The sequence below is a fragment of the Hyaloscypha bicolor genome (genome assembly GCF_002865645.1).
Source record: "Hyaloscypha bicolor E unplaced genomic scaffold K444scaffold_182, whole genome shotgun sequence".
NCBI classification, from domain to species: domain Eukaryota; kingdom Fungi; phylum Ascomycota; class Leotiomycetes; order Helotiales; family Hyaloscyphaceae; genus Hyaloscypha; species Hyaloscypha bicolor.
The window spans coordinates 1,414,392-1,558,570 of NW_020194684.1; the positions used below are offsets into that span (position 1 = coordinate 1,414,392).

General features: G+C 31.2%; 22 protein-coding genes across 22 annotated transcripts; 11 read left to right on the forward strand and 11 right to left on the reverse strand.

Annotated features, from left to right (window-relative positions):
• Window positions 1-38,587: 38,587 nt before the first annotated feature.
• On the forward strand, window positions 38,588-38,788 carry K444DRAFT_544246 (uncharacterized protein; the record flags this gene model as incomplete). The annotated part of the gene is made up of 1 exon (XM_024876037.1): window positions 38,588-38,788. A coding segment is annotated over one exon (201 nt), but the record flags the coding sequence as incomplete, so codon positions are not given.
• Window positions 38,789-50,344: 11,556 nt separating this feature from the next.
• On the reverse strand, window positions 50,345-53,388 carry K444DRAFT_656575 (elongation factor G, mitochondrial). The gene is made up of 4 exons (XM_024886095.1): window positions 53,157-53,388; window positions 52,939-53,050; window positions 50,842-52,880; window positions 50,345-50,788 (listed from the first exon to the last, which is right to left on the reverse strand). The coding sequence occupies exons 1-4, from the start codon at window positions 53,357-53,359 to the stop codon at window positions 50,734-50,736; spliced, it is 2,409 nt and encodes an 802-aa protein (XP_024728038.1). The 5' UTR covers window positions 53,360-53,388; the 3' UTR covers window positions 50,345-50,733.
• A 1,483-nt stretch (window positions 53,389-54,871) lies between these two features.
• On the reverse strand, window positions 54,872-55,141 carry K444DRAFT_620291 (uncharacterized protein). The gene has a single exon (XM_024881679.1). The coding sequence runs from the start codon at window positions 55,113-55,115 to the stop codon at window positions 54,921-54,923; it is 195 nt and encodes a 64-aa protein (XP_024728039.1). The 5' UTR covers window positions 55,116-55,141; the 3' UTR covers window positions 54,872-54,920.
• Window positions 55,142-55,429: 288 nt separating this feature from the next.
• On the forward strand, window positions 55,430-57,508 carry K444DRAFT_224970 (uncharacterized protein). Its single transcript, XM_024871183.1, has 8 exons — window positions 55,430-55,717; window positions 55,768-55,906; window positions 55,971-56,158; window positions 56,211-56,247; window positions 56,299-56,366; window positions 56,419-56,792; window positions 56,845-56,912; window positions 56,969-57,508. The coding sequence occupies exons 1-8, from the start codon at window positions 55,616-55,618 to the stop codon at window positions 57,313-57,315; spliced, it is 1,323 nt and encodes a 440-aa protein (XP_024728040.1). The 5' UTR covers window positions 55,430-55,615; the 3' UTR covers window positions 57,316-57,508.
• On the reverse strand, window positions 57,116-59,503 carry K444DRAFT_573574 (pisatin demethylase). The gene is made up of 8 exons (XM_024877408.1): window positions 59,223-59,503; window positions 59,142-59,173; window positions 58,822-58,986; window positions 58,419-58,777; window positions 58,247-58,372; window positions 57,720-58,200; window positions 57,604-57,669; window positions 57,116-57,545 (listed from the first exon to the last, which is right to left on the reverse strand). Exons 1-8 carry the CDS (start codon window positions 59,443-59,445, stop codon window positions 57,489-57,491), a joined length of 1,509 nt encoding a protein of 502 aa, XP_024728041.1. The 5' UTR covers window positions 59,446-59,503; the 3' UTR covers window positions 57,116-57,488.
• A 2,727-nt stretch (window positions 59,504-62,230) lies between these two features.
• K444DRAFT_225062 (HET-domain-containing protein) lies at window positions 62,231-64,406 on the forward strand. Its single transcript, XM_024871184.1, has 2 exons — window positions 62,231-62,662; window positions 62,718-64,406. Exons 1-2 carry the CDS (start codon window positions 62,248-62,250, stop codon window positions 64,382-64,384), a joined length of 2,082 nt encoding a protein of 693 aa, XP_024728042.1. The 5' UTR covers window positions 62,231-62,247; the 3' UTR covers window positions 64,385-64,406.
• Window positions 64,407-64,515: 109 nt separating this feature from the next.
• Window positions 64,516-64,932, forward strand: K444DRAFT_492728 (uncharacterized protein; the record flags this gene model as incomplete). The annotated part of the gene is made up of 1 exon (XM_024873226.1): window positions 64,516-64,932. A coding segment is annotated over one exon (417 nt), but the record flags the coding sequence as incomplete, so codon positions are not given.
• Window positions 64,933-65,090: 158 nt separating this feature from the next.
• K444DRAFT_225107 (uncharacterized protein) lies at window positions 65,091-68,194 on the forward strand. Its single transcript, XM_024871185.1, has 6 exons — window positions 65,091-65,364; window positions 65,414-65,473; window positions 65,519-65,601; window positions 65,651-65,805; window positions 65,853-66,652; window positions 66,701-68,194. Exons 1-6 carry the CDS (start codon window positions 65,328-65,330, stop codon window positions 68,038-68,040), a joined length of 2,475 nt encoding a protein of 824 aa, XP_024728044.1. The 5' UTR covers window positions 65,091-65,327; the 3' UTR covers window positions 68,041-68,194.
• A 154-nt stretch (window positions 68,195-68,348) lies between these two features.
• On the reverse strand, window positions 68,349-68,843 carry K444DRAFT_545788 (cytochrome b5; the record flags this gene model as incomplete). Its single annotated transcript, XM_024876167.1, has 1 exon — window positions 68,349-68,843. The coding sequence occupies one exon, from the start codon at window positions 68,841-68,843 to the stop codon at window positions 68,349-68,351; it is 495 nt and encodes a 164-aa protein (XP_024728045.1).
• Window positions 68,844-70,081: 1,238 nt separating this feature from the next.
• On the forward strand, window positions 70,082-72,509 carry K444DRAFT_647429 (uncharacterized protein; the record flags this gene model as incomplete). Its single annotated transcript, XM_024885334.1, has 7 exons — window positions 70,082-70,570; window positions 70,607-70,654; window positions 70,688-70,715; window positions 70,755-70,947; window positions 70,981-71,114; window positions 71,151-72,032; window positions 72,250-72,509. 7 exons carry the CDS (start codon window positions 70,082-70,084, stop codon window positions 72,507-72,509), a joined length of 2,034 nt encoding a protein of 677 aa, XP_024728046.1.
• Window positions 72,510-72,654: 145 nt separating this feature from the next.
• On the reverse strand, window positions 72,655-74,851 carry K444DRAFT_620295 (DnaJ-domain-containing protein). The gene is made up of 3 exons (XM_024881680.1): window positions 74,639-74,851; window positions 73,357-74,588; window positions 72,655-73,307 (listed from the first exon to the last, which is right to left on the reverse strand). The coding sequence occupies exons 1-3, from the start codon at window positions 74,742-74,744 to the stop codon at window positions 73,134-73,136; spliced, it is 1,512 nt and encodes a 503-aa protein (XP_024728047.1). The 5' UTR covers window positions 74,745-74,851; the 3' UTR covers window positions 72,655-73,133.
• A 181-nt stretch (window positions 74,852-75,032) lies between these two features.
• Window positions 75,033-76,326, reverse strand: K444DRAFT_573582 (UDP-4-keto-6-deoxy-glucose-3,5-epimerase/ UDP-4-keto-rhamnose-4-keto-reductase). Its single transcript, XM_024877409.1, has 3 exons — window positions 76,147-76,326; window positions 75,745-76,094; window positions 75,033-75,697 (listed from the first exon to the last, which is right to left on the reverse strand). Exons 1-3 carry the CDS (start codon window positions 76,226-76,228, stop codon window positions 75,248-75,250), a joined length of 882 nt encoding a protein of 293 aa, XP_024728048.1. The 5' UTR covers window positions 76,229-76,326; the 3' UTR covers window positions 75,033-75,247.
• Window positions 76,327-77,044: 718 nt separating this feature from the next.
• K444DRAFT_647432 (TPT-domain-containing protein) lies at window positions 77,045-78,203 on the reverse strand (the record flags this gene model as incomplete). The annotated part of the gene is made up of 5 exons (XM_024885335.1): window positions 77,045-77,174; window positions 77,232-77,293; window positions 77,343-77,730; window positions 77,782-78,003; window positions 78,058-78,203. The coding sequence occupies 5 exons, from the start codon at window positions 78,201-78,203 to the stop codon at window positions 77,045-77,047; spliced, it is 948 nt and encodes a 315-aa protein (XP_024728049.1).
• A 648-nt stretch (window positions 78,204-78,851) lies between these two features.
• Window positions 78,852-80,447, forward strand: K444DRAFT_647433 (farnesyl-diphosphate farnesyltransferase; the record flags this gene model as incomplete). Its single annotated transcript, XM_024885336.1, has 4 exons — window positions 78,852-78,919; window positions 78,971-80,030; window positions 80,076-80,258; window positions 80,307-80,447. 4 exons carry the CDS (start codon window positions 78,852-78,854, stop codon window positions 80,445-80,447), a joined length of 1,452 nt encoding a protein of 483 aa, XP_024728050.1.
• Window positions 80,448-85,632: 5,185 nt separating this feature from the next.
• On the reverse strand, window positions 85,633-87,281 carry K444DRAFT_545444 (uncharacterized protein; the record flags this gene model as incomplete). The annotated part of the gene is made up of 6 exons (XM_024876136.1): window positions 85,633-86,024; window positions 86,076-86,143; window positions 86,191-86,513; window positions 86,643-86,693; window positions 86,932-87,036; window positions 87,087-87,281. 6 exons carry the CDS (start codon window positions 87,279-87,281, stop codon window positions 85,633-85,635), a joined length of 1,134 nt encoding a protein of 377 aa, XP_024728051.1.
• A 761-nt stretch (window positions 87,282-88,042) lies between these two features.
• Window positions 88,043-88,798, forward strand: K444DRAFT_225212 (uncharacterized protein). Its single transcript, XM_024871186.1, has one exon. It carries the CDS (start codon window positions 88,152-88,154, stop codon window positions 88,578-88,580), a length of 429 nt encoding a protein of 142 aa, XP_024728052.1. The 5' UTR covers window positions 88,043-88,151; the 3' UTR covers window positions 88,581-88,798.
• Window positions 88,799-89,016: 218 nt separating this feature from the next.
• On the forward strand, window positions 89,017-90,923 carry K444DRAFT_543960 (alpha/beta-hydrolase; the record flags this gene model as incomplete). Its single annotated transcript, XM_024876008.1, has 6 exons — window positions 89,017-89,277; window positions 89,398-89,596; window positions 89,652-89,736; window positions 89,787-90,285; window positions 90,342-90,744; window positions 90,799-90,923. The coding sequence occupies 6 exons, from the start codon at window positions 89,017-89,019 to the stop codon at window positions 90,921-90,923; spliced, it is 1,572 nt and encodes a 523-aa protein (XP_024728053.1).
• A 1,672-nt stretch (window positions 90,924-92,595) lies between these two features.
• On the reverse strand, window positions 92,596-92,924 carry K444DRAFT_225226 (uncharacterized protein). The gene has a single exon (XM_024871187.1). The coding sequence runs from the start codon at window positions 92,865-92,867 to the stop codon at window positions 92,691-92,693; it is 177 nt and encodes a 58-aa protein (XP_024728054.1). The 5' UTR covers window positions 92,868-92,924; the 3' UTR covers window positions 92,596-92,690.
• A 906-nt stretch (window positions 92,925-93,830) lies between these two features.
• On the reverse strand, window positions 93,831-95,772 carry K444DRAFT_656585 (serine carboxypeptidase; the record flags this gene model as incomplete). Its single annotated transcript, XM_024886096.1, has 5 exons — window positions 93,831-94,711; window positions 94,760-95,116; window positions 95,168-95,359; window positions 95,511-95,543; window positions 95,603-95,772. Coding segments are annotated over 5 exons (1,633 nt in total), but the record flags the coding sequence as incomplete, so codon positions are not given.
• Window positions 95,773-97,224: 1,452 nt separating this feature from the next.
• On the forward strand, window positions 97,225-98,454 carry K444DRAFT_601375 (putative oxidoreductase ucpA; the record flags this gene model as incomplete). Its single annotated transcript, XM_024878675.1, has 3 exons — window positions 97,225-97,499; window positions 97,605-97,893; window positions 97,991-98,454. Exons 1-3 carry the CDS (start codon window positions 97,335-97,337, stop codon window positions 98,452-98,454), a joined length of 918 nt encoding a protein of 305 aa, XP_024728056.1. The 5' UTR covers window positions 97,225-97,334.
• A 180-nt stretch (window positions 98,455-98,634) lies between these two features.
• Window positions 98,635-100,500, reverse strand: K444DRAFT_545694 (uncharacterized protein; the record flags this gene model as incomplete). The annotated part of the gene is made up of 2 exons (XM_024876155.1): window positions 98,635-100,065; window positions 100,252-100,500. Coding segments are annotated over 2 exons (1,680 nt in total), but the record flags the coding sequence as incomplete, so codon positions are not given.
• Window positions 100,501-121,642: 21,142 nt separating this feature from the next.
• On the forward strand, window positions 121,643-123,119 carry K444DRAFT_669058 (uncharacterized protein). Its single transcript, XM_024887484.1, has 5 exons — window positions 121,643-122,012; window positions 122,080-122,208; window positions 122,262-122,351; window positions 122,408-122,674; window positions 122,730-123,119. Exons 1-5 carry the CDS (start codon window positions 121,676-121,678, stop codon window positions 122,903-122,905), a joined length of 999 nt encoding a protein of 332 aa, XP_024728058.1. The 5' UTR covers window positions 121,643-121,675; the 3' UTR covers window positions 122,906-123,119.
• Window positions 123,120-144,179: the final 21,060 nt, after the last annotated feature.

Here is a 144,179-nt window from a genome sequence, read left to right on the forward strand (position 1 = left end):
TAAAGAGCAAATACTAAATCTAGCTATTTTTATTTCTATAATATTTAATTATATAATTAAAAAAAAGAGAATATTATTAGTTAAATCTCTATTTATAAAATTAATAAAGAGCTTAAAGCTCGAGAAAGAGGAGCTATTTCTGGCCCAGAGAATTAATAACCAAAAGAAATAGAGCTTTAGTAACTATAAAGAATATTATTTCCGGAATTTAAGAAATATACCTCTATTTTCTTTAAGAAGAAATCTAATATCCTTCTTTTCTATAAACTATATAATTATAAGATTTAGATTAAAAACCTAAAGAGAACTAAAAGTATTAAATACTAATTTTTCCGGTAATAGTTTATTTAAGAGCTTCTGAAAATCAAGCATTTCTTAAAAGATAATCTGGCTAAGGGCTTTATTAAAGCTAATTAAGCTTCTTTTGCTTTACTAGTTCTTTTTATAAAGAAAGCAAATAGAGGTTTATACTTTTATATTAATTTCTATTATCTAAATAATATTATCTAAATGAATTAATATTTCTTTTTGCTTATTAATAAAACTTTAAATCAAGTATCTAAAGCCAAGATCTATATTAAAATTAATATTTGCCAAGCTTTCTATTATATAGCTATAGATTCGGACTTTTAGGAGCTAATAATATTTTATATTTATTATAAAATATATAAATATAATATTCTCTAGAAAGGCCTTATAAATGGCCTGGCTATATATTAATACTATATAAATAATATACTTTTCAAATATTTAAATAACTTTTATATAGTATATTTTAATAATATTCTTATTTACTTAGAAAATCTAATAAAATACAAATAGTATATATAAAAAGTATTAGACTACTTATATTTTACTAGCCTTTAAATAAATATTAAGAAATCGGAATTTAAGATCATATATATAAAATATTTGGGCTTTATTATTTCTATATCCGGTATTAAAGTAAACTTTAATAAAGTTAAAATAATATATAATTATTAATTCCTAAAGATAATTAAGGATATATAGTTCTTTTTCGGCTTTTATAATTTCTATAGATACTTTATTAGAGAATATAAATAGATTACTAAATCTCTTACTTTATTTATAAAAAAGAGTATTTTCTTTAAATAGTTCGAGTAATATTAAAAGACTTTTAATTATTTAAAGAAAGCTATAATTTCTATTTCAGTTTTATAATACTATAATTTAGATTTGCCTATAATAATAGAAATAAATATATTTAAAGAAGTAATTACTAGCTTATTCTCTTAATAAGATTCAGAAATAGGCCTTTAGTATTCTATAGTTTATTTTTTAAAAACTATACTTTTAGTAAAGCTTAATTATAATATATATAATAAGAAAATACTTATTATAATATAAATACTAGAGAAATAAAAAGCTGAGTAAAAGGGCCTTTTAAATATTTCTTTTAAGGTCTATTCTAATTATTATATCTTAAAGTACTTTATAATTACTAAAAAGCTCTCTTTTTAATAAGCTAGATAAATTGAGCTTTTATTTTACTATTATTTCAAGCTTATATATTATTTTAGAAAATCGAATAAGCAAGCAAATACTTTATTATAAAAATAAAATAAAGTAAATATTTAGAGCCAAATTAAGGAAAAGCTATAAACTCAAGTATTTCTTTCCAGAAATAAAATTAATTTAGAGATTATCTATAATTTATAGCTGTGATGCACACATTGACAGCGAGCGTCCAGCTGGATTTAGTAGCCTAATTAGGCTAGTGCTTATGTGGGATCGCACTCCCAAATTGGGACTAGTGCTTCCGTACATCCAGCGGAACACTAGATTCTATATATGGAGGCATGCGAGCTTTGGAAATGGGCATCGATTAGTTTATTACTGAGAACCAGTTCTTGGAATTAATTATACTTCCACGCTTCACTCCATACTTTACCCTATATTCTACCCCTTTACCTTGACTACTTGCGTAGCACCCTGCTATATTGGGAGCCTCACAATAGCTTATAGTAATACTTTATAAAGTTGGCTTATTTAATCCGAAATTCGGTGCAAAAAATTAAATATATACTAAAGACTTTCTAAAGAAATATATTTCTATTAAAGATATAATTTCCCTAAAAAAAGATATTTTTTAGAAGCTTTACTAATAGCCTCTATTATAATTGCCTCTATAAAAGCACTATTAGAAGCTTTTGCCGAGTATAATAGCTTATAACTAATAAATAAGATTCTATAGAATAATTATATATTACCGGATCTAAAAGAGCTATATATAATAGCTTAAGCTAAAAGTAATATCTAAATACTATAAAATAGCCTCTTTTTATATTATAGAAAACTCTATATTATAAAGAATAAAATATTTTCCGAATTACTTTTATATACTACTCTAATTTATAAAGTATATAATAAATTCTTTTCTGAATATTCTAAATATATAAAGCTTTATTAATTACTTAAAGAATAATATTACTAGTTATTTATAGGCAAGAATATTACTTAATACTATAATAATTACTATATTTATAGAAGATTATATATATTAAAAAATAAGAAGCCTAATTTGCTTTATTTTCTTCTAGTTTCTAATTACCTTTAGTAATATATTACTATAGACTTTAAAAGCTATCCGGAAAATAAAACAGGCTATAATATAATTACTATATTTATAGATTACTTATTTAAGCACCCAATTACAATTCCTATATAAGATATAATTATAGCTAAAGAGCTAGTACTTCTGTTTTTACTTTATATAATATATTAAATAAATATTTTAGAAATAATTATATTATATTAGAAACTCTAATTTATATTCGATTTTTAAAGCGAATTCTATATAAGAATTAGTACTAAACTTAAGCTTTTAATAGCTAATTATTCTTAAATAGATAAATAAATAGAGATTATTAATTAGTATTTTAATTAGAGATTATATTTATATATTAATTATTACTAAAATAACTAAAATAAATAAATTACTATAATTAATTATTAATAAGCCTTTCTTTAATATAAAACTATTAGCTAGTTTCTATTTATAACTAAAAAGGGCTATAAACTTTATATTTCTTTTAACTAGAACTCTTCTATTAAAGCTAGCTTATCTAAGGAGAAGCTAAATAAAAATAAAGGTAAGGTATTAGTAAATTAATTATATGAATTATAGTAATTTGCTCAAAATTATATAAAGCAAATATAGAAATAATATATAATATAAGCCAATAAATACCGCTATTTAATCGATTTCAAAGTTAGAGATAAAGTATAAGTTACTATAAAGTACTAGAAATCTAATTATTCGAGCCAGAAACTAGGGAATTAAATAGAGGATTTATTTGAGATTCTAGAAAAGTATAACTACTTGTTTCTTCTAGAGCTGCCAGAAACTATAAGGATATATCTAGTCTTTTATATAGAGAAGTTATAAAAGAACTCTTAGAATTCTCTATTAAATTAAGCAAATCCGAAACCGCTTCTATTAGTACTAGAGAATAGCAAATAAAAATATAGTATTAAATAGATTATTATAGTTAAGCTAGTAAGAAATAAGCTAAAGTATAGAATCTAGTAAATTAATTAAAATAAGAATCTAGTATAATATCTAGCTTTAGTACTAAGTAATAGCCTTCTAATATTATAGTACTTCTATAATAATAATAATAATATTCCAGAATTTCTATAAAACCTATAATATTAGCTAGATTATATAAAAAATAATACTTGTTCGGAACTATATAAAGATAATAATAAATTCTTCTAAGTTATATATTAAAGATATTTGCCTTTTATATATAATATTTATATATAAAATACTATTTTATCTAAGAATTAGAAAGGAAAATAATATAGAATTAAATGAATTAATAGCTTTTATAAAGCTTAAAAACAAGTTTATTTCGAAAGAGGAAAATAATATTATAATTTAGCTCTCGGCCTTATTAGCTAATAGAGTTACCTAATAGTTACCTATATTCTATTACTTATATTCTATTATTTTCTAAATATATATAATATAATTACTTTACTAGAGAAATATATTTGAAATACACTAGAGATATTAAGAAAACTAAGCCCTCTATAGACTAATATACTATAGGATATATATATTTCTTTATAGTCTTCTATATTCTAGTTTTCCCTTTTTTAGCTTTAAATTATCTTTATAAGAGATCTTTTATCTTGCTTTTTAAGCCCTAAATATTATACCTGTAATAATTAATAAGAAATAAAGAGGAAATAAGCTTATTTAATACTAAAGAATATTAATTATATCTTTAAAAGTACTTTATATTTATATTAAGCTAATAAGAATTATTTGACTTATATTTTAAATTACTAAAGGAATTCGCTAGCCTCGAATAATAGCTTTAATATAAGAAGTATATAAAGCTTAATAAATAAGAAGAAAAGAAATAGCCTTTTTCTATTCGGGCAAAGAATAAAAAAATACTTATATATATTTATAGCTTAAAGAAAGTAATTTAATTATATTATATATATTTGAGAAACTTTAAATAATATTAGAATCGGAAATAAAAGAGGAAAATTATAACTTATAAGATTATATTTCTTATTTTTAAAGTAATAGTAATTATATATTAATAATTATTATTTTTAATATAAATAAGATTAGAAATTTTAATAATATTCTTAAAATATTAAAGACAATAAGAGCAAATTAAGGCTATAAAAGTATTAGCCAAATAATTAATAATAGACTAATAAGAATTAAGGAAAGAATTTATTTTAATAAATAAAAAAATAAAAGAGGATATTAGAAGAAGCTTAAAGAAGCTTAAAAAAGGCTTGAAAAAGGCTTGAAAAAGAAAGGCAAAATATAAAAAGAAACTAGATATAATATTATAATTAAGGGAAAGAAGATTAGTTAATAGAAAAAAAGAGGCCTTTTTATAATGCCTTTTTCCCGAATAATAATTACGAATTCAGAACTAGCTATATATTAGAAATATCTAGAAAATTCTAAAGAAGAAATTCATAAATAAATTAGAAGATCGGATTAATTTTTTTAAGTTCTTAGGCTAATAAAGCAATAATTTATTTATAAATAAAGGCTAAAATAGAATTTATAAACTAATTAAAAAATTAGATAAATTTTATATCTAATAATATATATTATATTTATATTATCTTTATAAGGGGAAATTACTAGAAGCAATTTATAAATTAATTAGGCAAGTTTAGTAAACTATATTTTTAAATCCATTATCTAATATAATAAAGAAATAAATATATAAAGTCTCTAGAGGAAACTAAGGGTCGGGAAAGTTTTAGAAGATATATATAAAGCTATTTATAGTTTTCTAAGGCCTTTAAGAATAAGGGCCTAGAGGAAAGATTAATATAATAAATATATATAATAATATATAAATAGATATTAGATATTATAGATCTAGTTTTCTATATTAAATAAAGCTTGTATTAGAATTATATAAATTATATGAGATTATATTTCCCAATTAAATAAAAGGCTTTATATACTTGGCTAAGTACTAGGAAATATATAAGGAAATACTTCTAGCTTTAAAAAAGGGTATTAATTAGTTTTTTATTAGAATTAACTTTTAGAAACTAGTTATACTTGCAAGTATTATTCTAAAGCTTACTTACTTAATTATTTATATATTACCCTATTATTATATATATTATATTATATTAATATAATAAAAGTTAATTTAATCTAGTTATTTAAAGGTAATATATTTATATTTTCTTATATAATTAATAATAATAAATTAGATATTAAGACTTCTTCTTTTATTAATTTTAAGTTTATAAAAATAATTAAATAATTTTTAGATATTAAGCTTATTTAATTAATATTACTTTATAATATAAAAGAATTTAATAATAAATAAGTTATATTTATTACTTATTATATTAAGCTTATATTCTTAATTAATAAACGAAAAGTTCTAGTATTTATATTAATTATAAGGCTAGGCAAATATAATATAATATTGAGGCAATAGTAATTTATAAGTACTAGTATTTTAATTAATTATAAAAATAGAAAATTAATTTAGCTAAATAATTAGCCTAAAAAGAAGAATTAAAATAAGATTCTAATTACTATTTATAAAAACTTGAAATCTGGAAAAAATAACTAGTATTAAAAAAATACAAATTAAAGAAATAAAATTATAGCTATAAATAAATTCTAGAAATTTTAGATTATAAAGAGGAAATTCCTTAATTTTCTTTATAAGTCCGGCTTAGAAAGCCGCATATAATAAAAGAATTTAGCTCGACTTTATAAAGAAATACAAGTGGCCTTAAAAAATATAAAGGCTTTTTTTAAGCCAGAAATAAAAATATTAAAGCTATATTATTTAAAGGAAAGCTATAAATACTAGTCGAGGCCTATAATTAATATTATAGATATCTTGCCGGCTACTTTTTAAATAAACTTATAAAAGAAAAAGAATCTTTTTTTAATAATATTATTTTTCGAGATTAATAAAGAGCTAGAATTATAATAAGAAAACAAGTTTATTTCGGGCAAGTAATAGCCAGAAAAGATAAAGTTATAATAGCTAGTAAAAGTCTTATTAAAGAAGTTTAAAGACTTTATAAATATTTTCTTAAAAAAAGTATTAAATATTTTATTTCTTTATTAGCCTTATAATTATAAGATTTAGATTAATAACCTTAAGGGCTCGAAAAGCCTAAAATATTTCTTGCTTTAATAATAATTAATTTATAAGTTATAAAAAATCAAGTATTTCCTTAAAAAAAAACCTCTAATAAGGCTTTATTAAGTAAAGCTAATTTCTATTTATATCTCTAATTCTTTTTATAAAAAAGGCTAATAAAATTCTATAATTTTATATTAATTATTATAAGCTAAAATAACTTGATTTATAAAAGTTATTATTTTCTTTTTCTTATTTATAAAACTTTTATATAGCTAGCCTAAGCCAAGGTTTATATAAAGCTAAATATCCGGCAAACGTTTTATTAAATTAGAATAAACCCGAAATTAAAAAAACTCACGATATTTTATATAAAATATAAGGCTTATAAATATAAAGGTCTTTAAGAAAATCTAATTAATAGCTCTATTATATATTAGAAATATATAAATAATATTTTCTTTAATTACCTTAATGTTTTTTATATAGCTTATTTAAATAATATTTTAATTTACTCGAATAATTTCCTTAAATATAAAAACTATATATAAAAGATTTTTTAGTAGTTATAAAATATTAGCCTTTAAGCAAATATTAAGAAATTAAAGTTCAAGATTACTTATATGAAATATTTAGGCTTTATTATTTCTATTAAGGGTATTAAAGTAAATTCAGATAAAATAGTAATTATTAAGAACTAGTAATTACTAATAATAATTAAGGAAATATAAAACTTTCTAAGCTTTTATAATTTTTATTAATACTTTATTATAAAATATAGCTATATAATAAAGCCTTTAATAGCTTTAATATATAAGGAAATCTCGTATAAATAAACGAATTATTATTAAGAAGCTTTTAATAAGCTAAAGCAAATTATATTTTTTATATTAATTTTATATTATTATAACTTAAATCTTTTTATTATAATTAAGACAAATATATTAAATAAAGTTATAGCTAGTATCTTTTTTATAATAAGATCTCTAAATAAAACTTTAATATTTAATAATATTCCTTTTTAAAACTATATAATTAATAAAGCTAAATTATAATATTTATAATAAAGAAATACTCGCTATTATTTTTTTCTTAATTAAATAATAAGCAAAGCTAAAAGAGTTATAAAAGGCATTCTTTATAATTTACTTAAATTATTAAGCTCTTAAGTACTTTATAATTATAAAGAAGCTTTTAGTAAAATAAGTTTATTAAATAAAGTATTTTTTTGCTATTATTTTAAGCTTATATATTAAGTAAATAAGTTAACTAAATAAGCAAATATTTTAAATAAAAAGTATAAAAATATAATTATTTAGAATAAAGCAATAATAGCCTATTAAATTCAAATTTTTCTCTTATAATAAAAAATTAATAATAATATTATACGGGATCTCTAGTTAGTTTTAATTAAAGCCTTTATAAATCCGGTTTAGAAAGAAATCTAGTATAATAATATCTAGCTTATAAATAAGCTATTAAGCAAGAACTAAAAATTACTAGAGCTAAAAGAGCTATAAAATAAAGTAAAAAATAAAAATAAAAGTACTTGAATATTATAAAACGGCTTTCTTTTATAATATAACAAACTATTTATATTTAATAATAAAATAATACTTGAAATACTCTTATATATTACTTTTATTTAAAAGATATATATATATAGCCTTTAATGAAATATTTAGAATAAGTCAAGCTTTAATAGCTTCTTTAGGCCCGCTATTACTAGCCAAGCCAGAATATAAATATTAATTAATATAAAAACAATTATTATATTTATTAATAATCTTATATCTTTAAAAATAAGAAATTAAATCTCTTATATTTATTACTAGTTTCTAATTACTTCTAGTAATATATATTAATAGATTCCAAGAAGTGTCTAGAAAATAAAAACAAATATAATATAATAGTAATTTTTATTAATTGCCTAAATAAGCGCCTTATTATAATTTCTATTCGAGATATAATTATAATTAAAAAATTAGTGCCCTTATTTCTTATTTCTATAATTTGCCAAATTAGTATTTTAGAGATTATAATATTTAATTAAAGCCTCTAGTTTATATTAGATTTCTAAAGCGAGTTTTATAAATATATTAATATAAAGCTTAAATTATTAATTAATTACTAATTATCTCTAAACTAATAGCTAAATAAAGATTATTAACTAGTACTTTAATTAATAATTATATTTCTATATAAATTATTATTAGAATAATTAAAACTAATAAATAATAATAATTAATTACTAATAAATAGCTCTAGTTTATAAGATTATAGGCCAGTTTTGGTTTCTTATAAAAAAGGGCTATAAATTACAAATATTATTTAATTAAAAAACTTAAATATAATTAAATATTCTAAAGAAAAAACTAAATAAATAAGAGATAAAAGCCCTAATAATATGGCTTTATAAATTATAATATAAATATAAGATTACTATATTATTTAAGCTAATAAATATTACTAACTAGTAAATTTCAAAGTAAAAAAATAAGATATAAATTATTATTAAATATTAGAAAAATAATTATTCGAGCCGCAAACTAGCTTATTAAATAAAAGGCCCATATAAAGTTCTAAAGTAAGTTAAATACTTTTTTAGGCTTAAGCTACCGGAATTAATAAGAATATATCCGGTATTTTATATAGAGAAACTATATAAAGATTTAGATAATCTTCTTTTTAAATAAGCAAATCCGAAGCCTTTATTATTAGAATAATAAAACGGAAAAACGAAATATAAAGTTTAAGAAATACTAGTAATAAAACTACTTTATAAGAAGCTTAAATATCAAGTTTAGTAAAAAGAATAAAACTCAGATCTAGAGTAATATCCGGTATTCTTATTAAATAATAGCCTTATAGCTTTTTAGAACTTTTATAATAAGAATCTCAAATAACCAGAATTGCTCTAAAATCTTTTTTATTAATTGAATTGCACCAAGAATAATATTACCGGAATTATATAAAATAAACGAAAATTCTTCTAGTTATATATAAAAGGCCCCTGACTTTTAATATATAACTTATAACTTGGAAATTTAATAGAAACTTTTAAAGCTCGGAAATAAGCTTACTTTAAAGAGAAAAGTAATATTATAATTATTATAATATATAATACTAATAGAGATTAAACTAGAACTAGCTAAATATATGAAATTAAAGTCGGGAAATATAAATCGAGATTATATATTACAACTTTAATTATATATTATAACTTTGCTTAGCTAATATATAAGCTTATATATAGCTCGCAATTATTTAGATTCGAGGCTTCTTTAAAATTCTCTTTTCTTTTTTAGCTTTGAATTATTAAAATAAGAAATAATTTAAATTATATCTTTTAGGCCCTAAATCTTATATTTATAATAACTTATAAGATTCTCTAAATTATTATTTATTCGAAAATTATTAATATAAGTTTAGTTATAATTTCGGAATTCGCAATAATTATTTTAAGCTTTATAATTATAATAATTATATTTTAAAGTTGTATTTTATATATAGGAGATTTAAATATTATATTTAAAAATATATATTAGAAAAATAAAAGACTAAAAAGGCTCGATTTAAAAGTAAAAATATTTATTAATTTAGATTTTTAAAACTCTTGTAACTTTAATAAATATTTTAATAATATTTATATATAATATATTACTAAAATTAAAAAAGAAGAAAATAATAAAAGTAATAAAAGTAATAAAAACGAACTAATAAATAATACTTTTAAAGCTTTATTAGTAAAAACAAATAAAAGAAAGAATTATTACTTAAATTTCTATTTTACTTTAATTAAAAGCTTTTTAATTACTTTTATTACTTTTATTATTTCTATAACTAATATTCTTATAAATAACCTTATTTCTTTTCTTTTATATATTAAATAATAGATAGAAATTATACCTTATATCACGAGTTGCTTAGACTAATAGATGCGCATGCAGGGAAAATAGCTTTACCGCGTGAGTAAACAGACCAAAAGGTATAATAATAAGGTTAGAAGCCTTATTAGCTATTCTACTATATGAGAGCACAGTGCACATCACGTGACTAGCCGCGCACGTGATACACACTGTGATACCTTAAAGCTTATTAAACTTTTAATAAAAGATATTTAAATATTTATAATTAATAATATATTCAAATATAATAACTATTACTTTTATAAAGTTATAATTAATACTAGAGCTTTTAAATACTTAATTACTAGTTCTAATTAATTCTAAGCTTTATAATAAATTAATAATAATATTAAACTTAATAAAATTACTAAAAAATTAAGTTAATATCTAGTTTAATATTAAATTTATAATAATAAAAGTATTAATTAAATAAATATAATTTTATATTATATTTATAAAAATATTACTTTTATTTAGCTTAGCTAATATAAATAAGCTAGGGATTTATTTCAATAATTTTATTAATAATTTTATTATTTTTATTAAATATTATATATTTATAATATAATATTTTAAATATTTTTAAATATTTTAAAATTTTATATTATAAAGCTTTATTTTTGAGTTCTTTACTTATAATTTCTATTATTTTTATAAAAGTTAAATTATAATATTTATATTATTATTTTAGTTATTTATTTATTTATTAATAAGCTTCGAAATATATTAAAATAAGCAGGCTATAATATTAATATAAAAGGCCTTTAAATACTTTATAAAATATTATAAGTAATACTAAAAATATAGCTAATTATTCGAATAATTCAAGTTTAATTTAAAAAATAATATTAGCTTTAATTACTTTATTATTATTAATAAAGGAACTCGATATTAAACCGGCTAATAACTTTAAAATATTAATATAATATATATTTGAAATATTTTAAAATAATATTAAATTAATATTTATTTAGGCTCTTTTAATTAAATTATAGTAAATATCGGAAAGCAATTTATTAATAAGAAATTCGCTTAACTTTTAAATATTATAAATATATAAATTAAAATTATTTTTATAAAAGTTTATAACTTTATTAAAATAATTAAATATTATTATAGCCAAAATTAATGAAATTAATAAGAATATTATACTTTAAATAGCTTTTAAGACTATTAATAACTTTATAAAATCTAATAATATTATTTTAATTATTTTAATTTATAGTGCTTTATTTTAAATAATTAAATATAATATATTATTATTTATTATATTATAATAATTAGCGGCCCTTAAAAAAGTAATAATAGAAATTTAAAAGCTTTAAGCTAAATATTAAATTACAAATGCCCTAAATACTTGAAATAATTCTAATATAACTAATATTTTTATATAATATAAAAGAAATATTAATTAATCTAATAATTTAAAGAAATTATATAAGCTTCTAATTATTAATAAAAGAACTATATACTAGCTTTATTATATAATAATATTATCTTTTACTCGACTTTTATTAAATCTTATTATATCTCGGAAATTCAAATTAATTTTAATAATACTAATATTAATAACTAATTTAAAGCCGACTTTAGTAATAATAATATAAATATTTCTTTATTAAAGTATAATAAAGAATAATGTTATAAGAATTCAAATATTATAATATTCTTATAAAATAATATTTAATATAAGAACTTTTATTAAACTAAAGTTATTAGTTTTTTAAAAAAGAAAATATTTGAGATTATTTTTAAATCTCAAGTATTAAAAAAAGTTTATATTTTTAATTTTAGATTTATTAATAAAGTTAAGAATAAAGAAATTAAGAAAAAGCTAAAGAAATTAAAACTTATTATTTAAGCTTATAATAATAAAAAGATATATATTATATTAATATAATTATTTATTATTTAATATATTAGCCAGAGAATTATTTTTAATATTATTATTATAATAATAAATACTATAAAATTATATTTATATAATATATTATAAGCTTATATTTAATTAATAATTTTACTTAATTATAATTTTTATATTAATTTATTTTGCAAGCCTATTAAATAATTTAATATTAAAGATTATAAAACTATTATATAATATATTAAAAGCTAGAAACTACTAATTTAAAACTTATTATTTTTATTATATTAATAAGCTCTTTATAAAATAATTAACTTATAACTCTTGCCTTTTTTATAATAAGTAATTCTTTGAAATTATTAGCCTTTAAACTAATAATATTTTATTTATTAAAAATAATAATTTTATAAAAGCAAAATAATTAAAGTTTTAAAAAGCTAAATTCTTAGCTAAAAAGTATAAATGCCTTACTTTTAATTATAATTTCAAGTTTAATAAAAGTATTATTTATATAAATATTACTAAAATTACTCTTATATAAAAATATTAATATAAAAACCTTTAAATTATTTTAATTAAAAATATTATTATTATAAGTAATAAAGGTATTATATATTAAGATTTCTTTATTAAGAATTAATATATAATCTAATATACTAAAGAAATATATATTATATTAATTTATTAACTAGAAGCTTTATATAATTTATTAATTATTATTCAAGTTATTAAATTATTAAAAACTAATATAAAGGCATTTAATAAGCGTATTTAGTAATAAATTAGAAATATTATTAGAAAACTAAAATTTATAAATAATAAAGATTTCCTTTTCTAAATCAAATATATTTTAATTTTAATAAATAGAACTAAATATATTAATATTATTTATTAGTTCTTTATTAAATACAAGAAGGTTACTAAAAGTATTCTAGTTTTAGAATTATATAATATAGATTATAGCTTTAATATAAGTGCTTTAGTTAAATTTATAATTAATAAAGTATTAGAAATAAAACTATTACTAATTATTTATATAAATTTAAAGTTATTATATAAATGCCTTATTAAATTAGGTATTACTCGAAAGAAATGCTTAATAATTAATATAATATATCTTTACTAAATATATAAATAATAAGAAATTATAAAAGTTAAATAAATTAAAAGAGAATTGAATTCTACTAGTTTTATAATAAAATTAAAGTTATTAAATACCTTTAAGTATTTAATTAATATAAATATAATATAATTAAATATAAAGAAATAAGTCGAGTATAAATAAAAATATATTAAATAAGAAATAAATATATAAAGTATTTAAGAAGTCTAATATTAGATCGGATTAAGGAATTAATATATAATTAAAGAGAAATATTTTTTTGCATTTTTAAAGAAATTCTAGTATTAATATAGCTATTATTTCAAGAGTTATATATATTATAAGACTCGAAAATAATAAGATATAAATAATAAAATATAAATAATAAGATATAAAATATAAAATATAGTTATATAACCTCGCGTTTTATAAATAACTTAATTAGTAAACTAGATCTTATTAGACTTAGTAAATTTAAAAATTATATATTAATATTATAATATTATAATATTTATTTTTAAATATTAACTACTTTATTAACTTATATACTAAGTATTTTATATATAATATATAATAATATTATATATTATTATTAATATAGCTATTTCTTTAGAAATTATATATATAGTTACAGAATTCGGGATACGGAATATAGGTAATAAAATATAAGTAATAGAATATAGGATATAGGATATAGTTATATAACCTTATATTCTATAAGTAACTTGACTAGTAGCTAGTTTCTATTAGGCTTAGCAGATTTAGGAATTATATATTAATACTATAATACTATAATTCTTACTTCTGAATATTAACTACTTTATTAACTTAATATATTAAGTATTTTATATATATTATATAATAGTACTATATATTACTAATAAACTAATACTAATTAATTTATATATATAGATTAGAGAAAGATTTAGCTAGTCGGAAAAGTATTTAATAGCCTAAAACAAGTAGTCTATTTCTAGTTAAAGAAAGGAACTATTATTAACTCCGAAAAAGTATTTAATAATCTAAAGAGAAAAATACTGGCTCTTATTAATTAATAAGCAATTAGCTATTTAATTAATTATTTATTTATTCAATTTCTATTATTCTTTAAAACCAACTTCTTTTAATTCTAAAACTACCTTCTTAAAAACCATCTTTTTTACTTATATAATACCCGAATCTATAGAATACTCTTTCCGGAATATATACTTCTATATATTATGGAAGGGAAACTGTAATAAGACAAAAACCCACATAAAGTACACCAGAGCGCAAAACGTGACTTAATAGTAAAATAATAAATCAAAAGCGTAAATAGTAAAGCATAAATAGTATATAGTGTACAAAAGCTTAATTAATTAAATATTTATAAAGGATTGTCTTCTAGGACTACAGAAAAACCAGCTTTCTTATATGATTTCCGCAAGTCACGTGTAAAAGGCCGCGGCCTTTGCCATATGACCTAAACCTCAAAACCGCCAAAACAACATGATTTTTAACGAGTACGGCCTGCCGTACCACAATATTCTTAGAGCTCTTTAATTACAACTTCGATTTTATTATTAAATCGAATTCTTCGAGCTTTAGATCTTTCCGGAATTATAATATTTTACTTTCTAAATTTCTTATTATAAATAAAATATTTAAAAGCAAAATATTTATTTTGGACTTTAATACTAATATTCTTATTATTAAACCCTTTCTATAAATCTATTATAAACTACTTTATCTTTAAATATCTCTTACTATAAACTATATATATATTAGAAGGAAACTGAATTTGGTTTAATATAGATAATAAAAAAGAAAAAGATCTAATTAAAAAATAAAAGAATGAAATTAATACTATTAATACTATAAAAATAGATTTTCGGGAATATCTAAATATTAAGCTATATTAGTATATCTTATATAGAACTTCTAATAAGAATTTATAGGATCTATTTAAGAATAACTTTAAGGACTTTAATAGTATAATATTCGACTAATATAATTATACTAAACTATAAGGCTTTCGAAAATACTTTTAATATAATAATATTTATATTAAATAGAATTATATATACCTTATTATAGTATAGTTTCTATTTAATATTATCTAGAAAGAAATAATATATATTTGAAACAAAGCTAATATTATTAAAGATAGCCTAATTAGAATAGATTTTCTAAAAGAATTTATTATATTAGTTAATTTTATTCTGGAAAGTACTAGATAAAAGAAAACGAAATATTCTTAATTAACTAGTTAATTGAATTAAGATATCTATTTACTTTCTCCAAATTAAAGCTATTTACTACTTTTATTTTTATTACTACTACTGGATTTATTAAGCCCAAAAAACCCTTAGTTAATATCTATTATTATTACTAGAAAACTTATTAAAAAAATAGTAAAATATATTCTAAAATATAGAAATATAATAGAACTAAAAGTAATTTTAATTATAAACTTACTATTTTTCTTAATATCTACTAATATATAAAGCTTTTATAAAAGATACTAGTAAGAGCTTTTCTTACTATATTAAAGGAACTAGTATAAGACTACTTTTATAATAACTAACTCTTTTAATATATATATAAAGAGGCCTATACAAATATCTATAGCTTTTTTAAAAGCCCCGGTTTCTAATATTAAAATTTAGATAAATAGAATACTATTATTTTAGTAATTATAATAGCTAAATATCTTAAAAAGACAATATTCGAGCTTATTTAAATACTAATTAATAACCTGTATTAACTATAATATAGCTTTATTTTTGCCTTATAAAATACCGAATTCCTATATAATAAAATTATTACTTTCTATTAAGGCTTATTAGTATACTAATATATAGTTTCGAACTCTTCTAACGAATTTGGCTAGCTTATTAATAAGCTCTATTATTATTTATAAAAACAAGTAATAGATTAATACTAAAATCTATTTTACTAATTAATAATACTATTCTCAAAATCCTTTAAGCTATTATTTATTCGGAAATTATTAATATAAATCCAGCCGCAATTTCGGAACCTGTAATAACTATTTCAAGCCCTATAATTATAATAATTATACTCTAAAGTTATATTTTATATATAAGAGACCCGAATACTATTTCTGGAAATATATACCGGAGAAATAAAAGGCTAAAAAGGCTCGATTTAAGAATAGAAATATCTATTAATTTAAATCCCGAAATTCCTGTAATTTTAATAAATACTTTAGTAATATTTATATATAATATATTACTAAAGTTAAAAGAAAAGAGAATAATAAAAATAGTAAAAACAAACTAGTAAATAATACTTTTAAAGCTTTATTAGTAAAAACAAATAAAGAAAAGAAATATTACTTAGATTTCTACTTTATTTTAGTTAAGAGCTTTTTAGCTACTTTTATTATTTCTACTAATTCTATAACTAATACTTTTATAAATAACCTTACTTCTCTTTCTTTTATATATTAGATAATAAATAAAAACCATGCCTTAGAGCCTATTAAATAAATGGAAAATATTCAGATATTTATAATTAATAATATATTAAGATATAATATTTACTGCTTTTATAGAATTATAATTAATACCGGAGCCGCTAAATACTTAACTATTAGTTCTAACTAATTCCAAGCTTTATAGCAAACTAATAATAGTATTAAATTTAATAAAACTATTAAAGGTTAAGTTAATATCCAGTTTAGTATTAGATCTATATTCTCTATTAGATCTATAATAGTAAGAATACTAATTAAGCAAGTATAATCCCATATTATATTTATAAAAACTCCATTTATATTTAGTTTAGCTAATATAGATAAGCTAGAGATCTATTTTAATAATTTTACTAATTATCTTATTACTTTTACCAAATATTATATATTTATAATATAATGTTTTAAATATTCTTTTTTACTTTAAAATACTATACTATAAAGCTTTATTTCCGAATTCTTTATTTATAATTTCTGCTTTCTTATAGAGGTCGAATTATAATATTTATATTACTGTTTTAGTTATTTATTTATTAGTAAGCTTCGAAATATATTAGAATAAACAGGCTATAATATTAATATAAAAGCCCTTAAATATTTTATAAAGTATTATAAATAATACCAGAAATTCAGACAATTACCGGAATAATTCAAATTTAACCTAAAAAATAATATTAGCTTTAACTATTCCATTATTATTAATATTTTCTATATTTCCGGTAAGCTTATATTCTATATTATTAATAAAGGTACTTAATATTAAGCCAGTTAATAGCTTTAAAATATTAGTATATTATATATTTGAAATACCTTAAAGCAGTATTAAATTAATACTTATTTAGGTTCTTCTAATTAGATTATAGTAGATACCAGAAAGCAGTTTACTAGTAAGAAGTTTATTTAACTTATAAATACTATAGAAACCAAAATTAAAATCGTTTTCATAAAAGCTTATAATTCTATTAGAATTATAGAATACTATTATAGCCTGATTTAATATATTTATCTTATTATTATAGCCAAAATTAATGAAATTAATAAGAATACTATATTTCAAATAGCTTTTAAAGCCATTAATAATTCTATAGAACCTAATAATATTATTCTAACTCTTTTAGTTTATAGTACTTTATTTCAAATAACTAAATATAATATTCTATTACTAATTATATTATAGTAATTAGTAGTATTTAAAAAAGTAATAGTAGAAATTCAGAAGCTTTAAGCTATATATTAAATTACAAATACTTTAAATACCCGAAATAGTTCTAGTATTACTAATATTTATAAACTTCCCCTAAATTCGAATATTCTTATATAATATAAAGGAAATACTAGTTAATCTAGTAATTCAAATAGGTAATATAAGCTAGTAGCTATTAATAGAAAGAACTATATACTAGCTCTATTATATGATAATATTACCTTTCGTTTAACCTCTATAAAGCCCTTTTTTATAGGAGATATTAAGGTTAATATATCTGAACCTAAATATAATTCCGAATTCTATAATAAAGCCGAAAGTAATACAGGTATAATTCCTCTTATTATTTCTGCTATTTTACTAAAATATAGCAAAAAATATTCTTATAAGAACCCGAATATTACGGTATTTCTATAGAATAATAACCTATATAAGAATTTCTACTAAGTTGAAATTACTAGTCTTTTAGAAAAGAATATATTTGAAGTTATTTTTAGATTTCAAATACTAAAGAAAATATATATCTTTAATTCCCGGTTTATTAATAAAATTAAGAATAAAAATACAGAAAAAGAGCTTAAGAAATCGAGACTAGTTATTTAAGCTTATAATATTAATATAATTACTTACTATTTAATATATTAGCTAGAGAATTATTTTTAGTAATACTACTATAATAATAAATACTATAGAATTATATTTATATAATATCTTATAAGCTTATATCTAATTAATAATCTTACTTAACTATAATTTTTATATTAATTTATTTTATAAGCTTACTAGAAAACTAAATCTAAAGAATAATTCTATTCTAAAGATTATAAAACTATTATATAATATATTAGAAGCTAGAAACTACTAGTTTAAGACTTATTATTTCTATTATATTAATAAGCTTTCTATAAAATAATTAACTTATAACTCTTGCCTTTTCTATAATAAGTAACTCTTTAGAATTATTAGCCTTTAAATTAATAATACTTTATTTATTAGAACTAATAATTTTATAAAAACAGAGTAGTTAAAGCTTTAAGAGGCTAAGTTCTTAGCTAAGAAATATAAATGCCTTACTTTTAATTATAATCTCAAGTTTAATAGAGGTATTATTTATATAAATACTACTAGAATTACTTTTATATAAAAATACTAGTATAAAAACCTCCGAATTATTTCTATAAAAAATACTATTATTATAAGTAATAGAGATACTATTTATTAAGATTTTTCTATTAAGAATTAATATATTATCTAATATACTAGAGAAGTATATATTATATTAGTCTATTAATTAAAAGCTTTATATAATTTATTAATTACTATTTAAGCTATTAAATCTTCGGAAACTAATATAAAGGCATTTAATAAATATATTTAATAGTAAATTAAGAATATTATTAGAGAACTAAGATTTATAAAGCTAATAAAGAAGTTCTTATATTTAATCGTTTTTACAAATACTTTATTCGCAAATAATAGAAATCTCTTTTTCTAAATCGAATATATTCTAGTTCTAGTAAATAGAACTAAATATACTAATATTATTTACTAGTTCTTTACTAAATATAAGAGAGTTACTAGAAGTATTCTAGCTTTAAAACTCTATAATATAGCTTACGGCTTTAATATAAATATTTCAGTTAAATCTATAATTAATAAAATAATAAAAATGGAATTATTATTAGTTATTTATATAAATTCGAAGTTATTATATAAATACCTTATTAAATTAAATACTACTCGAAAGAAATACCTAATAATTAATATAATATATCTCTATTAAATATATAAATAATAAGAGATTATAGAAATTAAATAGATTAAGGGAAAATCGAATTCTGCCGACTTTATAATAAAATTAAAGTTATTAAATACCCTCAAATACTTTATTAATATAAATATTATATATTAGATATAAAGAAATAGATTAAATGCAAATAGGGCAGGAAATAAATATATGAAATAAGAATATAGGATAGAAGAATATATATAAATATATAAAGTATTTGAGAAATCTAGTACTAGGCCAAATTAGAAAATTAGTATATAATTAAAAGAAAATACTATTTTTTGTATTTTTAGAAAGATTCTAGTATTAATATAGCTATTTCTTTAGAAGTTATATATATAGTTACAGAACTCGAAATATAGGATATTAATAATGAAATATAAGTAATAGAATATAGATAATAGAATATAAGATATAGGATATAGTTATATAATTTTATATTATATAGATAACTTAACTAATAGCTAGTTTGTATTAGGCTTAGCAAATTTAGGAATTATATATTAATACTATAATACTATAATTCTTATTTCTAAATATTAATTATTTTACTAATTTAATATACTAAGCATTTCATATATATTATATAATAGTACTATATATTACTAGTAAATTAATAATTACTAATAAACTAATAATAATTTATTAATTAAAGTTCTAATTATAAAAATCTTCTTATTTATCTTAAAAAAATTAAAAGTAAATAAGTAAAGTAATAAAAATAAATTAAGCTAAAATATAAATATTAATAAATAATAACTTTATTATATAACTTATTTATATTTTATATATATATTTATATTTAAATTCATAAAAATAATATTATATTAAATTTAAATTTATATATTAATTTAAGTCTAATAAGTAATTAATATAACTTTAATATTAGCTAATATATATTAAGTAATATTTTTATAAGAAAAATAAGGGAATTAGAAAATGAAAATAAATATATTATATTATTTTAAATTAAGATATTAAATTAATTTAACTTATTTTATATATATAATTATATTAATTAATAATTTAGTTTCAAACTTACTTTTTTTATTTATATTAGCTAATATTCTAATTTCTAAAATTAAAACCAGTTAATAAATTAAATAAATAATTAAAAAAAACTTTTATAAATATAAAAACTTATTTATTATTAATATTTAATTTACTTTTCTCGATTTAATATAAATAGAAATACAAAGAATTTACTTTAAGTTAAAAGTTATATAAAAATATTAATAAGAAGTAATTAATATAGCCTTTATTTAAAATATTATTAGCTAAAGTATTATTAAGTAAAGATTTTATTATAATTCTAATATTTATTAATAATTAGCTTAAACTTGTAATTTAATTTAATTTTAGTTTATTTAAAGTCTTTAATTATTAAATTAAATAAATTAAATAAATATAATAAATATATATTTTATAAGAATTATAATTATTATTATAAATATAATATTTAGGGCTTAAAAAGCAAAATAAAAAAGGCTATAAAATAAAAGTATATATCCTATAATATATTAGCTTATAAAAGGCTTAATATTATATATATTTTTATATATTTTTTAAGTATATTTCTTTAGTAATATAATTATATAATTTAAAGGCAATTAAAGGCAATTAGAAATAATAAATATAAATAATAGTAATTAAGTAATTAAATCAAAAATTAAATTAAAAATTAAATTATAATAGTTATATATTAATTATTTTAAATAAAGTAGCCAAATAATTATATTAAAGCTATTTACTATTATGAAAATAGTTTTATAATTATTTATTAATATATTATAAAAGTTTTTAAATAAAGCCTTAATAAGGTTTTATAAATAAATCTAAAATAATTTATATTTCATTAAACTAGAATATTATAATAAAAGAATAATATTATTAAAAGAATTAGAAATTAAATAAGATTTATAATTTAATATATTATTTAGCTTTAATTTCTAATAATTAAAATAAAATTACATAAATTTTAATTATATTATTAATATAACTAATAAATATTCGAGAATAATTAATTAATATTATAAGAAATATTATAAGAAATATTATTATAAAGATATAAATATATATTTAGAAAAGAAATAAGTTTATTATTAAATAAATTAAATAAAAAGTATTACTAATATTTAATAAAAGCAAATAATTTTTTTATATAAAAGTATATAAAGAAAAAATAAAAAGAATATAATAAAATATAATAATAATCTTCTTTATATAAAATTAATATATAATAAAAACAATTATTTCTTATAAATTCTCTAGTATATATAAATATTAGTTTACTAGTAATATATAGTACTATTATATAATATATGTAAAATACTAGTATATTTAATTAGTAAAGTAGTTAATATTCAGAAATAAGAATTATAGTATTATAATATTAATATAAGAACTCTAAATCTATTAAGCCTAATAGAAACTAGCTACTAGTTAAGTTATTTATAAAACGCAAGATTATATAATTATATCCCGTATTTTATATCTTATTACTTATATTTTGTTACCTATATTCCGTTACCTTTAAGTCCCGTAACTAAATATATAACTCCCGAAATAATAGCTATACTAATACTAGAACTTCTCTAAAAACGCGAAAAATAGAATTTCTCTTTAATTATATACTAATTTTCTAATCCGGCCTAGTACTAGATTCTTTCAAATATTCTATATATTTATATATATCTTTCTATTCTATATTTCTATTTCTTTCTGTCTAATTTATCTATTTCTTAATTTATTTATACTTAATCTATTTCTCTATATTTAATTATATAGTATTTGTATTAATAAAGTACTTAAGAATATTTAATAGCTTCGATTTTATTATAGAGTTAGTAGAATTCGATTTTCTTTTAATTTATTTGACTTTTATAATTTCTTATTATTTATATATTTGGTAAAGATATATTATATTAATTATTAGATATTTCTCTTAAGTAGTATCTAATTTAATAAGATATTTATATAATAACTTCAAATTTATATAATAACTAGTAATAGTTCTATTTCTAGTATTTTATTAATTATAGATTTAATTAAAGTATTTATATTAAAGCTATAAGCTATATTATATAGTTCTAAAGCTAGAATACTTCTAGTAACTCTCTTGTATTTAGTAGAGAACTAGTAAATAATATTAGTATATTTAGTTCCATTTACTAAAACTAAAATATATTTAATTTAAGAAAAGAAATCTCTATTATTTATAAATAAAGCATTTATAAAAACAATTAAATATAAGAACTTCTTTACTAGCTTTACGAATTTCAGTTCTCTAGTAATATTTTTAATTTACTATTAAATATATTTATTAAGTGCCTTTATATTAGTTTCTAATAGTTTAATAGCTTAAGTAGTAATTAATAGATTATATAAAGCTTCTAGTTAATAGACTAATATAATATTTTTTTTTAGTATATTAGATAATATATTAGTTCTTAATAGAGAGGTTTTAGTATATAATTTCCCTATTACTTATAATAGTAATATTCTTAATTGAAATAGTTCAAAGGTTTTTATACTAGTATTTCTATATAAAAGTAATTTTAGTAGTATTTATATAAATAATACCTTTATTAAACTTGAGATTATAATTAAAAGTAAGGCATTTATACTTTTTAGCTAAGAATTTAGTCTTTTAAAGCTTTAGTTACTTTGCTTTTATAAAATTATTAGTTCCGACAAATAAGATATTATTAGTTTAAAGGCTAATAATTCCGAAGAATTACTTGCTATAAAGAAAGCAAGAGTTATAAATTAATTATTCTATAGAAAGTTTATTAATATAATAAGAATAATAAGTTTTAAACTAATTATTTCCGGCTTCTAATATATTATATAGTAGTTTTATAACCTTTAGAATAAAATTATTCTTTAGATTTAGCTTTCTAGTAAGCTCGTAAAATAAATTAATATAAAAATTATAATTAAATAAGGTTATTAATTAAATATAAGCTTATAAGATATTATATAAATATAATTCTATAATATTTATTATTATTATTATAATAATAATACTAAAAATAATTCTTTAGCTAATATATTAAATAGTAAGTAATTAGATTAATATAATATACTTCTCTTTATTATTATAAGCTTAAATAATAAGTCTTAACTTTTTTAGCTTTTTTTTAATATCCTTATTCTTAACTTTATTAATAAATCTAGAATTAAAGATATATACTTCTTCTAGTATTTAAGATCTAGAAATAATCTCAAATATATCCTTTTTTAGAAGTCTAATAACTTTAATTTAATAGAAATCTTTATACTAAATATTATTCTATAGAAATACTATAATATTAGAGTTCTTATCGAATTATTTACTATTATATTTTAATAAAAGAATATTTGTATCTTCTTTTCTAAAGTCGGCTTTAGATTAGTTAATAGTATATTTAAAATTAATCTAAATTTCTGAGATATAAAAGAATTTAATAGAAGTTAAATAAAAAGTAATAGTATTATATAGTAAAGCTAGTATATAGTTCTCTTTATTAATAGCTATAAGCTTATATAATTCTTTCTAATTACTAGATTAACTAGTATTTTCTTTATATTATACGAGAATATTTGAATTTAAGAGAAGTTTATAAATATTAGTTATACTAAAACCATTTCGGGTATTTAAAGTATTTATAACTTAATATCTAGTTTAAAGCTTCTAAATTTCCGTTATTATCTTTTTAAGAACTACTAATTACTATAAAATAATAGGTAATAAGGTATTATATTCGGTTATTTATAATAAAGCACTATAAATTAAAATAATTAAAATAATATTATTAGATTCTATAAAGTTATTAATAGCCTTAAAAGCTATTTAAAGTACGATATTCTTATTAATTTCATTAATTTCGGCCGTAATAATAGAATAGATATATTAAATTAGTCTATAATAGTATTTTATAATTCCAATAAAGTTATAAGCTTTTATAGAAACGATTTTAATTTTTATATTTATAGTATTTGCAAGTTAAGCGAATTCTTTACTAATAAACTGCTTTCCGGCATTTGCTATAATCTAATTAGAAGGGCCTAAATAATTATTAATTTAATATTATTTAAATATATTTCAAATATATATTATATTAATATTTTAGAGCTATTAGCCGGCTTAATATCAAGTGCCTTTATTAATAATATAAAGTATAGGCTTATTAGAAATATAGAAAATATTAATAATAATAAAATAATTAAAACTAATATTATTTTTTAAATTAAACTTAAATTATTCAAATAATTAGCTATATTTCTGGTATTATTTATAGTATTTTATAAGGTATTTAAAGGCTTCTATATTAATATTATAGCCTGCTTATTCTAGTATATTTCGAAGTTTACTAATAATTAAATAATTAAATTAATAATATAGATATTATAATTCAATTTCTATAAAAAAGAATAGGGGTTATAAATAAAGAATTCGAAAATAAAGCTTTATAATATAGTATTTCAAAGCAAAAAAAAGTATTTAAAACATTATATTATAGATATATAATATTTAGTAAAAGTAATAAAATAATTAGTAAGATTATTAAAATAAATCTCTAGTTTATCTATATTAGCTAAGCTATATAAAAATAAAGTCTTTAAAAATATAATATGGAATTATACTTGCTTAATTAGTATATTTATTATTATAGATTTAATAGAAAATATAGATCTAATATTAAACTAAATATTAATTTGATTTTTAGTAATTTTATTAAGTTTAATACTATTATTAATTTGCTATAGAACTTGAAATTAATTAGAACTAGTAATTAAGTATCTAAAGGCTCTGGTATTAATTACAACTTTATAAAAGTAATAGATATTATATCTTAATATACTATTAATTATAAAAGTCTAGGTATTTTCTATTAAGGGTTTAATAGGCTTTAAAATATAGTTTTTGCCTATTATCTAATATATAAAAGAAAAGGAAATGAGATTATTTATAAGAATATTAGCTATAATTATTAGTAAAATAGAAGTAATAAAAGTAACTAAAAAGCTCTTAACTAAAATAAAGTAGAAATCTAAGTAATATTTCTCTTTTTTGTCTATTTTTGCTAGTAAAGCTTTAAAAGCATTATTTACTAGTTTGTTTTTACTACTTTTATTATTCTCTTCTTCTTTAACTTTAGTAATATACTATATATAAGTACTACTAATGCATTTATTAAAGTTATAGAAATTTCGGGATCTAAATTAATAAGTATTTCTATTTTTAAATTAAGCCTTTTTAGTTTTTTATTTCTCTAATATATACTTTTATATATAATATTCGAATCTCTTATATATAAAATATGACTTTAGAATATAATTATTATAATTATAGAACTTAAAGTAATTATTACAGGTTCCGAAATTATAGCTAAATCCGTATTAATAATTTCCGAACAAATAATAGCTTAAAAAGTTTTAAGAATAATATTATTAATTAATAAAGAAAATATCGGAATTGGCTTATTATTTGCTCTTATATATAGTAATAAATAACTAGAGTATATTAATAAGCTAGCCAAGATTTATAAAAGAATCTGAGATTATATATTTATATATCTAAAAACCTTAATAAGTAATAATAATTTTATTATAAAGAAATTCGGTATTTTATAAATTAGATATAAAACTATATTACAATTAATATAATTCGTTAATTAGTAGCTAAATAGCTTTAAATATTATATTTTTCAGGTATTTAGTTATTATAAAAGCTAATATAGTAACGTTTTATTTATTTAATTTCGGTATTAGAAACTAGAGACTTTAAAAAAGCTATAAATATTAATATAAGCCTTTTTATATATATATTAAAAGAGCTAATTATTATAAAAGTAGTTTTAAGCTAGTATCTTTAGTATAATAAAAAAAGCTCACATTAGTATCTTTTATAAAAGCTTTATAAATTAGTAAATATTAAGGAAAATAGTAAATTTATAATTAAAACTATTATTAAATTTATTATACTTTTATTTTTAATATAGATCTTAGCTACTTTTCTAATAAGTCTAGTAATTGAAAATAAAGAAGGTAATTAGAGGGCATTTAAATATAGTTATAATAGTAATAGTAAAACTAGTAAAAGTATACTATTTATTATAAATATAAAATCTAGAGCCTAAAAGATATAGTTAGACTATTTCTATTTTAATAATTTGAAGCTAAAAAAAAAAGAGAATCTCGAAAGAACTTCGAATCTAAATAATTACAAGCTATATATAGGCCTATATATTAGTTAAGCAAAGTTATAATATATAACTCAAATTATAATATATAATCTCGATTTATATTTTTTGATTTCAACTTTATATATTTAGCTAATTCTAGTTTAATTTCTATTAGTACCATATATTATAATAATTGTAATATTACTTCTTTCCTTAAAATAAGCTTATTTCCGAGCTTTAAAAGTTCTTATTAAATTTCTAAGTTACAAGTTATATATTAGAGGCCAGAAATCTTTTATATATAACTAGAAGAATTTCTATTCGAATTATATAGTTCCGGTAATATATTATTCTTAATATAGTTTAATTAATAAAAGAAGTTTTAGAGTAATTCTAGCTATTTAAAATTCTTAGTATAAAAGTTCTAAAAAGCTAGAAAGCTATTATTTAATAAGAATATTGGATATTATTCTAAATCTAAATTTTATTCTTTTTATTAAACTCGATATTTAAGCTTCCTATAAAATAGCTTTACTATAAGTATTTTCTAAACTTTATATTCCGTTTCCCTATTTTATAATTTTAATAATAGAGGCTCCGAATTCGCTTATTCGAAAAAGGAATTACCTAAGTCTTTATATAGTTTCTTTATATAAAATATCGAATATATTCTTATTAATTCCGGAAGCTTAAATCTAAAAAAATATCTAATTTATTTCAGGATTTTATATAGTTCTTTTATTTAATAAGCTAGTTTATAGCTCGAATAGTTATTCTTCTAGTATTTAGTAGTAATTTATATTTTATTTTCTATTTTAAAGTCTATTAGTTAGTAATATTTATTAGCTTGAGTAATATAATACTCTTATACTTATATTATATTTTTTTTATATCTTTTACTATAATTTATAAAGCTATATTACTAGAGCCTTTATTTCTTATTTATTTAGCTCTTTCTTTAAAATATTTAATTATATTTAGGCTTTCTAATTAAATAATATCTATAATTTATAGCTCTTTTCTATAAGGAAAGAAAACTGGCTTATAGTCTTATAAACTAAAGCTATTTATTAGTAATTAATTACTATTATTTATTTATTTCAATTATTTTAGTAATAATTTATATAGAAATATAGCTATTAGTTAAAGTACTAGTTAATAATTTCTATTTAGCTATTTATTTATAAATAGTTAGTAATTAATAACTTAAGCTTTATATTAATATATTTATAAAACTTACTTTAGAAATCTAATATAAACTATAGACCTTAATTAGATATTATAGTTTCCGAAATACTAATTTAGTAAATAATATAAGTAAAAAATAGAAATACTAGTTCTTTAGCTATAATTATATCTCAAATAGAAATTATAATAGGGTACTTATTTAAGTAATTAATAAAGATTATTATTATATTATATTTATTTCTATTTTCCGGGCATTTCTTAAAATTTACTAATATATATTATTAAGGGCAGTTAGAAACTAGTAATAAATATAAAAAATCTGGCTTTTTATTTCTAGAAATATAGAATTATTAATAAATATAGTTATTTCTATATTAATTAATATCTATATTTTGGCCAAGCTAGTAATAGCAGGCCTAAAGAAGCTATTAAAGCTTAGCTTATTTTAAATATTCTATTAGAGGCTATATATATACTTTCTAAATAAAAGTAATATATAAAGATATTTCGGGTATTATTATATTATAAAAGAAGGCTATTTTATAAAGTTCAAGTACTTTTCTTTTTATTTCTGGCCTTATTTTATAGCTCTTTTAGCTCTAGTAACTCTCGGGTTTTACTTAATAGCTTATTTATAAGCTAAATACTATTATACTAGATTTCTTTTTAAGCCGGGCTTATAAAAGCCTTAATTAGAGCTAATTAGAAATCCTATATAATAATAATATTAATCTTTTATTATAAGAGAAGAATTTGAATTCAATAAGCTATTATTATCTTATTTTAGGTAATTATATTCTTTTATTTCTTATTTAGGATATTTACTTATTTATTCGATTTATTTACCTAATATATAAGCTTAAATAATAGCAGAAAAGATATTTTGCCTAATAAACTTGTTTTACTAAAAGCTTCTTTATAGTTATAAAGTATTTAAAAGCTTAATAATTTAAATAAATTATAAAGAATACCTTCTATAGGCCTTTTAGCTCTACTTGCCATTTATTTATAAAAATATAAAAATAATAATAACAAGTATTTCTTTATTATAAATATTATAGTTTAGCTTTACTAATTATATAATTTTAAAGAAAAATACTACTAGATACTAAAGTTCTATCTAGAGGTCTTACTATAAAAAAATACCGGCCGTAATTTCATTTAATATATTTATTTCAATTATTATAGAAAGATTCGAATTATAGTAATATAAAATTAATATAGAAAGTATAGCTTGCTTTAGCTTATTAAAAGCCTTTTAATATTATTCTATTTATTTATATAAAACTCTTTTATATATTAGAGCTATTAAAGGCTTTATTATATAGCTATATTTTATAATAAAATACTAATTAAAGTTATAAAAGCCCAGAAAGCTTTATATATTCTTAATTATTATTAGTATTTACTAATTCTTAATAATTACTATTTTATTTAAATTTACTTTAATACTTTTAATAAAAATAATAAAGCCTAGATACTTTATATAAATAACCCTAAACTCTAATTTCTTAATATTTACTTAAAAGCCAATATCTTATAGCTATTAAAAAATCTTTTATATATAATCTTTATATTTAAGGAAATTATTCGAATAAATTAGAATATTATTTAAATAAGCTATATATAAAAAATTAAAATAATTAAAGAGAATATTATTTATATATTTCTAATATATAATAGGGCTATTTATTAGGCCTTTTTAAAGAACTTTATACTTATAGGCCCTATATCTTATATAGAATATTATAAGCTTTTCTAATTTCAAATCTATTCTAATTTAATAAAATGCCTATTAAATATCTAGCTTTATATAAATCTTGGCTTAAGCTAGCTATATAAAAGTCTTATAAATAAAAGAAAGAAAATAGTAATTCTTCCGAATTAAGTTATTTAGCTTATAATAATTAATATAAAATTATAGAGCTCTATTAGCCTTCTTTATAAAAAGAATTAAAGATATAAATAGAAACTAGCTTGGCTTAATAAAGCCTTATTAGAGATTCTTTTCAAGAAAACACTTAATCTTTTATAGCTTATAAGTTAACTATTAATAAAGTAGTAAATACTCTAGGCTTTTTAGGCCCTTGAAATTATTAATCTAAATATTATAGTTATAGGGCCGGTAAAGAAAATAAAATATTTAATACTTTCTTTAAAAAGATATTTATAAAGTCTTTAAACTTCTTTAATAAAATTCTTACTAGCTATTATAACTTTATCTCTTCTAGCTATTACTTGCCCGAAATAAACTTATTCTCTTACCTTAATTCTAGCTCTTTATTAATCTCGAAAAGTAATATTATAAAGAAAAGATTCTTCTTTTTTTATAAATTTATTTGAAAAACAGCCGGTAAAATACTTATAATATTAACTAAAGGCCTTAACTAGTATTTATAGCTTTTCTTTAGATAATATAGTTTTAATCTCTCTATTTCCGGCTTAAAAGAAGCTTCTATATTTTTTAAGGCCATTTATATTTCTCTATAAAGTCAAGCTTAATTCTTTTACTATATATAGCTTTCTAAGCCGGGCTTATAAAAAGATTTAAAAGATTTCCTCTTTATAATCTAAGATCTTTATAACTTATCTATAGCTATAGCTTTATTTCTTCTATTTATATCTTTTTAATACTAGTTATTCTTTTCAGATTTTAAGTTCTTATAAATAATAATTAAAATCTTATTTTAATTCTTTTTTCTAAACTAATTATTTTACTAAATTAATTCTCTATTTTTATAATTAATTAAAATACTAGTACGTATAAACTATTATTATTCTAATATTATATTATATTTGCCTAGTTCTATAATTAATATAAATACTAGAACCTTTCGTTTATTAATTAAAAGTATAAGCTTAATATAATAAGTAATAAATATAGCCTACTTGCTATTAAATTCTCTTATATTATAGAATAACTTTAATTAAATAAACTTAATATCTAGAAATTATTTAATTATTTTTATAAACTTAAAATTAATAAATATATATTTATTCATTATAGTATTAATAAAAGAAGAAGTTTTAATACCCAATCTATTATTATTAACTATATAAAGAAATATAAATATATTATTTTTAAATAGCTAGCTTAAATTAACTTCTACTATATTAATATAATATAGCCCTAAAAAGAAAACTTCTTTTAAGAATTATTATTTCTCTATTCTATATTTTCGGATACTTTACTTATAATAAATACTACTAGCTTAGCTATTAATATTGGCTTTATATATTTTATTTTAGGCTTTAAATAGTTTCTAGATATATAATTAAATCTACTATAATTATAATACTTAAGATTAAATAATTCGGGCTTTAGGGTAATAGGCTTATTTATTACTAGAATTTTAAAAGCAAGCTTTATATAAGAAATATCTTTTAAGCTTAACTTATTTATATTATTATTAGTTTTCTTAAGTATCTAATCTTTCTTTTTATAATAAACTCGAATTTACTAGTTATTTATAGTATAGTATTATATAAACTTTATAATATAAATAGCCAAATTATTATAGTATATAACTATAGCCTCTTATAACTTCTAGATAAGCTTATTATTTAAATTATTTTTAAGGTTCTATAAATTAATATTTCTATCTATTATATATTTTAGAAATAAAATATAAAACTTCTAAAATATCTGGCTCTTCTTTATTAATAGCTCTTTAAATACTTATTAAATATTATACTTTTTATTCGAATTATTATATAACTCCTTTAAATAAATATATAGTTCTTTAATAGTCTTATATATATATTAACTATTCTAGTTTAGGTAAAGGAAAATTAATATAAAAATATAGCTACTTATATAGCCGGAAATACAAATAATTTTAAAAGGTTCTTTATCTAGTAAATATTAAAGTTACTATAAAGCTTATTCTTAATCTAGACTAACTAGTTATTAAAGATAATACCGTTTTTAGTTATACTTTTAAAAATAGAAAAATCAGGAAATTTAATTAAGTATTTATTTTCTGAAACAGAAAAACCGGATATTAGTAAGCCTATAAACTATATAATAAACTTCTTAATAATAGCTTTATTCTATTATAGGACTTATCTAGTTTCTTTTAACTAATTGCAATAATTCTTACTATAAATAAAAATATTACAGAAATTTAGAATTAGCTTAATAATCTCTTTATATAAAGCTTCTAAATTCTAAAGTAACTCTTGAAACTTTGCCTTTAATAGAATAAGTTTCTTTTCTTCTTTTATTCTCTAAAAGAAAGTCTCTCTTCTATTATAAGTATTAATAGAATATTTGAATTTTTTAAAAGACTTAATAAAAGGCTCTAGTTTATTTTCTAATAATATACTAGTAGTATCTTATACTATAGCTTCTTCTAACTTGCCTAGTTATTTCGGAACTTGCTTTCTTATAAATCTTCTTTTAGTAATAAGGTTACTAGTCTATTTACTTACTTAGCCGATTTAGGGCTTTTTTATTTAATTATTCTAGAGCTTTCTTTTATTCTAATATTAGTTAACTAATATAAAAGTAGCTATAATATATTATATCTATATTTATTAAAAACCAATTAAGTAAATATTATTTAAATTCTTTATAAAATTAAAAAATAAATAAGCTTTAAATTATATTATAAATATAAGATTTAGGGCCTAGAAAGTATAATTAGACTATCTCTATTTTAATAATTTAAAGCTAAAAAAAAAGAAAAGAATCTCGAAAAAACCTCAAATCTAAATAATTACAAGCTATATATAGGCTTATATACTAGCTAAATAAAGTTATAATATATAACTCAAGTTATAATATATAATTTTAACTTATATTTCCCGACTTTAACTTTATATATTTAGCTAATTCTAGTCTAACTCCTATTAGTACTATATATTATAATAACTATAATACTATTTCCTATATTTCCTGCTTTTAGAGTCTCTATATTAGTACCTAAATTCGGTAAAGATATAGAATATAGTAGTAGAGAAAGAAAAGATAATAGAGATAATAATAATAATATAGAAATTTTAAAAACAAGTAATTCTAAATACTTGTTTTTTATAAGAGTTATAAAGCCTAATAAAATCGGTCTCTTTTAAAGGTCTAGTTTAGTCTTTAATATATTCTTGTTTATTTATATATATTATATATTTTCCTTAATAATAGCAAGTAAAGTTCTTGTAATAATATTAATACTACTATTTTATTATATAAATATATTACTATATTAAAGAATCTTATATAATTATAGTATTTCCGGAAATTCAAGTTTATTAAAGTTTCTTTAATAAATAAAATTCTTAAAGTTATATCTAAATAGTTTTCAAAAAATATTATTAATTATCTTATAAAAAATATATTAAAATAGCTTAATATTTAGAAACTCAGATATCTAAATTAATTTCATATCTTTATTTCTTTATTATTTTCTTGAAATTATTATCCTATATAAAGTAATTAGATTAGATAAATTCAATAAAGAAATTATTTACTATAATAGATTCCGCTATTATATATTTTATAGGCTTATATCTAGTTCGAGATATAGTAATATATAAGAAGAGTAGATTTATAGAAAGAAGAGTGGTTTATAAGATAAGTAGTTTATAGAAAGTATTATATTCGAGGTAAAAATTCCGTCTATAATAAGAAATTTAGGAAGTGAAATATTATAATTCTAGAAGAGTATAATTCAGGGAGGGCTCGAAAGTTCTAAAGCTTAAAAACTTCAGGCATTCAAGTGGCTTATTATTTAAGTAGTTATAAAGAGAGTGATTTTTTATATAGAAAGTGGTTTTATAAAATAGTTAAATAGTTAAATAGGTAACCGTTTAGTAATTAGTAAAAAGCAGTATTTTTTCTCTCTATAGAACCGAATTATAAATAAAAGCAACTATTGTTTTCCTTTTTCAATATAGCTTAGTCGGACTTTAGTAAAATCAAGTATTTTTTCTTTCTATAAAACCGAATTATAAATAAAGAATTAATAATTATTTCCTCTTTAATATAGAATAATAGCTTTACTTCTAAGAAATCGAATCTTAAGTAAATATAGCTTAATTCTTCTTTCTATCTAATCTATATATATAAACTAATTAGTATTGGTTTACTAGTAATATATAGTACTATTATATAATATATATGAAATACTAGTTTTATAGAAGGCTCGAATTTCTAAAGTTAGATTTCGAATATATTACGTGGTACTAGTCACGTGGTGCCACTGCACGTGACTTAGCGTATAGCCAGTGCTTTTAGCCCGGTATATAGCCTTTAGCTCAATTTAAGCTTTTTATTACTATTATAATATTACTTTATTATAATAGAATAGCTATAAATATTATATTATTAGTACTTGAAATACTACTAGTAGTTTGCTTAAAAATCTTAATAGAAATCTTAGTAATAAGGTTAATACCTTAAAGATAAACTTTATAATATTTCTTTAAGGAATTAGTAAGTATCTAAATATATTAGAAAAACTTATTTTAGAAATACTAATTCAAGTACTATTCTTATTAGCTTTATTAAAACAGGAAGAAGAATTCCGAAGCTTATTAGACTTCTTTTAGTTCTTAAAAACCCAATTAGTAGACTTATTCTTAATAGTATAATACTATTTAGAATATACTTTAAGGAATTTCTTAAAGGTTATAATAGTATCTTTCTAGAACCGGTAAGCCTCTAATAGGCAGTAAGAAATCTGAAATTGTATTAGCTTTAATAAATATTAAAGCTAAAGAACTTACTAATATATAAGATTTAGAATTCTTATTATAATAGTTATAGTTCTTTTTATTAGATACTATAGTATATAAAATAAAGGAATTAATAAGCAAATACTTGAAATATTTCAAGTATTTACTAGTAATAGAAAAGAAAACTATAAAGTTATTTTTATATTTAGTATCTTAATAAATAATATAGCCAGATATTATAAAATTAATTAAAAAACAATTAAATAAAATTTAGAGAAGAGTAAAAAAAGAGGCTAAAAAGCAAAGATAAAAGAAGTTATATATATAGTTATTAGAAAGAAGAAAGTATATAGTAATATAAAGAGATTCTTTTATAGAGATAGAGAACTATCTAAATTAATTATCTATTTTTATACTAGTTCTAATTAAAAATTAGTATAATTAATTAATATATATTTCTAGAAGTTTATAAATAATCTCTAGAGCCTCAGAAATATTTATATAGGTTTCTTATATAAATATTTTATTAAATTCTTTTTATAAAGCTATTTAGATTATTTTAATATAAGATCTAATAAATAGTATTAATTTTATAAGGTAATATCTTAATATTTTAAATTAAGCTAATAAGAATATTTAGTTTCTAAACGAAATCGCAATTACCGGCTAGCCTTTATATCTGGAATATAATTACTAATTCTTTCTATTTACTTAGCTCTAATCTAATTAGATATTTTTTATATTTATTATTTAGATTATATTAGTAAAACTACTTCTTAAAATACTAGAAGTTTATTTCAATTAAATAAATAATTAATTAAATATTTTACTAAAATGAATTAATAGATCTTATAAATAAGATTCTTAAAGAGGGATATAGTTATAATATATATAGGGTTATATATAATAAACCTCGGGTATTAATTAGGGAAATTAGTAACCCTTTTATATTACTATCTTATTACTAATTATATTATAGGCTTTAGGCCTATAGTTCTCTAATTATATATATATTATTAGAGCCTTTTATATAGCAGAGGCTTCCCTGAACCTTATAGGAAAGACAGAGATTAGTTTTATACTAAATTTAATATTATAGTTTTATAATTTACTAATTTATTCTATTATTTTATTACTTATTAATAAATACCTTATATAAGCTTATTAAATTACTAGTTATTTTAATTATTATTATATTAGTAATAAATAATAAATAATTTATTTCGAGTTATTATAAAGGTTTAATAATAATAAAATTATTTATTAGTTTTATAATAATTAAGCTTAAATATATTATAATTTTCTAATATATATTTACTTAAAAATTATTATTATAATAAGAGCCTAGAAATTCTTTATTTATATTTATTTTAATAAAATTCTTATAATTTGTTTTTTTATAAAAGAAGTAAATAATTAAATTGTTTTTTTATTTAAAATTTAATTATTAGTTTATTAATAATATATAATATTATTATATAATATATATAAAATATTTAATATATAAATTAGTAAAGTAATTAATATTTAGAAGTAAGAATTATAGTATTATAATATTAATATATAATTTCTAAATTTGCTAAGTCTAATAAAGTCTAGTTTATTAGTTAAGTTACTTATAAAACGCGTAGTTATATAATTATATCTTATATCTTATATTTTATTACTTATATTTTATTACTTATTATTATAAGTATAGTATTTAGGGCTTGAAAAGCAAAGTAAAAGGTTCTTTATAAAGACGATTTAAAGCTAAAGAAGGGAAAGCTAGAATATAGAAGGCTATAAGAATAAAGTATATCCGTAATACTCTAAGCCTTTTATAGGCTTAATATCCTAAATATCTCTATATACATTTCTATACTAGCTATTAGGTAACTATATCAGGTAACCAGAATATTAAAACCTGAACTATAATACTTATATCTTATTATTTTTGAGTCTTATAACTATATATATAACTTTTAAAGTAATAATTATACTAATATTAAAACCTTTTTAAAAACGCGAAAAATAGTATTTTTCTCTAATTATATACTAATTTCCTAATTCGGCCTAGTGCCAGATTTCTCAAATACTTTATATATTTATATATATTTTTTATTTTATATTTTTATTTTATATTTTTATATTATATATTTATTTCTTATCTAATATATTCTTATTTATACTTGATTTATTTCTTTATATTTAATTGTATTATATTTATATTAATTAGATATTTAAGGGCATTTAATAACTTTAATTTTATTATAAAGTTAATAGAATTTAATTTTCTTTTAATTTATTTAATTTTTGTAATTTCTTATTATTTATATATATACTAAAAATATATTATATTAATTATTAGATATTTCTCTCGAGTAATATCTAATTTAATAAGGTATTTATATAATAATTTCGAATTTATATAAATAACTTTATTTTATATTTATTTCCGATTTCCTATTTCTAGTAAATTATATTATTATATTAATTTTATAATATCTTACTAATATAACTAATTAAAAGAGCCTAGTAAAAAGAAATAAAATTTTAGATAAAAGGGCCAAATATATATAAGATATAAGTATTAAGTATTATAAAGATAAAGGCTTAAAAGTTATTAAAAAAGAAGAAGAGAATAAATAAGAAATAAAAAATATAAGATTTTTATATATTTTATAAAAATAATACTAGGCTTATATATATGTCTTACCTAATATAAAAAGTTATAGTTTTTATATATAAGCTTATTATTTAATTATTTATTCTTTTATTCTTTTATTATCTTCTCTATATTATTCTATATTTAGGCTACCCTAAGCAGTTAGCTTTTAGGGCTTCTAGAAAAAAACTGGTTATATAAGAAATACCAGAATTACTTTCTTCTAGGTAATTATATATTGAAATGCAGTTATATTCAAATTCTTAGTACTTAGCTAGAGATTAGAGAAAAGAAGCTCAAGTATCTTTCTTACTATTTTAGTAGTTCTGGAATGCAAGAGGCTTTTATTACGATTTTTTAAAGCTTAGAGGAAAATCTGAGGCTAGTAGTTTTATAGAAGACACTAAGAAAAAAAACTAGCCTTATATTACTTTTCTCTTCTTCTTCTCTTTATTACTATAGACTTTCCCTGCTTTTATACTTCCTATAGGTAAAACCGGCCTGCTTCTGACTTTATTATAGAGCGGGCTAAGCTATATAAGACTTGCTCTTACTATAGAGTTTATATTCTCCCCCTTTTCTGGCTTAATTAACTAGTTAATAGGCCCGAAATACTACTAATTATATCTAGTAGTATTCTGCCTTATAAGAACTTAATCTAAATACCCTCTCTATTTTCTAGTAATAATAATAGTCGGTTATAGACATCTCTATAGACAAGCCAGCTCTATAGCGCTAGTAACAGATCCATTAACTATCTATTACAGCCCCTATTTATATTATAAAGAATTCTTTTACTAATCTATTTTCTATATAGCCTCCTGCTTTTCTTTCCCGCTTCTAGCCAGCTTTTATATATATAACTAGTCTGCTTACAGGTTACTATATAGCTTGCAGAGCCTTCTATTTTAGCTATATAGATAATTACTTTAAGGCCTATTATAAGAAAGGCAATATAATACTTCCTCTAATTTGCAAGCCTCCTCTATATCTCTCTTATCTCTTTATAGGTAATAATCCGCTTTACCGGACCTTCCGAACTAATATCCAAATATATAATTATACTTTTACCTTTATATTAATTAGTTATAAGAAGAATATCCGGATTAATTTCTCCTATAAAATCTAGTACTTTTAGATCTATAGTAAGCTCTTTTATTTCTAAGGCCTGTTATAGCTTATTATATATACCAAACTCTTCTTTATATAGCTTTTCTTCTATAACCTACTCTTTATAACTAATATATAAACTACTAACTTCCCTTACTTAAATTATATAATTTTTTTATAGCTTATAAATATACTTATAAACTATAACTTATTTATTATGGTTTATAAAACGGCCTATAAGCGTCTTATAAGCTAGTAAACCGATTTCCGAATTTTATTTAACTTATAAATATATTTAATTCTTAAGTTAAATATAGATTATTATTATAAGAACCTCTCTATAAGTAATAAAATTACTATTCTAATTCCGAACAAATATATAAATATAAGCTATTATAATCTAGTACTAATAATATATAAGACAGACTATAAATATTTATAGATATATATAGTTAATATTATATATATAGTATATATATTACTCTACTATATTTTATTTTTCCTATATAATAATTCGGGCTAGTATTATAAGTTATAGTTATAGAACTATACCGGAACCTACTAGTAAATATAGCTTAAATAGCAGGCCTTTTACTAATACTACCTTTATATCTATCTAGTTTTTTTCTTACTCTTTTATACTAGCTATCTTTTCTAGTAATATATTATTAATATATATATTATCTATAAAATAATTTTACTTAACTAGCTTTACTTATATTAGTAGAATATCTATACGAATATATATATAAGTCTTATAAATACTTTAATCCGTAAAGATATTTATATAAGTAATATTAGCTATTACTTTATTTTTCTATTAAGCTTTATAGATAGTAATTACTTTATATAATAGCTCTTTTAAGATTTAATAGCTATTATATAGTACTTTAATAAGCCAAGCTTCTTTATTACCTTTATAGCTAACCTATACTAGCCTGAGATTACAGATTACCTCTTAAATAGATAATAAGTAATTAATTATCCGGATCTCCTTTACCGGATCTTTATTTTAAAAATAAAAGAGTTTCTTGCAAATCTTAAAAACTATCTTTTCAGATAGTATATAAGCTATATTTATATAATCAAGTACTAGAAGTATAGCCTTCTATATATATATCTGCTTTTATTTTTTAGGAGAAATACTATTTTCTTAATTTCTAATTTGGTTAATAAGGTTATTTATATTAAGCTTTCAGACCCGTTATAGAATTCTATAAGTAAACTTATAGCTATAATTACTAGCCAGATATCTTATAGGCTATATAGCCTTAATAATAATCCGAAAGCCCTATATATAATCTATAGTATACCTATAGCTCTATTTATATACTAGAAAAGATTCCCTAAAGTATTTACGGCTATAATAACTATCTATAAGAATAGATATTTCGAATACTAGTACTAGAATAATAGCTATATATTTATAGTTTATAAACTAGGCTTTTCAGGCCAGAAAATTATTTGTAATAATTACTAGATTATTTTATATAATTCGTATCTCCTCTAGAAGTTCTACTTATATATTAATATTAAGATTTATATATTTATATAAGTAATTAAATATATTTATAAATATATCTATAAAGAAATAGACTATATAACTATTACTATCTCAGAAACAAATAATAAGATTATCTAGTACTTTCAGACTCGATATATAGGCCCTATAAAGGCTTTCTAGTACCTATTTAAATATCTAATATATTAGAAGTTCTCTCTAGTTTAATATCTTGCAATTTACCTTTCTAAATAATATATAGTCTACTTTATAGCTAACCTCTTATCCGAATAGATTACAGATTAGACTATAAATACCCGCTTAATCTTAATAGCCTTCTTTAAATATAATATAATATATAAGAATAGCTACTAGTATCTATATTACAAGTTCCTATAATACTTTATATAAGTTACTAAAATCCGGATATAGAAGTACTATAAGTAAGAATATAGTATTAGCTATATTTATTACTATAGCCTAGTTTCGGGCAAGTAATTCTACTTATAGCTCTTACTAATAGTTATATATAGTCTATAGTTCTTTAATAAGCTTTACTTAGTTAAAGGCATTTGTTATTTTATATATTATATTATCTGTATTATTTATAGCTTAGTAGAGAATAATTAGAAGTAGTTCTAATACTTTAATAAGGCAATCCGATTAATAACTAACTATAGTTTATAAATACTCTTTCTTATAAATATTTGCTAGTAACTAATTACAGATATATAAGTAATCTAGAACTGGTATAAGAAGTATTTCTATAATGGCTTGGCCTATAAGCTTGCCCGCAATCTGTTAATTAACTTTCTGCTACTTTTAATTAACCCTTACTATAATTATAGCCTCTTTTTACTCGGTCTCAGCCTTATAGATCTCTAGTAAATACTTGCGGATATTACTTTACCTGAGAATATCTTTAATTAGACTATAAGCTACTATATAGCTAATTTACGAGTCAATTATATCTATAAGATATTACTAGTAACTATAATATAAGCCTAGCTAAATATAGACTAGTACTCTTGCTTTTAGATAATTATAATAGTAATTACAGATAATTTATAGATTACTTACTTCTACTTATAAAGTCCGGGTAATACTAGTAAATATTTCTTTATAAGACCCTCTACTACTATTACTATAGCTAAGGTAAAATAGTTCTATATATAGTATTAATAGATATTATAGCTTTTCTTCTTCCGGACAGATATATATCTCTAAGCTTAATAAGTTATTCGTAAATATAATTACTAAAATAAGCCGGCTCGGGGCTCTCTTATAATTTATAGATCTAATTATCTAGAATAAAATACCTATATAGTATAAGTACTATTTTAAGGTAGTATACCGGCTAATAGTCAATTTATAGTCAGAAGCAAATAATATTCTCTTTAGAGAAATACCTGTAATTTTCGGGAGAAACTTTATTCAAATCTTACTAGTAGTTCTATATAGTTTATAGGCTAATATAGTATGGGCCTGCTTATAGTAAATATAGATCTGGCTATGGCTCTATTAGTTATTATTACAGATTAATATATAGGTCTATAATAATTTGTTTAAGCAGGATTTTATAGACTAGATTAGTAATCTGCTATATAATCCGTTTTTAAATAGGCAGATTATACTTCTATTTTTTATTCTATATATCTAGTTATTTATAGACCTAATTAATTATATCTATCTATAAGAATAACTCTTACAGGCCCTATATAACTATTAGGCCTTTAGTAAATAGGCAATTCTATTAACCCTAAATAATATAGTCTATAAGCTTAATTAAATAATTCTGGATATATTTCCTGGCTAGAAATAGATATATTTTATAATAGATTTGGCTAATATAAATAAGGCAGATTCTAAGATTATAGAATTACCTCTAAAGATTTTATAAAGTATCTATTTACCGGATCTGCCTCTCTTTAAGCTATAACTTAAGATTAGTATATCTATAATACTTTTACGAAATCTCTATCTATAGAAAGGGCTTTATAACAGGTTACGAATATTAATTTATAGCTTTAAAAGGTTCTTAATTCGGATATAGCTACTAGATAATAACTTTAATAGCTAATTACAGACAATTCTATAGATTAAGCTTTAGTCTATAGATTAGTAATTATCTTTTATACTTTCCTATAAGTAGTTTCTACTTGCTTTATTCTTTATAATAACTATTAATAAGTTATAAAGCCAGTTATTTGAGGTAGTAAAAGTAAATTTATAATTACCGGTTTTTTCTTATAGCTAGTTCTATATAGCTGCCTTATAAGTTACTTTATAAGTAGGGCTTTATATTCTTTTATTTCTTAATATAGACTATATAAGTAATATAATATATCCAGAAATATTATAAGGTCTTACTTAGCTTTTAACTTACTTATAAGTAACTTTATATACTTATAAGCTATTTTCCTTCTTATATTATCCGTAAAGAGTCTATAAAAAGTTTATATCTAATTTATATATTTAGCTAAAAGCCTTTACTATATTATATAACTTTAGCCAGAGTCTTTATTATATAATATATTTCCTTTAATTCCAAATTCATTCGGAATAAGTTTAGGGCAAAATTATTAATTAGCCCCGGAGCTTATATAGGGCCGCCAATTAATAATTTTAGTAAAGCGGCCCTAAACTCGTTCTCTTTTATATTAATGCTATTTTCCGGAGAAAATAGATACTATTATATAATATGGTCTATATGGGAATACTAAAACTTCCATATAGTTTAATACTATAGCAGGCGAGCTTATAAGCCCGGATATAGCTATAATAGCCCTTTATAAAATTCTACTTACTCGGAACAAGTTTAGGGCAAAATTATTACTAGCCCCGGAGCTTATATAGGGCCGCCAGTAATAATTTTAGCGGAGTAGCCCTAAACTCATTCTCTTCTATATTATCTTATATTCGAATTACCCTAAGCGGTTAGCTCTCGAGACTCTATAGAAAAAGCGGGTTATATAAGAAATACCAGAATCTCTCTTTTCTAGAAAATCGCGCATTAGAATACAATTATATCCAAATTCTTAAGGCTAAGCTTAGGATAATAGAGAAGTAGTTTAAGTACTTTCTTTTGCATTTTAGTAGTTCTGAAATATAAGGGGCTTTTATTACAATTTTTTAAAGCTCGGAAGAAGTAAGATAAGAGGAATTCTCAAGGCTCTAGCTAGCTCTCAGGGCTCCCTAAAAATCCAAGTTATATAAGAAATACCAAAACTCTCGCATATTATATACTACTATTCTAATATCTAGTAAGCTTAAGGGAAGTTCTATAGATATAAGAGAAAGCTTTATAAGTAAGAGTATATAATATATATTAGTATATATATATGCGGCTTATAGTTAACTGCGGTCACGTGACTACAATCTAGCCATTTAACTATAATTAGGCATATTTATTATATAGTAAATACTATAATCTTTTAATCTAGCTAGCTAAAATATAAGCCTAATTCTTATATATTATAGAGTAAGACTATAGAGGTTTATATAAGAAAAGAAGAAGCTTTATAAGCTTATAAAATAGCTTAAAGGAAATTATAAGTAAGAGAAAGAACTATAATAATTTATAAAAAGAACAAAAGAGTATTATAAATATAAGTAAGAGCTAAAAAGAAATTATAAATAAAGTATAATTAATAAGAAACTTATAGAGGCAAGTAAGATTTAAAAGGGCTTATAAAAGAAAAAGAGTTTTATAAGTAAAAATAAAGAAAATAATAGTTTATAAAATAATTCTATAAATATTAAATAAGGCTTAAAATGGCTTATAAGAAGAAGAAAAGATCTTTATATATATAAATAAGATTATAAGAATTTATAAAAAGAAAAAAAGAGTTTATATATATAAATAAAAGCTATTATAATTTATAAAAAAAAGTAAAAAGCTTTATAAATATAAATAAAGCTTAGAAAAGAATATAAAAGAAAAGAAAGATTTTAGAAAGCCTTATAAGAATAATATTATTTCTTTTATAATAAAAAGAATTTTTATATATAATTTATATTAGAAATAAAAATAAAAATAAACTAAATTTAATATATTAAATATAAGTTTATATATATATAAATTATATTAAGTTTAAAGTTTAAGAATTTATAAAATTAATTAATTAAAAATAGATAATATAATCTAAAAAAAGAGTTTTATAAATTAAATTAATAAAAGAGAATTAATTATAAATTAATTAAATAATATATTATATAAGAAATATAAGAAATATAAGAAATATAAGAAATATAAGAAATATAAGAAATATAAGAAATATAAGAAAATATAAGAAATATAAGAAATATAAGAAATATAAGAAATATAAGAAATATAAGAAATATAAGAAATATAAGAAATTTATAAATTTATAAATTTATAAATCAAATTCGTTTATTAAAAGTAAATTATATTTATTTTAATTTTATTAATTTATAAAAATATTATTATTTATATAATAAAATATTATAATATTAAAGATCTTATTAAAATAACTTTTAAGTTAAAAAATATATCTCTAAATATTTTAAAAATAGTTTATATATTTAATATATTTAATAATATAAAGTTTTTAAAGAGCTCTTTTAAAAATATTATATAAAAATTAATATTAATTAAAATCTTTTATATATATAAAAAATTTATTTTATATTTAAAGACTTCTATTAAAATTATAATAGCAGAAATAAAGTAATAGAATAAGATATAAAGATTAATAATTCTAATATCTTAAGGATTTAAAGCTAAGGAAGAAAAGGAGTGAGGTGTGGCAGTGGATAAGTAGATATAGCCAAGACTACTAAAATACCGAGCTTTAAAAGCAAGCTTGGTTTGAATTATAGCTTGAAACCTTAGCTAAAACTAACTCCTTTAGCTAAAACCAACTATATAATACTAGCTATTATAAAAATAAACTTATATAAATATCTTATATTAAAGAAAACTTATATTAAGAAAAATATTATTAACTTTTAATAATAATTTATTTTAAAAACTTATAAATAATTTAAAATATTAAAAGATTTATTAAAATATATTTTTATACTTAAAAAAATTAAAGAAAAATATTATTTAATATTAATAAATTATTTTTATTAAAACCTTTTTTTATATAATACTTATTAATAAAAGAATTTAAATCTTATATAAAGCTTAATAAACTTTTACTTTTTCTTAAAAATAATTTATATATATTTAAATTAATATTCTTTAGTTTTTATTTAAAGTATTTATATTATTAAAAGTTTTAATATTCTTTTATATAATTTAATATTATAAGAGTTTTTAATATATAAGTATTTTTTTAATATTTTATAATAATATAAAGTAAGTATTTAATTTGAAATAAATTTATATATTAAATAATATTTTAAATTTAGATTTATTATAATTTTTATTATATTAAATATTTTAATAATATATAAATTAAATTAAACTTAAAATTAAATTAAATTAAATTAATATTATATATTTAATTAAAATATAAATTAAGAGAATATTTTTAGCTTATTTATAAGTAATTTTATATAATTTATAAAGAAGCTATAAAGGGTTTATTACTAAGAAGTATTATTTAGAGCTATTTGAGACGAGTTTAGAGCAAAATTATTACTAGCCCCGGAGCTTATATAGGGCTACTAGTAATAATTTTAGTAAAGCGGCCCAAACTCATATTATTATATTATTATAAAGAAAATATATTAATAAACTTCTTTTAATTATAAATAATCTTAAATACTTATTTCTTAATATCCCCTAATAGATCCATTTTCTTTCCATATCTCAGGACCTAATTTGTATACTAGAGTATTTTTAAAGATACTCTTACTACTAATAATTCTTCTAGTTATCTCAGACTCAATACTGGCTCGAAAGTAAGAACTAAACTCCGCCAGCGCCTAGCCAGTTCCATCTCTCAGGTAATGAGCCACGATTCTTTAAAATCTTCTACTACTATAGGAACGAAATAACAGAAAATATTAGTAGACTAAGATATAAAAAAAAAGCCAAAGCTATAGTTTTTTGACAGGTAAATATCGGTAATAGAGGACCCTAGAGTTAATAAGTAACTAAAAGGCTATTAATAATAATGATTTGGCTTATATAATTAGAACTTATGTCCTATAAGCAGATAAATACCTTCCTATTCTCTAGGATTAGTAATAATTAACTTACCGAGAAATACGTAGTTATATTAATAGCCATTATAGTTATAGTACCGAGGGCAAAGATCCCGGTAAGAGGAAAAGCTAGCGGAATAACGAGTATAATAATTAAAACTAGAGCGACGAAGATATCGAAATTCTTGGTTATTTGGCGGATCAAACCATTGTCTTCTGCTACGAGGAGGGCGGTAGAGAGCCCCAGAATAAGGATAATATACAGAGCCTATATTTCATTAATAATAGCCCGGTATAAACTTAATAGTAAGAAATATATAAGAGTAGTATATAATAATACCGTACCTAACCTCGGCTAACTAGTCTAAGGCTGCCTTATCTGCGGCCAATTTGTCTATGGTGCATTTGTCCCATACAAATACTCAGGCGCCATTAACTTCCTATAAGATTCATACTAGTATCTAATCTTATATCTTCTTGGATTATTACTTGAGTCTTAAATCGAAATATTAAGCTCCTCATACTCATTTCTCTATAAGACTTTCGAAACATTATTAATCTTACTACTATAACAAAAGGCTATCTACCGGGAGCAGAAAAGACGCAAGGGAGAGTCTCGTAAAATCTGCATATATATGGCTATTAACCTTTCTATAGTTATGAGATAGATATATTATATAAACTAGGCAAGAGCGTATTTGCCGAACTCGGGTATAATAAGCTTATCTACTAGTATCCAGGCACTTTCTGTGATTTCTAGTAACTAATTAGATAGAGAAGTTACGGGATTATAGATTAGAGGTTCTTTGTCTTATAAATATATCTAATATATAAAGAGTTTAAATGTAATAGGATTATTATTGGCTAAGTCGAATTGCTTGGACAGGGACTTTGCAAAGCCAGATTAGCAAGCTCCTTTAAAGTAACTAGAGTAGTAGTAGATTAAGCGTCTATAGATTATATATCTTTTGGCTACTTTTCTAGTACCGATTTTAATATTTACTCGATCTTGAGATTCTTGATACCTGGAGCCTTATAAGCTTTGGGATTGAGAAGGATACATATATACTTATAATCTATACCAGGAATCATTGCGACCGCCAAGTATAGGCGTCGGGTCTGGGGCAATAGCTTGTGGCTAGTCCTGGAGTGCTTCAGTATTATTAGTCTCTGCTTATTACATATTTTGGTCGGTTAATAAAGGAGATTTTCCTGATTAAAACCGAGCAAGCCATATAGGAGGTACCATATTAGTTCCTTTCTAGTCAAGTAAAGCTATACTACTAATCTTATAGGATATCTATAATATGGAAGGTAACTTTTTAATAGTCTCATGAGATATAATACCAAGAGTTTGAATTAAGATCTGAGAAGGTTAATCTAGCCTCGTCGAAAGATCGCAATTATCCTTAGCCGCTATTATTACTATATATAACGAGGCTCTAATTAATTGGCCATTATGTGCTCGGCAGCTTTCCCATAGTCCCGTATTATATCTCAGGCTAATTATATTGGAAGTTTCTGCCATATGAACTTCATTAGGCAGTAGTGCGTTGTCTCAGGCGTATTGTCTTGGGAAAAGAAGAATTAAAGAGAACGTATTACTAGAAGCATATGAAAGATTATTTAAGTTCTGAGTTCCTTGTTTCCACCTCATTGGCCACGTTGGGCGTCTGATTATTTGCTTCAAGCCGCAGCTTTAACCTTGAAGTCTATCTCGCTCCCCTGCTTTGAAAAATCTGCTTGCCCATACGAACTAATTCTCGCATATACTCACACCCTAGCTATGAAATCGCGAACAAGGGATTTCTTATCGCATTTGATCTTCTGACGCATGCATTCTTCGTCCTTGGTCAGCAGCTGCCTTTTATGGAAGTTGAGTCACGTGCCTACCACGACAGGCAAGTGTGGTTCCAACTCGCAGATAATCAAGTAGAAATATTTACGACCTCCTGCAGCTCGCCCTCCGGGGGTGTTACATGAAATTATATAATAATAGTCGTTAACGGTATAGGCCTTATGGCAGGGCTTTTCGGGCCTTACGGCTTAAAAACCACTCTTATAAGCCTAGAGCATTAGCTTGTAATAGTGTATAATATATAGTATATAGTATATAGTTTAGAAAATATAAGAAATGAACTCGCGAGGCAAGGGCTATTCGGTGACTTAGTCAGGGGTTTATTAGGGTCATAGGGAGCCCGAGGATCTGCAGGGGGTGGGTGACTTGTTGGGTCCTTTCGGATAGTTCGATACACTCTGCGTCAACCAGGCGGACCGGGGAGAGCGAAGTCTTCAAGTCCTTCGTATGAAAACGATATATTCTCAAGCGATCTTAGTCATCGCGTAGTTATGTGTTGAACGAGACCATGAATCTCGGGCAATGGACTATATAGACACTTTTCAGTGGATTGGGGACTCCAAATCCTCGAGCCTCGACACCGACTTTCGACTCAAGGCAAGCAGTCGGAGCCTTGTTCAAAAGATTGTATTGGAAGCGGACTTGGATCATCCAAGAGACAGTTGCAGCAACGAATGTAATGTTGTACTGTGGACCAGACTGGACGGACATGACAAATATTCAACATATCCTTGATTATAAGATCGAAGGAGAGCGCATCGTAGCTACTAGGTATGTACCAAATTCCAAGGGATTCAGATGCCTCTGATCAGACTGCTGCTGAGCAACTATGCATATTTAGCCACAGATCCGAGGGATAAAGCGTATGCCCTGCTAGGCCTTGCGTCAGATGGTCAGGAGCTTGTTCCGGCTCCAAATTTTATCGACAATCAGTCCAGTCTGTCTTAAAAGACCTTATCCGCGCCATGCTCATGTCACAATGATGTGCAAATATGGTTGTCTTTCGCTCTACTTCGAGAGAGCCCGGCGGCAGTCTGCAATCTTGGGTCCCCGACTTGGAGCAGCTTGGAAACATGACCAGGCCGTATGCCGGAACAGAAATTTTTAGCCGGAATTGACCTCGCTCCTGGACCCCTACTTCAAGAAAGTTATGGCGGTTTTTCTTCAAGATAATCTGACCGAGAAGCCAACCTTTTCAAATTTCCGCCAAGGTTTACACAATATGTTAAGACTCAAAGGGCGAGTACTAGATTTTGTTTACCTCGGCATCTCGGCTCGGAATGCCGAGATCTGTCAGGATGGCTAACGCTTGTGAAATGATTCAGCCGAGACAACGGGTTCTAGATCGATGCCCATACAATGACAAGGAAATTATGGTTGTGATAGCCAAGTGCCCAATATTGGCTGGTGTCAGCTTCGGATGCCACAATTTGCATCGGAGGCAAGATTATTCTGCAAGAAATGTTCAAGGGCTGTGAGGTATGGACAGCAAATAGGACGGAGAGTCTTGCAAGAGTCTCCCTTCTTGGAGAGGTGGTTTGAAGTCAGCAGCGAATTCCTGATTCACGGCCGGTCATTCCAACGCTAGATGAAGCATAGGGTCTAACCGACAATAGAAAATACAAGCGATGTTTTCAAAAATATGGACAGTACTAATGGCTCCGATATTGGAGACCCTTATTGACTATTGCGCCGGTTCATTGGAAGGGTCGCTCATGTGGTCGGGACAGGGATGCGGTTAACTATGAGCTTTCGAGGCAAAATTGGAATCGTTCACGTTCAGGCAAGAGTCAAGACCCCATAATGAGATTTATTTGTTGCGAGGCTGCGGCCTACCAGTCGTTTTGAGAGAGACTTGAGATGGAAGGCACAACAACGTGGGTACCGCATACTTGCATCCTATGCCCAGCCTCCAGCACTTTTATGATAGCGGCTGGCAAGAGTACTTGATCGAGTAGGCTGGAGATCGGGAAGAGTTCATCTGTACTGTGCTTTCTTCGTTTCTTGTTGAAATCTTCACTTAAAAGTCTTCAATAAATGTACGTTCGAATTGTGGAGATGAGCCAGTGCCGTGCAGAAATGGAGGTTCGATTATTGCAACTTTGCAGGTGGACGGTCATCTGCTTCAAGGAAACAGCGATGTCGATTGATATGGAGATTATCAAGCCAGCTCAATTTATTCGCTAAACAAGTTCAGAAAACCAGCTGCGGAAATGACAATTTCTGGGCCCTCGCTTGAGTATACAAATCAACACATATGGGGGGGCTGGGTAGTTCTTGTAGTCAAGGGGACGAGCACACGAGTTGAGATCCTTCTCATTGATATATTACAACTCATATGCCATAGACTCCATTCGTTTTCTATCCCAACCGTGCCCATGCAATGTTGACATATACAATCTATTCAGATCTCGGTTCCCTCCCTCAAAAGTTTTACCAAGAAGGAAGTCTATTAACACACTAGACAGGAAGTATCGATCTGACTTTATTTCTTATGCCTATCAGCTTGCATCTTCTCGTATTTCGCAATAAGTTCTTTTCTGCGATGGATGTCAGTGAATATGACATATAGGTGAGAGATAGGAAGACTCACTGTAACTGCCCAGGCGCGGGAGCGTAATGGCTGAACTCCATGCCAAACTCGCCCTTGCCTTGCGTCGCAGCTCTCAATTGAGAACTAAATCCAAACATTGCATTCAAACTACAGTCCGCCATTAACGTGAAATCCTCAGGTCCAATTTCCGTTTCATTGATGATGGCATTTCTCTTGTTTAACAATCCCACAATGTTACCCTGGAACTCATTTGGTGCCGTGATGGTCGTCTTCATCAGCGGCTCCAAAACTTGAGGTTTTGCTTCCTTGAAAGCTTTGCGGAACGCCTGCTGGGTAGCGTTCTTGAATGCCATTTCGGACGAATCAGTCATGTGAGTAGCACCGTCATTGACAATCATAGAAGTTCCCAAGACTGGATGACCGATCAGAGGACCCTTCTCACAGGACGCCAGGAATCCCTTTTCGCATGCAAACAAGTACTTCTCGGAGATCGAACCTCCTGTGACTTCCTGTCTGAACTTGGATGGGCCGTAGCCGGTCGGGCCTGGTTCGATGGGTTCCATGAACCCTACAACTCGAGCGTAATCACCAGCACCTCCGGTCTGCTTTTTGAGAGTGTGGTCAAAGGTGGTGTGCTGAGTTATGGTCTCCCGGTAAGCGACTTGTGGTTGACCAGTCTCAACTTCAACTTTGTATTCACGACGCATACGCTCAACGTAAATGTCAAGATGCAGCTCTCCCATTCCTGAGATGATTGTCTCTTGACTTTCCGCATCGACATGGACTCGGAATGTAGGATCCTCACGCTGGAATCGATTCATAGCTTTGCTGAAGTTGCCGGTATCCTTTGTCGTTTTGGGCTTGATGGATAACGATATGACGGGATCGGGGACAAACATGGAAGACATCGAGTACGGCAGTCCACCGTCAGTGAAAGTATCTCCAGATGCGCAGTCAACTCCAAACACAGCGCAGATTTCTCCAGCACCAATTTCGGGAACTTCCTCCATCTCGTTGGAGTGCATTCGCACAATTCGAGGAACCTTTACCCTCTTGTCTGTTCTGGCGTTGAAGACATTCATTCCTTTCTTCATCGATCCTTGGTAGACTCGGATATAAGTCAATTGTCCATAGTTGCTCTCTTCCAGCTTGAAAGCCAGGCCAACAAATGGTAACGAGTTGTATGATACGAGTTTGACAGAGGCCTCATTTCTCCTCTTGTCTAGAGCTAAATTCTCGACTTCAGATGGATTTGGTAAGTAATCACAGACCGCATCCAACATGGGCTGGACCGACTTATCGGCCAAGGCGCTTCCCATTAAAACTGGCGTGAACTTCAGTGCGATTGTCGCTCTTCGAATAGCGGCTTTCATTTGCTCTGGGCTCGGTGTTCTTTCGTCCAGGAAAATCTCGGCGATCTCATCATCCACGTCTGCCAAAGTCTCAATAAGCATCTTCCTCCTCTCCTCGGCCAACTTTTGGACGCCTTCGGGAATCTCGTCGGTTTCTCTGATAACCTCGCCCCTTGGTCCATCATTATAGATAGCCTTCATTCTGATCAAATCGACCACGCCCAGAAAGCTATCCTCCGACCCAATAGGAACTTGAAGAGCTGCAGCAGGGATTCGGAGTTTTTGGTTGATTTGATCCACAGCCTTGAACGGATTCGCTCCCATTCGATCCATTTTGTTGATGAAACTAATTCGAGGAACGTTGTATCTTCGCATTTGTCTGTCGACCGTGATCGTTTGACTTTGAACTCCACTGACCGCACAGAGTATCATAACAGCTCCATCCAAGACTCTCAAAGCTCGTTCCACCTCAATGGTGAAATCAATATGGCCAGGTGTATCGATCAAGTTGATGTGGTATTTCTCCTCCTTGCCGTTCTCTTCCTTGATCCAGTCACAGAAGGTCGCCGCTGACTGGATTGTAATTCCCTTTTCCCTTTCCAATTCCATAGAGTCCATCTTCGCACCAACAGCATCCTTCCCTCTGACTTCGTGGATTGCATTGATTCGGCCGGTGTAGAAAAGGACTCTCTCTGTGGCTGTGGTCTTTCCGCTATCGATATGTGCCTATGAACCACATCTTCAGTCTTCTGGTCCTTCGTCAGTTTGACGAGAGAATACCCACTGCAATACCAATATTTCTGATCCGGGCCAACCTTCCTCTCTCCACTTCATCCAAATTGCTTATAATTGCCTCCTGAGATAGAGCAGATGGGTCTGCGGCTGCTTGTTTTAATCTGAACGCCCCAATTAGCATTAAGTCCTGGTCTTCGTTCGGACCTCTCTAGTCTTGTTATGATTCTCTTCCATATCTGAACCTAGTATAAACAGAGAGAAACTCACACAGCCTCTGCAGCACCAGCTCGAATACTTCTCGACTCTGAGAAGTATCTCTGCGCGGCTTGCCCCCTTCCAGCTGCTCGAACGCCCGTTCCTCGACTTGCTGCATTGAGGCAGAGAAACCGAGGTCTGGATGCGCAACTCCTCACAGCGCCAATTGATGCCTCCGCCGAAGCCGCAGCCCGGACAGCTCTGTGCACCCTCATTATTATTGGCGCAATTGAGTGTTTTCAAGAGAATCGGATCATCGACACTTTTCTTCGCGACTGGATCGGATTACTTTCGGGAGTCTAGCCATTTCCGGCACTAGCTCCGAATCTTGTCGTGAATTCAAACTTCCTTCCTTTTGAAACTTAAAAGCCCTGACTGCTCTTCCCTTTGTAACAAGGAAGAGCAAGTTCTTCGGAGGGTTTCCCAATTCACATATTCAGTATCTCGTACAGCGTATGTACAGCAAATGGTTTGATGTGAGAGCTTCAGCAATGTCTTCAAACGGGGGTAACGGCGTCCAAGGGTCAACGTTCACCGCTGACGGGGCTTGCTCTCTCGATTTTAACAGCACAAAGATTACAGTTGGTTGTGAGCAGCATATCTCTTCTTTCATTTGTTGAGCGTTCCTGGGCCCCCTATATGTCGACTCAAACGGAGTTTCAGCGGCTTCTCACCCTCAAGATACAGCAGCTACCTGCCCGTTGACACCTCTGTTCAGAATCTCGGGCGGCGCGAAATATCAAGAGGACGATTTGACCAACGTAAGGCCTTGAGTTGATAAGACTCTTCCGCCAAGATCGATCTCGGAGTCGAAGATCCCTTCCAGACAAACTCAACTGTGGAATCTCGAATCGAGTCTGTGCTCATTTGCAGTATGTATGTGTTACCACCCTCTCTTCATATCCTCTCATTATCGACCCCCACCCTTTGTTTAGTTTTGTTTGCTGGTTCATTGGCGTGTTCGTTCTTCCTGAGCATTTACTTTCTAATTACGGGTTGCTGGGAAAAGTCACCGCCCTCTCGTACCGCCTCAACAAGCCCAATGGAAACTTCCTTCCGCCTGCCTACTACTTATACACGTTTATCGAATCTGAAATGAGATCTTCGGTCCCTTTTCTCTTCCCAACTTCATCACCCTGCCGTTAACATACCATTTCCAGCCTTTTTTACCAGTCAGAACTCCTTAGGCGGAAGCATTCCTTAAATGCATTGCTTGTTCCTTCTTAAATCTTTCTAAGAAGGAAGTTCTGAAACTCTCCCGGATGATGAAACCTCCAGTAAGAAACCGCCACTGGCGATACAATTGCTTTCGGAAGGAAGAACTCGTCGGAGTTGGGGAGAGCGACTAGAAACCCATGTTCCCAATCGGATTTTGGATCTCTAGGACGTCGAAATCATTGATAGCCAAGTTGTGATTGACGAAGGAAGATCAAATGACCTCCTTTCAGTTCATGCCTGGAGTTTTGAAGTCCCGAGGAGTGTCGACTTTAAGACTGGCCATTGTTGAAGCACAATTTGGTTGATCGAGTCAATCGATTCTTTTCTGGGGACTTGGCATTCCCCGGTGGTACCTCTCTCACCGCAAGTATCGAGTGCGCGACTTTTCTTGCCGAATGGGGAAATCCATTCACACAATGGGACTGCATATAAACTCCCAAGCCTCCTGTCTGTGGCACTGACTCACTGCATGGGACTTCATCTCAGCTCGGCGGCAGATCTTCATGCAAGAGATGCTACTGTACATTGGCCAGGTATGACGGCGGCTAAAATAAGGGGTCAAACGTGTTTGCCATGTGGACCTGGGGTGAGATGTGACGCCCGGCCCGAGTTGGAAGGAGGTCGGCCAAACGGGACAGAGAATTTCGTGTCGGCGGGGACCGCTTCATGAATGATATTAATGCCGTGAGGAAAAACTGACTCGGTGTTGAATTTCAAGGCCAGCTGCATTCTGCCAGGATCCCTGGGCAGCATGCTTGCCAATCGCTAGCTGTTGCGCACCCACCGCCTGCAAAATATATTATTCTACGGGGCATACCCTCGTACCGACCGTCGTCCTCGCTTTCTAGGTTTGCGAAGGACTGACTCTGCTCTGCGAGCATATACGGCCGTGCCTAACTGCGATTCTGCGAAGCGGATGGGGTTGACTCTATTCTTACCCGGCCCCACCGACACTACCGTTTCATCCCATCTTTCTTGCGGGCGCCCGACTCCACCGCTTGGCAGCGGAAGCTCCGGTTGCCCCTTTCTTAGTGGGAAAGGGGGGGGTCCCACATCAGCTTTTAGTACTCCAGCCTCCCGCTCTGACTTTCCCATTCCAGCCCTCCAAGTCGTACCTGCGTTCTGCGTCGCGTCCTGCGTCCTGCGTCCTGCGTCCCCAATACCGGGTTTCTTGGGCTGAGAACTTAATAATGGAGGCAATTCCCTTCTCAGGAAAAGGAACCTTTTGAAGGGTTCCTGCAACTGGTCGCGCGATGTATCCTCGAACTATACTCACGTCAGTGGCAATTCTGATCAGTTCTACTCTTGCTCAGACCAACCTCACACAACTAGTTGCTGATATTCCGGCATGTACTGTAAGTTGGACCACGCATCATCCGTCAGCTTTGTCTAATATGTCTTTCAGCTGCAATGTTCAACAAGTTTGCTGCTCCCAGCAGGTTGTGCATTCACCAATCTTACGGAATGTCTCTGCACCAGTGTTGATTTGCAGAGAAGCCTCTCACTTTGCGTGCTGGACTCATGCAACATCACGGAGCAGGCTCGTAAGTTATCGCGCCCCATTTGCCTACGTATTTGGCTGTCCACCTGGAAGCTAAGTCTTAGCAGAGACGCTCAGTGCCGTTCAAAAGGATGTTTGCATGGGCGTCCCGTATCCATCCCGAAGCGGGGAAATCATACGGGACATTACCATCATGGCTGCTGTGACCTTTCCAATCGCCGCCCTGAGATTTGTGTCTAGAAGTATGGTTTCCAACAAAATGGGGTGGGATGATTGGGCTGTTGGAGTTGCAACTGTAAGTCTCACTCAAGGGAACCTTGCTGTCCAGCTATTGACCTCTTTAATAGCTTATAATGATCCCAATGACGATAATTCCAATAATAAGTACGGTTTCAAGGTGTGCAAAGTTCTTCACATAACACTAACATAGTTCAGATGCCACTCGAGGCTTCGGGAATCACTTCTGGGATGTCCCCGTTGAAAATCTGGAAGGCCTACGAAAGGTAGCTTTCTCAAATACCCCACCCTATGGAAGACATCTTCTTACCTCAACAGCTCTACTACATCTCCCAAATCCTCTACGTCTTCATCTTACCAGTGGCAAAGATGTCGATCCTCTTCCTCTACCTCCGAATCTTCCCCAGCAAAAGCTTTCGTCTCGCCACATACATGACCATGGCATGGCTTCTTGTACAAACGATTGCTTTCGCATTCGTCGTCTTGTTTCAATGTACACCAGTGGGCTCGTATTGGGATATTACGATTCCGGGGAAATGCATCCATTCTCAGGCTTTCGTGTATGCAGGGGCGGGACTCACTATCCTGGAGGATTTAATCATAATGTTCCTGCCCGTAATGGAGCTGAAGGCTCTGAAGTTGGACTTGAAGAAGAAATTTGCGTTGGCATTCATGTTCGCTCTTGGGTCTTTGTGAGTCTCTCATCGGCAGCCAAGGAATAAACTTGCTGATATCAATTTCGAGTGCGTGCATCACAAGTTTGGTCCGTCTCAAATATATCATCTCATACGGAACATCGATCGACTTGACTTGTAAGTAAATCCTTCCTACCTTTTATATGCCCTCAGGATTCTGATTTTTCCCGTAGATGACAACGTCGACGTGATAATCTGGAGCGTTCTCGAGGCATTTACATCAATAATCTGCGCCAGTTTGATGTGTTTCCGACCCCTCCTAGTCAAACTCTTCCCCGTCATCTTCCAATCTGACAAGACCATGACGGCCTCGAGACAAACCCAACAGGAACAGCAAAGCTGGGGGCAGGTGTTGTCCGCGAGGCTGGGGAGCAAACTAAGGTCAGGGAATCATGGAATCGAGCTTTCTAGCCTGGACGAAGGAGCAAGAGGCGGGACATCGAAGGAGATCAGGTCACCGACAGAAACGACTATCGGGGGCTCGCCTGAGAGAGCACAGAAAGAGAAGTTTGGGGGGTGATCGGCAAACAATAGTGCTGCTCATGGAAGTAATTAGTCTTTGTAATTATGATATTTTCTATCATGTTGAAATGAAATATGACCTTTATACCCATTCAATTCTCCAATAAATCAAAGTTAGAATGAAGCTGCCCGAACACGTGAGAAACGAGAGTTTGGAAGCACGACCTCGACTCAAAGTTGTTTCTCTCTCCTTGACACCCTCATCCACATTTCCGATTGAGAAAAGATCTATAACCAGCTTAGTCTTTCACCTTGAACAATCTCAAATACAAAGACTAAGACTTACCCCAAAATTCAAGCACTTCCAAGGCTTCGTCGGATCAATAACCGTAAACTCAAAGCGTCTCAAAAGCTAAAAACGTCAACACCACCACTCAAGCTTCCTTAACACTCTCCACTCACCTCAACAAACACCTTATTCAACTCAAGCATTGCCACCCCCTTACCCAAACACGTATACTTCCCAAACCCAAAAATCAGTCCCATCGTATCATCCATCTCCTTCCTCCTCCCATCCTCCAGCCCAAACCAGCGCTCAGGACGAAACTCATTTGCATCATCGCCCCAGAACTTCTTATTTCTGAAGACGCCCCAAGCGGAGGAGCCGACGTCTGTGCCGCCGGGGATGAAGAGACCGTTGAAGGTGTCGCCTTGTGGCGGCGCAGTCTTGGTTACGAGAGCGGAAGACGGAGGCCAGAGACGCAGTCCTTCTTTGATGATGGCCTGCAGGTAGGGCATGGCCTTCGCTTCGGGTTCGGTGATGGGAGAGCTGGGAGAGTGAGCTGCTATCTCATCGAGGAACTTTGAGAGAACTCGGGGGTTGGTCGAGAGGTAGAGGAGCGTGACGCGGATTGCTGTTGCGATTGTGTCGGATCCGGTGAGACTTCTGGACGTTAGCATGATAGAGGAAATGGAGGTGCACTACGTACATCTGAACGAGAATCTCGGATTCTGCTTCCTCCTGGGTTAAGCCGTGTGCAAGGAACGATCCGAGCATGTCTCGCTGCGACTTCTTGTTCGGTCCGAATCTTTCGGCGACTGTTTCTTTGGCAAAACTTTTCCACGTCAGTCTAATTCATTGGAATATGTGACAGTACGAACCCCATGATTTTGCCAAATCCGATGGTATCGGCTTCTGAGGGAAGCAATGACTTCAGCAGAGGCAGCTTGAAAAGTTTGCTGATCCAGGGTAATACCGAGACCAAGATAATCACTGGTCCCGATTCCTCTATATTCTCAATGTATTGGTGGTTATCGGAGTCGGTCACGAGATCCCCAAAGGCCTTCCCAAAAGCGAGGGTGGAAACAACGTCGACTGTGAAATACTGAGCCTTCCGGCCAATATCCATCGGCTTGAACTCCGCACCCGAAGCGACGTACTTCTCGTCAATGAGCTTGACGAGTTTCATAATGTTCTCATCGATGCTACTTATGAGGTTGTCATTCTCCTTTCCTGAATACTGCATACCGTTAGTGATGGCCGTGAGCGGATGGTGGAACTTACGCCAGCAAACATTTTGGAGCGGAGTCGAGTGTGTTTGCCGTCATCCATGACGGAGATGATATTGTCGTGTCCTGGCTTGAATTGATAAGCAACGTGCCCTTTGTTGCGTCTGTAAAGTGATCGAACTCCATACATCCGGCGGAGGAGTTCTGGCTCGTTCGTGACCTTAACCACAGATTCTCGAATCAGCGTTGCTTGACAGCGCATAATTGGGTTGGAACAGTGTCTTCTGAGTAGTTGAACCTGAAAACATATCTAAAGAGCGCATGATTCGCCAGCTATTGAAGGAATGTAGTGCGGCTTCAAAACATTGGACTCACAAGCCAATTCGGCCCACACCTGGCGATGGATCCTTTCAAAGCATCAGCTATGTAGTGATAAACACTTCAATCGTTGCTTACCATATTTCTCGCAAACTTCTGCTACATCGAGGTAGACTGTCTGCTTTATGTGACTTCTAATGAGCCAAAACTTCGACCATGCAACAGAGGTGGGACCCTTGAAATGCCTCAATCGATACCAGACACGAATCGCATTCCCAATATATGCCAGAACTAGGAGTCCTAGAACTACGAGAGATAGCTGCCCATAATCTGACAGAGGAATCAAGTTGACGGAAATCATTGAAGTGATTCGGGTTGGATAGCGCACAATTGGAGGGTCTGAATAGTCGTAATTGAAGCGGCCAAATGGAAAACAGGCAATTTGAGAAGAGAAGTGGGAGGTCGCCTTGTGGTCTTTATAGGCTGCCGGGCCGAGAGGTACAGCTCAGTTGTTCGCAATAGTCAACGTGCAGGCCAGGTGCATGCCATATGCATGAGTTCTGCAGACGGGTTCAATACAGTAAGTAACCCGCCTAACGCGCTTCTCCGATATCGATTCCCGAGAAAAGTTCATGACTGGAGTGGAGCCAAATGTCAGTTTTCGAATCAGGAACGCTCCAGAGCCACTGATAACCCCCGCTCGGGAAAATCCCATGCGCGACCAAAATGTTGATTCTACACTTACCTACAAAATGGAGAAATAGATTTCATAAAAAACAAAGCTATCATTTTGAAGAAGTGTATTTCTTCGATAGAGTGTACTCCTTCAAGACCAGACTGGGCTGTGAGAGGGGGAGATAATGTAGACACAAAACACAACAAGCTTTTGGGGAATGAGATACGATAAATGAAATGAAATCCGTTGCGCATTGAGAACTCAACTTACTCACAGGTCAATGCAGTGTTGGGGACTTGAGCAGCAAGCCGTCTGTTTGAGTCGGTGGTATGAAACCCGGAGGCCTGCTTACCAGGTGCTGCGGGTTCAATGACACCGACTAAACCCGGCATTTTGAAGAATCAAGAAGTCAGAATATGCCGAAGACAGAGCTTTGAACGACAACAATAGATAGAAACCACTATCTATGAGCTCCTCAATATTCTATGGTCGTCTCGTTCATCCAAACATGCCCGTCCAGCTAGGATTTACAGTGCCCTCAGGATGATAAATATGTCCGTACAAATGTATAGCTCCGACAACCGTAGCCTTGAAAAACACCAAGGAAAGATACCCCCCATGATCAATACTCGGACTGTTTTCGTTTCTACCGGGAAACGCAACAAACAGATTCTCGCCGAGCATAACGGAGCAAGAAGAAAGTAATGAAACAAATGCGAAAATGGCTACAAGGCCAAAACTCGTAAAACCAAAGACATTTCCCGCAGAATAAGAAGTATTACCCGTAACGTTGACTGTGCAGAAATTAAGTGCAGTACTGACAAGGAGGAGAAAAGTATTGAAGTGCATGAAGGCAAGTAATCCATGAAGCATCAATCCCAATCGCCGCAAGATGAAAGAATACGATGAAAAATAGCCCGTGCCGAAACGATAGGACCACTAGGACTACGAAAGTAGTCTATCCTTGGGCGATTGGACCAGGAGGCTGAAGAGCTTAGTCGCAATTTTCGAAAAACGACACGGAACGCGCCATTCAGGATCACGGTATGAACCACCAAGGCCGAAATTGCAAGCCAATATTGCAGAGTAACTACCTTAGCCCGAAAGCCCCGATGTCTAGAAGACAAGGTCATCTGTTCGAAGCTAGACCAAGAGATACGGCCTGTTCGTGAGACGGTGGAGAATGTATTATTCGCGTCAGCACAGATGATCAAGCTTTCGTTGATGATCCATGAAGTGGAAACGTCATCCCCAGGCCTGCTCCTAGCGGACGCCACTCACTGACATGAGCTTGATAGCTGGAGGTAATGTCCCAAGAAGGAACTATGGCCAACGCAGCCAAGCAATCGCTTCTAAGCTTTGTATTAATTCGGTCTCGTCGTCTTCCTCGTCGAGCATCTCAACTCCTCATTGTCTTTCCGAGGGCGCATTAAAACGCTCATGCAAGATCAAGCCAACGGCTTCCAAGGATCGCTGCTTTTGGTAAAGGCAAAGAACGGCCAGATGGACGCCACTGAGAAGGCATCGGCGGCACAAAGAATGGGAGAGCAGCGAAGATTGTTCAATATCGGCTGGGGAGGCCGTATCCACGGCCGCCAGGCGGCGTCATTAAACTGACTGCCAGTGGTAACAATGTCCAGAAAATTGTCTGCCATGCACTAGCGCACCTGTGCAGCTATAGAATTGTTACCATTCGTTTTGAATGCATCTGAGTAACGTCTGTCCCTGTGTCGCGAGACGACGCTGTGGCGAGACGAATCTACGAGTTAAGCATCTCAAGTCTGCCCCTTGCAAGTTTACGAAGCATTTATCAATATGTCAATGTTCTTCTGCTATTTCTCCCTAGGAAACCAGCTTGCAACGAGAAAAAATATTACGGTTGATTATACTGCAGATCGTTTCATTGACGCCGTCGATCGCCGTTTCAGCAATCCCCCCCCCCCGCTTAATTATAACTACGAGAGTCTTTTCGAAATTCGGAGCACTTGGGGAAAGGTTCTATAAAGAAACAATATAATTCCATGTTTTGAAGACATTCAGAGAGGATTATAAGGAAGTCCGGGAGTTTCGCCGTGCGAGGAGGATACATAAAATGTCGCATATTTTAGCTTCATAATTTAGTGCTTAGTGTGCATTAGCATAATTACATTATCCCTTCGTCCGCTGAGACATTGCCACATTAGCGGCCACATATGAATATCCCCAATTCGGCCAAAACATAATCCAAATTAGGGATATTCATGTGCGGCCGCTAATGTGGCAATATCTCAGCGGACGAAGGGTACCATATCAAAGCCCGGATTCGTAATATTTTACCAATCCACTGTTACGAACTTAGTCAGGTGTGGCGTATTCCCTGACCATGGATCACGTGAGAATTTGCATTAGGTAATGTCGGCTAACATGCTGCTGACTTAACTATTCTTGCCTTAGAATTTAGAGCAGCCACGTGCCTGCTTCCGCACTCACCTGCCACTCAACCGTTCAATGTCGACTTCTGTCGTGGAAAATGGTGACCTTTGCTGGAAGTGCCAGAGCCTTTTAAATACCCAGTATCCTGAGGGTCTTGTCATTACAGAGATCAACGAAACCCGACAGGAGCCAGACAAGAAACAAATCCGACTAATTAAAACATTCGACTCTGTGGAAGTCACTGCTTCCAATGGGTGCATACTCTGTTTGCACCTATTACACGCCTTGGGCATTCCGGCAAGGGCTGCTTTATGCCAGCTGACGAGTGCGATTGACGGAACTTCTCCTGACATTGCGTACGAAGAGGCGATCTTTCTCAGTGAGGGAAATCCTCCGAGTATTGGATTGCACGTAGATCCGGACAATCTATATCTTGGATGGAACTCCGGTAACGAAGTTAAGAGTGTGATACAACTGTTTCCAGAGGCTGGTAAGAGTTGAGAATGCCAACCAACTGAGTGAGACATTTTTAACAAAAGGCTTAGAAGTAGCACCCTTTGTCGGCCATGGAGAGGTCAGTGCCAACACAAATTCAGATACAAGCTGGTCAGTAGTCGCAAACTGGCTGGATGAATGTGCAAAGTCACACAAGCCATGCAACAGGTTGATGGCTATAGAACCTTCCCTTCCATCGCGTGTCATCGACGTTGGCTCGGGAGCGCCGAGGCTAGTAGTAGTCAAAGATGACACTCCCATTTTGCCGTACGCTACAATGAGCCATTGCTGGGGTTCCCATATGCCTCTGCTGTTGCTATCCAGCAATATAGCCGAATTGCAGAAGCGGATTCCGATCTCACAGCTGTCTAAATCGTTTCAAGATGCTTTTCTAATTACCCAACGATTGGGTTTAAACTATATCTGGATCGACAGTCTCTGCATTGTTCAAGATTTAGCTGCGGATTGGGAAAGGGAGTCACAATCTATGTCCGAAGTTTACTCGAACTCTTATTGCAATATAGCTGCTGCACATGCTGCTGATGGAACACATGGATGTTTTATCGAGAGAAGTCCCGACTTGGTCAAGCCGCTGAAGGTCAATCTCAACTGGGGCCCAAATCCAGGAACTTACTACGCTGTCCAGTGGCTCTACTGGCGGGAGAATGTTATGAATATGCCCTTGCATAGGCGGGCCTGGGCGTGTCAAGAGCGATACTTGGCACCCCGGAATCTGTATTTCGGAGACACACAACTTTATTGGGAGTGCTGTGGACGTGTTGCAAGCGAAACATTTCCTTTAGGTTTACCGGCTAGAGTGGGCGCCCCTTCCAAGGGCCTCGATCCACATATCGACGGTGCCCGTCGACGAAAGGGGTTGGGCTTATCAGAGGCGCCAGATCTGGATGCGTTCAGTCTCTGGGATCTCATCATCAGCACCTACTCGAAAGGAAATCTCACTTACTCAACGGACAAGCTCGTCGCCCTATCTGGGTTGGCGGGGAGAATGCAAAAGCACACCAAATCCCAGTATCTAGCAGGAATGTGGCGAAAACACCTAGCTTACCAGCTTTTGTGGAAGGCTAGCGGCATCCAGTGGGTTGTGTCCACGTCACGCCCCGAAGTCTACACCGCGCCGAGCTGGTCTTGGGCTTCCATACATGGCCACATCGAAGATGCTTGTGTTGTGCGGCATGCCGATGACCACGAGATCGTTCTGGAAATCTTGGACGTCGGAGTTGAGCTAGTCAGTGATAGGAATCACTTTGGGCAAGTCAAAAGCGGATTCCTTAGACTCCGGTGCAGCTTAGCAAAATCAGGAGTTTATCTGGAGGAGTCACCAGAAAACAGAGGCTCATTCTGCCTTATTGTCAACGGATTAAGAGTTGGAAGTGCAAGTGTGGATGATTATAGTCATGAGTCTGATCCAGTTATGCACCACGGCTTTTATTATCTTCCAGTCCGGTATAATGCAAGATACGAAGAGGTGAACCTAGGCGGAGTGACAATGAGTGTTCCAAGAGTAGCCGGTATTATTCTTCGGGGTGCTGGTCCTGAAACCCAGAGCGAATTTGTGAGGGTTGGCACATTTACGGTCCTTTCATCACCAAAAGACTTTCAGTTCGCATGTCGACAATACAGTAGAGAGTTTAGGCAGGTCGAGGCTGGATACGACTCGGAACAATGGGGTGCGAAGTGGGATATCTTAATTCTTTGATGCCGATTGTTAAGGGAGAGGGTGGAGATCGATTTCGGTTCGTTCACCTAGGACCGGCTATCTGAGCTATGCATACGAAACCATCAGTGACGTTCTGTTGGATCAGGGAGGTAGTGGTGTCATGGAAAGTTAGCCCTGCGAGGGTGGTCGCGTTCACGCCGAAGAATATCAAGGCCTGCTTCGCTGCAAGTGGTTTATTCCCGTTTAATCCAGAAAGGGTGCTCAGAAGTATGCCCAACCCGGCTGAATCGGCCATTCCTAGAGCCGATGAGGTGAAGGTAGGGTCTTGTCGGCAAGACGTAGAACTGCAAACGCCAGTGACGCCAGTGTCAGCAGAGGCTTTTATGTGGCTGCAGAACCTAATCATCCAACGGGGTGCTCGTGCGCTTGACGAAACGAGCAAACAGAACCTGGCAAGGCACTTGCAGAAATGTGCCAAAGCTTTCCAAAAAGTCTCTGCTAGGGGCATCCTCCAAGAAGACCGAATTCAATTCCTGGCCACAATCAACAACGTTAGAAGGGAGGCTGTACTCACCAGGCTGGGAAAGATTTGTACTGTTCATGGGGCAAGTGCGAGAAATCTGATTACCTGCTAGGCTATCTTGAGCTGCTCTTATATGTTGCAATAAAATGGCTTCTCATCCCAGGGGTTGAAAGAGAATAGGGAAGAGGATAAGAGAAGAAGAGAAGAAGAAGAGAAGAAGGCACAATCACAGAATTTTCTGAGGCTGCGGAAATTTATACCGCACTAAATTTCGCCGAGGCTGAACAAAGCACCTGATAAATTCGCTATGAAAAGGCAAGAGGCGTATTTTTGGTGTCGAGGATCAGGTGATCACGCGTCTCCCCGCTTCTGACAACCTTGAACCTTCGACAACATCGCGCCTATCAGGCCCAAATCCCGCTGCGGAAGGCTCTCTCACCTTAACTTGAGCCATTAGGCATGTGGGTTCTTGAGAACAAAGGCGACGCCTTCAAAGGTATGGCACCCTCGCCCGTCGCGTTTACACAAGGTTCAACGTTTCGCAGGCAAGAAACTCTGGCTGCGACCAGGGAAGAAATTCCTCTTTGGGCGCACTCATACAGAAGGTGCGCGATGCTTCTATCATACTATGGCCTAGCTGACATCGGCAGATGGGCAATTTGTTATAGAGGACAAGACCGTCTCCAGACAGCATTTGACAATCGAGGTGGATCCCGTCACGGCTGTTGACTGCGTAAGAGCCACTTCCTCGAAAGGACTCGTCCAAGCTCACACTTCAATAGCCAAATGCCAGAACCCGATCGCGCGTCACACTGCAAGACCTCGGCACAAAAATAGGTACGACGGTGAACGGGCAGCGTTTGGAGAAGAAGACAGACCATGTTCTTCAGAGGGAAGATAACGTTATCACTCTCGGGAAATACAAGTACAATTTTCGGTACGACAGGGCTCCTCAAAGCCAAGCACATATGCTAACAAGTTCAGATTAACTTGGGTCCCTATCATACTCACATTCTCCTTCTCCACCAAAGACCACAACGCGAATCCATACACGAATCTCTATGAACTATTCGGGCCCCTCGATATCAAAATTCTCATTGAATACGAACACGGACACACAACACACCTTGTTGCTAAGAAACGCAATACATCGAAGGGGCTCCAAGCACTTATTAATGGGAAATACATTGTCTACAATCCCTCATTTGTCAATGCTTTGGTCGCTTCGGCCACACCAAATGAGGGAGGACCAGCTCCTTTAGAAGTAGACTTCGAGGCCAATTTTCCAGACCCGCTTCGACATCTCCCCCCGAAAGGAGAAGAACCTACACAGCGCGATGAAACTGCCTATGAGCCAAATGCCCTTCGGCAGGACATGTTTGACGGGTATACATTTGTGTTCTACGAAAGACGACAATACGACACCCTTCTCGCAACAATCACAGAAGGTAAGGGAAAGGCTATGATAAGTGAGGCTGTTCCGAACGAGACGACTGTCGACGGTTTTGTTGAATACGTCAAGAATGTTGCTGGTGAAAAGGGTCTTGGAGAGTTTGACGACGGCAGCGAGGGCAAGGGAGTTGTTGTTGTCCGATTCAATCCTGTCAAAGGGGCTGGCGCCGACTGGTATGCAGATTTTGGCCGAAAGGTTCAAATGCGTCTTGATCATCGCTTTGTTGAACAGAATGAGTTCCTTGATGCTATTCTAGGAAACGATGCAAGTGTTCTACGGCGACCTCTTGAGATAGAACTCTCCGGAGTGGTGGCGCCGCCCCCAACAGCAGGTGAGTCGTGGTGCGCAGTGTATTCGATTTTCTTACTGATGAACCTAGCTACCAATTTGACCTCACAAACCATTCAAATATCCCAGCTTGCTCCGACCACCCAAACCGCGGAAGAGATGGCTCCACCTGAGCCTCCACGACGGGGTAGAGCTCGCCGGGGCGCCAGGGCGAAGTTTACAGGTTTTGAAGATGATTTCAGCGTTCCTGTGAGCTCAGCACCCGAGTCTATGGCTGTAGATGAACCAGCAGTTGAGTCTCAGAGTCTCTTCGTATCACAGAATACAGAAGTAGACGTGGATCAAGAGACATCTCAACCACCAGAGACACAAACCCGGAGCAGTCGAAAGAGACCAGCATCCCCTATTATCGAAGAAGAGGAAGACATCATGGATATCATGGCACCTACCACAGCAGCTTTGAAGCGCCGCCGTCTTGAACGAGGAGAGCCAACACCTCCACCTCCAGCGCCTATCGTCGAGGCGAAGCCAGCACCTGCCAAACCTGCAAAGCCCGCAAAGAAAGCCAAAAAGGAAATCGACATCCTCGAGATAGCACGCCAGAGACGTGAGGAGGAAGAGAAAGCCAAAGCCGAGCGCGAGAAAATCCAAGAGCAACTGGAAAGAATGGACATCCACGAGCGTCCGGAAATCGAAATCGCCGAAATGGAAGTAAAGCGGTCAGTTCCACCTTCTCGAGCCGCGGCACGCGCGGATGAGAGTGAGCGCTGGGATGACAAATGGAACGGTCGCAAGAACTTCAAGAAATTCCGTCGTCGAGGTGGTGCTACGGGTCCTGTCCAGGAGAAGATCATCGTCCCGCTGGAGGAGGTCAAGAAGAAGGATTTCGGGATCGGCGATGATTATTGGGACGATGGGGACTCTCAGCGGCGGAGGAAGAAGGATAAAGGCAAGGGGAAGGAGACACAAGAGGCCAGCCAGAGAGAACTGGAGATCCAAGGCCGGTCTTCTAATAAGAGCCAGAGCCGTGCTGCGGAGAAGGCATCGCGGATCCTGGCTAGTGAGGCCGAGGATGAACTTGGGGTTGGTAGTGTTTGGGCGAAAGGAGAGCAGCTGTCTTCAGACTTGGATCTCGAGATTGTTGCTCCGCCCCCACCGCCGAAGAAAACTGCTGCTACCAGTAGTCGGTCTCAGCGCACCCAGACTCAGACATTGGTCGATAAGACGAACGAGACGCAGAACTTGGATTTACCGAGTAGTAGTAAGAGTGCGAGTGCAGCTGGGAAGGGGGGTAAGAGGGTTGCGGAGAAGGTGTTGACGAAGCCGGCACCGGCGAAGAAGGCGAGGCCGACGAAGCTGACGAAGGCGGTGAAGGATAGTGATGAGAGTGATGATGACGACGAGCTGAAGTTTCGCTTTAAGAAGCGATAGGGAGGGAGATTGTATTTCTGGCAGGCAGGTTGCTTTTGGGGGAGAATTGGATGGATGGACGGAGGAAAAAGGGGTATCATATCTATTATCCGTCTATATACCCGTCCCTATCTAGCTCTGTCTTCTTCTATCATCATGCCGCAATGCCATGTAAACATCTCATGCCACGAACCCATCACAAACAAAGCAATGTCTTAACGCCTCACTCTATGCCCTCCACTCCATATATTCAAACCCACACTTCACCTTCCATACATGTTTCCCCTCCACGTCCATTAAACCTAAACACCCCCTCTGCCCCACACTTCTTAGTCCATCTCCTCCAAACTACTCTCCCTCCCCACCTCCGCCTCCTCAACCGCAATCCCCACCAAACACCCCTCCAACATCCCCTCCCAATTCACCCACGGATGCACCTCCCCAAACAACCGCGTCCCATCCCGTCCCGCCGCCCTCATCAGCTCCGGCTCGCCCCCAGGATGATACGGCACATACGGACTGATATTATACACCTTCCCGCCTAACACCGTCCATGCATCCTTTCCTTTCCTGCCCGTCATCTGCTTCAACAGGGAAGGAGGGACGCGGAGATACGGTGTATCGGGCGGTAAACCGCGTAGATTGGCGGTAGGGGACGAGGAGAGACGGGCCCAGTCTAGAGGGCTGTGGCCGGGTGTGAGGAGGACCTTTTTTCGCGGTTTGGTAGGGATGGAATTGTGTGTTGGCGGAGGGGCGAGGGAGAAGGATGAATTTGTAGGAGTCCGGTTCGGGAGTTGGATGGGTGAGCGTATTGGAGGTGGCATTAGGCCTGCTGTCCCTTGGGGGTTGGCTGCTGGGAGGCGTGGAGGGGCGCCTGCTCCTCCTGAGGCGCGCTGTGCTGAGTTTAAGGCGGGGAAGGAGGGGGGAGGGGCGCGGTTCGAAGAGGCGCGTTGTGCGGAGTTTGGGGCGGGGAAGGATGAAGATGGCGAGGAAGAGGGAGAGAGGGCGAAGGCTGGGACTGTGGGTGTTTTGTCATCTTCGCTGAGAAGTGTGCGTGGTGAGGTCTTCTTCTGAGGCTTCTTGAAAGGTGGAGGGGGTGGCGGCATCGCTTTTCTGTCGAGTTCTTCTTTGCTCATGGCAGAAGAAGGCATCCCTCCTTTGCGAGAAGACACTTCTTTCCAAGCATTGTCTCCGTCGGGGAGAGATATTGAGGGGGGCGCATCGGGTCGCTCTTTCTTTGCGGCATCGTGAAGGGTGGCGCGTTGGAGCCAGGAGAGGAAGGCCCAAGAGGAAGGTGGATGCCGGTAGCAGAGGAAGGTCACTGAGGCAACAAGGAGAGAGAGCCCCAGGAGGACCATGGTCTCTTTTTCGAGAGTTCGTTCTGGACTGTGTCGTTGGTGGGATGTCCTCGATATCGGCACGGGATCAAAATGGATCCGTCGGGGATTTATTTGCTGACTAAGGCTTCAAGGACCCCCCTTCGCGTTTCGACTCCACGAGCAGGGGACGCTCCTCTAACAATGACGCGCTTGTCCCCGCAAGACACAAAGCGCGCCCTTTGTGTGGCCTGCTTGAGTCATCATCGCATGAATCTCATCAAAGGCGTGCAGGAGGAGCCCTTGAGCGTCCCATGTTGTGACAACTCACAAGGCCGCAAACAATTAATAGTCCGCATACTATGGGCACGAGGCTAGCTCCGCCATCATATGGCAAGTAAACAAATGGATTTGCTTTTAGACTTGGAAAAATCGTCGTGAAAACCGATCATTCCTTTACGCGTCCCCTTTCTTTGAGTTTAGTCCGCACAGCAATACAATGATGGTGGTTTGGATTTGAGTGTGGAGCGTGCCAGCCTGCCAGCCTGCCAGGCCACTGTTTGGAAACCGGGGCCGCGGCCAAAATGAGGGCTGCACTTCTGGGCTCTGTGAATCGCTCGAGGAGCAGCATCTTGGAAAACTCGCAAAACAACAACCACAACCAAGATTCCAATGCCACGCCCACCCGCTCACGACCATCGCGCCCGCCACTACGTCCACCGCTGCAGTCCAGAGACAGCAATGCCATGATGCGAGTGCCGCTCAAGGCACCTCTTGCAGCAAAAAGTGGCAACACGAACATGCCGTCCTACGATAAGAGCAGCGGCTCCACCAGACCGCTGATGCCCGTCCTCAGCGCCTCGGCGAAGGCCTCAAATCGTGCTCCCTTGACTCCACGAGTAGCCGGCACAACTCCGCCAGTTGTTCAGACGCCATTGTCGCGCCGGGGAGCGCGTTCAGAGAATACTACACCGAGTGCGTCGTCGAGGGAGGATCTGTCGACCCCGGTTTCTGCGTTTCTAAACAACAACATCACCCCGCGATCGTCATCACGCAAAAGTCGAGTCGACAGCGCAAATACGACGCCGACGGGGACACCGACTGGGACCCCCGTTCCTGCTTCCAACGATTCCTTTCGAATTAATCACGATCCGCCAGTCTACGGTTCTGGGTTGGGGATCAATGGGATTGACAGGGATGTACCGAAACGACCAACGGTGTCATTCAGTCCTGCGGTGTCGGATATTGGGTACTCGAAGAGTCCAGCGCAGAATAATAAGGATGATTCGAAATTCTTCTTCGCGAGTGAGGCAAAAACGGTACAGCCAGCGAGACTGCCACTACAGTCCAAGGCTTCTACACCTTTTGTTTATGCCAATGGTGAGACAATCGGGCCACCACCGAGCTCGAGCGGATCAGCTGTGGGATCGACTGTGGACGATAGAGCCCCTAAGTTCTTTCATGCGAATGGCACTCCGGACCTCGAGTCTGCACCACACTTTCCACCGCCCAGACCGAGCTCTGCCGTGTCTTCTTCGTCACGGATGAACTCGCCGAGATTGGCAAACACAAGCACATTTTCACCACCTTTAAGACCTAATTCCCCATCGAAGTTACAACAGCAGGCCTCATTATCTTCATTGAGGAATACACCGACCTTAGAATCACCAGTTCTACCACGACCTCAGCCAGTAGGGAGAGGGCAATCAGCAAATGGGATCGTTGCAACACGCAGGACGGGTATTGAATCAGGGAGAGCTAGCCATGGTCGTTCAGCAAGTGTGGGATCACAGAACGATACAAAAGCCCCACCAGTGAGGAAAATATCAGGAGGTGAAACACCAGGATCACCATCAAATCTGATTACGACTTCTGTTCCGATTTCGACACCAGAAGAGATTCCAGAACCTGGAGTGCCTCCAGCCGACTCAGCGCTTCAAAGTCCCATTAAAACAGGTCATTCAATCGAACAATTGAATGAACTCGCCGCCAACGCACGAAGAGAGAGGAAAGTTCTCGACTTGGAAATTACAAACTCCTCTCTAGCAGCAATAAATCGCACCCTAGAACGGGAAATGAGGAAACAAACCGCCGAACTGCGCCGGTACAGAAGACTATCCCGTTCAGGTCGCCTCTCAATAGCAACCTCGGCCTCGGTGCGAAATTCAGGAACCTCATTACTTCAAAGCGAAGACGGCACCCCCCTCTCCGACATGAGTGAAGACGACGACGAAGAGGACGAGGAAGAGGAAGACTCCTCCTTCTCCACCGATTCGGAAGAAGGCTCGATCTCTCCCCGCGCCATGGCTGAATCCGACGCCCGGCACAGGCAAAGAGATGAAAAGCGTCTGCAGCTCGATCTGACTAAACACCAGCAGCTTCTCATTGATTCCCAGAAGATGAATCAGAGTTTGAAGCGTTGTTTAGGCTGGACGGAAGAGCTAATCAATGAAGGGAGGAAAGCGCTGGAGTACCATGTACGCGTCTCGGACGTCGAACTCGGTGGGAGGGTGCTAGCACCTGATGAAGTGGAGGGTGGGAGCGAAGATGTTATCAACGAGGAAGAAAGCGAAGGAATGAGCATTTTCGGCGCGAGGTTACTTCGAGAAGCGAGGAAAGCCGCGAAAGAGGGAGTAGGGAAGGTAGCAGGCTGGAGCGGAGAGGGGAAGGATGATAGGGATAGTGGCATTGAGGTCGGTGGGTCGGCTTCTGGGTTTGGATCGGGGAGCGGGGCTGCGTTTGACTCGTTGCCTACGAGTCCGCGGTAGTCCACACTTCACCGATTCGAGCTCGAATCAAGAGAATTTTTCTTATAACTCTGTACTAACACAACAATCGGGGGAAAGGGAGAGAAAGGGATGTACGTTTCGACGGGCTACGGCTAACACACCACTCACATCTTTCCTATGTCAAGATTGGGTCCAGGGACGGCGTTTTTATTCTGGAGGACACACATTTGGCGGCGTTCAGGAACGGTCAAGCACAGCACCCGGCTTTCATCGATCGATCGGCCTTCGGAGCATCCAACTCAACCGTCGAACATTTTTCTTTGCTGTATACTGCGATACCCCCTTGCGAGAAGGACGGAGGATGGAATGGCGTCGGGGACCCGAATATATGGGCGGCGCTTTTTTGAGATTTGATATTTGGAAGAAATGGAAGCGAATTGTGTAAGAGGAAAGGGGTAAGCGGCAAGCGGAGAAATTAGGGAGGGGATGTTGGAGTATAGCACTTGGATAGATCACACGATCCAGATCAGAAAGAGGAGCGAGAGGCAGACTTACCTACAAAACAATAAAAATAAAACAGTCAAAATACCCCAAAGTTCACTCTATCTAGATGCTTCACTCCACACTTCACTTCATACACTTCATACACTTCATACACTTCATACACTTCATACACTTCATACACTTCATACACTTCATACACTTCATACACTTCACTCACACACCGCATCTATACCACTCGCATTGCTACTATTAACCAGCGCGAATACAGGCTGAAAAGAAGACGTGGACATCGCATGACATTAATATCTCTACTCTCGCGATCAGGAAGACCTAACCGCCAGCGGCCGCAAAACAACCAAGTACATGCAAAATGAAAGGGGGATGTATTCTATGCAGTATGCTCCTTTCCACTCATTCTGTTCCATCGCTCAAAGCAAGGGGAAATTTCTGGCTATCTCTCATGCAATTCATCACCCATTCACACCTCTGATCAAAGTTCTCAACCCCTTTAGTCCCTCGAACCTCACTAAATCGCTAGAAAGAAGAAAGAAGAAAGAAGCCTCGACTAAGACCTCGGGACATTGGGCGCATCGGCTGCTGCCTCGGAAGCAGGGTGGGCGTGGGCTGGATCGGCTTTCTTGTCTTTCGACGTCTTCTTCTTCTCTTTCTTGGCGGCCGCTTCGGCGACCAGCTGCTCGAAAGCCATGTAGTCGCCTTCCTCCTCTGGGTTGCGTTGTGCCTGGTTCTCTCGTCAAAAAGGGGTAGTGTTAAGGGATATGAGAACGAACCTTCTGATAAATCTCCCCTGAAATGACCAACGCCTGCGCCCGCTCCAACCTCTTAGACATAGGCACCTTCTTATCATTCAAAATCTCATCACAGACATCCCGCAGCACGCCTTGGATCTCGAACTTGCTCCCCCGCCACGCCGCATTCAAGATCTTGCCTGTGACTCTCCGCTCGTACTCGACCTTCTTCTCATCCGTCCAGTCCTCGCCGCCCTTCTCCTCCATCTTTGCCATCTCTTCCATCGTCATCTGCGCATCAATAGCACTAGAAATTGTGTTCCACGTCTCCTTAGCCAGGGTCCCCTTATCCTTCAGCCGCGAGAAGAACCCGCCAATCCCCAAAAACTTCTGCGATTTCAATAAAGCAGTAGCTTTCTGTAGATACGTAGTGCCGATAGCGTGCAGGATGTCGAGGCCAAAGGACTCCATCTTCAGATTCTCAACTTCCAGGCGCGTCTTCTCTTGGAATGCTTTCGTGACGTCGGGCCCCTTGTCAGTTTCCGTCCAGATGCTGATGCGGTCTACAAGTTTCTTGGCCAGGGTGTCAACTCTCTCTTGCCGTATGCGCGAGCGCTCTTTCTCGTACGCTGCTAGCTCCTCCCTTTGTGCCTTTGACAGACCGCCCTTCTTCTTATCCTTCTTTCTGAGCTCTTTTTCCTCTTCCGTCAAGCCAGCAGCTGACATGGCGGCGTCCTCTTCCGTCTTATCCATAATTGCCGGCCTAAGCGGAATCCCCTGGCTTCTCTTGGGTGTCGATGTGCCAGAAGCAGACGGACTGACAGAAGGCTTCTCGAACGCCGTGCTTGCAGAAGAAAACGTAGATTTCTCATCCGCGCTCTCCACCACACTCGGAGCAGGCACCTTGCTGCCCTCGCCCCCCGAAGTCGCCGCAGCAGCAGCAGCCGCCCTCCGCTGCTCATCCGCGATACTCTCCTGCCTCGCCTGCTCCTCGCCGGGGAACTCCTCCTCCTCCGCGCCCTCCTGCATCGTAATGTCCATCGTCCGCGTCAGGTCCTTCATGAGCGAGATCTCGCCGATCAGGTCCACGAACGCCTCGCCGCCGAAGATCGTCCCGAAGAACTCGGCCGGGTCTGCGAACCCTTCCTGTGGCTTCGCATACTCTTTGCCGTGCTTGTCGTACTGCGAGCGCAGATCGGGGTTGCTGAGTACTTGGTAGGCTTCGCCGATTGATTGGAAGCGCTCGTGAGCTGTGTCGTCACCGGGGTTCTTGTCTGCGATGGGGATTAAATGGGTGATGCGAGAGAGGGGTAAAGATGCATGCCTGGATGTGTTATGATTGCGAGCTTTCGGTATGCTTTCTTAATCTCGAGTTGATCAGCGTCTGTCTTGACGCCTAAAGCGTCATAGTACGTCGTGTCTACGACCATGGCTGTGAATCTCGTCTGTCACAAACAGTTGTGAGTGAGGGTGCGATCTGTCGTCTGTATTTATGGTCCCAGGTCGCTTTGTGAGGTTGCCTGGTCCACGTTTTTTTGTGAGGCTGAGATTTTCGGAAGCTGCGTCAACGGAGATGACGCTGCGAGGCTCCAAGAAATTGGCGAGGGGCAAATTAAGTGAACCCAATGACGAGTAAGAACTATACACCCATACCCTCATCTTTCTTAATAGGTTTTAGGATTTGATGTGATTGGGGATTAAATGGAAAATAAGAGGTTGTAATTTCTTTTTTTATTCATAAGTCACACAATGCAGTTTGCCATTGAGAAATGCTTTCCCAATTCAGTTACTTGCACATTATCCATTGTACAAAACAAAAAAAGAGGTCTTGATTCTTGTCTTCATTAGCTAGCATCTCCCATGTGAATTCTAAGCTCCTCAAACGACTTTTTTTAAATAAAAAAATATTAAAAAAAGGAAAATCTAGGCGAGTCTATTTCACACCAGCAGCAGCCATGCGCTGGAAGCATTGCTTGTACGCTTCGTGAACCTCTGGGACCTCGAACTTGTACTCCTTGAGCTTGTTGATCAACTTCGTGGTGTCAAGCTTGCAGTTACTTCGGCCGGCCTTGATGACCTTGGCTTGCTCCTCCAGCGTGAAGTTCTTCCAGGTGAAGTCTGGGCGGACGTATTCCTTGAAGAGGGACAGAACCTCGTTGTGGGAGATGGCCCCTGGGTTTGTGAAGTTGTAGATACCGATATCCTTGTGTTCGGCCATGAGGATAGAGGCTGGGAGGAGGTCGTGGAGAATGGTATTGGAGTTGGGAATGTCTACCACTCGCTCGTACTTGGCGATCTTGGTGACGAAGTTGCGGGAATGGAGGTCGTCGCTGACTGGCATTCGGAGTCGGAGAATGAGAACATTGGAGTATGCTTTCATGACCTGGGCTATGATTAGCTTTCGTAGAACTTTCTTGATGTGCAACTAACCTCCTCGACGTGTGCCTTGGTTTCCGAGTAGAATGAGCCAGCGAAGTTGGCCTTGTCAGTCTCGAGAAATCCTGGGCCGCCAATTGGGTGTTCGTCATTGTAGGTATAGATACATCCAGTAGCGAAGACGGTGATGTGAATGCCCCTCTCAAAGCAGCAGTCGGTCAAGTTGAGGGTACCGATAACATTGTTTCGGATAGTCTCCTCCCTGTGATCCTCGCACCAATCGACATTCGGTCGTCCAGTTGAACCAGCAGCGTTCAGGACGTGTGTAGGCTTGACTTTCTCCAGCTCCGCGATGACACCTTCTCGATTTTGCATGCGAACTGTCGTGGTGTGGACTTCCTTTCCTGTGCAATTGTAAGCTTCAATGTCAATTTTGGTGGCCAAAATGCGGCTGACCTTGGCTCTCGAGGAGAGTCTTCAAGTGTCCAGCAACCCAGCCTTCGCCGCCCCATATTAGGAAAACATTCTTGGAAGCCATATCGTTTAATCTGCGAAGGGTTTTGTTTAGTGTTTGGCGTTTGTTGGTTGCGGAGAAATGAGTGTTGGTGTCGGTGAAGACAAAGTCAAAGTTTGGAGGGTGGTGCAGAAGAGGTGGGATTTATAATGCAAGGGACCGACACATCGACCTAGCCAGTTACGAATGTGAATACGCACGCAGTTTCGAATAATAATCCACCTTGTATTAAAGGTTGCATTTACACTCGAACACGCTTTTCAACTTCTATTTTGATCTGTCTAAAAGTTTGAGTTACCTGAAAGTCAACAGTTTCCCAACTTTTGTTCTCTATCGGCATCCTCGATAATGTGGAGGGGTCCAGGAGGTCTTGGCGAGGCAATTCAGAAAGGCGGTCAGAGAGGGCGCCTCCTAAAAATGCAGGGGTTTGCCGAAGAAAAGGGGGGCGATGAGTTGAGAAACGTCGTGATTCTGTCCGAGTATTGGAGGCAAGGAAAATATCCGAGACCACTAGATTCCGAATGTTATTCATTAACCTATTTTAAAACTTAGTCAAGAAGTCAGTTTCCCAGCATTTTTCATAGTCAACTCCGCAAGCGAGCAATTGTTTTAAAACATATTCCTTATCTTCAACATGATGTTTTGGACCTAGCACCAAGTGATATCAGACCCGTGGTGTACTCACAATATAACATTTTGGCGAGGAGAGGTCCGTGAAGAATTGTTGCGAATAGAATGATCGGGGTTTTTTTCCATCTAATCCTACGTGTACACATTCATTTCTTCCGTCCCTACCTATATTCGTCTATATATTCATGATTCCATATACAAATCGGCCGCTCATTTCTGAGAGAGCTGGCTGTAGACTGTAGCACCGCCAAGTGCCAGTACAATACCCAACGAATCCTTCATCGTCAGGGATCGTCCTTCACTGATCCACCCATACGAAAGGATGATTATTGTTTTGACGCTGCGAAGTATCAGATTGTGGTCTTGGCCTACCTATTGGGCAAGAGAGGAGACTTACTTGGAGGCGACGTTGAATGTCAGTGCGCTCATTCGTCCGATTATCAGGAATTGTGAAAGGTTCTAATGACAATTAGTTCGGAAATCTCAGCAATATAGGATGAAAGCTTACCAGTGAAGCAGCAGCAAGGCCAGACAAAAACAGGGCCACCAAAGTATCACTTGGAATATCCCCAACATCAGGCACTGTGTCAAAAAATGGGACTAAAAGTGCCAATAGTAACACAGATATCGGCGCTTGATTCAACAGCAATTGTGGACTAGACACCGAGAAATCCTTCATCTTCTTTCCAATCCACACTTGGTAAAAACTAGTCACTACAAAGGCTGCAGTTGCGATTGAAGCTCCTTGCGCTGTTGTCCCAGTTGCTCCGGTGTTGGTTACTCCTACACCTATGCAAACGCTAGCCAGAGCGCCGATGGTGAGAAGAGTGACCGATTTCCCAAGGTACAAGTACTGGAGAAGGGCGACACAAGGAGTGGTCAATATTTTTGCAAGCCTGTGAGAGTGTCAGCCCAATATCGTAACTGGCAAGAGCGGCGCGACAAACTGGTAAAATCCAACGGAGTTATACGCCAAGCTTAAATTTCCAAGTATCAGAAATCCTGCAAAGAAGCTGCACAGTGGTATCATCTGTAGGAAAGGTAGTCGAACGGGCACAAACAAATTGAAGGGTCGTCGGCTTGCAATCCATAGGACAATTGAAGTGCATGTGAAATGCCACATCGCAAAGGATACCTGGGCATGCTTCAATTGAGGGTCCTTAAAAATCCTAGACAGACACAGTTAGTAAATGCTTTCTAATCCACCATCTTCGAAGACATGCCATTTGTTTAAGAAGACAAGCGTCACCGTGCTTGCAATGTTGAGCAGAATGCAACTCCCGTCAATCAACTGCTTCCCCAATGCCTTCCGCCCTTGAGAAGCATCCCGTGAAGGAATTTCTCCCCTCATCAGCTTCTCCTTGGCCATCTCGACATCTTTATATGCTTGATCCCTCATCGTATGCGCAGTTGTGGTTGTTTGAGGTGGAAATGTCGAGGTTGAAGCCCTCATCACACGAAACCTCGGTATTTCTTGTACCCCCTTCCAAGGACATGGAGACTAATGTCGATCGCGCAAATCGTGGCGATTACATGGCTGTAATGAGAGGTGCTCTTTGCGTTGTCTTCTACAGTAGAAGGTGGCTGCTGATCGTGATCCTTGGACCTGAGACCAAGTGCTGATGGAATCGTGAAATGCTGGTAGATGAATGTGCCACTACTGGTTTCCAATGCGAGGCTGGCAGTGTGAAGATGTGGCGCAGCCGGCCTTTCCCTGATTGGTGCGACTAATTCCAGGGTTCTGCAGGAGAGAGGAGACGAGCGCGGTGCAGAAATCCGACACTGCGGGTGAGCCCCCAGCGCAAGAAAGGATAATCTCGAGAGATTAGAAAACTAATCTGCATCTCCCCCGGCCCGGAACTCCTTACCGACACATCTCTGGCATTTATCTGAAAGCTGTCTTCGGCGATGATATAGCTGCTCCACTCACATCAAAAACCTCGTCCCCCATCCTCGACACCTCCCCTAACCCACACAGCTTCCTCCCGACCAACATCACACTTGTTCACCCGCCGCAATGGGTCTCCTTAGGCAACTTCTGTATTTCTCAGTCCACCCCAACCAACTGAGATCAATCTTGCAATGGTGGGCATCGAATAGGCCATCTTGTGCTACGTATGCTAATGTTCTTCACAGGAAAATATGGCACGACCCCGTTCACACTCGAGACCCGAAGAAGGAGTCTGCCACCCTGCAAGAATGCTTCAAATATCTCAACATGACTAGCCGAAGTTTCAGCGCGGTCATCCAAGAACTGAACCCCGAATTGCTCGTCCCAGTTGCGTTGTTCTACCTGATTCTGCGAGGTCTTGATACGATCGAGGATGACATGACAATTCCGCTGGAGACAAAGGAGCCCCTTTTGAGGAATTTCCAACATATCCTGGAGAAGGATGGCTGGACATTCGATGGGAATGCGCCCACCGAGAAGGACCGGGAACTTCTCGTACATTTCGATGTGGTGATCACTGAGTATAAGCTGGTCAAACCCCAGTACAAAGCTATTATCGCCGATATCACGGACAAGATGGGCAATGGCATGGCGGATTATGCGAACAACGCCGAGCACAACGTCAATGGTGTCAATACCATCAAAGATTACGAATTATACTGCCATTACGTTGCAGGCTTGGTTGGTGATGGCTTGACGAGGTTATTCGTAGAGAGTAAGCTTGCGAACCCAGCGCTCCTCAAACGTCCCGAGCTTGCCGAGTCAATGGGTCAATTCCTCCAGAAGACAAATATCATTCGTGATATCAAGGAAGATTTGGATGACAGGCGACGCTTCTATCCAAAAGAAATCTGGTCGAAACACGTCGACAAATTCGAGGACTTATTCGACCCAAAGAATATCGATGTTGCTCTAAACTGCAGCTCCGAGATGGTTCTCAATGCTCTACGACATGCCGATGAATGTTTATTCTACATGGCTGGCATTAAAGATCAAAGTGTTTTCAACTTCGTCGCTATTCCTCAATCCATGGCCATTGCAACACTTGAACTCGTCTTCCGAAATCCCGAAGTGTACAAGAAGAACGTCAAGATCACTAAAGGTGATGCGTGCCAATTGATGATGGACTCTTCCACCAATCTCCGAACTGTCTGTGAAATCTTCAAGAAGTATACTCGAAGAATACACAAGAAGAATACTCCCAAGGACCCAAACTACCTCGAGATCAGCATTGCGTGCGCAAAGGTATGCCAATATCTCTATATTCAGAGACATCACTGACCTTGACAGATCGAGCAATTCATCGAGTCCATCTACCCAACACAAGATCCGAAGAAGCTCTCTTTGATTCACGCAGGCGAAATCGACCCCGACGTCGAGAAGAAGAAGGCCCAGGATTCAGAAGCAAAGAAGGATGTATTCTTCCTCCTACTTGCCGTTGTGGGAACCCTCTTGGTGATCTCAGCATTGATGGTACGGATCCCCCCTCCTTCAAAACCCCTCATCACTAACATCATCCAGATTGGAGCCGCATACCTCGCAGGAGCGCGCTTCGATGTGGCCTTCAACGAGATCAAGAAAGGCATGATCTTTCCTAAATTGGACAATGGCAGCGAAGGCCCACAAACCATCGTCGACCAGCATGATCATGGGGAGTTGTAATCTTGTTTCCATCCTTCCGTGCATGCGCTTCTTTATACCTAATTTGAATTTGTCCACAAGAGTTGAATCGGCATTCCTTCCAAAATGACTTGGCTCTTTTGGTGGTCTTGGGAGGGATGTATTATATTACGTGTCTAGGTTAAGAGATGAAATTAATTGCGGCAATGCAGATGATGCAGATAATGGGAATAGTTTGCTAACCTCTTTTGCCCCTTTCGCCATCTCATACACTTTGCAAATGAAAATTGGGGGGCTTCCTGGAGAGGATGGACGGAGAAATAGCACGGATGTCAAATTGCAATTCGGTCTTTTCAATGACTGTTGGTTGTGCCGAAGATGTGCTGAAATTGAATGCAATTGCTCAGTGATGAGACGAGGCTTCCGACCTACTCCCTGCTTCTGTGGGACGGGCTGGCGTTGGATTGCATACATTCAGTTGATATGAAGCATTGAATGTTGAAGGGTAAGGTGGAAGAAGCCGGGCCAGCTAGTTGCTGACTTTCAAGATTGGGCTGGTGACGGCAAGTTGCCAGTTTTTCTGCGAGAGTTGAGATCGAATTCACTGGTCTCGTTGAGACTCCTTCGCAACGGGGATTGCCTCGGGTCAGTCCCAAGACAAAGATATCAAATCCGATGAAAAGATGCTTTGCGAGTGCTCCGCGTAATTCAAAGTTCTTCCAGGGCAGTTTCAGTGGAAGGTTGGCAATGAGCCTCACCCAACGCATTGGCAATATTAACTGGCGGCTTCAAGCAATCTGCACCAACGGTTCTTGCCAGCCTCTCTAGCTGTTGCTCCCTGTGCTTGGACCCGAAGTCACAGACGGAAGAAATATATGACAATGAAGTGGACGTTGACAACAGAAATTCCTCGGTTGCCTTTCTGCGGTCTCGTGTCATCTCTGGGAACGGCGGGTTCGTCACAATGCAAAGTTCTTCTCAAAATTGAAATCGACTTTCGTCCACTCCGCTTCCCGTTCATTCAAACGCTTTGCTCCAATATCAAACCCGCTGTAGTGCCTCTTATGTTTCTTTGGGTGGACTTGATATCGACCTTCCAGGTTGAGATGGCAGAGGATATTTGACCAAGGGCAAATGCAAATTTTTCAATGATTAGCTCCCAAAGAAACAGTCCACGGGGTTGAACGCTAGAGCGTATTTTGCGTGTAGACGGCACAATACTCTTGATACTCTTGATAAGCGTGCGGCTTTCTGCCCTCCCACAGGCTCGGCAACGATTGGCGTTTTGCACTATCGATAACAATCGATGCCATAATCGTAAGGTATCGATTGTATTGATAGTGCAATCGATTGTTTAGCGAGCTAATCCCTATATACGTATGATTTTACCCCTTTTCTAATGCCAGAAGATCCAGGAGTTTAGTAGAGTACTATACTATATATAATAAAGGTAAGGCTCTTTCTTATTTACTTATTTAAAGAAAGTATCTAGAACTCTGCTTCTTTTCTAGTACTTAAGGTACTCCTGCATCTTGTCTCGGTTTCAAGCTGCCCCCTATTCTAGGTAGCTTACCGTACGACAAGCCCCTGAAAAGACTCCCTCTGGCTTATCGCTCATTAGCACTATTGAGATGATATTAATAGCTATTCCTGTATCCGGTAAGATATAGTCCATACTAGTAAGGGGATCTATTACGATTTACCTTACCAAAAATCGGCCGCACTCACATATTACTGCCCCTCCTTCCTTTTCTTTCAGCATTTACTATTACTTAAAATATTTACTCTCTCTATATATATAAAAGTATAAAAGTAAAAGGGGGGATTTGGGGATATTAAATTCAAGTAGTTAAAAGCCTTGGTTCTCATTATTAAAGGCGGGGAAAGGCCCCTTAATAGTACAAATCCACTAGTCTCCCACTAGCCCTCCCATACGCTGGCTGCCTTAGGCCCATAAGCTTGGCAACTTTTAATGGGGGAGGGGTTAAGAGGGCAAGTATATAAAAGTAAAAAGCAATAGGTGGAGAGAGAAAGTGAGAAGTGAGCTTCGAGGCTTGTAGGTCGCGAGGAAAAGGGAACCCTATAATTATAGGCTGCTTATCGCTAAATTATAGGCTATAGGTACTAAAAATTTAGTGCTTAGCTTTCGTGGGGTGCGGGGTAATAATCGTTTAGTAATCGATTACTAATCGATTACAATCGATAGCTAATCAATAGTGCACACAATCGATTACTAATCGATTGCTCAGCAATCGTTGCCGAGCCTGCCCTCCCATCGCCGCAACCCTACAAATAACCTTCTTAAACGGGTTGAACAAAGCCAAGATTGCTCTGTACATCCAATTAAGAGGGTGAGGGAACTCAACATATATGCGAGCGGCAAAGACTCCGCCCAGGAGCCATGGACTTCAGCTTAATCTTATTCAGCTCTCAAGTCATGTGAAGAAATTATAGGAACCCGACCTGGCCTATCGATCGTTGCCATTTCTCCACGAGAAGAGCGCTCGCAGAGCTTTCTATAACCCAGAGCATCAAAAAAGTTCAATGCTTATTCTCGACCCCGGCTACCTCGCCCTGACACTACTCATGGATGCAGGTTGTGAAGCAGCATCAAAGTTCACTTTCCCCTTTCGAATCGTCATCGTTTTCTCCTAGCACAATCCCTCTTAGTATATTGCAACAAAAGCTTTAAAGTTATGTGTAACAAATGTAGCCGTGCCACCTGATATATTGCAAAAAGCAAGACCTCTACGAGGCATTTACTTCAGTTTTCTCCCAATGCATATAAAGGGCTCTTGATCTCCTTGAAAATGGGTAGTGTCCTCTTCAAATCAATCACCTCTTCATAGGTACCATCCTTTAGCACAAGACCAACATCTCAAAACTATTTCATCCTCTTTCAAAACATCACCATGCATTTTTCGCCCCTCGTCTCTGTCCTGCTTAGCACATCTTGCATATCCAATTTCCACATTCCCGAGAACGCAGCAGACGGTGTATATTCCGTCCTCAGCTACGAAAACGGGATCGAGGTGCACATCTGAATCGGCGACTTGGCAGATGCCCATGCCCTCGGGCGCTTCTCGCTGCTCGGTAGTTCCTCCTCCAGAGTGAAAAGTCAGAACACGGATTGGACTTGATTTCTTGTTACCCTGAGGAAGGAACCGAGGACCTCGATCACCGCACTTGCGATACTACGAACGCCGCCCTTGACGCGCAAGTAATCCTTTCTTACGCTCACAATAATACGCTCTTCTCTCCTTTCTTTGAGAGCAGAGAATCAGGAGCTGTTCCCTCAGGAACCGTCATGCTTCCTTGCACCTGTCCATACATCCTCTGAGCAATACAACTCCTCAGCATTCCGCTCGCTCCACCCCTTCTTGCATTTTACGGGGCCCCGCTAACTCGCTGCCCATTGTGGCGGCGGCACAAACGTCCGCTCAGGCTATGACTTCTACTCCATCAGCGAATGCGTCGTTGCACACTTTGACAATTTCGGATGGGATGATCGGTCTCGTTGTGCTTCGGATCGTCAATCGGCTTCGGCGCGCATCACCCAGAATTGCAGCCAGTATAAACCAGGCTCCGCCAGGAGAAATGATGTCACGCCTGCTATTAGTTAATCGTATGGATATGAGAGTTACTGCACTGCGAGGGGACACAACTTTTGTGCAACAGTCACTTAGGGGGCGTGAACGATCGCTGGTAGAAGAGGGAAATGAGGCCGAAAATGGTGGCTGGAAATGAAAGTAGAATGGGCTTGTCCCAAAGGGGTAGTTTGGCAAGTGGGACAGTGAAGTAGACACGTTGTGTGTTCCCTTTCTTCACTTCGTAGTACACTCCTTTTATACACGTTTCCGGGTAGGGCAAGAAATGAAAGTACTTCATTGCCTCTCATCAGGCTTGACCTCATACATTGTATCGCGCTCTGTTGTGGCATGGTCATTTTTCCTGATAGGAGATAATTGTATCTTCTATGATTTGGCTTTATTCGAATCATAGAAGTGTATACAGTACGGAGACAATATACGTGGGGGAGTGAGGCCCTATTCCTCATCACACGGAGAATCGCTCTCCCAGTCCCACGCTCTCAAAGGTGTCGAGAATATCTTCCGAGAATTCTATTTGCATCGGCGACAAACCATCTATTTCTATCTTACTATTCACCCATCCCAATGTGCAGTTTGCACATACGTCAAACTCCTTTTACCGCCCCCCTCGCTTAACATTTACCCCTTTTTCTATTGTCCCAACAATACCTTCCCCTATTGTATCCTCACAATACCCGACAACAATACTCATAGCAACAAATACACAAATGTCTCCTCTCAACTATATACTCTTTCTTTCCCTCCATCTTTCCCTTCTTTCCTTTTCTCTCCAGCACGCATACTCTCACAAACACTCAGTCTGTACTCATCACATCACAAACCTCTCATCCAAACACTCAATCATACACACACACATTCGACGAAAATCACCACAATGCCAAAACACAAGCACAACACCCGCGCCTCTCGCCTCCCTCTCATCCCACCCCTCTCGCCACCCCGCCGCCAAGCACGCTCACCACCAGAGATCGACTACCCGTACTTCCCGGGCTTGGAGTTTGGAGATAGGCTCGCGATCCCGGACCTGGACTTAGGAGAGGTACGTCTCCTTCTCCCTTCTCCTTTCTTGTTGGGACGGGAGAGGCTAACGACCGGATAACAGCCAGCGATCCCGGTCTGGTGGGAGACAGAAGACGGTACCAGGACCCACGTGGTCAAGCGGAGAGGAGGGCAGACGGCCGTGTTCACTCTGGAGGAGTGGGAGGAGGGAGGGCGGGAGTGGGTGGCGGAGGCGTTGAAGGCGGTGAGTGTTCCCCTTTCCTTTCATCCCGTTGTTGATGATTGCGAGACTGATAATGACAATAGGCCAGAGCGAAGAGATTGAAGAGGGTGAGGACGGGGGGGTTGTCGAGGGCGGCGAGGAGGAGGGCTTGGAATCGGGGCCGGGGACGGAGTCGTGGGGATGATGGGAAGTTTGAGTGAATTGAGATGAGAGTACTGAATGAATGAAATGGCATGACTCTCCACTGGCTTTTCAATTTCCGTTGCCAATTGTGAATTTGGTGTCACTTGATGGTCTGCTTCAGATGATATCAAGCCAGAGGCGGTCATGAGTTTCCATTTCAGTCATAACTCTACATGGGTATCATCGACAATTCAACATATAATCTTACATCTCATATCTTCAAACTCTCATCCGACCTCCCGTCTGTATGCCACATCTCCACGTCCACCTTCCGATGAATTTTCTTATCGCCCACCATATTTTCCTGACTTTCCGTCCTCAACATATCACGCCTGCTCTCCACTGTGCTATCGACTGCACCCCATTGCCTTCCGGTCCCAAATATCTCGTCCTTGTTTGACTTCGCGGAAATATTGTAGAGGCCGATGCCGAACTTGCCGGAGCGCGGAGTGTTGCCTGGGCGTACGGACGAGGTGTTTGCTGAGGACCGGCTGAAGAAACCGGTGAAGACTTTGATGTATTGGTTTAGCATGGGGAGGCAGGTGCAGATGAGACCGGTGTTGGCTTCGATCACGGACCAGTTCGTCGCTGGAACGGGGCCATCTGTTTTGATCGTTATGACTTGTTTCATGTGGTAGTGGATTTGAAACTTACATGTTAAATCTGTTCCTTTGCTTGATGATGCCAGAGTTGTCATTCGGTAGATCGTTGTGAAGCAGACGCTGATATTGTCAGTGACAGCATCATGAACAATTGAGGGGTGGCGCACAAGAATCCAAGCGCAAAGCATCCCATAACACCATACTTGTCCTTCTTCGACAGCGACAGCGAGTAAAGGATAGGCATCGGCAAACACAAGATATAGAAATCCGTCGCGATGTTGATCACTGCATAAGAGATCCAGAATGGAGCACTCTGGATGCAATGGCCCCCATGGATTGTCCGATTCCAGTAAAATGGTACTGGGTTGCATTGAAAGATGGTCGCAACGATATAGGCGAAGCCAGAACAACCCACGAAGGCCAGACCAGCGAAGCAGAGGGCTCGGAACTTTTGCTGAGGAAAGACTCGAAGGTAGAACAAGAGAAGCGCCTATCGGAATCCCGGTATTAGCATTGCCGGGCTGGAAGAGTTTGGGGTTGAAATGTTGTCATGTACGGTCAATTTCGATGTTGCATCTGACGGAGGGAGATATGAAGTTAAAAATGATGCTTAGCTTACCATCTTATTGAACGTGATAACCACTTTATACATTATTTGGGCGACGTAAAACTGCAGTGATTTAGCGGAGTCGAGTCGAGTCGAATGCGATGTGCACAGCTGAGAGCATTGGAGCTGTCTTGGTGTCGAAGGTCGAACGAGCCATGGGAACTCCCGAGACAGCTCTGGTGCTCTCAGCTCTGATAGAGAAATGCACAAGTTTGTATGAGACCAAAGCTTACCCACTAACTCAATTGTCAGTATGATCTACGTGGGGTACCATGTAGAAATGGATGATCGGATGACTTACCTCAAGTGCCTCCTGGATTTGAGGCTTTGTGAGACCATTCAGATGATTCCCATAGCCGTGCACAGTTGCTTCTATCTCTGTGACAGACAGTCCAACTGATGAAATCTAGGAGACCCATGAGCCCTGTTCAGAGTCATGGCAAGAAGGAGGGTCACCAAAGAAGCAATCACGCAATAATCATCTTGCCCAAGTCCTTGACTTGTCGTCAACTTCGATAACCTGACGCTGATTCGAGCCGCGACGAAAAGCCCAGCAACAACAACCATCGCTACGGATATGATATAGAGCGTCGTGCCTCTCTGAGGAGCCTCCCCGGGCTTCAGCGGCTCGACAAGAGGTAACGACCTCATCAAAACGTTCATCATTCGAGACATTGGATCAGGCCACACAAGAAACGAATCAAGTCGAATATTTCAGAGCAGACGTATAGGGAACAGTGTGACTGACCAACGAAGCTGCGTGGTAAGACACCGCATTCTTATGTACCTCTACGAAGTACAGTATACCATCTGCAAGGCTCCTTGCGGCGTATCACATTGACAAGGTCTTGTGTGCGGCACTGCCGGAACTGTCTTTCCATGCCAAAGGGAACTTGGAACGGTCTGCCAGACTGCCATGCCATTGCGATCGGGGGAACGACCAGAAGGGCAAGTCCCTCTGGAAACCCCTGCCTGGATGTTGGGCGGATTTCTCACGCCTCGAGGCCAGCCATTATTGGAGGGAGATCTCGGCCCAAGAAGCCGAGACCGGGCAGGGCATTATCGCTGACGGGGACGAGAGATAATGGTCATCTTGACGAATACGTTGTACGGTTGTTTCGAGGACAACGAAGACCCCCAAACAATCACGGAGGCTCATTCATTCATTGCATTGTCGCTTTTCTTCCGCCACTGTCAAAAGGAGATGGGAGATGCAGGCCGCAGCGACCTCGTTGGAAGTGGGCTTGCTCCGCTGAAGAGCAACAGCAAGCGTCAGTCTCCACCGCCAATTTTGCCCGGATGAATCCACACACAGTGACACACAGTGACACACTTGGCGGGCCGGCGGTAGAGGCGCTTGGCGCTCTGGAGGTTGGCGATCGTCAGATGGAGGGATCAGAGGCGACGTCGCGCCATGCCACTTCCTCCGTCCCTCGAGCGTCCCCGTTCGATGCAGCGACAAAGCGACAGAGATAGAGACAGAGACAGTGACAGTGACAGTGACGGAGCACAAATTTGGGGATGAGGAGTGGGGATGGATGTCTTTGCCCGACAACGTGCGCGCTGCGGAACGGCGGATGGAGAGGTGATGCGTGGAAGTGGAGAAGAGTAATCACGCACTGTACGGAGTACGGAGTACTGCATGCGATGCTCCATGTGTCGGAATGGTGGCGTCGAAAGGGGGCTGGCTCCAGCCTCCAGGAGCGACCCGAGCTTTTGGGCCTCTGGCTGATGATTGTCTTGGTTCCTGCTTCTCTCCCGCCGCACCACAACGACCTTCACATATCACGAATCAAAATCTTGCGTGCTGACGCGGGGATCGAGCTCTTTCAAGGCCTCACCGCCGAAGCACCCCTCTCTCCTCTCTCCTCTCCTCCCTCGGACCCTCCCATCTCTGCCAATTATTCCAATTTCACCCCCAGTCCAGCTGTTTCGTTTCCCATCCCATGATCCCAGGTCCCCCCCTCCCCACCATTCGCGGGTGCAACCTTCCTCACCAGCGATCCAGCCGAGCTGCCTACCAACGCACCTCCGCTAAGTCTGTCGAACCCGAACCCCAATCCTCAGTAAATTTACATCCAAGGGCAACTTGTCCGCCAGCTTGGCGATAGCATGGGGACGCGGAAGCCACGTTCTGAGGGGACCATTGTCTCCAAAAAGGCCAATCCCCCACTTACCATCCCAACCCTTGCAGATTACCCATGGACTTCGGAGGATCCAAGCCTCTGGAATTCCAATATTTGCAATCTGACAGACGTATGGGCCGCCATCATGTCAGAGCTCGGCGGAAGCTTCGATTTATATTTGCTATAATCTGTGGCTTCCCTCCATCTGATGGTCGACTCTCGTGCTTCTTTACTGTCCTTTCAAGTCAATTGTCACTATCATGAGGGTTACTCTTGCCGTTGGAGCGTTGTTGCTTCCGCTCCTTACGCAAGCGTCTCCATTTGTGGAGAGTAGAGATACCGCTGTTGCTGCTTCAAGTGTATCTACGACCAGCGGTGTCATAGTTGGACATGCTGCGGTGAACAAGACGGGGGTGACTGAATTCCTGGGCATTCCGTACGCTGCGTCGACAAGTGGAAGCCAAAGATGGATGCCACCGCAGCGGTTCACATCCAAGAAGACGTTTACCGCAGCAACTTATGTGAGCCTCCGAGATTGCTGAGTCTCAAAATGCAAATGCTAACTGGTCTGCAGGGCCCGTATGCTCCCCTCTGACATTGAAATTGAATGAAATGACACGGAGTTAAGGGCTGACATCTAGAAAAGGAGCTGTCCCGGCAATATTGGTGGCACCGTTGCCTTTCCCAACAAGACAGCTCAATTTGACCGCATCTTTCTGGCCTTCACCACTCAAGGCGGAAACTTTCAATCTGAGGATTGTTTGAGTGCGAACATCTGGGTTAAAGGAACGCCAAAAGCAGGTGCATCAAAACCGGTGCTGGTGTTCGTTCATGGTGGAAGTAAGCTCCTGAAAAGATGTCCATTCTGACGGTTCGAGACTGATCACATGTGTAGGGTGGAATATCGGAGGCGCCAAGAGCTTATTCTACAATGGCCAATATCTCGCGGCTGCAGAAGACGTGATTGTGGTCACCTTCAAGTGTGTACCCAAATCTGTCGACTAACCTCTTTTAGGCTAACACGCCCTAGCTATCGTCTCAACATCTTGGGATTCCCTGGAGCTCCTGGAATCCAGCAAAATGTTGGTTTATTGGATCAGCGTATGGCACTCGAATGGGTCCGCGACAACATTGCGGCTTTTGGAGGCGATTGCAACCGCATCACTGCTTTCGGACAGTCTGCAGGCTCTGTTTCCATCGCATACCAGGCTTACGCCTACCCCAATGACCCCATTGTTGCTGGTTACATAATGGAATCTGGTACTCCTCACAGCTGGACTCCGCTGAGCCCGGCTCTGGGGGCACAACATTGGTACAATGCCTCCTCGACTCTTGGATGTGGGACATCAGGGAATGTTCTGAGCTGCATGCAATCGAAGAACGTGTCATCTGTGCTTGCCGCCTTTGCAAAAGTGCCTGTCGATCCCACAGCCGCACTGAACCAACCACAATTCCAACCCGTTGAAGACAATATTACAGTCTTTTACGATTACAGCGCTCTCGCCGCAGCCGGAAAATTCGCAAAGCTGGTAAGTGACAGAACCCCTGAATTTCTCTGTAAACTTCTAATCTAAGGTAACCTTAGCCTCTGCTTATTGGCAATAACAACCACGAGTCTGGCTTCTATGACATCGCAGCATTTGCAACTGGGAAGAGTTTCAACGCCACCCAACAAAACCTATTTGATCTCGAGGCATTCACCTGCTCCACAGCAATCGAAGCCGCTGCCCGTGTAGCCAAAGGCGTTCCAGTCTGGCGTTACAGGTATTTCGGTGACTTTGCAAACTTGCAGCTCTATCCAGGAAGTGGTACCTACCACGGTGCAGAGCTCGACATGGTCTTCGGAACAGCTCAAGATGTATCGGGGCTTCCCAACAGCGCAGTAGAAACCGCAACGATCGCTTACTTCATGAAATCCTGGGCTGCTTTTGCAAGTAACCCAACCAGTGGTCTGAGTAAATTAGGTTGGCCAACGTACAAGAACTCGAGTGGTATGCAGAATTCAGACAGTTGAGAATCGGGAATGCGCTAACAATGCGTAGCTGCCACTCTCGTCCGTCTAGGATATAACAGCCAGACTTCCGCCAGTTTCGTAGCGCCCAGTACCTCCGATGCGCAGTGCCCTGCTCTCAACGGTGCTGTTGATCTTGGGAAGGGAGCGATGTAAATTCCCCTGAAGCCAAAGGGGACGCCAGCCAGCTGTGCAGTATCTTCTTTGTACTGCAAAACGCGGCGTCCGGACCATATACCAATTATCTAATCACCATTTGACCCTAAAGATTCGAGCTTCCAGCCGATCACCGCTTCTTTTAACCTCTGTGTATTCTTGTCGTGGCAAGTGCTTTCTTTTATCGTGTAGTTTTTGGCTCGCTGGTGCTTTCCTTGCAAGCTTTTGAGACTGCCTTTTTCCTGCCTTTTTCCTGCGCGCCAGGCAATTTTCATCTCAAGCATGCGTGCCTCGTTGCAAATCAAACTCAGTTATTGGATGCACCTGCTGGAAGCCCAGTTGTCGGCCTGGGTGGCTGAGATGTTAATTCGTCGATTGTGAGAAGCGACAATTGACTCTCCCAGGCCTGATCATATAGCGACGGCTCTCACCTTCCATCACCGTGTTCAGCTTTCAAAGCTACGCTGCTTTACTTCTAGTGCGTATCAAGGGCCGAGTTTCGATCTCGGGTTTCCTCAACACCGCTGCAATAGATGCAGAATATCGGCATAATGGTGCCTGAAGATAATTTCGATACATTACTGCGGAAAATTCTACAACAGCCAGCAACTTTGCCATCGAATTCTGCCTCCCTGGAACAGCTGCAAGAGTTTTCTAGGCAGCGCAATGACGAACGCCATGAGGTCCTTGATATATTAAAGGAATCTAAAGGAGGAGGTCTGGGCGCCAAGTTTCACCAGACAGAAGAGTATCATGACACAGTGGGATGCACGACTAGCGATTTGGCAGATCTCTTGGCCAACAACAAATATGATGTTCCTTGCGTTCTTCGACCTGCTTACGCTAAATTCTTCTTCACTGGTCCACATCTACCCGCGAAACCTCTTACGCCTTCTTATCCTCATCACTCTTTGGGTTGTGGACCCAATATCAATATTAGGAAGATTGATTTCCTCAACAAGCAAGCTTAAGAGCCAGAGAAACATCCCTCCAATCCCTTGCTTGGTGCGTTCAAAGGGTAATGCCCGTCCATCCAACAACTGAGTTGCTACTTGGTATGGCAGGCTATATCCCAATGCGTCACGACCATGGCTCGAGGTCCTTAGATGACGATACCCTCCACGAGCTTTGGATGCATGAAATGAGACAGCACACACGCATCCATCCTAGGGACAGAACCGTCGTTGCTGTTTTCGATGGACCCGCTGGTGGTATTTTACCTTAGAATACCCTCTCCAAAGAATTGCTGGAAGTAGCGGAGCGGACCCTCCTGGCTGTGTCACACTTCGATAACGTTGTATCATCTCTGCAGGGGGTGGGCTTCATATGTGACTGGCTGCCGACCCTCTGTCTAGTTGCCAATGATTATGTAGAAGTTATGGACATCAGCTTGTCACACACAGGCGTGCTCTTCGACAATCTCAAAGCCGTAGTGGAGTGTTTGGGGAGTTGCGATAAGCCGAAAAGCTTGATTGGGGACTTTTTCAAAAGAATGACAGCTTCGATCGAAGTCCAAGCTCTCTCCCATGCAGGCGGGTCATCCACTGTCGCCAAGAGAGTGGAAAGTTTTCGTTGATGCTATGTTTATACTACTCCGGTAAGTTAAATTTCAGAGGAAAATATTGTGTATATTGGCGGTAAATGACAGGGAACTGCACAGCTTGGTGATAGGGGGGGGCAGACTCCAGAGTGTGCTTTGAGCACCCTGGATAACTTCCGAGATTCTAAAATGTACAGTTCTTTTCTCAGTGCGCCCCCTTTGGAAAATTAAGACGGCGTGGAAATGAAAATGAAAATGAAAATGAAAATGAAAAGGGGAATAAGGATGGATGGAGAAAAATTGCGTTTACATAGCCAAGCCAGCTGAAGACGATTTTCACGGGACTCCATAGCAAGAAAGGCTCTTGGGGTATCAAGAGTGGGGCGCTTCATTTTCGAAATCATTAAGTAGACCTTTCAGGAACGGAGACTTATTTAGTTCAATAATATATAAACATCGAGTTATGAACTAAACCAAAACCTTACCAGTTACTATGGGTTTGAGGTGTGCCCAGGATGTTTGGGGCAAAAGACTACGAAGATTTGCTTAAAAGAACTTCTTGTAATACATATTTTTATCCCTAATAAAAGCAGTAATAATTAGAGAGTTTTGTCTAATATATTAAATAAATAAATTAGATTAGATTAATAGCCATTAATTTATTACCTGCCAAATTTGTTAGCAAATCTAGCCTAAAAGTCAAACCCCTAATTAATTTCTCTAATAGCTAGTACACTCTAGTTCCCTTAAAAATTAATATTACTTAATGCGCAATTTATAGAATTAACTTTTATAAAATTGTAAAAATTTAATTGTTATTGTTATAGAAGTTAATTATAGAAAATGTTGATTTTCGGCCTGGATTTCGGTGTCTTAAGACTAAGCGGAGGTCAGCGGCAGTAACGCGTGGTAAGCGAGCCGATGCTCAATAATAAAAGGGGGGAAATCGAGATTCCGAGGAGAATGGCTAGTTTATTATTATTAAAAATTAGAATTTAGCTCCTATTATATAAGCTCTAGCTTAGTTCAGCTAGGGCTACTTAATAAGTGCCTTAGTTATATAATAATTATTAAGTAAAGATTAATTTATTATAGTTATAATTAATTTAATTTAATTAATTATTCTAATCTAATTAAATTACATAAGTATTACATTAATCAAATTCTATTATAAATATTCATAATTAAATAATTTATCCGATTAATTTTTAGACACACTGGTTTCGTTCTTCTAGGAGCTTAGAGAAGAATGATTCGACCGGGAACATGCACTGCAGTCCAACCAAGTCACGTATCACAGAACCGGATGAAAAGGGACGGGGAGTTAATGTTTGTCGTTAATATCATGATTACATACACCTTTTATATCACGGCACCCCAGTAAAATTCCCACCCTGCGTCGTATAGCTCCCCATCACACTCAAATCCTTGATCCTCCCCAAAAAAAACTCCAACATCCTATACGCAACACCAGGGGTATACTGTGGGATCTCATGTCCCGCCAACGGCACCGTAACCCACGTCAACCCCCTCTCCGTGTGCCACGTGCCCTGCATGCCCGCCCCTGCCGTATCATACTGCGGCGGCGTGTTCGGGATCGCGTCATTCGCAATACTCAATATGTAATTCAAGCTTGGATGATAAGGGACGAAGAGATTCATGGTTGATGAGGGAGGGGATTGGAAGCCCTGGTGTCCGTTCCAGGTCATATTTTGGATGGTGATCAGGGAGCCGTTTGCGAAGAGGATGAAGTCGAGGAGGCCGTGGCCGATTATGGTGTTGTTTGTTCTTTCGATTACTGAGGGGAGGGGGCCGAGGCCGGAAGGAATGGATTGGTCGTGATTAGGAAAGAGGTTTGGGCCGCCAGCGCACTCATAGAAGTTTGTACCAATCGGGGCATGCAGCGCTTTTTGGACGTCGCTGCGGTTGAAATAATTGTTTGGGCCGCCGGCGAGAGAGGGGAAACCAAGTTCGTCGTAGAGGTAGGGGCAGTATTCAATGAGGTGATAAATGTTGAAGCACGGATTCGTATAATAAATCGCATTATAAATATCGTCATATAAATCACAGCCTGGGAGGCGGGAATTTGGTGGTATCGGAATGGGTCCCGGTGGGGGAAAGGAAGTGGTGTATTTGTTGAAGAAATCGGTGTACCCGCAGGACTGCGCTCTTGCTGTGATGTCCGCCATGAATGTCTCGTTGAGTGGGATCACATTTCGAAAATATTGAAGAGCGGGAACAACGACAGCTATTTTGGTTAGCAGAGCTCATTAGAAGTGTTGCATTAATTGCTTGCCTTGGTTCAGGGTATCGAGGGAATTTATGGCTGGATCGTAGATCATTATGCCTTTGAGATTGAAACTAGTCTTGTCTTTTGCATCCAGGAAACCAGAGGCGATATAGGGTATATATTGACCAGCGAAGCTCTCGCCGGCGATGTAAATATCGTATCCTTGCAAAGAGAATGTATCCACGAAATTCTTCCAGAAGCCCATAAATTGAGTAGTGACGTCGTGCTCGTTGTTCACACTTATGTTTCCTGGGGAGTATCCAGTACTGACGGGTTGGTCAACGTAGATCATATTCGTGAGATTCGTCCAGCTGTACGGATTTTGGATTGGTTGGTAGGTTCCAGGCTGCCATAGAAATGGTCCTAAAAGAGTTAGGTCAGAATTCCAATTTCGAGTCTTTCTCATAAAAATACCATTTTCCTGCAATAATCCAAGCAATGAGCTACAGCCTGGTCCGCCATTCAACCATATCACAATCTCGTTCGACGCGAGCGGATTGCTGGAAGGGAAGAACCAAAACCACAATTGATTCGGATCCGTCGTATTCGAAGGAATTGGAGCGATCGGCAGTGTTCCTGAATAGCTTTCACCAATGAAGAAATCCACTTTGCCATAATTAGTATGGAATATTTCTGTAGGTCCAGGGAAAGCTAAGGAGCTGAACGTAGCTTCCAAAGTAACTCTGTATGCCGGCCCCCACGAAGTTCACGGGCTCCGAGCTCTTTGGAGGGGAACAGCAAAATATCACAACCTTACCTTCTGGGAGCGCACTGCCATTGACAGCAAAACCTGGCCAAGTTAGCATCTTTTCAAGTCTCAGTCTCACATCATCAAGTAACTGTACTTACTGGCTGTCCTGTTGTTCAAGAACAACGAAGTGGTTTCCGCTCGCGGCGCATCCTTTGTAGAGATTCGTGGGACCGACTTCCTTGCATATTTCGCAGCTTTCTCATGCCAGGTTTGAGATGAACCCGCGATTACCCCCGCGTACAGCAAAAGGTACTTCAAAGCGAACATCATTGACAGCAGGAGAATTTTTGCGAGGGAAAAACAGTGGTTTAAGGGAAAAAAGGAATTAAGAGTGAAGCGAGATGTGGGTATTATATATGAGACTCGCATGTGTCTATCCCAGACTGTGGGAATCAGCTTTATTACCTATCCTTGCAGATAAGCGGTAGCGTCATAGTGCACCCCATATCTCGAGCGATGTCATTGGGTGTCACCAGAACAATCCCATCTTGGCCGCTGGTTGCTCATTATCCCCGCCCTCTTTCGTTTCACTGCGCCTCCAAAAGATGCTATATGGAGTCGACAATGTATTGCCTGTATAGAGACGGGTTCAACCCTCCCTGTATCATACAGTATGTCAACTGGCCAGCGAACACATTAGACAAAGGTTAACATGGAAAAAGAAGTCTCGTATCTCTCACTTCGGCCTCGAAACTTAAATTCCTTGGAGCCCTGTTCGCTGACTCATAATAGCGTTATTGATATGTGGCTCGCAAGGGCTTCGTGCTAGAATCACGTGAGACACATTGTCCTCACAGCCGTGTAGAATTGAGGAGAGCCTTCGCAGGGGCTGATTGTTCCCCTTGGAACTTACTTATATCTTAATCCAGCTCAACTAGGCTTACTCGTTCGGCGCTTCCCACCTCCAACTAGCTCAGCACGTCTTGTAGGTGGGGCCACTAATATGCAAAGCACAGTAATACCCAAATCCGAGATTTTGGTGCCACCCTACCAAAAATATCCCTTTTTCGCCCTTTAAATGCTCACAACGCAATATATTAAAATAGTAAGTAAGTAAGTAAGAAGGATTAATCCTAATGCGTGAACTATTTAGCTTAGCAAATTTTAAGACTAAAAAATCAAGGCATTATTATAATACAAATTTGCCCTATTTGCCGCATATAAATTTGTGCAAGAAAACTGCGCAAGCTCAAAAATAGCAACGCCTTTATTTTCTGCTCTTCAAATTTAATAGACGAAAGGATCTTAGTCCCGGGATTAATTCCTACTAATTGGACACTTTTTTAATACGTTGCATTATGAGAATTCAAAAGGCAATTTTTGGTGAGGTGCTACCAAAATCTCAGTTTCGCGTATTGCTGTGCTTTGTGTATTGGTGGCCCTCACATACAAGGCGTGCTAAGCTAGTTGGAGGCGGGAAGCGCCGAACGATTATAGGAAGCGCACAGCGCATGGCCACGCAAGAAGCAACCATCATCAGTTTGAATGTGGTTAGCGCAACCGAAGTGCGGAGGGCGGCCGCCACCAACCAATACATAGGGCAGCTTTAAGTCGAGAATGGACAGCCCCCTTGCGGATTAATAATCAAGAATAAGTTGTGATTTGCTGTACTGGCATGCATTCTAAGCCCTAAAAAGTCGGCGTCTCAGTATTTCAAATTCTGACAAGGTCCAACAGATTATTGGACGTTTTGCGCTTCCAACTCTAGGATCCGGTTCCCCCGGCCATAACTGAATCGGTGCTGTGCCAGAGATATAAGAGCTCTTGCCCCTTCTTTTATTCATCTCAAACTCAGACCTCTCAAAAACGTGCTATCATATCCTGACAATCATGGATTTTGCAGCCCTCCCAGACGACTTTTTCGTAACTGTCTCCCAGTTCACTAGAACGACCTATCGTGACGAGTACTCTGACGTAGATCCTACTTCAAAAGCACTCTCACAAGAAGGGAAAGTAGTGGTGATCACCGGAACAAGTCAAGGCATCGGTCGTCAGGTAAGAACTTTCCTTTCCCAGCGCTGAACATCCGACTTCTTGTTGGGCGTGTTCAACAAGAGCCAATTCGACCTGGACTACTCAGAGCTAAATTGTCCACTTCAGGGCTTTGCTCCAGCTTTCGCCAAGGCCAATTCAAAAGCGATTGTCCTCGTCGCCAGAAATAAATCGGAAGTGGAAGCTGCTGGTGAAGAGATCAAAAATATCAACCCAGAGGTCAAGGTGTTGACTGAAGCTCTCGATGTTCGCAACCAAGATTCGGTTCAAGCTTTATTCGCAAAGATTAAATCGGAATATGGCACTGTCGATGTGCTGGTGAACAATGCCGGGTCTGGGAAATCGGCTCTTCCAATCAAAGATGTAAATCCAGAAGACTTCTGGTACGACTTCGTGAGTAATACTTTCTAGGTCGATCTTTCCAATGTTCCCAATTGTGATGGAACATTTGCATTGAAGCTGCCTTAGGGGCAGACCTAACTCCCAACAGGAAGTAAATGTCAAAGGGACGTTACTCATGACACAAAGCTTTCTCAGGCTTGTTGGTAATAATAAGCCAGCAACGATCATCAATGTCTCCAGCGCTGGCGGTATCTCAATCATACCCCATACGTCAAGCTACTCATTAAGCAAGCTTGTACAAATCCAGATGCAAAGATTCGTGGCGGTCGAGAACCCGAATATCACGGCAATAAGCCTCCATCCGGGGACAATTCTTACTGGAATAACCAAGCCACAATTTGTCAAGTTCTCTAAGGACACTTTTGCCTTGGCAGGAGGAGTAGCAGTGTGGCTGTCTACAGAGCAGGCTAAATTCATGAATGGTCGATATATGGGTGTCAATTGGTCAGTTGCTGAATTGATGGAGCGGAAGGACGAAATAGTTTCGAAGGGACTTTTGGTAGAAGAACTCCAAGGAACTTTCGGGAAGGCCCAGTTCGAAGATAGCCGGGTCTGAGGGGATGTATTCTAGGGTCCAAAAGTTCTCGGCTCTGTGGGAAGGAAAAGGTGCAGCGTATGTTTCTTGATCTGATCTTTTTGTCATTGAATATCATTACATTAAACCCAGGACGACTTACGTTGTTCAAACCAGGAGGGCTGTCCCCCGGAGCAAACCATGGCGATTGCTTGATGAATTTCAGATCAGCAAAGTTTTCATCTTCGTACTCTCCATTGCAAGTGCCCATGGGGACTCGATGTGTTGTGCGGGAGTTAGGGAGTTGCGGATTTTCCAGAAATCTTCTATCAAATCCAACGCATTCCATAACTGGCCCATTGGGTGGCCTTCTGCACTGGTCTCAGATAGTAGTTGCCTGAAGTCTTCTCTGAAACCGTCTTCTGCCAGACAACCAGCAACACAGTAAGGCCAAGACACTCTCATCAAAAGGTGCTTCGGGAGAGCTTGAATCGCAGATAAAACTCTGAGAACATCTTCTTGTGCCGCGGGCAATCTGCCAAAGGACCCGGAAACAACAATCGCGAGGTATATCATCGCAGATAAGCCGAAGATGTTCGTCACAAGTTCAGTTTCCCGGACATGTTTTGTTAACCCATCCATATTTGTCGAGATGGAGGATAGCCCTCTTTTCAAACGAGCCTCAATTTCCGCTGACTTCTCGGCCAGGGGTGGGACAATCAGATTGTCGATTCCACTTGCATGTCCATTAAGGACGGGTTCCTTTAGACCATTTAGCATTTCATTCCTCCACGCTTCTAAGCCCGAGATTTCCCGTAATGAAATCATAGCCCAGTTTCGGCAACCCATAAGTCGATCCATTTGAATTCTCCCTTCTTCGAGATAGTTGAGGTAGAAGAATGAGTCTTGCATGGGAGGCTTAAGACCGACATTGGCGTAACGCATAATGTCGGACCATACGTAGCTCGTCATGAAGAAGTCCAGACCAGCAATTTCGCTCAAGAAGCTTGACGTAGCGTCAGTGCCCAACGTATTCCCAGATTCTGGACTCTCATCACTTGTGGTGGAATCAGCGGAAGATGAGGATGGGTCAAGGTCGCTCCCGATGACAGAAAGTAAAGCACCAGCGGCGTTGGTGTGAACTTCCCAATCACCCTTCCACCCTTTCCACCATTTCTTATTTCGGAATATCTCAATCGACTGCAACTGTATGGTACAAGCGAGAATCTCAAGGCCAAGTTTTAAGTGCTCTTGGCCCTGCAACCGAGGAAGCTCCTCAAGCTGCTGTGCCAAGCCGGCCATTATCAGCGAGTGTTGATAGTCGAGTTCTTCTAGGAGGCCATTTTCGGTCACAGGATCATCACGTGAGGCAAAGATTCTCTGCACCGACGAGAATGCCAATGCCGTATAGTACAACGGTTTTGATCGTAGCAACAAACTCAGAAGCCAGCCTCTTCCCCGCTCGGCCGCTGACGGTTGGTAGAAATAATACTGTAGCGGAAATATGTTGTCTAGATAATTCATAATCATCTCGAGGTCGTTGGCATTTTCGGCTGGGGGTGCATCAGGATGGAAAGTAAAGGGGTAAGAAACGGTACTTTCCGGTGGCTTTCCCAAGGTCACGGTCATTGTGTTATCTGGGGAGCCCCATTGCTGAGGGTTGTTGAAAGAGGGGGGCCATGGATCAGGAATAGGGAGCAGAACTGGAATGCTCCCTTGATCGAGAGGCAGTTGAGATGGCTCTGTCTTCATAAGGGGCCGAGTTTGAAATGAATCCGATGTATCTGATCCTGTTCCGTGTTGTCTCTCAATAACGGGGACAATTGGCCGTTGTTGGACGCTGCGACCTTGCTTCTTGGCAACTCTGAAGGCTCTTCTGGCACGCAAACTCTCATTCACGGCTCGTTGGATCTTTTCAATCTCAGCCCTTTGATCCTCCTCCTTGTGCATGAACCCTGGTTTTTCTCCGTATCCGTAACAGATAATCTGTCTGAAAGCACAAGGCCCACAAGAAGGGCGGACTTCGTCACATTTCTTCTTGCGGATCCTACATGTCCAACATCCGTGGGTTGTCCTCGCAGCCATCAATGGTTCCTTGGTAATGTCGATGGGTCTGAGAAGGAGGGGAGATAAGGAGCATCACAAATTCCAGTGTTGGAAATTGAAGCTGACAGGCGAAATCGAGAATAGTTGCACCAACACGGCCTCACGTGAGCGACTAATGCCGTTACTAATCAGCAAGCATAAGGACGTTCGGGATCAACTAAAACGATCACCCACCCACCAACCCCGCGGGTGTCGATTGGGGGTGTCAATTGGGGCAGGGGTGTTGACGACTTGTAATAGGCTAGTATTATAACCCTTATATTGTAATCACGTGCTCCCTAGCCTATAATAAGAAGATTCCTTAAAATAGTATTTTACTTTAAGGAAGTTTATATACTAATTAATTAAGTTCTAGTTTTTGGGCCTTATAAGGCCCTATAAATTATAGGCTTATAGGGCTCTTATATCTGGTTTTAGGGACCTATTTGCTAAATTTCTAGGCCTTCTTAAGCTTACCTTTAGCCTGTAAAATGTGAATTTTTTCAACTTCTTAATTTAAAGAGTTATTATTAATCTAAAATTTCTATTTAAATAGCCTTTAATTAGCGCTATAAGGAAATAAAACAAGCATTAAAATATAGTAATTTCTTATAAAATTAAGTTAATGAAAAAGCCAGAGTTTTGGTGTTCCTGTCCGAGCGCCTCTACTTTAGGTTAGTGGCTAGAACTAGTCTGGCCCCCAATTGACACCCGGGGAAGTGGGGGAGTGGGGGGTCGTTTTAGTTTTTCCTGTAAAAAATGGTGTTTTAATTTAAAGCTAGGTTCGCCTACAACTGTAGCTAGGTGGCGTCCTCAGTAGCAATCCTCAAATTTGAGCAGAAACGTATGTGCACTGGTGGACGACTTAAAGGTCTATTAGGCTGATCAGCTGATACTCAACAACCCTATATCGCTTAATTTTCGAACCCCTCGCATAACACTTCCAAAATAAATACAGCTAATGCATCTACGATATCCAAGGAATAGATAGTGGGAATTGAGGTATAATATTTCTAAAGGATATCTCATGATGCTCATAGTTTGCTAGTATACCTGATGCTCTTCTTTGGTCCAGTACCATTATAGCTTCTTCCGTAGCGAATAGAACGTATGCTGTGTATAGATACAAAAGGAGTGTGCCCCTGCCAATCCCTGTAACATCCCTGTTTTGCTCGCGTAGCATTCCTAAAACATGGGTATACGCCCAAAGGGGAAATGACAGGAGGCCAACTCTGATTGGAATACATAAGTACCCTCTCTGGGCAGACCCTAGAACAGGTGCTTATGCAAAGAGAGAACTATTTAATCCCTCCTAACCTCCTACGTTGGAAAATCGTTAATTCTATAAGTTTTTCTATATAATACCCTATTTCTTGTATACTATCTCGCAATCCTGTATACGTACTCGCTTCCTTAGATATAATACATATTTACTGCTCTTGCCTAAGGTATGTCTTTTGCTAAGCCTTGCAAATAGCTTTATTCTCTATACCTATAGCTTCTATACTATACTACTATATTCCTGTAATATTAATACTATAGTATATAATTTCTTATCTACTAAATTAATTTAAGATTTAACTTTCCTTTACTAGAAAATTAATTCTATAATAAATAAAGCCCTATAAGATTAATTCTATAGTAAAGAAAGTTCTATAGAATTAATTTTATAAATACTTTTTAATATTATTTTAGTAAATCAAATTCTTTTCTCTTTATATTATAATAAATATTATAATATAAAATATTAAACTTATTACTAGTAAGCTTATATTAATAAAGAAAATAAAAAGAACTTAATATAAGCAAAAATATTATTAATTTATATTTTTTTATTATTCGAAAATATAAAAAAAATTAATATAAATAAGATATTTCAAATTATACTTTAGCTATTACTATAAGAAGTATAAATACTAAATATAAATAAAATATAAGTTCAAGTTATATTATACTAGCTATAAAAGGAGTTATTAAGCCTCTTATTAATCTTATATAAGCTATAATTCTCTCTTTAGTCTTATAATATTATTAGAATATACTAAAGTATATCTCCTTGTTTTTTACTTTATATATTAATCTATATTATAGTTATCTAGTAAACTATATTTTAATCTAATTATTAAGAAAGATCTATCTAGATAAAGGGTCTATATAGATCTATTTTACTATATACTAGAATAGAAATAGTTAATTATAAAAATAGATATTAAATAGTAATTAGTAGATATTAGTTATATCTAGAATTATATATTAGGAATAAAGGTCAAGTTCTAAGAAAGTATAGCTATTTAATTAGTCTATAAAATATGAAATTAATACCTAAAATTAATTAATAGCCTGCTAGGAAATTCCTATTATTCTTTTATAAGATATATATATATATATATATATATTAAGATACTAGACTCGAAATCTCTTATAATAATATAATAATATAGCCTGTTCTATAAATATCCGGTATAGCTAGTAAATTGAAATTCGAATTACCGGATTATATAAAAGAAATAGTATTTAAAAACTAATAATAATATATTTTCTATAACTCCTATAGTATTAAGCCTAATTTTCTATATTAATAAATCCCTCAGGCTCTAGTACTCTTACTATATAATTAATATAGGCTAACTAGTAATTAAATATCTATAATATAGCTTTATAACTATTTCTTATTTCTGTTTTATATATATATCTTATTAAGAATTAAGCTTTTTATTCTAGCTTTTTAGAATATAATACTTTTATTTATAAAAGATTATATTAGGGGGAAAAAAGTATACTATATTTTAGCTTATTATATTAACTATAACTATTTCCTAGAACCTAGTAAGAATTATTATTAATAGGGACTTTATTATATATATAATATAAATAGAATCGAATATATTATTTAATTATAAATATAAAAACAATTTTATCTAGAATAAAGTTAGTTTTCCCTATTTTAATTATATTATTATAATTAACTTATAATATTAATATTTCCTTATAAAGAAGTTACTATAGAATTAATAAGAATATAGTCTTTTTATATAATTAAGTATTAATTAATCCGGCCCTTATTATATTCTTTCTTATATACCGAAATATCTAAGATTAAATTCTTCTAAACTAAGTAATTAAAGAATTATAATATAACTAATTCAGATATTAAGGTATTATAAAGAACTATTTATAACTTTAATATAATTAGATTAATTATATTCTATTATAAGTAGTAATTAATATTCTATTAATATATTATTATATCTTATAATAAGTTATATATAGTCTAGTATATTTACTAAAATACTATAATACTTAAAGACTTTAGGTTCCGGTAAATAAAAATAAAAATAAAGGCAATTTTAAAGATATACTTCTATATCTTTACTTAATAACTAGTACTAGCTATTCGGGTTCTATAAGGGTATTATAGAATTACTAGAAGCTTATAGAAAGTTATAATACCTTACTTAATATTAATAATAACTGAGTTTTAAAGAAATATATCTTATATTTTACTTTAGTATATATTTTTAGAGAGATATAACTAATGACTTTTTACTATAAGTATTAACTATAGATATTATTCTAGAAATAAGCTTGAGGTATATACTAGAGCTATTAGTACTATTATATAAACTGCTTTTTACTAACTAATAATATTAAAAGAAAAAATAGTAATAATTTGAATTTACTAAATTATATTATAATTTAAATAATAAAAAGTAATAACTTATTTTATTTAATGTTTTCTTTGAAACTTTATAAGTTTATGTTTTAATTTATTTTATAGGGCTTCCGAGCTAAAGTTATAGGAGGAACTACTTTATAGCTTATAGCCTATACTAATTTCTAGTTCTCTAATATATTTAGTTTTATAAAACTAACTCTTTTATTTTTAGTTCTAATTAGATTTGATTTTATTTTTTTACTTTCTCTTTTTCCCGAGTATTATAATTTAGCCTCTTTTAATTTATTACTATTAATTTAATTTTTTTTTCTCTTTAATTCACATTCCCGAGTTCTTATAATATATCTATTAAAGATTAGATCTTTGCTTCTAATATATTTCTTATATATTAGCTGCTTTTCTAATATTATTTTATAGGCTATTTTCTAATTATAGCTTTTTTACTTCTTATTAACTTTGTTTTTTAATATATTTCTCTGAAAAAGAAATATTATTTAATACTACTTTATAATTAGTTATAATATCTCAGGTAATTAGATATAACTTATATTTATTCTAATTATCTTATATTATATATTTTAATTCCTAAATATTTATATTTCTAACTCTTATATTTTTCTTATATTAGGAAATATTCTAATTTAATACTAAGTATATATAGCTTATATATTAGAATTCTAATATTATAATTATATTTCCTTACTATATTCTTATTATATAATATAATTCTTGCCTTTATATATTTTAGTAACTTATTCGGACTTTTCTAAATATCTAGCTATAATAAAATACTCGAGTATTTAATTTTAGTCTATATTTTTTACTAAATTATATCTCTTATTATATTCTTATTATATAATATAGTAATTGCCTTTATAATTCTAATTCCTTTTCCGGACTTTCCCAAGTCTCTAATTATAATAAGTTATTTAGGAATCTAATATTTCTCTATATTTTTTATTAAATTATATTATTTTATAATAAACTTGGCTTAATAATTTTTCTATAATATCTCTTTAATCTTACTTTTCTAGCTTTAAATAGATACTTAAACTACTTTATTTATATTTCTTAATAAAAATATAATTCCAGGAAATTTATTATTAACCTATATTATATCTTTATATTATAGCTTAAGGTAAGTTCTTATAGTATTTCCCTATAGTATTTATTTAGCCCCTATTAAATTATTTAATATAAGAATTATAGTAGTCTATATAAAGTATAATTCCGGGTAATATATTTATTTTCTTTTCTAATTATTTCTAATATATAACTACTTATAATTATTATTAATATAATATTACTAAATCTTTTAACTAAATACTTAAAGCGGTTTATATTAGCTTTATTATAAGGTCCTAGTTCTTTTATTTCTTTTATAATTACTAATTTCTTTTTATAGATATATATTATTTTATTCTTAATAAAAAACATATTTATATTTTAGATAAGGAAACCTAATAGTATTTATATAATAAGCTAGTTAATAGAAAGATATATAATACTATATAATACTTTCTTACTTAATAAACTTAGTAACCTTAATTATTTCTTTATTTACTATTAGTAAAGCTATAATAACTATATTATTTTTTAGTATTCTTTATATCTACTATATACTTTAATTTCTTAATATTCTTTAGTAAATTTATACTTTTTTCTTTTTCTAATAATTAATAATACTTTTACTTTTATTATAGTATTATAGTTCTTATTTATTATAAGTATACTTTATATAGAACTAATTAAATATTTCGCTTTAACTAATACTATATATATATTTCTTAAAGAGAACCTTAGTAAATAGACTAGAAAGTAATACTATATATAAATTTCCTTTTTAGAAACTATATAATATCTAGTAAATCTTATATTATATTCGGTTCGGTCTAATTACTACTAAATAATAATTATATTAACTAGCTTCTTATAAGTAATATTCTAATACTTTAATTATAGTAAAGTAATTAATGGATTTTTTACTACTAGTTTATATATAATTATACTATTAAATACCTCTTATTTAAGCTTCTAGTTTATTAGTTAAGAATTATAAATACTATTAAACTTCTAGATATTTTCCTTATTAATAAGGATACCGGAATTAAAAGCTATAAATTTGAAGTTTATATATCTAGATACTATTTAGATTTTATTATAGATCTGACTTTTTATAAATTAGTTAAGATAACTATAATATATATAAATAAGTAAACCTGCTTTACTCTAGTAATTAATAATCTATTTAAGGTAATTTTAAGCTTTTAGAAAACCCGGTCTAATAGCTATTTCTTTATTAAAAGGAAATATATATTCTCTTTTAGTCTAATAAAAAACGGCTCCTATATTAAGCTAATATATATCTTTTTTAATTCTATTAATTATATTAAGAATATAATATCTGAACTATAGTATCTAGCCAGAAATAGTATTTAATACTATAATATAAAGCCGAAAAATAAAGCCCTAATTCTATTCTCTAATATACTAGTTATATTATAAAATAATTAATTTTAGATACTAGAAGTATTATTAACTATATTACTATCCCTAATACTAGCTAGGCCTCTTTTTATATAGTATTCTGGCCTAGTCTAACCTTAATTCGGCCCTTTTCTATAATACAAGTAACCTTAGTAATAACTATCTGCCTCTTAATATTCTCTATAGTAGTAATAATAACTAGTAATAATATATTCTATATAAAGTTTACTTCTTATTATATTAATACTTATATTCTTCTTATAAGATTATAGGTTCCTAGCTTCTTTCTAATAACTCTATATACTAGAATATTAGTATTTATAACTCTTATAACTAGTATATTAATTATAGAGAAACTTTTAATACTATTAGTACTAACTTACTAACTAGATAACTTTTTAGATATTAAGAATCTTTTTTTCTTATAATTTCCTTAAAAAATAGTCTTTCTATTCGAGTTAACTAAAGGAAAGTATTATATAAAGTCTAATTACTTATTAGCTAGAAAACTAAAACGAATTCGTAAATATATTACTAAAGCAGCTATTCTTTAATTCCTTAATACTAGAACTATAAATAATACTAATTAAAATATAGTTTATATTTCTAATAATAGAGATAATAAGAAATATCTATAAATATTAGATTTTTATAAATTGGTTTCCTTATTAGTTTTATACTTTAGCTAATTATTACTTGAGTTTTTCTTATATTTTTTCTTTCTCTTTTTATATTTATTTAATCTTTATTTAGGCTTTCTTTATATATTTACTAATTTTATTTCTTATTTTACTTAGGTTTCTTAGTATTATTTTTACTAATCTATCTTATTATTATATTATATATAATTTACTTTTTTTAACTATTATAATATTAATACTATAGGCCTTTCTTATTATAAATTACTTTTTATAATATCTAATAACTTAAATAAATATATTACCTATATAATTCTATAGCTATAATATTATTATAAAAGACTAGAAATAGTATTTTTATTTTTCCTACTAGCCTCTAATATTCTTAGTTTAAAAGAATTTAATACTATTTAGTATATAGGCTATTAATAAGCAAATTAATAATATTATAAATTCTAATTCTCTAGCTTTTTATTATATAATTAATAGAACTATAATTAAGGTTAATACTTCTATCCTTATTTATTACTAGTAAAACTATTACTATAATACTTCTAATTATTCTAATAATTCGGACTTTTACTTTTTTAGATATTTCTATTTAGCTAGACAAAATATAATAAAAAATAATAACTATATATAAATATTTATAGAAAAATAGCCAGGCTTTCTATAAAAGCTTTAGAGCTTTAAAATATACTAGAACCGGGAATTTTCTAATAAGCCTTATATTAAATATAATATACTTCTTTTATTATACTATTAGAAATAATAGAGTTTAGTTTAGAATTATATTTATAGTATTATTTAAATATTTGAAATCTATATTCCAGGTCTATTTATTATACTTTATACTAAATATATATAGGAATTAAGAAATCTAGTAAATATTAGCCTATATCTAATATATATTATAATTTTAGAACTCCGGTTAATAAAGTTCTTTTCTCTATTTTAATTTAATAATAATCTCGACTATATTTCTAGCTATAATCTCAGAGCTATATCTTTTAATTACTATACCTTAACTAGATATATAACCTATAGAATCCAGAATTCTAGAATAATTATACTTTATTCTAGTATTTTAAAAATATAACTAGAAATATCTAGATATAATTACTATAATTAGAACTATAACCTTATTAAGCTTAAATAATACTAATACTAGCTTATAAAATATAACTTAGTCTTTTAATAGAATAATATTTATATAAATATCTAAATAGTAAACCTGCTCCCGCTTTTCTAATTAATCTAGAAGTATTAGAATAAGTACTATCTATAAAACAGACTAGACTTTATAATAGATCTAATAAGATATAATTTATAAACCTATAATAAGGATTTTAGATTTGACTATATTACCTTTAGATAAGTAACCGGTTCTTATAAGGCTAGAAATCTCCCCGAGCTCTTTTATATAGATCCTAATATAGAAGTTCTTCTTTTCCTTTACTTATATTTATATAAATAAGGCTAATGAATTAAGTAGCTAGTAAAAGAGAATAAGTATTAAGAGTTTACTTAATTTATAAATATAATAATAAAACTCAACTTTATTAATCTAATATTTCATTAAGATTATTACTAGCCTAAATTTATATATTAAGAAATAGAGGCTTAATATATTTAATAAAATAATAATTAGATAATTAATAATAAAACTTATTAAGCTATTAATAGCTGCCTTCTATAATTTAAGCTTTTTTAATAAAGCTAGTATAAAGTATATAATATTATTAATAAGATAATTATAAATATTATTTCTGAATTTATATATATTAGTAAAAAATATTATTATAAGAAAGAAGCTATAATTAATACTATACTATAAGTATCTGGGCTTCTTTTACTTTTTATTACCTTAATATTTAATAAAAAATAAGTTATTTTTCTTTCTTTATATATATACTATAGTAAATAATATAATATAATAGTACTTATAATATTACCTTATAATATATCTACTTGTTTTATATTTTCGAAAATCTTTATATTAATAGTAATAACTAGATAGCCAGAGTTCATTAATTAGCTTCTTTACTAATAATAATAAATATTCTCTAATTTTTCTTAGGAAATAATATGCCTTTATTATAAGAGAATATATTACTTAAAAACCAAGTTTTAAAAGATACTAGTAATATAATTTAGTAATCTAAAAGAAATAGTTATAAGAATAGAGTTCTAATTATAAAAAGTAATATATTTATATATAATACTATAGATTTCTAAGATAATTTTATAAATAATTAGAGAGAAGTTTATTAGAATAAATATTTCAGATTCTAATATTAAATCTAAGCTTTATTATCTTATAATATAATACTAAGTTTATAAATATAAGACATATATTTATAGGAAACCTAAAGCTAGCTAAAGTAATAAATATAAAAAGGGCTTTTCTTATAATATTACTTAATATATTTATTATTACTAAAATAATAAAAGATATATATATAAATAGACTAAAAGAGATATTTATATATTATTATATAATATAGAACTTCTGCTTTTATAAAAGAGTTATTTTAATATATAATATATTATTAATATTTATTTTATAATATATATAATAAAATATATTACTAAAATAAAACCTAATTTATTACTAATAAATCCGAATAGATATATATATATAAATTCCTATATTCTTACTTATTATATAAGATCTATAAAGTAGATTATTATAGATCTCGGCTTAAATATAATATAATATATAATATTATTAATTTTCTTACTAATAGTATTCCTAAATATATAAAACTTAATAGTAAAACCTATATATTAGATTATATAGAATCTAGATAACTTGTATTTTCCTAATACTTTAGAGAAGTATTTTAACTATCCGGAAGCCTATAAGAATTTAATATATTTTAGGTATTTTTAATATTATAAAGTTACTAAAAAGAGAATTATAAATTAGAAAGGCTTTTAATTAGGTTTTTAAGATATCTAAGGCTATTAGGTTTACTAGAGAAATAAGATTAAGCTAATTTATATCTTATATTAGTATTTATATAATAATAAGAGCTTTTTCCTATATTATTTACTTTATTTCTATTTCTAGTATTCTAATAAGAAGATCTTTAAAATCTTAGAAACTTACTAGAAGTATTTCTTTATATTTAATCCTATTTTCTTTTAAGCCTTATTATAGGGATATAATAAACGAGAACTTAGTAATTATCTAGTAATTAGTAATAAATATCTTGAAATAGTATAGCGAATTATAAAAGCTTTACTAGTTAATTTTTAGGACCTAATATTATAATAACTAGCCTAATTAAATATAATAATAGTTCCTAGCCTTATAGATATAATAGCTATAACTTTGGCTAGAAAGTAATATCGAACCTATATAATTATTATATAGAATATTCTGGCTTTTTCTAATAGTAAGAAATATTTCTTTATTATAAGGCTAGAAGAAATAAGGAAATTATATCTTTTTAAAACAATTTAGTACTAGTATAAATCTTCTTATAATAAGTGCCTTTTACTTGCTTTAACCGGTATTACTATATATAATATTAATAGTAATATAATCTATTTTTTCTTCTTTATCTTTCTAGAAACTAAATAATACTATTATATTTTATTAAAATATAATAAAGCTAAAATAGAGGAATTAAAGTAAATTAAAGTCTTAATACTTAATAAGATTTCTATAATAGATAAACTTTTACTTAATTATATATCTATAGTCTTTATAAAGCTTAAAAGAATCTCTAAGCTATTTAGAGAATTATATTTTATTATATTTAAAGATTTTTTCTAGCTACTACTAGTTAGTAGCTTAAAAATATAAAAGGTAGCTATATAGTACTTCTTTTATTTTATCTTTCTTCGAGAACCTTAATACTAGACTAATTATTAATTCTTTAATATACTTAATGAAATCCGATTTAAAATTATAAATAATAATATAATTCTATAATTAGTATATAAATAATAATATATCTATATTCTTTAAAGAATAAAGCTAAAGAACTTAATTAATTAGCTTTTAATAGCTTATTATCTAATTATACTAATATTATTTTTTATATCTAAAACTTTAAAAATAATAAATATTTATCTATAGCTTTATAAATAAGAATCTTTAGAAAAGAGACAAATTTCTTATCTATTATTACCTATAAAATAGATACTAAAGTTATATTTCTTATAAATAATATACTTATATTAAAAAATATTATAAATAGCTTTTTTAGTATTATTATAAGCTTTCTAGAAAATAAGGATATTAAAGTAGCTTTTCTAATAAAAGAAAGTATTTAAATATACTTTATAAATTCTATATATAAGATTAGTAATTTACTAACTCCTTAATTATTACAGGAAATATATCTCTTATAGTATTAATTTTATATTATCTATATAGCCTATAATAATTTACTAATTTGAAACTTATACTAGATCCTTATTTTATATTATATAACTACTTCTTTTATAATAAATAGAATCGAATATTAATATTACTAATTATCTATTTTAAATATATTTACTCTTATAATATATAAAGTATAAGGCCTTTTTCTTAAATTAGTTATAATATTCCTAAACAAAAATATATTTATAAATAAATAAGCTTATATAGTATTAAGTCGAGTAACTATTTTAGAAAAGTTCTATATTATTTACTTAGACTTTAATATTATTAAAATAAATCCGGAGGCTATTATTAAATATAGATAACTAGAATAATAAATAATAAGTTTAGTAATTTGAGAGCTTTAAGTAAGATATTATTTAAATATTTTATAGAACTCTTACTATTATAAGTAAAGCTATTTCTATATATTTTGACTATATATTTAAGAACCCAAATTAGAACCGAGCTAATATTATAGCTAGAAATAGTATTATTAAGAAAAGTTAAAATTCTATAAAATCTAAAATACTAGTTAAAAAAATAAAGAATAAAAAAAATAATAGTAAGGAAAATACCGGTAGTAACTTTAATAAGGCTCTAACTAAGAAAAAGACTACTTTTTATAAGGTTTCAAATAAATATATTAAAAAGCTATTTTCCTGTTTTTATATTATTTTCTTTTCTTATAATAGGTTTTTAGAGAATAATAAAAGAAATAGATCTATTAATAAAAAATATATAAAAAACAGGCTTCTATTTATAAGTTTATATTTTATTTATTATCTGTTATTTATATATAAATAAAGAAATAAATTAACTTATTACCTAAAACTAGTAAATAAACTATAGCTTAATATTTCAGGATCTAATATACTATATAATACTATTTTTATCTTATATTATAAAAGCTTAAATATAATAAAATAAATGTATTTTATTTAGTTTTAAAAGAATATAATAGTAAAATAAAATTTAATAGTAATACTTTTATTTAATATTTTTAACTAATAAGAAATAGGAAAATACTATAGTTATCTAGCTTATTAAGATAACCTGAACTATTAATTAGGCTAGAAAACCCCTTGCCTTAATAGTAAATAATTAGTAAAATATATATAATATATTTAATAGAAATTATTATTATATAAAAACAAATATTTATAAGAAAAAGAGGAACTATATTTCTTTAAATACTATATACTCTTTATTTCTACTTTTAGTAAAATTTCTAGAATTAGAAATATTATTTAGAAATTGCTTCTACTTTATATTATATTTAAATTATAAGAAATATTTATATCTTGAATTCAGAATCTTTATATTTCTTCTTATATAATATTATTATAGCTTAATATTACTATAGTTTACTCTTTTATAATATTAATCTATACTAATAAATTAACTCGAATCTTAACTTTAATATTTAAATATATAATTCTTATTTTTAGTATATTTTATATCTCTTCTATTTTATAATTCTAAATATTATAAAGGCTTAATTTCCGAAATAAATAAATTATTTAAATAGTAATATATATACTATTTTGCCCTAAAATAATTACTTTAATACTAATTCTATTTTTATAATATCTTTTATAAGTTTAAGATTCCTTATTTCTTTATAATATTAAAGAAAAAATAGAAGATACTTTCTAGATTTGGCTATAAAAGCTTATAATAATACTAGTATTCTTTCTAAATATTAGATAACTATAAATTATTATTTTAAATATATATAAATAGGCCTTTATTTCTTATAACCTTCTTTAAAAAATAATATTAACCTAATTACTTATACTTTATTATTTCTTCTTACTATAAGTTTACTCTTATTCCAGAATACTAGAATCTATAATTCTAAGGCTAATACTTATTCTAATATATTTTAATACTAAATCAAACTATTATAGTATTTATATATTATTGCCTTTTCTTACTATAAGTTTTCTCTTATTCTAGAATACTAGAATTATAGATTCTGAGACTAATATTTACTTTAGTATATTTTAGTACTAGACTAAGCTATTATAATATTTATATATTATTACCTCTTCTTATTATAAGTTTATTCTTATTCTAGAATACTAGAATTATAGATTATAAGGCTAATACTTATTCTAGTATACTTTAGTACTAGATTAAACTACTATAGTATTTATATATTATTACTTTTCTTTATTATAAATTTATTCTTATCCTAAAATACCAGAATTATAAATTATAAAGCTAATATTTACTCTAGTATACTTTAATATTAGATTAAGCTACTATAATATTTATATATTATTATATTTTTTTATTATAAGTTTTCTATAATTTAATAATATTAAATATATATACTAATTATATTTATAAAGCCTTTTTATTTTCTTATTACTAAAATAGTATTACTAAATAAGATTTAAGTCTTTTTTATAATATTAGTCTTTTATATAAACCTCTAATTCTTTAATTATTTCTTATATAATAACTAGATTATTTCTAGAGATTATTACTAGCTTAACTTCGTTTCTATATAAATTAAATATATTTATATAATTCTTGCCTATATAAAGAATAATATAGCTATTAAGTATAGCTATAAAAGTAATAGCTATACCTATATCTTTAAATATACTATTTTTCTAATAAATAATATATAAGACAAAATATTTATTTCCTATAGTTATACTAATTACTAGTACTAATCCGAATAATATAGATATAGTAATAATTATAGAGTTATAAATAGTTCTTCTAGTTTTCTTATTCTCCGAGCCCTATATCTAGTTCCTATAATTATTAGTTCTATTCTTTCTTTAGAATATTAAAACCTAGTTATTCCTAGCCCTTTTATTCCTCTATTAAACTTTTGTACTTTATAACTATTTCTAGCTTCTCTTATAGCTATTCTAAATACCTCCGGTACTTTTCTAAAGCTATAGTAATTCTGGCCTAATTCCAGAGATAATTAGATAATATCTCTAAGCCTTTCTAAATAATACCTATAAGTTAAACTCTCTTATATTACTTCTTTTAAATAAGTAAATAAATACTATAGCCTCTAATTTAGATCTCTAACTCCTGGTTCTTAATCCTTTATTTTAAGTATATTACTAAATATTTCTTTTTTTCTTTCTATTATTTTATACTAAGATTTTCCTAATATTTATAATATATTACCTTATTAAGATTATAATAATATAAGATATAAAGCTAGCTCTAACTTTATACCTATATTCCCAAATAGTAATAGCTCTCTAGTATATATATTAAATAGCTATAGTAGTAATTCTCTAATATATATACTAAATAGCTATAATAGTAATTCTCTAGTATATTCTCTAGATAACTATAGAAGTAATACTCTAGCAAGTCCGGGAAATTAAATACTAGCTATAGCTTTACTAAGCCTAGTTCTAAATAAGGAACTAACTCTAATAGATATAGACTACTATAATAGTAATATTCTAGTAAGACTAGAAAATTAAATACTAGCTATAGTTATACTAAATCCTGCCTTAACTAGAAAGCTAACTTTAATAAATATAAACTACTATATTATATTTCCTAATTCCTCTTCTCTTCTTCTATTATTACTAACTTCTTACTATAATATCTATAGCTATATATTATTTCTTTATTATTAATCTTTAGTTATAGCTAATTAGCCTCTAGAAATATTAGAAATCATAAATAGAAATATCCTTAATAGTAATTAAACTTGTTTTAGATCTTCTAATATTTAATTCTCTCTTATAACTTAAAGTTCTATATCTGGCTTTCTTCTTAATCCGGCTTCTAATCTTATAGAATTTATTACTAATATAATAGAAATTACCTCTATTAATTCTCTATTACTTTCCTATATAATTAATATTCTAGGCTCTTATTTCTACTATAGTAATATTAGATAAAATATAATTCCCTTATATATTCTAGAATAGTTCCAGAATAAGCTACTAATTTATTCTAATAAGATTATTATTATTTAGAAAGTACTTAAAAAAACAAAATAATATATTAAAGACATATTAGCTAGATATATTCAGGTTATAGATTAGGCTAAAGCTCTTTATATAGCTCGAATTAGAACTACTAACTGCCTATAAATCTATATAAATACTAATACTAGATTTCAGATATATATAGCTAGAGTAATAGTAATACCTGGAAAATCTTTATAATAGCTAAGAAGTAATAACTTTTTCTTTCTTTAAAACTTCTCTTAATATAAATATTAAGTATAAAATATATATATCTTTATATATATATATTTTAGCTATATTATATTTTGAAATAATAGTTATTAAGTATTTATATAGTACTAAGGCAAGCTATAGCTCTTTAGAAATCTGAAAAAAGTATTACTTTAAATATTATATAAAAAATAAAAAATAAAGTATTAGTCTTTTATACTAAAACTACTTTTAGCTAAATGCTCGTAACTATAATAATATATATAGAAGCCCTTATTAAGATATTTCTAATTAATATTTAAAGTTTCTAAGAAATAGTATTATTCTAGTAGTTATTATAATAAGCCTTTTACTAGAGAATAACTTCTATAATAAAATCATATATACTCAAATATCTTAATTAAACTTAAATATAATAATATTAGGAAACGTAATATTAAATTAATTCCTGTATAGAATCTGTTATATAAAATTGAACCCAAAATCTGGGCCGGCTATATAAAACAGAATAAGATATTATTAGCTAAAACTCCCTAAATTATCTAATATTAGATAGTAGTAAGTTATCTTATCTATAATTAAATTAATTATTACTAATAGATAATAGGGTATAAAAAGAAATATTATTAGATTATTTTAATATCTCTTAATATTTAAAAAACGTATTAGAATAAAGAGTAATTATTAAATATTAAACTAACCTGTCTAAACTAGGGTATGGATTTTAATTTCATATAACCTTTCTAATAATTACTATATTTTTTTTTGGTACTAAAATTAAGATTCCTGGCTTAAGGATAAGCGAATACTATACTAGAAGCTTTTATAGCACTCTTATATAATGCAAGGATAAATATAAATAATAATTATATTAAATTATACTCTATGTAATACTCCAGGCTATGCTCCAGGGTCTCATTCACTGGAGAAAGCCCTGTAGAAATATGCGATTCACTTTGCCCCAAAAAAAATTTGCTTTAAGTATTAGAAATAAGGCTTAGAACTCCCAGAATTAGCCCTCTGGCTAGTTACATTGGAAAGGAAGTGGGTTGTTAGTGGCACGCAGCTATTATAACAGGACACGCCATCACTTGTTCGCCATGCAGTTGCACTTTTTGACATGTATAGTTGTTAATTTCAAACTCCGTATATTGCAAACCCCGTACGATTGCTGAATCTCCAGATGACTAAAGAAAGAATGAACCCTCGTTGTACGCCACCATCCCATTCACAACCTCGTGCCCCCTTTAGGTTATTTGCCAGGGTAAGCAAAACACTGCATAGACAGCCAAGTATCCGGCAGGGAAATCGTGCTGGAGAAGTCGGTGCAGCCAGTGAACTCGCTCGATGCGATTCCGTTGGAATACCCCGTGCAGTCGTCGTTGGTATAGATGGTGCAGAAGCCATTTCGGATGACGAACGATGTCGGCTTGCTGAAAGTCCCGGCAGAACAGGGTTGGGTCGGGTTGGCGCCGCCACCGGTGTACCATCCGCATTCGAACGAGGGATCAGTGCCGTGCTGAAGCGGAATACAAAATTCGTTTGGCCCTTGTACTCCGGTGCCATCTAGACTATACTGAAATGGGGAAGAGTGTTAGTGAAGGTTGATTGGGAAAGTAGACTTAAGTGGAGTGGATAAAGCTCACGTAATCAAAGTTGGCCGCATTCTGATTTGAGCAAGCAGCATCGTACATGGTCAAGATCCAAGTTGAAGTTGGCGTTGGTGCTGCTTGCGTGGTGGTGGGAGCTTGTACGGTCGAAGTGGCCGTCCAACTGGCACATGAGAGGCTGCTTACGCAAGGCTGCTGGGGGACGGTGCAGATGGAAGTTGTGACGGTCGACACACACGAACTACCTGTCGAGGTTTGGATTGGTAGCGTGGTCGGAGGGCCAGTGGTCGTTGGCGTAAGCGTTGGGAGATTCGTTGGGAGAGTAGTTGTAGTAGCATCAAGGTCTGTTTCAGATCAAGAGTTAGTAATTGGGGGGGGTTTTTTTTATCAGATGAGTGTGCCTTGATGGCATAGCACCCGTTGGTGCTATCGCTGAGAGCTTTACGAGATGCATGTCTGTTATAACTCGCAAATCGACCTAGAAAGCAAACAAAAGAGGCTTGAAGACTGACCCGACCAGAGACTCTGCACATAATTATACACCGATGAAGCAAGCGCGGCGTCTGAAGGGAAAGCTGTGGGCCAATTGACGGGATCATTAGTCAATGTGACAACAATTGCGCTGCTGCATGTTGTGGCTGTGCTTGGACAGGCCGATGTCGTTGTCGTAGTAGTCGCTTCATTCTGGATGTCACAGCCTAACATGGTGCTGCTCGTCGAAAGCACTTGGGTGGTTGTGGTTGTTGAGGCTGATACACCATATGACGATGTTGTAAGAAACATGGTCGCCGTCTCAGTCTTGCACGAGCTGGGCTCTTCAGAGTAGGTGGGCACTCCATTATTGCCGACTCTACACAAACATCATCTCATCGGTTAGTAAGCCATTTCTTTTCCCGAAATCTTTGTCTGAAAAAGCTGAACTTACGTGATCGGGGGCCATGGTGGAAGGGGTCCTGGAAGGTTAAAACCCGGTGGGAATTGAAGCCCAGGCGGAGGTCCACTATTAGGTTGGTTTGTGGTCAGTCTGATTACTGCATTTTCGGGGAGTAGACGGAAAGAGGTTCTCATACGGTGGATAGATTCCCGGTGGTAGGCCCAACTGCCACCCAAAAATATTGAGATCCGGCAGATTCCATGAGATACAAATCTGCCAGTACACTGTTAGTCGTTTTGATTCCACTATTTCCATTCCTTTCTCTTTCCCTACTCAAATGGGGACGTACGAAGAAGAACCAAACTTTGCAAGGAATAACCGGTTTGTTGTCTTGACTCTGGGGACCGGGCACAGAAGTTGTTACAGGTATGATGCTCACAATAGCTGGCCAAGTAGTGAAAGTAGCCAGGACTCCAGTCGTTGTTGTGCCCGTTGTTGTGCCTCCGCCTCCAGTAACTGTTGGAAGGAATGTAAAGATTTGACCGTCCGTAGTGACGGTTTCGGTCGTGGACAAACCTGTAGGCACAGGTACAGTAAATCCACTCCAAATCAAATTACCGGCGGAAGAGGTAACCAGTACTCCACCAGGTAAGGTCTCAGTTAGTACTCCAGTTTGTGTGGGGTTCGGTGGCAATGTAGGTAGGAATGTAAAAGTTTCACCGTCCGTAGTAATAATCGCGGTCGTGGACAAACCTGTAGGCACAGGTACAGTAAATCCACTCCAAATCAAATTACCGGCGGAAGAGGTAACCAGTACTCCACCAGGTAAGGTCTCAGTTAGTACTCCAGTTTGTGTGGGGTTCGGTGGCAATGTAGGTAGGAATGTAAAAGTTTCACCGTCCGTAGTAATAATCGCGGTCGTGGACAAACCTGTAGGCACAGGTACAGTAAATCCACTCCAAATCAAATTACCGGCGGAAGAGGTAACCAGTACTCCACCAGGTAAGGTCTCAGTTAGTACTTCAGTTTGTGTAGGGTTCGGTGGCAATGTAGGTAGGAATGTAAAAGTTTCACCGTCCGTAGTAATAATTGCGGTCGTGCTCAAACCGGTAGGCACAGGAATAGCAAATTTACTCCAAAACAAAGTACCTGAGGAAGAGGTCACTGTCACTCCGTCTGGCAAGGTTTCAGTCAATACTCCTGACGTTGGCAGCGGTTGAGTAGGTCCAAAAGTGAATGTCTCCCCGTCTGTGGTCACAGTTGTTGGGTTATTTAGTCCGGTGGGGACAGTGACTGTGTTTGTTCCCCAAACCAGCACACCACTTTGGGAGGTTGCTGTCTGGCCATCGGGTAGGACCGTTGTTGAGGCTGGAGGGGAACCGCCGATAGTAGACGTCGAAGTGAGAGTCTGGGCTCCGGAAACGGTTGTTATGGTTGTGAAACCGGTAGCTGGGCCCCCTGGGTTCCCTGTCTGGCTACCCCCTGATGCAAGGCAGGTGCCATCAGGTTGACATGTGCTTCCGAAATTGCAGCATCCATAGAAACCTGGAAGAGAAAGTAAGCGGCCCATAATTTAGATATTCTCTTCTAGTAAGGAGGTGGAGGGGGGTAGAAAGTGTGTTCAAATGCCCTTTTCAGTCATCCAGGATTGAAAGAGGAAGGAGTTCATGCTTACAGCAAGTTGTGCCTAAAAACATTGTAGAAATTAGTATCGGACAAGAATGACAAATATGAGGTCTTCGTCATACCATAACCACACAGATTCGGCTCATTAGCAGGTGTCACGCAACATATGTCACCAGTTAAGCCACAGGCAGATCCACACGGGACCGCGCATTGTTGTCTTTCAAACAAAGTTCTCGCTAGAATTGAAGAAAAGAAGGTGCTCGAAAGGAGCAGAGCTTGAAAGCCAAACCACATCGTGGAGAGGTCGTGACCCTTAGCAGGTTCCGTTCCGTAGATGCGGATTAGGAGATCAATAGGCTTTCAATTAATTGGGACAAGAAGATGCAATGATTCGAATGCAATAATAGCGACGTCTTCGACTTCATAAGAATCTGAACTTGCCACTGGAAAGCAGAGTGTTTATAGCTCAATCTCGGCAGGAGCGAAGAATCTCCAGTCGTTCTCTCCAGGATCATCTTGCTTGGAGGTACAGTTCTGACAACCCTTCCCACAATTTTCCAGGCACAGCTACCTACGATCCATCTCGTCTAAATCGAAATGTTCCAGGATATTTTCTCTATAAGCGTATACAGAGTATAAGCAATTCCTCGAATTCGTCCGCGTGAGGAACTGTGCCGCGAATCCCAGCTTATGATGACGACGACTGGAGAAGACGGAAACGGGGAAGGAGACGTTCTACTCGCTACCTGTAAATAACCGGCTGAGTAGTGGCACAATTTTGGCCCTCTTGATCGAACGACCGTTCACCTAAAAGGATCAGGGAAGTAATAATTATAGCAGGTTTAATGGGCCAGTGCGCTTTACTGTGTTGAGGGGGGCCAAGAGCTATCGGAATTTGTTAAATATGGTAGTGTTTCAAGTGTCGAAGCTGGTAAAAAGAAAATTCCTTCAGCATCTAATAATATCATAGGCAAGACTTCTTTAAAGGGGAATTCCATAATAAGCCTGCCCGGGTTATTTGGAGAGGTACGAGGAGGCTAAGCGAGAGCGAGAAGGCAAGCCGCGAGGAGGAAGCGAGAATGAATACGCAAACGATAATGAGAAGCGAGACCGAGAGCCAGTCAGCTGCCGGGTGGAAGCGAGCACGTTAACCCCGAGGCCCGGGTGGGGGCGTCAGCTGCACCGGATACAGCCGCGGCTCAGCGCTTACAAACCCGATAATTTTGGGTGGATGGAGCGGCGCAGTGCTCAATACTCCGAAATGTCGTTTCACTTTGATTAACCCTTGGCTAGTGTGCTACTGGCTTGATAGAACACCTGATAAAAATACCTCGACGTAGGATTTTAGTAACTTCTGTCAGATCAGCGGGCTAAGCTAGCTCCGTTGTCCAGGCCTCCATTCCTCCCACTCCTTCAGGAGTTGGAAATATAGGCGCTAAAAAGAGGATAAGTTGAGGAATGCTTAGAGCAAGCAGTTGGCCGTCTGAAAACATGTTACGGCTTGTGGCATATGATAGCAAGTTTAAACTAGCCAGCTATCCTTATAACTATCTCTTCGCCCTGACACTATCAGGGAATTGTCTCTTCATCATTTCCAGCACCTTTTTGCAACCCCCCACCCCCAAAGACCTTTGTTAACCACTTGAGTATTTCCTATTGCTGGTTTGGTCACTTCAGTATCTCTTGCCACTCCCTCGTACTCAAGATGCAGATCAACTTATTCAAGGCTCTGCTCTCGTTTATTGCCTTTGGGCAATGCTATGGCCTGAATCCTCCTCTTGATGTCACCTGGAGGGCCGACAATTGTAACGGGTTCATGTTCAATGGAGCCTCCTTAAACCAAATATGGGACAACGCAGCATCGATGGCTTTGAATGCTCAGCTTTCAATAGCTGCTGTCCCCAATACCGCAATGCAAGTGGTGACAGCCAGTGCCGATGACAAAAGAGCAGGAGGAAATGCACAGCTCATGTGGGGTCCCAAGTACTCGAGGGCTACGGGAGCGGATTCGACCCTTCAGGGCAACCTGCAATTTGTCACCAGTTTGTAGACCCTGTTCACTGCCCAAGATTCGAGTGTGTACGTCAGCTAACTCCGCGAACTATCAAGCTGCGTACGGCGACGCCTTGAAAGGACTGAAAAAAACTCTGACCGGGGCCAACAACTTCGATCTCAACAATGCGATTCTGTTCTGTGGGAACACGGGTTTTCAGCAAGGAATACCTCCTGGCAGCAGCTGTGAGTAGACGCGCACGTATTTCCTCCAAGGCTATTGGCTTAATCATTTCTAGTCATGAGTGACGTCTGGTACTATGAAATCCAAACCGGTACGGCTCCGAATCAGGTTACTGAATATTTTGTCCCCAATTACGCTACAGGCTGTAAGTTATCCTTCCCACAGTGCACTAAGGATTGAAAAAATTAACGAATAGTATAGTCAACGCCCCTAAGCCATGCACGGAGACGGGGGATGATGCTTCTTACAATGCAATGACATCCATGGCCACACGGATCGTCAACGGCGTTTCAACTGATTTTGTCTCCATCATGCTATGTCCCGACAAAAAGCCTTCACAGCCAGCCACCTTGACCAACCCCTTCACAACTACGGACAACACTGGCAATCCGAATGCTTATAGTTCCATGGCAGGAACAATCTTACATGAAATGGTCCACGTGGTTGGCCTATCTAGAAACGAAGACTGTAAGTAAAGAGAGGCAATCTTTCAAGGAGCGACCACAAGTTTACACGAGAACAGGGTCCGATAAGACAAATCCGAATGATGCTAAAGGCAATTATGGCTTTCTCAAATGTGTCGCCTTGGCTAGCAGACTTGCACCAAATACCTATAAAAACCCAGACAATTACCGCATCTTTGCCGAGATGAGCATGTCTCCAACGACGGAGTGGAGAGCGCCAAACCCCGCCACCTAGACCCAGAGAAATTATGTGAAGTGCCCGTGACTAGGAGTAACAGAGAGGGTACTAGTCGATGGGGGATGGTGTTTTTAGAGGCGTTTTCATTTCGTTATTATTGATTGATCACATTGAATGGAGTTCTTTCATGGGAAGGTTTTAGTTTCGTCTTGATCACCGATGAGTTTATACTAGTCAAACAGACTTCAAGATATCTATCACTAGATACGTGTTGTTGCACAATATTTTGAAAAGAGAGAGGGTGGTTTGCACTTGCATTTGAAATCTATTAAGCTCATGTAACAGGGCCTGCCGAACATAGTGCAGTGGATGATCTCCACTAGTAGAAGCTCCTGGACTTTCAGGTAGAACTTGAATTAACACGTGCCATTTTTCTGTAGCAAACAAGGTTGTCATAAAGATACGTGGGTCTTCCATCAAAGGACTAGCTATTAATTCATTATAATCGCCATACATATATAGAATCCAAAGTGCTTTGTGAAATATTATGCCTATAATGATTGGGAATTCTTCACAGAGCGAAGCCTTAAGGAAAGATTACTAGAAGGAGAACTGTACTGATATGTCAAGAATAGTTAACTTGTTGCATTAGTTTAATTCTGTGCGTATAAGGAGTAAATCACGTGCATAATAGAGAAATTTGAAGAAGTGATAAAGCGAGTCTTGCAAGGAGAGAAGCGGATCCAGAATTGGCTCCGAAGAATCCTTGTCTGACTTTTTCCAATTTTAGCTGGTGGGCAGTCGCATCAGAGGAGCCGCAACAGGCCGCCTTCGACCTTCGACTCACCCGAACCTGCCGGTAAAGCAGCTCTGCTCACTTTTCCGAACAAAAACAGATTCTCTTTATATCAGGATTGGCGTACGATAATCATCTGTTCAATCATGCATTTGACCACTCGCATCACGTGGGATTTTGTCGAGTGAATACGGAGGAAAGAAGAAGTCCAGCGCGCCTCTTGAGCAGGTCATAAGTTGTAGTATTGTCCCATGTTCCAATTGCAAACGAAAGATAGCAATCTCGAATAAAATATTTTGGCATATCTGATATCTCTTTTCATGCCTAACCCGAATATCGTATGAGTCTCGTTACCTTGAATCGCAGTTTAGACGACTGGGTTCTATGAGAGGTTGATGGTTGAATCCTTCTACTCTACCCACGATAAATTATGGCTGTAATTACCTATCTAGAAGCTCTCAAGGGAGGGTCTGCCTTTCCCAGTAACGCGACTTCCTTGGCCTAAATAACCATGAGGAGAAAGGTGCCGGTCTAATAGCTTTTTGAATTGATTCTGATAACAACTTTCATTACACTACTAGACTTGTCACACTCGCTCTGTGCCTGAGACGGCTCATTAATGCCTTGCTTGGCTATTCCACGGTTTGGAACTATTGCTCCAATACTGCCTCGGGTATTAAACCTATAAGGAAGCCAAATGGGATATATAAGAAACCTAGCATAACGGAAATGACCCATTAGACCCTAATAAGACATGCTACTGAAAAGGTCTCTCCGCTAATAAAGACGATTATGACCTGGACAGTAACTATGAGAGGGATAATAGTAATAAAGAGATAGTTGCGAAAAACGCTCTCTAAGATATTGAATTTATTATTAATTCTTCGATTACTATTAGAATAATATTTAGTTATTAGGAAACTAATCTTGCTTATATAAGTATAAATTAAAAACTTACTTATATATATTAAAAACGTTTATATATATTAAATACTAGTATTTATAGCTATTTTATTTTCTAAATTATATAATAATTAAATATTTTTAAGCCTTTAAAATAAACTATTAAAATAATAACTAACTAATAAATATTTTATTTAAAAATTATTTCTTATATTAATATATTAATTAGTAATATATTTCTGGCTTTAAGCTTTTTATCTAGAATATTATATAATAAAAAGTTAGTTATAAATATAAATATAAATATAATAAATATATTTTAAAAGAAATTAATTTATATTAATTTAATAATAATAAAAACAAATATTTTAAAAAAGCTAATTATTATTAAAATATTAATAAGTATTATAAAAGTAATATTAATTATAATTTGAAATTATATATAAAAATTAATTAATATAAATCTAAACTATAAAAAATACTTATATTTATAAGAATTTTTTAATTATATTATTAATTACTTAATTTTATATAATAGTTTTAATAATTAAAAAACTATTATTAGTTATTATTATTAATTATATCTTTTATTTCTTTTATTTCTTTAAATTATATTACTAGAATTTATTTATTATCTAAATTAAATCTTATTATAATTTTCTATTTTTAAAATAATTTAATTTATATTTTCTAAATTTAAAGCCTTAAAATTTTATTTCTTTATTATAATAATATTATTTATAGCTATTAATAAATAAATTTATAATTTTTTTAGTAATTAAAAAATTATATCTTATAATTATATCTTATAATTATATCTTATAATTATATCTTATAATTATATCTTATAATTATATCTTATAATTATATATATTATTATATTTATTTTATAATAAATCTAAATTACTTTTTTAATTTTTTAATATTTTTTTTAAAAAAAAAAGATATAAATATTAATAAAACTAAAGAAAATAAAATACTTAAAAATATTTTTAAATTTAATTTTAATATTTTTTTTTAATTTAAGTTTTAAATAATAATAATTATTTAAAATTATAATATATTAGATTAATAATTTAAAATATATATAATTTGTAATTTATAATAAAATAATTTAAAGATTTAATATTATTTATAATTAGTTTTATATTTATATTTATTATTATAAATATAATATTTAGAACTTAAAAAATAAAATAAAAGATTTCTTATAAAAATAATTTAAAGCTAAAAAAAAAACTAAAATATAGAAAGTTATAAGAAAATATATATATTTTATAATATATTATTTTTAAAAGAATTTAGTTTTTTTTAAATATTTCTAGTATATTTTAAATATAATTCTTTAATAAACTAGTTATAATATATATATTTAAAAAGTATTTAAATATCTAATTAAATATTTCAAATATTAAATCTTTAGAAATTATAATTTTTTTTTTAAAAAAAAAAATTTATTTTTAAGTTTTATAAAAGCTATTAATTTATCTAATTTTATATTTTTCTTTTTTCTAAAATAAATTAATATTTCAAATATAAATATTATATATAAAAAATATATATAAAAAATATATAATTTTTAATATATAATTTTTAATATATAATTTTTAATATATAATTTTTAATATATAATTTTTAATATATAATTTTTAATATATAATTTTTAATAAATATAATTTTTTATATAATTTAATTAATATTATAGATTTTATAAAAGTTTTAATATATTAATATTATTTTTATAAAACTAAAAAGCTATTATTTAATATTAAAACTAGATATTATATTAAATTCTTATTTTAATTTATTTTTTATTAGTTTTAATAAAAGAATTCTAATTTAAAGAAATATAAAACTTATAATTCTTTTTAATTATAAATAGAAACTAACTAATAGTTTTATATTAAAAAAAACTTATTAATAATTAATTATAATAATTTATTTATTTTAATTATTTTAATAATAATTAATATATAAATATAATTTTTATTTTTATTAGTTTATTAATAATATATAGTATTATTATATAAGATTAATAAAATTATTATTTTAAAATAAGAATTATAATATTATAATATTAATATATAATTTCTAAATTTATTAAATCTAATAAAGTTTAATTTATTTATTAAATTATTTATAAAATATAAGTATAATATATGAGAATTAGGCTCGTACTACAGTTTACTGGACCAAAAGACTACAGTATTTACCGTACGGTGAATATGCCTAATTACGGTTAAATAGCTGGATTGTAGTCACGTGACAGCCATATGTAATAACTATTCCCCCCTCGCCAAGCAACGTTCCGGAGTACCGGGAAAACGCTCCAAGCGAAGCGAACTACTTATACCTTAAGCCCTAAAGGAATCCCCAAAAATCGCGATTTCGCGAATCTCAATTGCATACAATTAATTAAAAGGTCCTTTTCAGCCCTATAGAGGGTCTCTAATGCCCCTAAAGCCATCTCCAAGACTGGGAAAACCCTAAACTAATCTTACGGGCAGAAGTGCATACATACTTAACCACTCAGTAGACTGGGGCAGTAAATACTCTGTAACGTGTGAGAATTAGGCTCGTACTGATACCCCCCGTTCGTCAATACAAGCGATTAATCAATCGCCCTCCCGATTAATCAATCGTAGCGCCCGATTAATCAATGGGGGGGGGGGATTACGATTCGGGCTCCACAGTGGGTCCCGATTGATTAATCGGGTAATATTGAGGTTTCGGGAATGGCAAAAGCAGTATATATTAGTATACTTCACCCAAACCAAGCTTTATTATACATGCCTCCCACTTCGTCTAGGTGCTTTCATAGCTACCCTAGCCCTTTTTGGTACCCTCACACCCACTTATTCACCTGATTCCCCTTCTCTAGCTCCATCCTCACGTACTTGCTCAATAGCTACTCTCTTCTTTACTCTCTCAGATACCCTTCCAGCCTTCTGAACTGACGAAATTGAACCCCGATTATTCTCCTTTGCTACTGCTTTAGGGAGGGTAATTTTGTCTTTCTTATAGGCCGCACTAGTAATAGGCAAATCAGGATAAGTTAATTGTGAAGTAACTTTATTGAGAGTATTATACGGCCAGAGGGTTATAAGCTTACTATACTTAGTAGTCAACCGGTAGCCCTGTTTTTAATTAGCTTTAGCCAAAAGTATATCCTCATAAGTTATATACCTTTAAAGTCTTTTTCAGAACTCTTACTAGAATCCGAGCCATTTCTATACTGAATCGATATTGCTTTAGGATCTATAGGGTTGCGATCTCCTAAATATTATATTCAAGAGCTTTAGTACTAGCCCTCTTTACTATCTTCTCTTACTATTTCTTTATATGCTTTATAACTCTCTTAGTTAGTTCAGACAAAATCATCTCCTCTACTACTTCCTCCTATTCTGCTTTCTTATTAATAAATAAGCTATTCTCTCCATTCTCTTCTTCTCCTTAAACCTTAATAGTAGATAATTATTCAGAAGTACCACTCTCATTAATATTAATTTCCCTCTCTCCTAAGGCTATATATATACGGCAAGCACTCTCCTTATAATTCAGGAAATTAGTAGGTGGCTTTCGTCCAAACCAGACCTCGTATAGCATATTACTCTTAGGAAGGGCAGATATAGCCGTAGTATTAATTACCTATATAATTAAAGGAAGTAATTATATCCAAGATTAGATACCAGTATCCGCTCGTACGGCCCGCAGTCATTTCTTGAAGATTCGATTAGTAACCTTAATAAAGCCCTGAGATTGGGGGTAATAAGCTTGTCCGCAAATAATCTTTATCCCTCTCTTCTTGCAAACCTCAATTACTTTCCCCTTAAACTCGCCCCTATTATTACAGGCTAGAATAGTAATATATCCATTATTATTTAGCTATTTAATAAGCTTGTCTGCAGCTTTGTCTGCAGTCTTAGCCTTAAGCCTACAGATCTAAACGAACTTGGAAAAATGGCATTTTAATTACCAGATCTATATATATTCTCTATCCGGATTATACTATAATAATATTAGTAAGTAATATAGATAAAAATTGCGATTTTTATGATTTTCGCGAAAATCGCGAAAATCACAAAAATTGCAGAAAAAGCTTAAAAATACAAGAAATACAGGAAATATAGGAAAGACTAAAATAGGAGTAAATTACATGACTTAGGGAACACTTATACGGAAATCCATTAAATCCAGAACCATATACTGGCCAGGATAATAAGATTAAATAAGTATTACTCCTGTATTATTCTTTTAAGCCTTCTCCTTATTATAATAAGTATAATAGGCACTTATCCAAGCGTAATTATTACGAGATAGGCTATACCAAAGTCGTCTTATATACTCAAATATAGTATTAAAAGCTATTATATAATTAGTATAAAAATTAGTAGCTTTAAGGGAATACTTACCTATATATATTAATTTCTTATAAATAGTAGTTAAAATCTCAAAGGCATTATTATAGTAAAGAGTATACCGGGCTAGAAGGATCTCATTATAGCAAGTATTATAGTACTTCTTATAATATACTTAATTATTCTAAAGCTTATATAAGTAGAATTCATACTTGATATTAGCCTAGTAGTACTTCTCTGCCTTAGTTTTACTAGGAAGCAGAGTATTAGGATTTTGAAGCCACTATCTAATATCCATACGTTTCCTAGTAATAAGAATTTTCCTACTACTCCCCTTAGCAAGCCTCTGATCCCATATAGCTTCGTCTTTGGTAGACTAATTATTAGTAGGCTCTTTAGTAATTAGGGAGGGCAAAAACTGGGTACTAGACAAACAAGCTCCTGAAGTAGTAATATTAAAATATTACTCTGCTTACCTATAAATATACTAACGAGGCGTATACGGGGTTAGGAATAAACAAAGGGTTAAAAGAGACATATTAGAAGTAAGATAATTAATTAATTGAGAGATATAAAAATCAGTAGTTATACTTAGTAAATTAGTGCTTATAGTACCTATAGTATGAACTATATCTAGAAAATAAGAGAGTAAAGGCCCTATACATATCTAGAAGCTCTAGAGAAGTGTCTTTACCCCTATTATTACTTCCCTTAATACCTAGAAAAAAATTAAATAAACTATATAATACTATAGGTATAGTATAAATAAGTGAGGTATAAGCAAAATAAGAAAATTAGACTTGAGAATATACTTAGTATTAAATATTAGAAATCTATATTATAGTATAAAGAATAAGGCTTAAGCGAAGTAAAGAATATAGAATTAAGGATATATTTAGTATGAACTAGTAAGTAAAAGCTTTTAGCTCCCTTAGTCCCATTAGCCCCGAAACCCTAATATTATGCAATTAATTAATTGGGACATTAATTAATTAATCGGGACCCACTATAGAGCCCGAATCGTAATTAGCCCCGATTAACTAATTATAGTATCCGATTAATTAATGGGAGGGGGCAATTAATTAATTGCTTGTATTAATGAACGGGGGGGAATAGTACTATAGTTTACTGGACCAAAAGACTATAGTATTTACCATATAGTAAATACGCCTAATTATAGTTAAATAGCTGGATTGTAGTTACGTAACAGTCACACGTAATAATAAGATTATATAATTATATATATAATTTCTAAAGAAATAATTATATTAATATTAGAAACTCTAAAAAATATTTAAAAAAAATAGTATTTTTTCTAATTATATATAAATTTTCTAATTTAGTCTAATATTAGATTTTCTAAATATTCTATATATTTATATTATTTCTAAAGTTTTAGTTATATATTAAAAACTATAGCCTTTTATATATAACTTTTTCTTTTATAATATTTTTTTATTTTAGATATTTATTTTTTATTTTATTTATATTTTATTTATTTCTTTATATTTAATTATATAATATTTATATTAATTAAATATTTAAAAATATTTATTAGTATTAGTTTACTAATAATATATAATACTATTATATAAGTTATAAAATACTATTTATATATAATTAATAAAGTTATTATTTAGAAATAGAAATTATAATATTATAATATTAATATATAATTCCTAAATTTACTAAGCCTAAAGAAGCCTAATTTACTAGTCGAATTACTAATAAAATATAAAGTTATATAATTATATTTTATATTTTATATTCTATTATTTATATCTTATAACTATATATATAACTTCTAAAGAAATAGCTATACTAATATTAGAAACTTTCTAAAAAATACAAAAAATAATATCTCTTTCTAATTATATATAAATTTCTTAATTCGGTCTAATATTAGATTCTTAAATATTCTATATATCTATATTACTTCTGAGATTCTAGTTATATATTAAAGGCTATAGCCTTTTATATATAACTTTTCTTTTTATAATATTCTTTTATTTTATATATTTATTTTCTATTTTATTTATATTTAATTTATTTCTCTATATCTAATTATATAGTATTTATTAGCTTTAATTTTATTATAAAATTAATAGAATTTGATTTTTCTTTAATTTATTTAATTTCTATAATCTCTTATTATTTATATATTTAGTAGAGATATATTATATTAATTATTAGATACTTTTCTTAAATAGTTTCTAATTTAATAAGATATTTATATAATAACTTCGAATCTATATAAACTACTAATAATAATTCTATTTCTAGTATTTTATTAATTATAAATTTAACTAAAGCACTTATATTAAAACTATAAATTATATTATAGAGTTCTAAAACTAGAATACTTCTAGTAATTCTTTTATATTTAATAGAGAACTAGTAAATAATATTAATATATTATAGAAAAGAAACTATAATAAAACAAAAACTTATATAAAATATACTAAAATATAAAATATAATTTAATAATAAAATAATAAATTAAAAGTATAAATAGTAAAATATAAATAATATATAGTATATAAAAGCTTAATTAATTAAATATTTATAAAGAATTATCTTCTAAATTTATAAAAAAACTAGCTTTCTTATATAATTTCTATAAGTTATATATAAAAAGCTATAGCTTTTATTATATAACTTAAATCTCAAAACTACTAAAATAATATAATTTTTAATAAATATAGCCTACTATACTATATCTAATTCTCTATTTATTTATACTTGTTTTCTAAATACTAAAAATAATAGAAAAATTCTATTTAGAATCTAAAATAATAAAATATTTAGGATCTTTCTTTATTAATTAATTTAATTTCTTTTCTATATATCTAAAATAAGACTTATTACTTTTAAATAGTCTTATTTTATATTTCTGAACTTATTTAAAAGTAATTTAAACTCGCTTAGCTATATTTTTATATTAATTAGTATCTGCTTTTAATTATTATTTAATTTCTATCTTTATTATAGGATATTAAAAAGGCTTATTATAGTAAATTATATTCTAAATTATACTAATATATTCTAAATAGATAACTCTTTTAAATTTCGTATTATCTATTATATTCTTGAATTAATTTTTAATAAAAGAGGAAAGCTTTAGATAAAAGACTTTAATAACTTTATAAAAGATTTTATTTTTATATATTCTATTTTTAATAGTAACTAGATTTATTAGAATTATAATAAAAGGCCTATTAAATAGTAAATTATTATTAAGCTATCTTTTAATTTATATATTATTCGAGAATTAGTACTTTCCTATAATTTCAGACTTATAAATTATTTAGCTAAAAGTATTTATTTATCTAGTTATATAAACTATATTTAGAGTTTTTTCTTCTATTATCTTTAATAGATATTTATTTAATTCCTTAGCTATTTCTAGTTTAAATTTATTAGAAATAAAAAAGTAATTAATATCTTTAAAGAACTTTTTACTAAAAATCATAGCTTTTTTATAATTTATAAGAAAAATATAGCTAATATTTTAATACTCTTTACTAAAATAGAATTTATTATTTAAAGCTTTAATAATAGCTAGATCTTTAGTATTACTTTTATACTAATTATAATTAATATTTCTAGAAGTAAAGTATTAGACTAGCTAAAAGTAAATAATTAGATAAATAAAGTATTTATTTAATATCTTATAAAATTCAAGCTATATTAATAGATCTATTATTAAAAGTTAAGAAATTAAGATAAAATAGCTATTACTAAGATCTTTATATATTAATATATATTTTTTTTTAGAAATAGAACTATAGTATTTCTATTTCTTCTATTAAAAGTTCTTAAATACTAAGCTTCTTAATTTACTTCAGATAATTCTTCTTATAAATATAGCTATTTATATTTAAATTAGTAATATTAGACTTAAAAACAATAATTATAATATTGAATTAGAACTATAAATTTAGATAAAACCAATCGGAAATATAGTATTTTACAAATATATTTAATATTATTATTAAGTTTTCCGGATTTAATATTTTTAGTTTTCTGCTTTTTAATTCTAAATATAATTAAAGAAGTTTTTCTAGATAGTATTTTTCTCTTTAAAATAAAAGATTTCTTTTTACTTTCCTCTATTTTACTAATTTTATATTTAGTCTAGTATTTAGATCTCTATTATTTATTAAAAGTTTTAGATTTAGTTTACTTTCTATTTTTATTAGATTCTTCTTATTTAATTATACTAGTTCTACTAGCTTTACTAGTAATTTTCTTACTAGACTTTATTAAATTAGCTCTATTTTTCTCAGCTAAATCCAGTTAAATCAAAACTGAAATTATAATAGAAGTCTATTTTTTAGACTTATTTTAAAAAGCAGAAAAAAGTTTATTATTATAAGTTTCTTTAATTAGAATTCCGGAAGTATTAAAAATATATTATTTAGCTTTAAGATTATTAGCTAATAGTAACTTAAACTTTAATTCTCTAAGTTCCGAAATAGCTTTAATATATTTAAATATTTTAATAATATCTAATTTAGTAAATATACTAGTATTTTAATATTTCTTATCTTTAATATATTCTAAAATAGCTTTATTAATTAACTAAATAGCTTTATATACTAAAGCTTTTATCTTAAAAAGAAAATATAACTTCCTATAAATATTTTTACTAAAGTTATTATAGATATTATTAATATATTAGCTAAATACTTTATTATATAATATAATTTTATTCTAACTTTTAATATTAAAACTATTTATTATAGTTTTAATCTTATTAAATTTCTTTTATTTACTTTTAGAAATACTTTTAATAATATTCTCGAATTCTCTATTATTAGCTTAATAGTTCTTTAGCTTCTTTTTAGTTAATTTTAGTTTAGTTCTATTTTTAATAAAGGTTTTCTATTTTAAAAGCTTATTATATATATTATTTAGTTTATCTAGAATATTTATATTTAATTTAGTAATTATAGCTATTTTTTCTAGTATTAATAAGCCTTTTATAATTACCTAAACTTTTTTAATACTTTAAACTTTAATATTATTAATCTATAAGCTTTTAATAATACTATAATTTATAAAAACTAGCTATTATATTTTATTAATTTAAGAAATCTATTCTTTAGCTATTTTATTATTTTTAATAGATTATAAAAATATTATTAGTATAATAGCTATAAGTTATAAAATTAAAAGTTCTTAAGGTTATAAGAATTTTTTTTAAATATATTTTAAAATAAAAAGTAAATTAAAACAGTTTTAAATTATATAAAAGTATTATATATATTCGAATTTTCTTTTTTTTCTAGTAAGAAAATAAAACTAAAATAGTAATATATATAATAAAGAAAATAAATATAATAATTAAATATATTTAAAATTATATAGTTATGAATTAGAAATAATTATAAAAAGTAAAATATAGAATTAAGCTTTTATTATAGAAAAGAATATAAATATAATTAAGGAAATAATTAAAGTAAATTAAACTAAATAGTAATAATAGAAAAACAAGAAAGTAATATAATAGAAATATAAATATAGTAATAATATCTAAAGTATTAAAATATAAAAAAAAAATTTATAATATAAATATATTTTAACTTTCTATTTATTTAGAAATATTTCTATTAATTTAAAAAATAATATAAAAGAAGAGAAATAATATAAAAAATTATATAAAAAATAAAATATATAAATATATTAAAAATATTAGGAAAATATAAAATAAATATTAATAAAAAAGAAATTAGAATAATAAAATTAAGAAATAATTTAAAATAAAATATTATTTCTTCTAAAACTAATTTATATCTTTTCTGAAATTTAATTATATTTAATTAGTATTTATTAAAATCAACTTTATATAATATAAAACTATTTAGTTAATTAGAACTTTAAAATAATATTTATATCTATAAAAGTAATATTAAATACTTTAAAGATTATAGAAAAAAAAACTATAAAATAATATAAATAAGATTTATAATACTATTATTAAGTTTAAAATAGTTAATATTAAAGTTAATATAAAATATAGAGAAATTAAATATTCTAAATTAGTATTAAAAATATAAAAATTAGATTAATAATAAGAATTAGCGAATTATATTAGCTTTTTAAAAAAGTAATTAGTTTCTAGTAATAAAATAGTATTATAATTAGAGAATAGATTTTATATTAGAGAAGTTTTTTATAAAAATAAAAATATATAATATATTAAATAAGCTTTAATATATATTTTTAAAATACTTATAATATATATCTTAAATATAGTTATAAATATATAGAAAAGAAAATAAATTCTTTAATTCGAGATAAGCTAAATATAAAATAAACTTTAAATAAATAGATTTAATTTATTTAATATCTAAAAGATTTCTAGAATTATATATTATTAAATACTTTCGGAAATATCTATTAGATTTAATAAGATTTCCCTTTTCTTTTATAAAGCTTTTAGTTCGTTTATTTTATTTATATATAACTTTTAATTAAGAAGTTTATTTAAATATTATAAGAAGACTTATAATAGTAATTTAAGTTAAAGTTAAAATCTATAAATATTATAATTAAACTTTAGATTAATATAAGCTATAAAAATAGCTAGTTAAAAGAATAAATAAAGCTTTTAAAAAATTTCTAGTTTAGTAAAATATATATAAAAAACTTTCTTTTTTTCTTCTCTTTTCTTTTTAATTTTAAATATAATTATTATCTATTATTATAATTCGAAATTAAAAGTCTATAAAGTAATTTCTCGATTTTCTATTTATTTTTATATTAAAAAATATTTTATATTCGATTTCTAAAATTTAATAATAAGAAATAAGTAATAATAAAGCTTATTTAACTTCTAGAATAATAATCTAATAATAATATTTTTAAAAAATTATAAATAATAATTAGAAGAAAAAACTTAAAAAATATATAAAGAATTAAAAGTAATAAACTTTATTTCAAGTTAAGAAAAGTCTCTATTATTAAATACTTCTTTCTAGTTCTTTATAAAAGAGATATATTTTACTTTTTCTAATTCTAGTAACTTTAAAATATATATAATAATACTAGTAGCTTTCTTAATTTTTTAAATACTATTTTATTTATAATATTTTATAACTATTTTCTTTTCTAGTTCTATATCTATTTTAAAATATTTATTTATAAATATATATTTATTATTAACTTTATTTTCAGAAAAATATTAGAATCTATTTCTTTTAATAAACTACTTAAGTTAATTTCTGGTATATATTCTTTAAAATATAATACTATTAAGCTTTTCTAATATATAGTATTCTTTTAGTTAATTTATATATCTTACTTTATATAGACTAAACTAGTAATATAGTAGCTTTATATTTCTTGACTTATCTTAATCTATTAACTTAATATTATATATAAGAACTAGATCTTTTTCGGAAATAGACTTTAAATAAATCTAATAAATAATATTAAATTATTCTTTTCTTTTTTAATATCTTCTATTCTTCTTTATTCTAGTTTCTTTAATATTTTTATCTTTTATTTATATTTACTTTATATATATTTCTAGAAATATTTCTCTATTATAAACTTTATTTTATTTAAGTATTTTCTAGATTAGAAAGCGAGTTTTTATAAGTAATATAGCTTCTTTATTATAGATTATATAAAAGAAAGTAAATCCAATTAGTCTATATATAATACTTTAGTTAGTAAATAGAATATATAATAATAAATCTATTTAAGGCTTTTTTTTATTTATTATAAATATAATAAATACTTAAATAATTAATTAATATCCTCTTTTAATTATATTTCTTTTAAAATTATAAGTTGAAATAATAATTCTATTAATTTCTAGCTTATTAAGTTCTTAAATTACTATTTCTTTAAATTCCGATTTACTATTTATCTTAAGTTATTTAAATAAACTATATCTATAAATAATTTCTTCTTAAATAAATTTAGTAATTTTCTTACTAGTTAGATTCTTTAAAAGCCTAGCTTTAATTTATTCCGAAAAGTCGTCTCTAGTAATAACTAATAAGTTATATTCTTTATAGTCTAATAGTTTAATTATATTAATTTTAAGATAATAGAAAAGAGATATAGCTTTTATTAGATATAAAGATTTTTCTTATCTTCTTTTACTCTTATATTAATAGACTTTATAAGTATTAATATACTTCTATATATAGTTATAATAACCTTTCTAGTAATAATAGCTAGCTACTAAATAAAAAGTATTCTCTTTTCTAGTATATTTAATTTTATTATATAGCTCTTTAATAATAATTTCTCTTTACTTTTAATTATTAATAATAAGTCGAAATAAATATATTTTTAATATAACTTTTTAAAGTAATTAATCTCTTATATTATAATTTAAAGCTTTTCTATTTAGTTTTCGAAACTTAATTCTAAATATTTCTTTTAGTTTAGAAAGTATTATAAGATATTATATAATATTCTAGTATTATTCGAAATAGTTATTATCTAAAAAATCTAATAAAATAATTAAATTATTAAATAAAATATAAGAGTTAGTATTACTATTTATTATTTTACTAGAGATTATATATAAAAAGCTATAATCTTTATTATATAACTTCTAGATTTTATTATTTTTTAATATTACTAATTTACTTTTAAATATAGTAAGGCTTTAATTATTAATTTCTAATAACTAAATACTATTATCTAAATATCTAGTAAAGGTTTTAGAAATCTAATTCTTTAAAATAATATTATATAACTAAATTAGAACTATTTCTTTTAACTAAACTTTTTATTTAATAAATATTATTCTAATAATATTAAGCTCTATTACTTACTATTTATTAATATTCTTATTATCTTTAGTATCTTCTTCTTTTTATAGATATTTTAATAATTTATTAATAATAATATATTTAGTTTCTTTAATATATTTAACTTTAAAATTAAATAATTGAATTTATACTAGCTAGTAAATAACTAGAACTCTAGAAAGATTTATAGCTGCTTTATTTAGCTATATAACAAATATATTAGTATCTAATTTAAAAATAAAATAAACTTTATATAACTAGAATTATATTTTCTATAGATATTTTACTAGCTTTTAGTATTCTCTTTTAATAGTATTATATCTTTATTTAATATTATTTTAGATTTCAAACTTATACTATATAACTTTCTTTTTCTCTTTATTATTATATTAACTAAAAGTTCTATTCTATTTATTTAGGCTAGTATTTACTACTAATATAATTATTTCCTAACTTTCTAATAAATTATAATATAATTTATAAAGTATTAAAATAGTAATAAGCTTTTCTTAAAGAATTTATATAGTTTACTTTTATTTATTATCTTAATTCTATATTATATCTTTCCTTATTAAATAGTAAATAGATTTAATAATAATTATAAAGCCTTTAATTTAAATATAATAGTAAATAATAATTCCGATAAATACTTTTCTTCTAGTTATATTATTATAATATTTCTATTTTAAGATTTTAATAATTTCTAAACTCGAAAAGTTTCTTCTAAATACTTTATAAACAAATTTAATAATAACTATACTATTATAATAGAATTGCGATTTTTCTTTAATACTAGCTTTAGCTTATTTAATTCTATCTAAAATTATATCCAGATTTTAAAAATATTCGAATATAAAATACTGAATTTTAGATAAAATAAGCTATTTATTATAATTTATATAAAGTCTCTTAACTCTAATATTATTAATAAATAATATAGCAATTTTAAGAAATAAATCTTTTAAAATAGTTATAATAATCTATATAAACTATATAATAAAATTAGTAATTCTTTAAAATAATATAATTATTTTTAATAGCTTTAAAAGTATTATAAATATAATTAAATCTCTATTATAAAAATCTAGTATAAGTTAATTATATTTAGAAAAGAAATTAATTAAAAAAATATAAATATATTTAATAAATTTCTCTAAAATCTTATTAGTAGATAAAAATAGATTAGTATTTTATAAAATTACTAAATTTATTTTTATAATAATATTAATTAGTCTATAAATTCTAGTAATTTTCTTTATAACTAAAAACTATAGATTTTAATAAAGTCTATTATATTTCTTAAGAACTTTATAATCTAGATATTCTAATAGTATTTTTATAATTACTAATACTAGAGCTTTAAAATATAGGAAATTCTTCTTTTATTAGACTTTATATTTAATAGTTTTAATTAAAATAAATAAACTAATATTTTTATATACTTTCTTTACTTCTTTCTAATTAAATATAATAGTACTTTTTTAATTAATTATTAATTCTCGAAATATAGCTAGTTTCTTTTTTTAAAGCTAGTTACTAATATTTAATTATTTAAAGTATTTCGAAATAAGTTATAAATCTCTTGAAATAGTTAATATTTTTAGTAAAAAGTAATCTTTATACTTTCTAATATATTTCTATAAATATTCTCTAGTTTTAGATTTTTTAAACTAGTTCAAATATCTATCTAAATTTTCTTTAGTTCTATTATTAATATCTACTAGTTAAATCTTCTTATTCTTTATTTTATATATTTCTATAACTAGAAATAAATTATAATTATTATTTTTTTCTTTATAAACTATAGCTATTTTCTTTAGTATCTTTTTTATCTAATTTCTAGAATTTATAACTTTTCTATTTAGCTTTTTTCTAGCTAGATATAAAAAGTATCTTTTTATTTAATATTTTAATATTTTTTTTTAAGCTTTTATATATTCTAGAATTCTTTCTAGTTTTAAGTTTAATATTTTTTAGTTTCGGAAATATATTTCTTTATTATTAGAAAATACTATTCTATTTCTTTTTTAGAAATATTTTTATTTAATACTTTTTTTATTTCTTTTTCTATTAAATTCGGAACTACTTTTAATAATACTCTAATTAAAATATTTTTTATTTTAATTTCTTTAAAAATATTATTAAATTTCTAAATTTCTGAATTTAAAATAAAAAAATCTATAAGAAATTCTGGTATTTTTCTATTTTCTCTAATATTATTACTAGTTGTAATACTAGACTTTATTTTTTCTCTTTATTTTTAGTTTTCTATTTTATATTATTTAATTCTTTAATTCTAGAAATTTAATATTTTTTAAAAATAGAATAATTATTATAATATAAATATTTTAGTTATTTTTAGAATTAGTAAATCTTCTATTTTATAAACTATTACTTTTATATATAATTTTTATTTTTATTTTTACTAAAAATAATTAACTAAATAAATTTTTAAAGCTTTTTTAATTAAGAAAAATATGTTTTTATATTCTATTTTATTTATAACTTTAGTTTTAAGCTTTATTATTTCTATAAATTCAAATTTAGCTTTAATAGTAATAGATATTTAATAATCTATAATATTATATATTATTTTACTAATACTTTTAAAAATCTTTTCGGAAAGAATATTAATTTCAGTTCTAGTATTAATTATTTCTTTATATTTAATACTTTTTTAAAGTTCTCGAAATATAAATTAGAGATATAAAAATTATATAATATATTTATAAACTAGTAATATTTAAATATTAATACTATTACTTTTAAATTAAATAATTCTATTAGTATTAGATATTTAAACTAATATTTCTAGTTCTTTAAATATTTTATCTATTATATAAACTATAGCTACTAGTTCTATAGATTTTCTAATATATTCTATTATATTTAATATAATAGTATTTCTTATTTATAAAATAATAAAATAAAGAATATTATTTTTAATTTACTAATTCTGAAATATAATAGCTAAATCTAATATTTTTAAAGATATTAATAAATATTCTTATTTCTTTCTAAGTTTTCAGAAATAAAATAGTTACTTTCTTTAATAGTTTTATTAGAATATTATTAATTTTAGAAGTTCTATATTTATTATAATTAAAAATATATTAGATTTTTAATTCGTTTTATTTATTTCTAGAACTATTAATATCTATATTTTTAACTAGATTATTTCTTTATCTATTACTTTTTAAAATAGTATTCTTCTAGCTTTTTATATAAAATAGCTTTTCTTTTATTTTAGTTTATTTCAGAAAACCTCTTTAGCTATTTCTATTTCTTTTCTCTTTTTCTTTAATAAGAAATCTATTATAGTATTAATAGAAATACTATTTATAGCTAAATCTTAATATTATTTATTAATTCTAGAACTTGAAATATTAGTAATTCTAATATAATTTTCTTTAAAATAAAATAGTTATTTAGATTCTCTAAATATAACTTATTTATTTCTATATATAGATTCCGGTTAGCTAGCTTTCTTTTCTTTTTCTTATCTAGTAAATTAGATATTCTCTATTAATTTCTAGATATTTTTAGGTTAAATATTCAAGTTATAATTAAATTCTTCTTTTTAAACTTAGAAAATAATTTAGTTAAACTACCGGTATTTACTAGTAAAGAAAAAGAAAATATTTTCTTATTTAGGTTTAAAGAGCCTTTTATATTATTTTCTATTAAATTAATAAATATATTTTCGATTTATAAGTTCTTTTATTAGTAAATAATAGAATTAAAAAATATAGATATATTCTAAATTAATATTATTATTCTTATTTCTATTATAATATTTATAGCAAATTTATTCTTTTAGTTCTAGATTTATACTATAAGCTATATTAACTTAAATAATATTTTCTAATTATATTTAAAACTAACTTTTTCTAGAATATAATTATTTAGATTCTCTATCTATTTCAGTTTAATTACTATAGCTACTATAGTATTCTCTATATCTTTTATTATAAATTCTAGTATATTTTTTCTAAAAACCCGAATTATATTTATTAGACTATTAATACTATTATACTAGCTATATCTGCTATAGTTAATTAGATTATATAAATAGACTATATATATTCTCTTAAATTATAATAATAGCTATATTAAGTTATTTCTATAGATTCTTTTAAATTATAGTAGTAATAAATAGTTTTTCTAGACTTTTTATTAGTTAGTTAATATTATCTTCTTTAGATTTACTATTTTTAGTAAATTTTATATAATTAGTTATAAACTAGATTCTTTTCTTATTTATATCTATAATAGCTTCAAGAAATATAATAGAAGAAACTAGTAAAGAATAATTATTTTCTAGTTTAGAAACTATATTATAAATTATTATATTCAAATATTTTTATCTAAATCTAAATATATCTAAATTATTAGTAATATTAAAATAGTATTTCTTCTCTTTATATTAATAAAATATTATTATCTTTTTATATATTTTATTATATTTATAAATTTAAAGTTTATATTTTTAAAAATATAATCTCTTACTAGAATAAATAATTCTCTTATAAATTTCCGGTATTAAATAATTTTATTTATCTTTTTCCTCTTTAGTAACTTTTTTAATATTTTATTAAATATATTAATATAGAACTTAAAAGAATTCCCTTTATTCTAAATTTATATAATAATCTAATTAAAAAAGTTATAGCTAATTTTAAGTATTTCCTAGTTATATTCTCGGAATTCCTTTAATAAAGCCTTAAAGAACTTAGTTTTCTAGTAATTTTCTAGATTATTAATATAGTATTTTAATATAGCTTTAATCTAATTCTTATAAATAAGCGAAATATAATAGATAATTCTTTCTCTTTTAGTATTATTAGAAATATAATAATTCTTATATATATTTATATACTATTTTAAGAATACCGAGATATTACTTTCTTAAAACTATAATATTTTAAAAGCTTCTATAAGTAGCAGATTCAAATCCGGTATTAGTATATATTTGTTTTTAGCTATATTAATCTTAATAATTTCTTCTATAGCTAATTATAAAGTTTCTATATCTGAGATTTCTATTAATAATATTCTTAAAGAATTAATTTCCTATTTAAATATATCTTTTAATTTAGAAACCAGAATTAGAGAAAAACTAGTTAATAATAATAAATATAGTTAGAATTCGAGTTTTAATATTAGTAATAACGAAATAATAACTTTTCTAGTCTTATTTCTATTATTTATATTCTTTTTTCTATTTCTTTAACTTAATATTTATAGTATTTTTCTTTAGTTTTACTAAATTAAATATATCTAATAATACTATTAAAAATAATAATAAAAATAATAATAAAAATAATAAAAATAATTTTACTAATTTTCTGGATTTTTCTGAATTCTCTTTTTTTTCTTTATTTAGTATCTTTTTCTTTTTCTAAAAGCTTCTCTAATTTATCTATATAATTTCTTATTTCCGATTTCTTTTTAATTCTTATTTCTAATTCTAGTTTATTATTCTATTTGAATTTAAGGATATTTCCTCTTTTAGATATCTTTTCCGAATTTAGAAATAAGCTTTTTTACTAAAATTAATACTACCTCTATTTCTGTTTTTATTATAATTAAAAGTAATATATAAATTAATAGTATAATTTTATTTCCAAATACTAAAGTCTATTTCTAATTAAGATCTAATTTATATTATTTTAGTATAATTTTTTCTATTCTATTTCTTTTATTTCTTTTTCTTTTATAGTTAGCCTCTATTTCTATTACTTCTATATATTATACTAGTAACTATATCTTATAGCTAACCTATATTTAAATTACTAGATATATCGGAAATTATTATAAGATACTAAAATTAATACTTATATATTCTTAATATTTTAGCTTTAAGTTTAAGATAATATAATAGCTCTTTCTTCTTCTAACTTACTAAGCTAATAATTCGCTTTATAGATATCTCTCAGAACTTTATAAAAGTATTACCTTAACTATAAAGTTTCTATCTTTTCTATATTACTTATTATAAAATATATAAGAAAGAAACTATAATAAAATAAAAACCTATATAAAGTATACTAGAGTATAAAACGTAACTTAATAGTAAAATAATAATTAAAAGTATAAATAGTAAAATATAAATAGTATATAGTATATAAAAGTTTAATTAATTAAATACTTATAAAGAATTAATTTTTAAGTTTATAGAAAAACTAGCTTTTTTATATAATTTCCACAAGTTATATATAAAAGGCTATAGCCTTTACTATATAACCTAAACCTTAAAACTATTAAAATAATATAATTTTTAATAAATATAGCCTGCTATACTATAATATCTAGAAAGTAACGGAATATAGGTAATAGAATATAGGTAATAGGATATAGGTAACTATATTAGTTAATTATATTAGCTAATAAGATTAAAAACTGAATTATAATATTTAATATTTAAAAACTTTAATATTTTATATATTATAATAGTATTTAGATTAATTTTATATCTTTATTTTATTATTATT

Bases quoted from the DNA above. Each gene is read 5' to 3' on its own strand.
- K444DRAFT_225107 (XM_024871185.1), top strand. From the start codon at position 65,328: ATGTGGGTTCTTGAGAACAAAGGCGACGCCTTCAAAG. The intron at 65,474-65,518 runs GTGCGCGATGCT...TGACATCGGCAG, and splicing joins TGGGCGCACTCATACAGAAG to ATGGGCAATTTGTTATAGAG. The intron at 65,602-65,650 runs GTAAGAGCCACT...ACACTTCAATAG, and splicing joins CCGTCACGGCTGTTGACTGC to CCAAATGCCAGAACCCGATC.
- K444DRAFT_225062 (XM_024871184.1), top strand. From the start codon at position 62,248: ATGTCGACTTCTGTCGTGGAAAATGGTGACCTTTGCTGGAAGTGCCAG. The intron at 62,663-62,717 runs GTAAGAGTTGAG...CAAAAGGCTTAG, and splicing joins ACAACTGTTTCCAGAGGCTG to AAGTAGCACCCTTTGTCGGC.
- K444DRAFT_669058 (XM_024887484.1), top strand. From the start codon at position 121,676: ATGCAGATCAACTTATTCAAGGCTCTGCTCTCGTTTATTGCCTTTGGG. The intron at 122,209-122,261 runs GTGAGTAGACGC...AATCATTTCTAG, and splicing joins AATACCTCCTGGCAGCAGCT to TCATGAGTGACGTCTGGTAC. The intron at 122,675-122,729 runs GTAAGTAAAGAG...ACACGAGAACAG, and splicing joins CCTATCTAGAAACGAAGACT to GGTCCGATAAGACAAATCCG.
- K444DRAFT_225226 (XM_024871187.1), bottom strand. From the start codon at position 92,867: ATGATTTCGAAAATGAAGCGCCCCACTCTTGATACCCCAAGAGCCTTT.
- K444DRAFT_620291 (XM_024881679.1), bottom strand. From the start codon at position 55,115: ATGCTGCCCAGGGATCCTGGCAGAATGCAGCTGGCCTTGAAATTCAAC.
- K444DRAFT_573582 (XM_024877409.1), bottom strand. From the start codon at position 76,228: ATGGCTTCCAAGAATGTTTTCCTAATATGGGGCGGCGAAGGCTGGGTT. The intron at 76,095-76,146 runs GTCAGCCGCATT...ACAATTGCACAG, and splicing joins GACTCTCCTCGAGAGCCAAG to GAAAGGAAGTCCACACCACG. The intron at 75,698-75,744 runs GTTAGTTGCACA...ATCATAGCCCAG, and splicing joins CCAAGGCACACGTCGAGGAG to GTCATGAAAGCATACTCCAA.
- K444DRAFT_573574 (XM_024877408.1), bottom strand. From the start codon at position 59,445: ATGATTTCCGTCAACTTGATTCCTCTGTCAGATTATGGGCAGCTATCT. The intron at 58,373-58,418 runs GTTCGTACTGTC...GACGTGGAAAAG, and splicing joins GGATTTGGCAAAATCATGGG to TTTTGCCAAAGAAACAGTCG. The intron at 58,201-58,246 runs GTACGTAGTGCA...AACGTCCAGAAG, and splicing joins TCCGAGATTCTCGTTCAGAT to TCTCACCGGATCCGACACAA.
- K444DRAFT_224970 (XM_024871183.1), top strand. From the start codon at position 55,616: ATGTATCCTCGAACTATACTCACGTCAGTGGCAATTCTGATCAGTTCT. The intron at 56,367-56,418 runs GTAGCTTTCTCA...TTACCTCAACAG, and splicing joins ATCTGGAAGGCCTACGAAAG to CTCTACTACATCTCCCAAAT. The intron at 56,913-56,968 runs GTAAGTAAATCC...TTTTTCCCGTAG, and splicing joins AACATCGATCGACTTGACTT to ATGACAACGTCGACGTGATA.
- K444DRAFT_225212 (XM_024871186.1), top strand. From the start codon at position 88,152: ATGAGGAGTGGGGATGGATGTCTTTGCCCGACAACGTGCGCGCTGCGG.
- K444DRAFT_656575 (XM_024886095.1), bottom strand. From the start codon at position 53,359: ATGAGGGTGCACAGAGCTGTCCGGGCTGCGGCTTCGGCGGAGGCATCA. The intron at 53,051-53,156 runs GTGAGTTTCTCT...TGGGGCGTTCAG, and splicing joins GCTGGTGCTGCAGAGGCTGT to ATTAAAACAAGCAGCCGCAG. The intron at 50,789-50,841 runs GTGAGTCTTCCT...CATCCATCGCAG, and splicing joins CCCGCGCCTGGGCAGTTACA to AAAAGAACTTATTGCGAAAT.
- K444DRAFT_620295 (XM_024881680.1), bottom strand. From the start codon at position 74,744: ATGGTCGTAGACACGACGTACTATGACGCTTTAGGCGTCAAGACAGAC. The intron at 74,589-74,638 runs GCATGCATCTTT...TCCCCATCGCAG, and splicing joins CGCAATCATAACACATCCAG to ACAAGAACCCCGGTGACGAC. The intron at 73,308-73,356 runs GTTCGTTCTCAT...CGAGAGAACCAG, and splicing joins CAGGGGAGATTTATCAGAAG to GCACAACGCAACCCAGAGGA.